Source organism: Chaetodon auriga, chromosome 19 (genome assembly GCF_051107435.1).
Source record: "Chaetodon auriga isolate fChaAug3 chromosome 19, fChaAug3.hap1, whole genome shotgun sequence".
In the NCBI taxonomy this organism is placed as follows: domain Eukaryota; kingdom Metazoa; phylum Chordata; class Actinopteri; order Chaetodontiformes; family Chaetodontidae; genus Chaetodon; species Chaetodon auriga.
The window spans coordinates 12,022,785-12,137,825 of record NC_135092.1 but is presented as its reverse complement, the minus strand read 5'-3'; the positions used below and the strand labels follow the sequence as shown (position 1 = coordinate 12,137,825).

The window sequence follows — 115,041 nt, the reverse complement described above, 5'->3', positions numbered from 1 at the left end:
GCTATGATGAAACCTGCAACAGGATGATGTTTCTACCAAGCATGCCATCCTGTTACCTTTCTGTTATGCTCATGTGGTATGAATATTTTCCATGTTTAAACACTACTTAAATACCGATAAGGCTTTCAGTATGTCAAACTGGGGACCATACATAAAACATTACATTACTGTGCAGCTGATGGTTTTTAACATTATTTTTCACTAATCTTTTACTTATTTCAGCTCAGTTTACATCACTGTGTGTTGAATGTCTTCAGATCATGGGTGTATTCTTTTGTGGTTTGATTTAAGCAACAGTGGGAATTTGTCTGAGAGATGAACATAAATAAAATCCACTGCTGAGAAGGGAGAGTCCTGCTGAAATCGTGCCTTGTGACTGTCATGCGGTAGGAGACGGTGCCAACCATAAAATGAGTGAGTTACAGACTGGGAGAAGCCACAAAAAAAATCAAAGGAGGTATAGAAATGTTCTTTTTTTTTTCTTTTTTTACTCAGCTGAATCAGGAAGTAACTTTGACTGAACTTCCATGAACAAACGGTATGTATTGGGGACTCTCAGTACTGTTTTGTCACAGGGTGGTGTTAAGCAGCTGATACTGGAGTGATAAACTGGAAATTCACTGTCTGGGGAACATTTACATTGGGGTCGCTTATTGACAGCTTGGTTACTTGAACTGAAATTTCCAGTAATAAACAAACAGCATGAATGCAGAAGTCCAAATATCTAGATTATTTGGCCAATCCTGCATCTCCCATAAGGGAATTATGAGGAATCATTTCAAAATTACCTGGTGCAGAATGGATCAAAACTCTCAATATTTTGTGATATCTACAGTATAATATTGTGGGTAACATAACATTTAATATGGGTCATCAAAATATTGCATGAGAAAGCAAATGCACCAATCAATTGTTCATATAGTTAGTCAAACAGACAGCTAAACAAGTGAGATGTGAACTTACAGTATGAAGGAACTGGGTGAAATGGGGGTAAGACACAAGGTAAAGGTATCATGTGTTTTACAGCATGGTACAGTGTCCCGATATGAAACCCAGGTTCCAGGATCGTGCCACGTTCATCCACAGGTTAAGTGACAGTAAATCAGGAGCAGCTTTGTAAATATGTACTGGTCCATCTTTGAACTTTATTGAAATTCACGTAAAGCAATATCTGTGACAGGCTGTGAAGGACAGAAATACTTCCGTCTTAACTTTAACAGTCTGGAAATGTCAAAAGACCTTTGTCCATAAATGTAAGATCTGAGCTGGGGCCATGCCAAACTCATATTTGTCATCAGCATCGAGACATCTAATATCTAATAAGGAAAATGGATTGAGGGCATTTCTAAAAATATAAGTAGTTCACAAACAACCATGGGCACAGATAGAAATTTTTGGCCCTATAAGGACAGCTCTGAAACAATAAATATCTATAATCCCTGGCATGCTCAACGACCCTGTGTTTTTCTAGGCCTCCTGAATCGTTCAGACATTTCAGAAAAAAGAGGAAAGAAGGCCCTTGCCGCTAGCCTCTCTTGACCCTTTCCGGGTTGTTGACCAGCATTTATTTCCCTCTCCACCCACCTCTGTAAGACCTCTTCTCAACTGCTTTTCCTCACACCACCATGCTTCAACCTGTCCTCAGCTCCCCTCTCTTTACTCCCTCCAGATGACTCTTTCCTGTGTCTCCTCAGCAACCTCAACATTTATACCTGCCCTCTTATCCCCTCTGGGCCTTTTCCCCTTTACTCTAAGCTTGTCTATCTGTTCCCACCTGCTCCTTAGCTGTAAACCACCTGGTGAATCAAATGTACAAGCCTTCAGGCAGCTGGGAGAAAATTCCATAAATCTGTCTTTCTTGGAGGAGTTTTCATATCTCCTCTCTCTCTCTCTGCTGGCAAATTTACCACTTCTTGTCTCTCTCTCTCTCTCTCTCTCTCTCTCTCTCTCTCTCTCTATCCTCTGTCTCCTCTTCTCTTCTCTCAGCGCTACTCCTCCCTCCTCTGTTCACTCCACAAAGAGAGTGATGACAGCCGAGGCTCATCTTCCAGGCTACCCTTTGGTCACCGTCTCCCCCTCTGACCCCTCTAACATGAGCTTAATGTCTCCTTCAACCCATCCTTAATGAAGTACTAAAAAGATTCCCATGAGCAGACTTAACTTCTGCCCTCTTGCACCCTTCTCTCCCTCCCGGACCATCACTGCTGATCTGCTCTACTTCCTGACTGATATCACCAACCCCCCCACCCTCAACATCTGGCTGTGAACCATCTGTCTTTGAGTCTGTTAGAGCCACAAAAACCTTCTCTTGACCCACCCATTACAGACTGTTGTCAAGCCTTTCTCCAGCACTACACTGAGTGTAGTTTTATTGATCCAAAAACTGGACTGGAATGCAGCCATTGTTAGTCCCATGAAAGACTTAAATATAAAATAAAGCCAAATATAGAATTACGTTGGCGCTATTAATGGCTTTCTAAAAGGAAGCTACAAAAGCCTGTACTTAAAATGAGACACGGCCAGTGACCAGTGAGCTGAACAGAATTACCACGACATGTCTTTACGGTGTAGTCAGTATTTTATCAGCAATTTAGCAACAACATCATTTTTTTAAGAGCTGTTCATAAGAACATTACATAAATTACAAGACTAAGATTGTACCGCCATGCTAGCAACTGTACGAGGCACAGTGATGCTTTGAGCAAAATGCTACCATCAGCATGCTAAAATGCTCACAGTAACCATGCTAACATGCTGATGCTAAGCAAATATGATATTCATGCACACCATATTAAGCCCTTTGTAAACAGGGATCCTGCAATACTGCCGTAAAGAGGACGTGTCATATCTAGCCTGATGCTGCCCCAGAGGCGTGACATGTAACACATCAGCGTTGGCATCTAGTGGCTCAAGCTACCCCATTTTACACAGTCATCGATTCAGCTGTTATTACCTCCACTGCCGGCTTAACAGTGGAACAACAATACCTCTACATTTTGTGCTCTAATGTTCCATATAGAACAGTGAGGTGGAATCCAACCAATAGACAATCTGACCGACAGACCTGCATTGCCATCCCTAAAGCCATTCCATTAGCATGGCTAAAAAACAATTTAACAAATCTAACAATCCATAGGAAAGCATCTTATCTGTTGAGGATAAAAAGCTAAAATGAATGGCCACATGGATTTAATATCAAAGGCAACTGCTGCCTGTCGGTTTATGTGTACGTGAGCGTCACAAATCCCAGAAATATGCGTTGTGCTAAAATCATTTCTTTTTATCTACAGCCAATTTCAGGCCCTCTCTGCAGGCGCTGTTGTTGTCCTGTTAGCCCTCCTCTAATGCCAGCTGGACATGCCAGGAGACTGCAGGCCCTGCAGGAAGACTGGCAAGTGAAGCCTCTACAGCTTTCCACTGTGGGTATATAAAGTGAACATAACCTCTGCCTTTAGCACTTCTCCATCAAATCCTCCATACCATACTGCTATGATCCAGTCAGCTGAAGATTTAACATCTCTTTTGATATCATAAGCAGCAGAACAATGTCTGGTCTAACAAGGTAACTGTATTTGTCTGTCGCTAGAACCATGTTTTCATTACATGCAGACAAAGGTCTGCATGTAATGAAAACATGGTTCTACCTTGTCAGGCCTTTGGCGGTGCCTAAAGCCTTGACCTTGAAATCCATGTTACAGTGCCTTAGGGAATCAGATAAGATGTGGCCCAGCATTCCTCTGCTGAAGCAAAGCGTATAAATGTGACTGATATTCATCTCAACAGCAGAGGTTGGGTGTGATAGCACATGGTCAACCAATGCAAACCAAGTCTAAAAATAAGGCAGAGGGTCTAGATTTGGTCACACCAGTGTTACTGAATTTCTGACAGAAATCTATTCATTTCAAAGGAGTCCCATGATCAGGGTTCAACTTGCTTCGATTTTGAAAACACAAACTTGTGCCATTCCTTTCAATGTTACAGCAGTAGACCAGATCAATGCCGCATCTTCAGTGCCACCATTGCAGAGGCTGAGAGAGCTCAATGCATTCATTCAACTTAAGAAAACATAAAACTGCAGCAAGACACAAATTGAGAAACATATTTACATGGAAGTACATAAACTAACACCCTCAACCCTCTGACATAAACTGTCAGAGTGATGGATGGAGAGAGTCTTAGTCACACTACCACACCCAGTGTGGGCACTGGGAACTCATCAGTGGAATACCACAGTAAAACTGTGTTGCTATTTCTCTTATTGCAGACTGAAGCACTCCAAACTCATTGATTGTATTGGTTGCTGGATATATGGCTGTCTAGCTTGATCACAACAAGACTATCTGATCGAATTAAATGAAGTTACTGGAAATGAACTAAATAAATAAATAGCGCTGTAATAAGGTGGGACAGATAATACCATGTTACTGTTCAGAAATATCGCATAACACATACTGAGTTATAGCTGTTGTAGTTTCTGTGGTTGTCTTTGGTCTAGTTATCTGCCATTCATTGGTTCAGGACAGTGTGCCTTGTGGGTGGCAGCTTTTTGCAGATGTGAAGCTCACTGTTTTTTCCTGTTTTCTAACTTGTATTGGCAGCTGTGCTAATAAACACAACCACCCCAGGGTATACTGTGTGTTCTCAGCCTCACTATGCCTTTGCTTTTAGTCGAGTCTATTCTTTTTGTGAATTAAAGGTTGTAAAAAGCCTCATCTCAGCACAGCGATTTTATGAACAGCTCGGTCTGTATTGAACTGCAATACTTATCCATCTCTTAGAACTCCGTTGTCTGTTCACATTTCCTAAACGCTCGCTTCCCCTAATGGCCATAATTTGTGGCTAGTCTGTAGAAAAATGATTCTGTTTTCTAACACTTTTCAGGTGTTTGGATGTTGGCAGAATGGCCTGTAGGCATCATTAGGGTGAGTGAAAATATACTGACTTTAGTAACTCCACCTGTCATTGGCTGTGTTGCCTAGCGTACACCGATATCTCCCTTATTGACAGACTGTGAGGCTCTGTGGGTCACTCATGACCCTGACATGCTATGGTCCTTGAGTAAATCATTTTCATGACTGAGTGCACGCGTCGATGTGCATTGTCGATGTGTTTAAAATTAAATCACTGACCTGCCCTTCTAATACTAATACAGCCGAGGGGTTAAGGCAAAAGCTGCTGCATCAATCACAGCGTTCCTAATCAAAATTATGGCACTCTGTTAGTTGTTGCCTTGCAAGAAACTGTGTGGGTCATCCAGATGAAGACCTGACCTGGTTGAGGGACTTCCCAAGAGTCACCCTCCTCCTCTAACTTTTGTTTGGTTCATTGTGCGTTATTGCAATTTGGAAAACAACTAAATAAATGCATCACATCACACATGCTGTCATTTTAAAGGGTACGGCTGCTGCTATTCTATGATTTTTGGTTTTGGTCTTTTTATTATGTTCATATTATTGCTCCTCAACCGCATTATTTCCAAAATTTCATTCACTGGTTTAAGAGGTATATAAGAGGTCCTGGTCAAGCAATAAGCAATGTAGTCTGAACTATAAACTACAAGATGAGAACATTCCTCATATGCTCCCCTGAACAGGGTGACCAGAGTGAAATTGTGAATCTTTCTAATGAATAACTGACCCTACATATCAAATCAAATTTTCATTAACATCAAGAACGCAGCTGCAACCATTTCCCAATTTGTCTTCTATTTATCCCCATTTCCATGGTGACCCTCCATTTCATGGCCCCACTTAAAGACGTGATTCATTTCCAGCCTCTGTAAGTCCTTTTGTTGTCATATGTTCCATTACTTCACAAAGATCACAAAGATACGATTTCAGAGAAGCAATCCACCTATAATTAATAGGCTTACTGGCTTCCAAATTCTGGGCAATCTGCCCTCCTGCCATACTTTATTACACCAGTCTAAAAATGCCTCTAATGTTTTATCACTAACATGATCTAACCTAACCTTTTTGATCATTCTGGCCTTGATTTATCCTCCTCTAATAATAACAAAAAGTGCATTTATTACAAACTCAAAACATTCTAAACTTTCTTTCCTTGTTGCTTCCCATCCCACTTTGTTTTATGCTTCTGACATTTTCACAGGCATATGTGGTAGAGCTGAAGGGGGAAAAAAAATCATATGCCCTGTCTTTGCTCGTTAAGCTTATTTTCTTTATCAAAAACCCCAATTCCCAAGTGGCAAAATCTGAAAGGAGCTACAGTGACCTAAAGGCTCTACCTGGGCCTTAGTGCAGTCCTTTCTCTGTATTTTTCAATTATTCACAAGTTGTTTCTTGCTTTGGAAGCTCTACACAGCAAACGCAGAGACTGGGGAGTAATCAAACATTCATAGTTTCCTTCTTTATTTTGTGCACAAAATGGTTGCACGGTGGCAACACTGTCGCCTCACATCAAGAAGGTCCCGGGTTCGATTCTCGCTGTGGGCACCGGGATGTGTCCTCCACCACGCCTTCAGTGCCTGCTGCTCGAGGAAAAAAAAGGGCCTTTCTGTGTGGAGTTTGCATGTTCTCCCCGTGTTCACCTGGGGTATCCTCCGTAAAACATACCCCCACTAAAAACATGCAAGAAGATCACCACCTGACCAATGGTGACACAACGGAATTGGGTCCCCGGGCGCCAATTGGATGGCAGCCCACCGCTCCTGGTCTGCCGTGGAGGAAGGACGACCAGGATGGGAGAAATGCGGAAGACAAATTTCACCTTCGTGTGCAGTGTCCAGCATGTGCATGTTGTGTGATAATAAAGGGGAATGTCTCCCCCTGATTCTTCTTCTTCTTCTAAAATACCACAATCTAGTTAATACCATGCTTTCATTTTGAGTGTCTCCTTATTGAAAAGGTACTTTAAAATGTCATCAAGTCACTTGTAAAGGAGGGTATTGAGTCATTTTTCAAGCCGAAAAGTGACGTTTTGACAGGAAAGGCACAGGTATAACTAACAGCATTAATGATGTCTGCATTTCATTTAGGTGTGTGAGTTCCACAGTCCAGGTACTGTGCATGCTCACTCACTGTAGGACACCATTGTTAAGCTGTTGTTAACTGCATTAGTCCCACCTGTGCTTTTCCTGCTACGACAAGCCAAAATATGTACTTTGGAAAAAAAAAGTGCATCATATGGTGCATGTTCATGTTAATTTGTGTTTAATCAAATTGCCACACACTAATTGATACATGGCAAACTTGGGGTCAGCCTGGAGTACTGATTAGAGGCACTGATTGGATTCTTGGGCTCCAGAAAAATTATAATTAAGATGCCATGTAAAGTCTGCTGTTTCCATTGATGGGTACTTCATGGTGACCGGGTACACTGACAAGTCACAGCACAGAGTGGGAGGAATGAGAACAAATATATTCTTTATTTCATTTCCATTTTTTAAAAAACCCTACTGTAGCTCCCAATCAGAAAAACATCTGTAATGGATGTTCTGCTGTAACCCAGAGATCAGCACTGATCAGACTGTGGCATGAAACCTGTGAGCAACATTGTCAATAATCTATTGTTATGGCATGTTCAGCCTGCATGTTCAATAAATTGGATAAGCTCACGTGACCACTGATGTCTTACAATGCTCCCAGTGGCAGAGCTACATCGTGATGGAGGAAACATGGACACTGAAGAGCTTGATTTTGTGTTTAAGCCTGGGGACACAGGGCAGCCTATTCATGAGAATACACCCTGGCTGTGACAAAAGGACACCTGGTATCCAGGGCACCTTACATTTTAGGTGCTTGGCTCATGCTCATAAAATAAACTGCATTACGTACTACCCATATCAAAACAAGTACCACATTAATGACAAAATAAAGCTAGGAGCAGCTATGGTTGCTAAGGTACAGATTACTGGGGCTGCAACTAATGATTGTTTTCATTGTTGATAAATCTGTTGGCTATTTTTGTGATTAATAGATTAGTTGTTTGCTCTATAAAAGATTTGAAAATGGTGAAAAATACCAATCAGTGCTTCCCAAAGCCCAAGATGACATCCTCAAATGTCTTGTTTTGTGCACAATGCAAAGATATTCAGTTTACTGTCATAGAGGAGCAAAGAAACCAGAAAACATTCACATTTCAGAGGCTGGAATCAGACTTTTGAAAATTACTCAATCTGATTAACTGATTATCAAAACAGTGGGCTATTCATTTAATAGCTGACAGCTAATTAGTCAATCATCGCAGCTCTACAGGTTACTGTAGCAGACATTACAGAGTACAGCAGAAAATCTTTACATGCTTTGCTTATATCTTGATATCAGCACATTAACAAAAACAGACCGTTTTTAACTTCTCTGCTTCTCTTATTTTCTCCTCTCCTCACCACATCCTCGGCTGTGTCAAAGCACTACAACCCTGGACATGGACGTCAGCATTATAATGATAGATAAAGCTACAGGCAGCAAATCAGTGTGTCGAAGTACTCTAGAAAACACTGGGACCTACGAGGTGAGAGATGACACAAATGTCGAAGGAAGGTTGGTGTATGAATGTGGTGTGAATCTGATTCTGTGCCAGGAACAGTGAGGTTACTGTTAGATCTGCCAAGAGAAAGGCAAATTAACTAGGTTTGGACACGTCCTGTACACTGATCTGCAATTACGCCTAATGCAATTCCATCCAGCCTTCAATAAATGAATCCGTACTTATTGAATGAAAATTAGATGCTGTATTTTTTATTTTTTATTTTTTTTTTTTTTGGTGAGGGGGTAATGAATGCGTAAGGCCATATAATTGCAGGGCTTAATTACTTAATTACTCTCTCAATCACAGCAGGTTATAATTAGGGTATTTCACATTTTGAGGAAGCACTTTCTGTTTTGCATTTTCTATGTCGTTGCTCAGCTCATGTATGCACACCTTTAGTTGTTTAATTCTAAACATTAGCTGCTCTTAAGAACGTGATGTGATGCAGTGCACTAATGGGTGCCCTTAAAATGGAGAAACATGATGTACTGCAAGCACCTGATGCTGTTTTTTGTTTTTGTTTTTTGGCTCCTGCCCTTCAGACAATCTAAGTCCAAAACTGACAACCAGGATGTCCTACAGGTACATCTGGCCACCTACACCTACAGTACATACTTCACAGGAAGTGGTATTTTGCTTGCAAGAAGCGATTATCAAAGGCCCTGTGAGATCACACACAGGTGTTCTTAGTGATTCAGGCTAATTTGATCTGTGGTCAAGTTGAAGTTGGGCAGAGCTATGCTGCAAATTATGCAATGTCACTCATTACACAGACTGTAAACAAACTCTAAAATCTTGTGAATTCGAAGTAAAAAGTAGCATAAAACAGAAATAGTCAAGTAAAGTACCATCACAACTGCACTGAAGTGTAGTACTTGAGTAAATATACTCAGCTACTTTCATCATTTGGAAGAATGAAAATAGGGGAATAATACTACTAAATATTTATAACTCATTTTGTATCAGCTGCATGCCAGATTAGTTTCACCGTCCTGTAGAGACACCTAGTGGCTGCTCATATATTTGTAAAGCAATAGTTGTATTTAGTCACTATTTATTTTTCAGTCTCTTTTGTGCCCTCCATCAAACATTGGCCTTTAGACTAATAATTGACACATCAATAAACACTCCTGAAGAGGAACACGTAGTGTTTATGGCAGGTGGGGTGCTTTTTACTTGGCAAAGACTTACAGTAAATGAGAAAATATTTCCTTGTTGGCAGAGGTCAAAAGTGAAGGATTTGCTTTCATTCGAAGGTTTGGTGAGATTAATGATATCATTTACAGTTAGTCTTTTGTCTGTATTACTCTGCTATTGATTGACCACAAACAGCCAAAAATGTCCTCTGACTGTCACAATGTCTTATTTTACTTATTGGGAAAGGTGTCAAAGTCAGTGCGAGAAGGCAAACAAGGACTATGCAACAGGTATTTTACGGCTTAACATACATCAGCCTCGTCTTATGCCTGTCAAGAGGCAGCTTCTCAGCTGTGTTTTAGAAACAGTATTCTTTTATAAATATAGATTTATAAGTAAGCTGCTTTAGTTTTGGAAAGTGTTATCTGTCATGTGGTTAGCTGCAGTGTTAATGGAGTTTCTTTTGTTTTAAAGGAAGACCTGTTCCTTGACTTGTGGTATTTCCTTGTAGGTTGACCATTAACAAAATAATATGCTAAATGCTTAAACATTTTAACACAGTCACGTTCACATCTACAGTCATGTACTGTAAGAATTTGTACGATATGAACGCTATACACTGTCGGTTTATTTGTGTATTCAGATACACTTTCAACCAAGCGCAATTTATGAAATAAACACACTCTCCTCCTCCCAGCCCCTCCCCCCATGCTTTCACACACGTGCACAAACACACACGGAAAGAGAGAGAGAGAGAGAGAGAGAGAGTTATATAAAGATTTAAATCAGTTTCCAGGAGACTTATCCAAACCGTAACCATAACCTTTACGTGCTAACCCTTGCTCTAACCTCACCCCAAAATGCAATGATTTATGTTATGGGGCTTGCATTTTGTCCCCATAAGGAAGGCGAGTCCCCACAGTGTGACTGTGTAAACAGATTTACATGCCCCCCCCTACACACACACACACCTCCACCAAAGGTACATAAGTGTCGTTGCAGGTGCTTCAGTCGAAGAGGAGCGACTCCAGCAACACTCCTGCTCCCTGGTCTCCGTCTCAGCAAAATGTCTCAAGATTATTTTGGATTCTCCTTAATAAGGAGCAACGCAGCCAACAACGAAAGCAGCAGCACAAGCGCTGTGGCCATTAACAATGCTGCAGATATCTCTGTTATTGTGGTTTACTTTGTGGTTGTCCTGGCTGTGGGAGTATGGGTGAGTTGTTCAGTCTTTCAGTTGACCATTCTTTAAATTCTTCTTCCCTGTGAATCGTTAACTCCTCACCAGTTTTATAGCTGTTGTGCTTCGTTTTACTTGAATGTGAGAAAAGAAAAGAAATTCTGTCTAAATTGAGCCACGACAGGAAATGCAATAATGAAATGTAAGTGTAAGTGTTTTTTATTACCTTTGTAGTAGCCCTTTGGAGTGGACTTCCATTGTGCAATCACGGCATCTTGCTCAACAGCCTGGCTCACAAAGTTTTATAGCAGATCAGAATATTTACAATTCAGAGTGTACACATTTACTTAAATGAGATTAATCTATGAGCAGTTGTTGAGTTATTTTCTGCAGCAGCTGTATACAAAATGAAACAGAATCATCAACAAATTCGCACTGACTGTTGAAATAGAGAGTGTGCTGGTGTTTTGCACAAATGCAGTTATAGATTTTTTAAAACATGCCTTTCTCCTGTTCCAGGCTATGGTTAGCACCAACCGAGCCACTATCGGTGGTTTCTTCCTTGCAGGGAGGAGTATGGTGTGGTGGCCGGTGGGTATCTTACAGCACAGAAGAAGACAAAAAGTCTCATTTCATATTGAAATTAAACTCTGTCAAGTCTTACAACACTGAGGGGCATTATGATAGGCAGAGGCAAATGCTGACTGATTGTTTTTGTACTAATTGGTATTATAAAATGTGATGTGATGTGCCATAATTTAAGCACTTGGCATGATAATTAGGTTTTATAAGACTAATTAAGTTTGTAAAAATCTGTTACTTATCTATTGCATGACGTGTGTCGTACCGAAGAAAGTCAGCTGGAAACTTCAGTGCAAATGAATTCATCTTTGATATCAGTTCAATGCATTTCTTGGTGTCAAACACATTCCCAAAAAGTTGCAATAAGCTGCATGCATATTATTTATGCGTGTAACTATGCACTCCACAGATTGGAGCGTCACTCTTTGCCAGCAACATCGGCAGCGGCCACTTTGTAGGAATCGCTGGGACCGCTGCAGCTTCAGGGATAGCCACTGGTGGATTTGAATGGAATGTGAGTATTTATGTCTGATGTGCTAACTACACATTTATCACTTCTTACGCAAATGTTATTTCTAAACTGCGACACGGATATTATCTCTGTCAGGTGAGCTGATAAGTCTGTAGATTACGGATGGAATGACACTGACTGGCAACAGAAGTCGGCTTTATCTTTATCTTTTTAACGTTTTCTTTATCGTATCCTCATATTTTTGTGTGTTCCAGGCTCTTATTGTGGTCGTCATTTTGGGATGGCTCTTTGTGCCCATCTACATCAAAGCTGGGGTAAACAGAACACATAGGCCAACCTACATATACATATATTCATTTGAACTATGCATTCATAACCACTGCAAACGTATGGTATATCTTAATTTACATTTTAATCATTGAGTTCTTTATATGCATATATCTTTAAAGGCAGACTGAAGGTGTTTGTTGCAATGCATGATTTATTTATCCCAGCAAAAAATGGGAGTGGGAAAGAAAAAATTTCATTTATTATGGCTGTGTTTAGGTGGTCACCATGCCTGAATACCTGAAGAAGAGGTTTGGAGGACAGCGTATTCGCATCTACCTCTCTGTGCTGTCCCTCTTCCTCTATGTTTTCACCAAGATCTCAGTAAGTCACAGTGATGCCACATCTGAACCCTCAGTGATAGTATTGTGCATTATTAATTAACATGATGTGTTTTCTCCTGTCGTCTCCACTCAGGCAGACATGTTCTCTGGCGCCATTTTTATCAACCAGGCTCTTGGATTGAATATCTATCTTGCTGTTATTCTACTACTTTTGATCACTGCGCTGTACACCGTCACAGGTCTGTCCACTCAGGATGCATTCACTTCCTTTTCCACTAAACTCACAGATCACTCTAAAGTCAGACTTCTTATCTAATTTACAGTGTAAATGGCACCATGATGGGAGGTAAAGTCCTCTCAAGGCCATATGTAGACATGTAGATACACAGAGACACACACACTCCTCCTGGCTAGTTTATCTGTGATGTGTTACAATGGTCAATTACCCATAAACTGCGATAAGGACAAAGTGGCCTTCTGCTGCTGTTTTGTAATAATGGGGTCCTGAACTTTAGCTCGACAGGATCAACAGTGAAAGAGCATTTACATAACAAAGCTAAACACTGAACACCCAATTTGGCGTGATGAACTGGCTCATGTACAAAGTTAATTTGATTTTATTCTCTATAATCAGTCCAGTTATGTACATTAGTGGTGATAAATATGTGTTGGTTTTAATGAAAAATCCACTGATGGATAACGTCACATATTGTGTCTCAGGCGGATTGGCTGCAGTGATCTACACAGACACCTTACAGACCGTCATCATGGTTGTTGGATCATTCATCCTTATGGGCTTTGGTAATATGTTTTTTCCCTGTTTTTAATCCCTATCCCCCCCTTTTTTTGCAAGTTGTTGTGTTAATACTAATCCTGTTTGTGACATCAAATTATTATAGAGTGAAAATGACTGTAAGTTAATCTAACTTGTACACATGTCCTCAGCTTTCAATACAGTGGGAGGCTATGACAGCTTCCATCAGAAATATATGGAGGCCATCCCGACCGACACAGCTAACATCAGTGCGAACTGTTACGAGCCTCGGGCAGACTCTTTCCATCTTTTTAGGAATGCAATTACAGGAGACCTGCCGTGGCCTGGCCTTGTGTTTGGACTCACCATTCAGGCGACCTGGTACTGGTGCACTGACCAGGTCAGTCAAGCAAATGGGCAGAACCACTGGGATACTTGTTCTGACTCAATGGCAGCTATTAGAAAAGTCTAGCAACAATTCATGGCCATCAACACACACACAGAATTGGTTGCCACACATTTGTACACACAGTTATGTACCTTTATCTTCCTGTTTTGCCAGACTCACTCAAGCGACCTGAGGGGCCCTGTTTTAAGAGGACAGGCATGCTTTTAGACCTTAATGCACTCTCAGAGACTGAGATAAGATTAACGGGCAGACAAAAGCTGGATCTCAGTGATGAACGAGATGCTAATTTCAATGTTGACATCCAGCACACATAAACACATTATGGTCAGCCAAAGTTATCCTTGTTCAGTTAACAGGAGAGAATGCTTAACAGCAAGCTTATCCTATTGGCTTCGTTGGCCTAATGTTACAAAGACCGCACTAACATTTGGACTTGAACCTGAAATAGAGAGAATATCCACTACAACCATTTTTGCACGCATTAATATCCCATTTACCATTGGCTGTATCACGGCACAACTGATCTTTTCCCATCTGTGACATGTTGTTTTTACTGTAGGTGATTGTCCAGCGCTGCCTCTCAGGCAAGAATTTATCTCACATTAAGGCAGGCTGTATCTTATGTGGCTACCTGAAGCTGCTGCCCATGTTCCTCATGGTTTTTCCTGGCATGATCAGCAGGATCCTCTATACTAGTGAGTGATTTATGGTTTCTAAAGTTTAAAATGTGACTGGTGTCGGCTGAAGCCAGCTCAGTGACTGAAAGCCCAATGGTACCTCATGCACATCTTACCACAGACATAATGGTCGGTTTGAATATTTCTTAACCTCCTGCTGATCTTATTCTTTTCATTCAGATGAGGTGGCATGTGTGGAGCCACAAAAATGTTTGGAGTACTGTGGGGCCACTGTAGGCTGCACCAACATTGCTTATGCAAAACTGGTGGTGGATCTCATGCCCAATGGTGGGTGGCTAAAGACCTTTGTCTCATAACCTGAGAATGCAAATGGAAGCTTTTTTCTTCAGGATATCTTCCAGCATTTTAATCTGTTATTCTATCTATTTTAGGCCTGCGAGGTCTTATGTTATCAGTGATGTTGGCCTCTCTGATGAGCTCACTTACCTCCATCTTCAACAGCGCCAGTACACTCTTTACAATGGACATTTACACTAAGGTTCGCCGCACAGCCCCTGAGAGGGAACTTATGATTGCCGGCAGGTAAAACACGTCTGGGGGTCAGTTTGATGTGATTTCTGATTACAAGATTTCATATGTGCCTCACTATCTCCACATGTGCGTGTTTGACTGTGTGCAGAGTGTTTATCTTGGTCCTGATTGCTGTGAGTATAGCATGGATCCCTGTGGTGCAGTCAGCCCAGAGTGGTAAGCTCTTTGATTACATCCAGTCCATCACCAGCTACCTCACACCACCTATTGCAGCCGTCTTCATGCTTGCCATCTTCTGCAAACGTGTCAATGAATCTGTGAGTTTCTACTGCAATTATCTCTACATGTACACATTTCAGTTTAAGTACAGTCTTCTGCTTGTCTAAGTCTCAGAGAGTTTCAAGAGTGTACAGACATGCTCACAGCTCTATGAACTGCTAACATGCTCACAGTGACAATGCTAATGTGCTGATGTTAAGCAGGTAGAATGTTTAATGTGCTAACAATCTTAGTTTAGCATGTTAACACGCAGCCATGAAGCCATCTAACTAGCTGTTTAGATATTTCAGTCTGTGTCAACTGATAGACCAATAGATATTGCCATCCCTGGGCCTGAGAAGAGAACTCTTGTATGTGGTTAAATGCAGTCCATTACAAACGTCTTAAGAAATGACTCTCCAAGGGTCTTTGGTAGCATCTGTATTTTTACTGCTTCCTTTGACCTCTTGTGTAACTTGTGCCTTCCAACCATAAAGCATGTTGAACAACATGGACATGTGTTATGTGACCTGTTGTAGTGTGAACTCCAACCCCTCCTACTGATATGATTCCTGCTCTCATGATTGTCACATTAGTTTAGGCAAAACACAGGTTATGCATGCTATCTGCTGATCAGTGTCAGTTAGCAGCAGATTCATACAATTATCGTTCACAATGAGACAAATCAGTGAGGAGGTTTTTATAACCTGACAAACTCACACTGGTGCTGCTAGTAATGCCTCAGCTCATTTCTCCAGCTTCCCCCTGCCATTGTTAATCACATTTGTCATATCTTGTCTTGCAATCTGTATTTTGTATATTTCTTATCTTTGTTGTGTGTGTCTGTTGGATGCTGTTTGGATTTATTTAGGGATGCATCCTCAAGCGCAGAGCATTAAATACAACCTCCTTACCAGACTTTGCAAGAATAGATGCAATCTCCTTTTTATCCATGTTCACAGCAGGGCTCCAGGGATGGCAATGTTGGGTGGGTTGGTCGTTTCACCACTTTGATCCAGGCTGAAAAATCTCAACAACTATTGGGTGGATTGCCATGAGATTTTACAGACATATTCACAGTCCCCAGAGGAATAGGCCTACTGACTTTTCATCTTTTCACCTAGCACCACCAGCAGGTTGACATTTGTGGTTCTGAGTGAAATATCTCAAGAACTATTGGATAGATTATCATAAAATTTGGTGATGCCTTAACTTTTCATCTAGCACCATCATCATGTCATTTTATGTTGCCCAATGCTTTAGTTTGTGACAAAATAACTGTCATTCCCTCAGATGTACTTTGTGTTTACTGCTAATTTGCAAATGCTGGCATGCCGATATATAAGACGGTGGACATAGTAAACATGACACGAATCAACATGTAGGCACTGTCATTGTGGGAATGTTGCCATGCTAGTGTTAACATTTACAGTAGCGCAAAGCACCACCAACATAGAGCCTCACAGAGCTCCAGCATGACTCTAGACTCTTCGTCTTGCTAAATCAAATGTTATTATCTAAACTGACAATTTTCCCTACTTTTTCTTTCCTCAGGGTGCTTTTTACGGCCTCATGATTGGCCTGGCTATCGGCCTGTCCAGGATGATTGCTGAGTTTGCTTATGGCACAGGCAGCTGTGTCAACCCCAGTGACTGTCCCACCATCATATGTGGAGTCCATTACCTCTACTTCTCCATCATCCTGTTTGTTGTCTCCTGTATCATCATCGTGACCGTCTCTTTAATGACCAAACCAATCGACGACAAGCATGTAAGTGGGCGCTGTGAGATGAAGCTGGATAAATCATTAGTTTCGAAAACATGACCACTCACACTGCAGACTGAAGACAATGCAATCACCAAATTCAGAGATAATCAGTTCAAACCTATGTGTTGTCTTGTTTGTCTAGCTGTATCGACTGTGTTGGAGCTTGAGGAACTCTACAGCGGAGAGAGTGGACCTTGAACAGGATGATTGGGTTGATCAGCAAGATTCCAACAGCATGAGCATAGACGGTAATCAACACAAACACAGTATAAACATAAAGAGATGCATTCAAGAGTGTACATACTCACAAACAGATTTACTTCATCTCCGTTGTGTCTTCCGTCACAGAACCCGAGGATGAGCCAGGCTTCTTCAAGAAAGCAGTGATGTGCTTCTGTGGCCTGGAGCAGAAAAAAGGCCCAAAGCTGAGTGCAGAAGAGCTGGAGGCGCTGGAGAAGAAGCTCACAGACACCACAGAGGAGCCTCTATGGAGGAAGGTCGTCAACATCAACGCCATCATCCTCCTGTGTGTGGCTGTTTTCTGTCATGGCTTTTTCGCTTAAAGAAACTCGACTGAGCCTGATTGCTCTCGGATACTGTAATCTATATTTTAGTGAATTGGATGGACAGGATATAAATGCAATGTATACTTTCTAAAATAAGACAATGCACTATTGTAATATAATAACACATCTTACACTTAAAACATGTTAATGTTGTGCATAAATATTTATAGCAGGCAATTTTAGTGGGGATGACGGGGATGGCCATCAAGCATCCCCCTTGTTAACCCTCTGCTTCATCCCCTAGAAGCAGAAAGTTAGTTGAATATGTTAGTCTAGTCTGACTCACTGATCCTTTATCTGACTGAGGTCTGTGTGAGTTAGAATCTGTGGCCCTGACCGTGGCTTTGAATTATCAGCAGCCTGACTGTGCTGTGTATTGATAAATTCATGGTGCTGTCCGTGGTACTGAAGTAGCAAACGCCTTTTTCTCTCAGTCCCACCCTTCTGTCAGTTTTTGTCTTGGATCTGTAATATTCCCTAAACTATATACTATAAATACTGAATTCTACACTATATTGTAGCCTATATACTCTACTGTATAAAATAGTGTCATCTTCATCATCAAAGTCACAAGTACCAATGTGCAGCAGCATGGAAAAGCGAGAGGATCATAGAGACACTGTGCTGACTGTAGTATTCCCATAATATTTCTATGATATTTATTTGATCATTATTTGATATTTTCATCGGTGCTGCTGAAAATACACCCCATCCAAACCATTTCTGTAACAAAATAAGGTTAGGCTTACCCTAAAACTAGCAAATCACCAACTGTATATTAACACGTGTTTGCTGCACATTGTCCTGAACCCCTGCACCGTTGTAGGTTTTCCATTGTCCATTGTTTTTTTCCTTGTGTTTACGTATTCTTACTTATCGGTGGAAATGTAAATGCAACTTTGTTGTTTCTTGGACTTCCTAGTTTACGTGCAAGTGAAGTGAAAGTGAATTGGGTGTTTTAATTCAGGACGCTGCCTTAAATTATAAACCAAAGAGAGCTGACCAGAGAAGCAAAATGCCAGTAACTTGCCTGTAATACAGAATAGATGTATTTCTGAGGAAAAAGATATAAGACTCTAAAATTCCTGTATGTGCTACCTCATTCTACCTACGCCTTGTTTTTCTCATCACATGTGTTCAAAGTCCATGAGTGCTGTCTTCTCTTAAATCAATGCCCTTTACTGTATGTTGTTGTAGGTGTTAATGAATAAAAACATCTCAGGGAAGGAGGGACATGAATTCCAGAGAGGGCTATCTGACTCTCTGTGCTTCCCTCTGCTGGTTCACTGTTGTTCCTGCTGAAAATGGAAGCTACTGGTTTGCTGTTTATTTTATTGCATGTTTAAATGCTGGTAAAATCAGCTCTTGATGTGGTAAATTATATCTGTCACGTATCAAGTAAATAAATGCTGAATGACAAACGCATATGATCCCTTTTGAATTTACCATTACACTTGTGAATCATTGATATTATAACACATGCATTATCTCACTCTTATCACTAACTCTGTGGTTAATGTACACTAAGCAGTGGTGCAGACCTTGACTATGTGCGCCAGTCCTGAATGATTCATGGTCTCTGACTCGGACTAGCATTCTTTGTCCTCTGCAGTTTTATCTCTTTTATTACTGCCTAATTCTCCACATGCTGTATATCAACTTCATATCTGTTTGAATCATAAGCCTGGCAGTGAATCTGCTGGCGTGCTTGATGACTAAGTGTAACAATCCACAGTCAAAGGTCAACCGTCAGAGGAGGCGTTTCAGTGCTGGAACCCAAACGCCATCTGTCAGCCACTTTTAACCCCAGTGATGAGCCATGAGGAGACAAGACATGTTTTCATTTCTTTGAAAACTGCAAACAAAGACTGGGTGGATTGTGATAGATAGCCTTTTGTAACAGTTAGAAGAAGAACCTAAGTAAAATGAAAGCATTGAAGAAATCAATGTCTTTTTTTTATGTACTGTAAATTCTTTCTAGGCTTTGTTAACCCAGGCTGCTGATACCTATGGAGCCTGTGTACTTGGCCCAGTCAGATAAAGAGGGTCAATTGGTCATTTGAGGTGATTGTTTTCAACATGTAATATCTTTCAAAATATGACATCCAAATCATTTTATAAGGTTAAAGGGTAAAAGACAAATATGTCCGTGCTTAATGTGCGTGGTGATGTAATGAGATTGTTTGTTTGGCTGCAAGCACTCACAGCTTAAACACAGTGGCCTCCTAGTGGCACGAGAGCCTCATTACAGAGGTCGAGATACTACATTAATCCATGTAGGACACTGACAACATTTAAACTGCTTATGTCATTTTTCTGTAGAAGCTATTTAGGCTGGAGTTAGTTGATCTTTAATGTGACATATCAGCCATCAAACCTCAGGTACAGGTATTCAGAGATTATTGTCACATGTGTCATAAAGAGTATGGTCTGTACCACCTCTATTTGGAAAATCTCCCGAGGCAACTTCTGCTGCTTTGAGCCTATTCATTGTGCCCAAATCAGATCTTTTGGGTTTGGAGAAACTGGTGGTTGAAGCTTACCATACACTAGAGCATAGTACAGTTTTGCGCATACAGTTGATTTCATTTTTGTATTTCCAAATGTATTAGATTAGATTCAACTTGATTCTCACTGCAAACAGCAAAAAGCGGCACAACAAAATGCAGTTTAACATCTAAACAAATGGAAAATGTGCAGTACAAATAAATGCAGCTATGATATTGCATAAGGTGGTCTTGGTTTAGGTCTGCAAAAGCCTCTCTGCTACATTCAGTGCCAGATAACACCTTAACAAAATATCAAGAATACCTAAATGTGGCCAGTATGTCATTAATGACAAAACATGATTTCTATCTGGGCATTATGGGCCCTCCTTGCATGTGACCTGTCTCTGAACTGCACCTCTTATGACGGCAGTGGGGAAATTCTGAAGGAGAAAACACCTTGACTTCACCATAAACCTTAGTTTATGGCTAGCTAATTTCACTTGGTCATAAATCCTGCCATATCGAAATTCTTGTCATGTTTTGATCCCAACATAAGTTCATATTGACAGCGTTTTAAAACCAACAACAGTTAGGACTTCAAGTGCTTTTTGCATCTCTTACACTGTGTAAAACCTTGGTTTTCCGCTAGTTGTACTCCAGTGTTTCCAGTAAGCGTGATGACAGTTGTCAATGAAACCTGATCAAACCACACCTAAGCAGTTATTCAAAAGCAGATTAGCTGACTTTATGAGTGATAAACTGCAATAAAAGATTACCAGTATGTTACCTCTGACTCATGCTTATTTATTCATTGGCAGTGTTGACCAGGGGTGGCATGTAACGTGGCACGTTTAATCAAATGCTGTGTAATACAAATCTGAGGTACTTGCACTTTACTTGACTGTCTTCTTTTCATGCAACTTTCTACTTTTTCTCCACTACATTTTAAAAGGAAATATCCATTACAATTATTTGACCATTATTTGATTATGATTTGACTAGTTACTTTACAAATGAAGATTTTTGCTTGCGAAACACACAAACCACCTATAAAATATGTTTTGTTCTAGATTAAACTGTTTATACAGTTTACACAAATACAGCTGACAGGATTAGTTGATTGATCAATTAATCAACTGACAAAAAATGTAACTATTTTGATTGTGAAAAAAAAAATTAACTAATTTTTTCATGCAAACAGCTTCACAGTTGAGGCTTTGCTGCTTTTCTTTTAAATTATCTAATTTATTCTTAATAATGCTGACATTTGGACTATTGGTTGGACAAAACAAGCATTACGATCTGCTCGCCTTGGGCTCTGGGTGACTGGTGTCTCTCACTATTTTCTGAATTTTTACAAACCAAATGATCAATTGATTAATGGAGAAAATAATCACCAGATTAATCCAAAATGAAGACGATCATTAGTTGCAGTCCTATGCAAACTAGTTCAAAAGTAAGTCCATCTCAACCAACTACCACAGTAAAATCAAAGCTAGCTTAACGTTACAGTTAGGAGGTTTTACTGAACAGCTAGCTTAACGTTACAGTTGGAGGTATTTACTGAAGAGCTAGTGTAATATAACAAGGGCATTTACTGATTGAGCAGCGAGCCTGACATCACAGTTGGGGGTATTTACTGAACAACTGGCTTAACATTACAGTTAAAGGTAAGATATACTAAACAGCTAGCATAACATTACCGTTAGAGGTAACGTTATGTACTAAACAGCTAGCGTAGCATTACAGTTAGAGGTATTTACTGAACAGCTAATGTTAGCCTTACATTACAGTTGAAAGTTTATGAACAATTAGCTTAACATTACAGTTGGAGGTATTTACTGAAAAGCTAGCATAGCATTACAGTAATAGGTATTTACTGAACAGGTAGTGTAGCATTACAGTTTGGGTAAGCTATCTTAACATTAGCTTAGCAGCTCTAGAGAATTCCAGGGCTCACCATGAAGCCACAGGGTTCATATACCCTCCAAGTCTGAACAAAACCAGGGGATGGCATGTAATTAATCCTACTAATTCTGGACTTATTGAGTGTGTCTATTTCTCCCCACACTTCCAGGAAATGGTGCCAAACTAATAAAGTTGATGTCACATTGATGTCGATTTTGACTGGCCAGAGGTGTACTCTGGCCAGTCTGTCCACAAACATCAATGTTCCATCAAACTTCTGGTAAGCCTTCAAAATGGAATACAACTGCAAAATGTTGAAGTAAATGTTGAAGCATTACTGTCTGGAATTAGTTACTATAATGTGGTCAATGAATTTTAAATTTTAATATTTCTAACACCTCCCATATTTACTAATTATCTGCAGAATACAGACATTGAGTAGCCTAAATTGTTTGAAAAACTATAATGCAGTGGTAAGCACCTAAAAAGACATTTTAAGCGCTTATTGATGTGCAGTATTTGTACAGCATCAGTATCCGCTTATGGAGAGATCAGAGGTGGTACTTCACATGTACAATGATACACACATATCTGCTTACAACTGCATTACAGTGTGCAACAATTTAGGCTATTAAATGTTTAACAAAATTACCAAACACTTGAACATGACATGCACATTCAGTTGTCTAAAAAGAGAGTGCTGGGTAAAAGAAACGAGAGATACCCAAATATAACAGAAAACTGCCCTCAAACTAGTTATTTGAGGAACTTGTATTGCTTCAGTGAGGTGTTGAGGACATTGAGTGGATCTTCCTCAAACTTGCATTTCGGAGAACTACAGAAGAACAAGTTTACACAGCACTTACTGCTAAAACTCATTTGAATTATTTGGTGTTCAGATGTTCCGTTATATGACTTGCTGCTCTATTTCCTCTCATTACATTATGGATTTGATGCCCATATTATGTAACTATAACCCTCTTAAAGTGATTGAAAAATCAAATCATCTTTTTTTTTCCCCCCACTTTGATCTGAGGATTATTTATTGGTCAGCATGAAGGCTTGAGCAGACGCAAAATGTATTAAAATCCTTGTTATGTAACATCACTGGATGTGCAGATCTGTGGCGGGAGCTTAGGATGCTGCCTTCAAGTTTCTGGGTGGATTTTATAGAAACAGCAGTTTCAAAGGTTTCAAAGTCTTAAAGAGGAGAGAACACAAATGGCACCTCTTTGCCGTGTTAACATTTTTGCTTTGAGGCCCTGCTTTTAGGAATCTTATTTCTGCAACCATGAATGAGATACATGTGGTCAGTGTTGAGTGTGATGGACCTGTTTTTCCAAAGCTTCCTGTCAGCAGCTTGATAGAAATTTAATTTGCGAGTGAATTTATGCTTTGTTTTGCCTTCTCAGATCTACTGCACTGCCTAGATAAGATCTGTGTACACCAGCTTCCTGTATTTCCTGTGTGTCTGACTGGCGTATTTAACCATACGTATGTGTGTATTAATATTGTACATAGAGTATGATTCGTGGCTGTCAGTGCAATAGCCTTCATATCTCAGATGGGTGTGTGTATAAATGTACATCTCTGTTTATGTGTGTGTGTATGGATGTGCATGCTAGACGGGTTCGGGGAGGGTGGGTAATATTGTTAACGTTCCTCATTGGCTGGAATATTTTCTCTGGCAACTAGAAAACGTGATCCTGCCTGCAGAGGCACTGCAGTGTGTGCTGCAGCGAGAGAGAGCAACGAGAGAGAAAGAGAGGGAGTGTGTGTGTGTGTGTGTGTGAGAGAGAGAGAGAGAGAGAGAGATAGAGAGACAGATGGGGGGGGTGGGCAGGCAAAACAAGCCACATGCATAAGGAGGAAGCCAGAGGCACAGAGGGAGAGTGTGAGTGTGCATGTATGTGTGAAAACACTGCGCATGTGTGACTGTGAGGCGCACTGAGTGGAGCAGACGGAGAAGGAGAAAGCGGAGTAATGAGCGGCAGCTGAGACAAGAGGAGAGACAACAGCAGAGGAGAGGGAAAGAGGGAGGAGAGGAGTTTCACCTGAAGACCAGACGAGAGAAAGAAAGGAAGGGAAGGGGGCGCACATGCTGAGAAACACAGTGCAGAAGCTCAGGTCACTGCCCAGAATAAGCTGAATAATTTGAGAGGCTGAGGTAGAGGGATGGAGAAAGAGAGACCAGAAGGAGAGGCACAGTTCTCCTCACACAGAGAAGGAGCAGGGGTGGGAGAGTGAAGGACAAAGGTGCCAGAGAGGAGAGGAGGAGAGGATCGAGGGATGCAGAGCTCGACGCAAGCTGCCTGAGACATGACGCATCCACCTTGAAACGGCTTCCTCCATCTTACATCTCCTCCATGTTTTCCCGCCCCTGCTGCTGCTGCTGCTTGTCGTTCATCCTGCTTGAATCGAATGGACAGGAGAGAGCATCCGCCCTCTGGTGAGACATCCACTGAACAAAGAGACTGAGCGGCTTGGTTTTATCCTCACAGAGCAGCATCAGCAACGTCAACAGCAACAACTGGAACAGGAGCGGGGAGGCGAGAAAGGACTGGAACAAGACAAGTGCGTAGGCAGACAGGTGAGGATGAGAAAAGGCTTCGCATGTGTTTGATTGAGAATATACTGAGGCTTTTCTGTGGGTTGATCTTCATAGTTTATTCCTGTATGTTTCAAATGTGTGAGGTGTGGCTCCTCTGTGAGTGAGTTTCGTGCTGATGTTGTTTCCTTTTTAGCTCTCTGCGCAGGAATCAATTAGACAGAGGTGGTCTTTGCCATTTGCTTTGTTATGTTAAGCTGGGGTTTACATGGTTGTTGCATCATGGACGTTCGTTTTGCAGACACGCACGCACGCACGCACACACACGGGTGCATGACTGGAGACACATATATGCACAGAGCAAACACTGCACACCTACTCGTCTGCATCGGCCACAAACAGTGATTAGAATCCATGTCGAAGAACGTGAGGATGTGTGAGTTTGGGTGTAGATGGTATCTCCAGAGTGTCATGTCTCCAGTGGTTATGACATTTCACAGACCTCTGCACAGACAGACAGACAGACAGACAGACAGACAGTGGGGGCAGGAGGAGGGGGTTGGGGGTTGATAGGGACAGGGCAGAACGGCCTGTTCTGTAGCTGTCAGCAGCGCTAAGGCATCTCCATATTGGCCATACATCGGCGCTGCAGTGAGAGTGCTGGGTACACCATGCTGCGATTGCATAACTGCTCCTGAACACACACCCCTCCCACATGCTAAAGCTGCTCCATCGCACACGGTCCAAATATTTTGGCCACCTTACCTCTATCTCACAGTCCCGCCTGAGTCTCTGCTCATCAGCTCATCAATAACGGCATCCACCTTAACCCTGTGCTGAGACAGGCTCCTAAACAGAAAAATCAATCACCTTTATCAATCAAGGCAGCGCTGTTATTGAAGAGCTGGACGTTTGCTGAACCTTTCCCTCATAAATCTTCGATGAGGTCTGTGTCAGGCAGAGCGATGATGGTTATTGCTCTTATTTTTCTGCCTGTGTGCAGCTCTACCATGTTGCAGTGGGAGCTACACAGACGAGAACAAAGAGCACTTGGCTGTAATGAATTGCGAGGCAAAATGGCCGATGTCTGCCATGAATGACGGCGGGCTGAATTATTAAAAACAACATCTCCCCACATACCCACTAAGCACTTTCTGCCCATGCAAAAACACAAACTTCAGACTGCCATCATACACTGACCTGTGGAATAATTGCATGCAATCACAGCTTGATGGACTGACTGTAATGTGAGAAATAGATGCAAACATCATATCTAGATCTGAATCCTGGGAAAAACATTTAAATTTGGTATTTAGATTTTGGTATTCAAATTACATTCAACCTACTGTGTGTTATATGTGAATGAAATTCATTCATTTATTCAGAAAATGATTGTAAACAAAATCCCATTGAGAAACAAATGAAATTTAAATATTTACTGTACAAAAATGAAATCTTGGCATTTCAAGTTTTATAGATTAGGGCTGTAACAAACACAAGGGACATAAAAACAACACACCAAGCCTCATCTGTCATCAGCATTTATACAGTACCCCACTCAATATACTTGTCAAATTGGAAAATATGCCACAGAAGCAAGTCCTCCTCTGTATAAATCATTCACAATATTTCACTGAATCGCCACAAGATTTCCAGAGAGAAGCAGCAGCCAGCAAACATACAGTAAATCTGGGGATTTGTCCTCACATCACGCTAAGGTCATAACATGTTATGTAATCAAAATAACAGCATAATGTCCCACACAGGTCCAAGGAGAGATGTGGCGATGTTTTTTACCAGCCGAGGCATGAATGTGGATATACATCTCGACATAGCTGGCATACCTGACATACTGCTGGTATGTAGCGTAGGGGCACAAAGACCTGGACCGTCTGTTCTGTCCACGCCAACAGACTGCTCACGTAGATGGACTGATGGATGGATGGACAGCAAGAGGGAGAGACTGATAGATAGACAGATTTTCATTGAGAAAAAAGAGAGAGAGACAGGCAGGGAGACAGGCCGATGCAGGGTCTCTATGACTCATTCAGAACACGGTGACCTTCTCCTGCTCTCCGATCTGCACAGGTGGAATCTATCCTGTTTTATCATGAGGACCTGAGCTGTCAGTGTGTGTGTGTGTGTGTGTGTGTGTGAGAGATGAAGAAACATAGTGGGAGTGTGAGAGGATAGGAATGTTCTCGGCGTGTGGAGCTGTGTGTGTTTTCTCTCTCTTCAGGTGTGTGTTAGTGTCAGTTTCATCAGTCAGAGATAAATCTCATATGATATGCACGTTTAAAAATATTCTTTTCAGTGGCTCATATCTGTTATCTGTTTGTTTGTGTGTCCGCTGGAATGTAAAGGGTGGTGCCGTGTACGTGATGGGGAGTTGTCTGAGGGTAAGAATGTTCTCGGGTATGTGTGTGTGACTTTATGTGTATTCAGCTCTGTATGTGGTTAATGGTATAAGGAATTTGCTGCTGAGACAGACTCCTCTGACATCTCTGTGGTCAGCTCTCCTCTTCCTCCTCTTGCTTGTGATGACGAGGTCAAATGCCTGCCATGATTTCATTAGTGTAATAATTCCTCTGCAGGGAGAGGATCCACACACACACACACACACACACACACACAGGCACACACTCAATGTCAAGACTGTGGGAGAGCTGCAGCACTGTGTTAATATGGTGGCTGGGTCGGAGATGAGCTCCTTACATAATCGGAGAGGGCTCTGTCGATTAGGAGGAGGCTGCGCCAAAGCTGGCCCATCAGCAGGCGGGCTGCATCAGTTATCAGCCCTTTTCATAGCACTGTCACCAAATTAGAGGGTAATTTTAGCTGCTTCATCTCCCCCAGGCTCAAAGGCTCCTCATGCAGCCTGGATGCTTTATCAACTTGACCCCTGCTACCGCCAAGCAGACATGTTTCCACAAGCTGTTTATATCCACAAAATGAGTCCAGACATATACGGTACCTGTGAAAGAGGAAGCTGATTATTTGAATCTTAAACAACAGTTCAACTGATACTGGATTTTTGAGGCCAATACCAATATCGCTGTTTGAGAGTTTAAAAAAAATCACACTTTCTGGTATTCACTTAAATAAAATAGACATTTGTCAGTGGACCTCTAATTAATTTAAATTCAAGTTTCAGCCCTAAACTCAATCTTGTATAGAGGTGAGACACATCAATATACTGAAGCATCCTCCAGTATCATGTAGGGCATCATTTAAAATTGATGCTGCTGATATTATTTCTGAATTCAGTCGCTAATAGAAAAATGTTAAATGTTTGATACCTTCAACGTTGATGAATACAAAATGTGTTTTCTGAGACATTTTTTTTATTTATTTGACAAAAGAAGCCAATTTTTTCAATTTGTTAAATGTCGCCTGAATCCAAGCAGAACTTTAAAAGGAGTATTAAGGGGGGAAAATTATGATTTAAACCATGATTTTTTTGGTCATCATAACACTGTGCTGAAGGCAAACGGTCATCTTGTCCTGATCTTAATCCTGAGCAACTACTAACTGTTACATTTTTAATGATTTTACACAAAATTTCCTTCTTGCCATCATATCCAATTTTATGATGCCTGTTTGAGAAAATTGTTGCATAGATATCTTCTAAAAGCACAAAGCAACGACCCCTAAATGTATCACTATCTTTATCAAACGCATACTGCGTTTGAAAGAGGATGAGAGAGAAACAGAAGCTATTTTGGGAGAAGCGAAGCAGCGCTGCAGTGCTGGAGGAACACATTGGGTGAGATTGTGAGTGATTGTGGCTAACAGCCCCGTGTGTTTCAGTGTGGGGTGCTTAAACATGTCAACAGATTAATTGAAAGAGGATAAAGGGGAGAAGCAAACGTCTGCCTGTTTGCCCAACATGGCTCGCTGGATCACGTGAGATTTATTGGCTAGAGCACTTCCGCCTGTAAGGTACATCTCTGTCATTCAGTGTGAATCTTCAGCAGTGGTTGGGGGCAGGAAACCACTGAGAGGTACACAGATAAACAAACCATAAATAGAAACCAGAACCAGAGCTGCGCTCCCTCTCCTCTCTCTCACTCTTTCTCGCCATGTAGGTCACCTCCTCTGCTCAGCTTTTTTTTATTTGCTTTAATGAATCATCGCTGTTGACAGCCGCACAGAGAATGAACGATGTGTCATCATCCCTCCTCTGCTATTTGGCAGCTATTGTTTTGGTCAAACTAAAAATTTTCATCCATACACTTGTTCTTTTTCACAAACCCACACACAGTATGACACAAACGCTCAGTAGGGGGGGGATTGTAACCTGTTCCCACACATGTTCGAGTCGAACTGACGCAACTCACAAGATGATGCTGATAGAAAGCAGGAAGTACGACAAGAGCAGAACCACAACATGTGTCACAATCACCTGCTCAGACCAGACACTGTGGCAGGTTGTATTTGCTGTTTGGATGCAGCTTACAGCACGCTTTGCACAAGATTGTGGATGTTAGCTTTTCACACCACCCACAAAGATGTGCACAGTCACATGTTCTTATTATCTTTAACAGGTAAGGAGATTAAAACTGTTGAGAGGAAATGTCTCTGGTGTCTGGTGAAAATTATCTGTGTGCTGGTGGGAGGTGTAGGAGGGCACTTGGTCTCTTTACTTCAGTATTTCTGAAGTCCTACTTCAAATCCAAATTTTGATGCATACCATGTTTGTGTGCGTCAATCGTAAACACACCAAATAAAACAAATCAGTGTGCTGATGCTTGACAAATGCAATGATTCTGAGAGAATAACTATGTACGGTTAACGATGTGTTTATGATTGAGGTCACAGTTTAAGGTGGTGTACTGGCCTATATTATGCTGAGAGCTATTTTTAATTTTAGAAACACCTTTGACTATAATGCAGTCTGGCACAACACCAGCTATGACCTCAGAGTTAAAACATATAATTTTATTTAACGCCTCTTATTAATTAAATGATCTGAATCACCCTCATCACAGGCTTCAGACATGCAGTCGGTATGCGGGGCTTCTAATTCTTACGCTAAAGTGCACCACATATCAACATAATCTTCCAACTGATTGCATGCAGTCAGAAGCCAGACGTACTCTCTGTGCTGTGCCGTGCCCCGGAGCATGTGACAACACGATAATTATCTCCGTCTTAAAAGAGACACACCTGGGCCGAGGCCAAGATGAAAAAGGAAATGGGACAAAAGGTTTTCTTCCTCCACGTGAGCCACCCTGGCAGCCGCCGCCTGATAAAAACTGATCTTCATGCAGCTACAGTAGATTTTACTGCTGATTCTTTGCAAGTCTTAAAAAAAAAAAAAAATCCAATCAATCATAAACAGAAATATAACATTTCAAAGACGCACGTGAGCTTCAAAGTCTGTCTGTGAAACACAATAAAAATAGCAAAAAGAATGTTTTAAGAGAACTTGTTCTGTTCATTCTGCTGCTGTTCAACTGTTCATATTATATGTCACTAAAACTCATTCAATCTTACGCACAATGTGTTTATCAGAGCAGAAATTCATGTATTTTATAAAATTTTTTTCCGTTTCCACAGGTAGATGGACCAAAGGAATCCTGAGGTGACGCTAAGAGTCTGAGACACTGAAAAAGGGAGACAAGCACAGAGGCATTCTTCAGACTGTTATCACATCTTCTGCTCAGCTGGTAGGACTCCCCGAAAGTCCAAAATAAAAACCCTTCACTCCCACCTCTGAGGAATTCAGGAGCCTTGGAGCTTGAAGGAGTCATTCCAACGAAGCATTGTAGGACACCTCCTTATAAAAGACCACCTCCCTCTTTCTTATCAACAAGCCACCTAGAGGGTCACACAGGGTCACCTGACCAAAGTAGACCAAGAGCAGAGACAAAGACTGGAGGTTGTTCTTTCTTTCTCACGCACTCGAGTCGGTGCGTAACAAACTGGCAGCCAACAACAGGAAGTGAAGCGGGCGTTTAGGCAAGGCACATGTAAGGGCTAGTTTGAGAAGGCAAACGTTTCCTCGGCAGGTCACAGGATATAGTTCAAGACAATACCTCTTGGACCTTTCTGAACTGCCTGAACTCAACCCCCACCCCCGACTCTGAATGCAGATATCCACCAACCTGTACTGTATGTATATATGTGAGCATCTGTGTGCATATGAGATTATTTAATAGTGTTATCACTGAGTGAGAACATCTCTTTGTGCTAAAGTACTAACTGTCCTTGTGTGTGAATATTCTGCTAATAGCCATCAGACAGAGCACAGGAACATCAGCATAGGTGACTTAAAACAACAAAAAAAACTACCTTTAAATAGTCAACACTGGTCAGATACTGTAAGCTGGACTGTTAAATCATCTGTACATATCAGTGACAGAATAAGAGCTGCAGATTGCGGTGCTTTGGCTGAGCTCCTCTATCTGTCTTCCCTTCATAAAGACTCGGGCTCACAGTAGTGCCCACCCGAGGGGGGATATCTGAGGGAAACATGGAGACAACCATCCGTCCCCACGTCCCCTCGAATGGCTGACTTGAGAGAAAGAGCCCAATTCTTTTCCCCTTGCCCAGAACCAGGCAGGGGTGTCCAGCGCTGATAAGAGCCACAGCCCCTCTCTCTTCCACCTCCAAAAACGTGCGAATGTCCTGCCTCAGGCGCCAGCCCGTCACCATCCCCATGGACACCGTCAAGATCATCCAGTCGGAGAAGTTCCCCAGAGAGTGCCCCGTGCCTGTCACCCAGCCGCGCTATGCGCCGCCCCCCAGAGTGGCGTGGGACGGGGGAGGTGAAGGCGAAATCATCGTCAACCAGGCCTGCAGCGACCTGGCCCTGGACATGACAGGCTCCCCCCGGCCTATGGTGTCCCCCGCGGCCCCCGTGACGCGCAGGGAGCAGAGCTTCCTGGCGCAGCGCAAAACCAGTGCCAACGAAATCTGCTACCACCAGTTCCACTACAAGATGGAAGACGTCATAGTCAACCAGTACGTGCTGCGCTCCTCCTCCACCTCCTCCTCCACTTCCTCCTCCTCCTCCTCGGGACCGGTCATGCCGTGTGAGCCCCTGGACTGCCCCACCTGCGGTCACACCTACAACTTCGCCGGCAAGCGCCCGCGCATCCTCTCCTGCCTGCACTCGGTGTGTGAGGAGTGCCTGCAGATCCTCTACGAGTCCTGTCCCAAGTACAAGTTCATCTCCTGCCCCACGTGTCGGCGTGAGACAGTGCTGTTCACTGACTATGGCCTGGCTGCTCTGGCCATCAACACCAGCATCCTGAGCCGCTTGCCCTCTGACCCCAACGGGCCCGTGCAGTGGGGCGGGGATGCCGACCGCAGCTGCTACCAGACTGTGCGCCAATACTGCCAGTCAGCCTGCACCTGCCAGATCGCCAACCCCTTGTCATCCTGTGGCATCATGTAGACAAGGGGGGACACCGCAGGCATGACTCGACGCTGCCGCCCCGCCCACCACCACTCTTTTCGTCTATAAGCTCTCCCCTCTCTGCCAACCCCCCCCCCCCACACACACACACACACACACACATAAACACACACACACACACATACAGTAAATAAATCCCTCCACAGATGTTATCTCTATATATTTAATAGCACAGATGGATGCTGTGTGGGACTAATGGATGCCGGTGGTTCAATAAATAGTAAATAAATGTATTTTATGTATGGACTGGAACCCTATTCACCCTCTCTTGTTTGGTTGGATGTGTTTGTCATTGACATCTCTTTACATGGGAATGCCAGGGGAGGTCTGTCCCCCCAACCTAGGTGAATAAAGATTCAATAAATGATAAAAGTAACTCTGTGTGGCCCTTGTTATCCATCAAGCTGCAGAAAGGACCTGACTGCAGAAATCTGGCTGTCCTTGTCTTAGATTTAAACTGGGTCCTTCATTTTCATTCATTCATTCATTCATTCATTCATTTGCCTTAAGCACTGATGTAGATTGTAGGGGATAGTTAATGGATTAACTAATGTGTTGCAATGCATTATTGTTGTTATTGTCATATCATTGTTATATTGAAGTTTTTTGAATGGGTTTTCTGCACAGTTTAAGGGTATTTGTTGTTCATTGTTCATTAGGTCACTTTTAAGATATATTTAGCCCTTACAAATACCCTTAACTCAGAAACCCCATTAAAAATCTTTCAATATGACCTATTAATTCATCCATTAATTTACTCCAAATCTGAAGCAATTAGTTGATTCATCCATTAGTGAATCAACTGAAAATTCATCATCAGCAACTTCGATCAGTAATGAATTGTTTAAGCCATTCATCAAACAAAAATAACAAGGTTCACTGGATCCAATATCTCGAATGTGAGGATTAACTACTTTCATGTCATTGTAAAGTGGAGCTAAACTGACATTTTATAGACGAAGTGATTAATAGGATTGATTGAAAAAGAATCAACATAATCATTAGTGCCGCCCCAATTAAGTCATATTTTCCTCCTCGGATATATTTTCATATCACATTGTTCTTCCACATGTGGACATGCAGCAATTGGGTGTTGAAGCATGTTTCTCTCATGTTGCAGAAGCACACCAAGACAAAACGACTAAAAGTTTCAGTGAGATATATACACATATATATTGACATTATATTTCTTGACATTTACAGTGTAATATACTCCAGAGTGCACATCACTATTCTTTACAATTTGTTGCTTTGATGGGGAAAAAATAGAGGCAAGTTTGATGTCTGTAAAGTCAGGCTTTGTGGTGCTATAAGAAACTGAATCCCCCATCACAGTTTTATAGAAAATCGTATTATTTATCATTGTAAATGATACTGGCAAGTATAGTGGACAATAAATAAACATGGCAGATCGCTCCATTACATGGGCTGAATAGGAAGTCAGTTTGGAAGCAGTGACAGTGCTCAGACTTTTATTGGACAGTTTTCTCTCCTCAACTGACACCAATATGTCTGTCATCATTTATGCTGGCCGTTTTCTTCCTGTTCCTCTTGAACAGCTGGCTCAACCGTCGCCGGGCTGATTTTTTCTCAGATAACTGCATCTGTTGGCTGTGTGCATAAAAAATTCATGAAACAGAGCTGAAGCAAGCCATTGTAGAAAGCTGGAAGCTGTATGTAAGCTCAGGTTGATGAGAAAAAAGGACAAGATGTTCCAGAGGAACAGAAGCACGGACTGAAAATGCAAAGCAAACAAAGCATCTCTGCATCAACTGTGCATTAGCTGTGAACCGCTGTGTGGCTGGCTGCCATGTTGGAGCAGCACACACATTTCCTCAGAGCCTCATGCATCATATGAGATTAATAACACTGCACTGTAGTTATTAATGTAATATCTCACCCCTTTACTTTTCCTCTCTCCGCAGAGTCCTCTCTTCTCAAAGGCCCAATTCTAAACGTCCAGGTCCTGTTGGGTTTATTGGTCTCTTCTTTTTTAGACTGATGAAAAGACAAAAAGTAGTTGCAAACCAAAATGACACAATAGAAATTACATAATGTAACGTATTTTGATGGTGTTACTTGCATAGGTACAGATTATGGGCTGTATTTGAGGGTATTCTACCTGCACTTCATGCTCTTCCTCTGCCGTCTCCAGCAGGTCATCTATACTCAGATGCTGCCCTCTGCAGTCTGCATTCAACATTCCTGCATCAGCACACACACAACAATATATAGTACACAAATACATGGAATATACTAAACAAAGGGTGAAAATGGAAAGAAACAGGTGGACTAAGACTCACTAAAATGTAGTGTTGCAATAGTTGTGTCTGAAGCTGATCTCTGCCGAAAGTGTCCGTAACCTTTCCGCCGCTGGGGTTCACTGGAATTGCGCCCGGAAAAGTCTGTACTTTCAAAACTTTGACAAGAAGAGAGGTCCTCCTCAGCAGCTTTAGAGTCACTCTGACAGGTGCTGAAAGTCTGAAAGAGAATCAAATGATGGGAAAGACAGTCTTAACCCTCGAGCTGCAAGAAGACATGTTGTCATCACCAGCTTGATGAGCTCATGTCCTGTTTATAAACACAGTGAGGTGTGGAAACTCTGACAACTTCATAATGGCCTTTGCAAAGATGCTCACCTCTAAGTCTTGATGCTGCCGCAGGGCTTTCATGTCCATTTGTAACGCTTGGTTGTGCATCTGTTGTCTGGCAGTGTCTTCTAGCAATTGGCACACCTGCTCCAAGTAGCTGAGCCCAGGACTCAGTGCTTTCCCTTCCTCCTCACCGAGGACCTGCACAGATCATTGAGCATTAAAAAGTGTTTCCATGTAGGGTCCAATAAAAAATACAATCTATACAAGGTTGGTCAACTTGAAAGTTGAAAAAGAAGACAAATCTGCAGTACAAACAAATGATAGGTGACATTATGCTGTGTCAGTCAGTCAATCCACCACATGGGTTCAGACTTCAGTATCTCAACATCGACCAGATGGATTGACATGAAATGTTGTGCACACATTCATGATGCCCAGATCATGAATCCTGCTGACTTTGGTGATCCCCTGACTTTCCTCTAGTGCCACCAACAGGTTGGCATTTGTGGCTTTGAGTTCAATTTTTGCCATTCATTGGATGGATTGCCCTGAAATTCAATTCATGTGTCCATCAGGATGAATTGTAATAACTTTGATGATCCTCTGACTTTTCATCTGCAGCCAAATCAGAATGTTAAGTTGTCAGATGCTTCAGCCTCGTCTGTATTTTGTGTTTGTTAGCAGGCTAACATGCAAAACTGAGATGGTTAGCATGGTACAGATTATCATCACTGCTGTAACGTCAACATGCTAACACTGTGTAGTTAGTTCAAAAGCGCCGCTGTGCCTAAAGGGAGTTTGGTATTATAAGCAACATATGTAACAATGTAACATTATGTTACATAAGTTGTGTTTAACTTGTATTTTTCCATAACCTTTGCAAAGAGCAATGAAATCCTTGACCTGTTTAGTCGGAATTTCCAGATCTGTCTGACTGGCTGATTGTTTCTCATTTTACATCAATGCATGTTGGCATACATGGCAAGAGTTTTTGAGCGGGATAATGAAAGTATAATTATATATAATTACAAGAAGTGCATAAGTGAGTAATTATGTCAACCTAGCATTGTATGGCTTCTCAGTATTGCAATTCTCAAAGACTTTAACCCCACCTCTCATTCAAATAAATGAACAAGTGAATTGTCCACACACCCAACGACTAAAACAACATTGAGAAAGTAAATTAAATACCAACCGCTACAATTAATCTTGTTGTTTCAATACATTTATATGCTGTCAGCATAACCTGAATTCTACACGGAGCACACAAACTCATGACAAACATGAAAAGGAATATCTCTAATGTTCTTATACACAGTTTTTTCATTTGTTTTTTTTTTTGTTGTTGTTGTTGTTTTTCCCCTCCAAATCTGATTAACAACATTTGTGTGATATTTATCCAAAACCCAACAGACTGCTCAACTTCTGCCTCATGTCTCCGTCCATTCCTCTCATGCCTGTGGGCGTAAAGTCACCTGGGCAGACTGGTTTATGATCCCTCACACTGCAGACGAACTGTGACGGGTTGCAAGCATGAAAGAGATCCTGTATGAGTAAAGACATGCCTGTCCTACTTTAAATTTGAGAGCAATCTGGTGTGTCGCAACCCTTTAACTAAGGTCAAAGTAGAGGCCTTGTCACACCTCTGGCACTTTCTTTCTGGCTTTCCTTTTACATTTATCAGAGTGTGTTGCGCAAGACCACACTTGTTACTGTGAAACTGATGTAATCTTGAAACTGGTCCCACATAAGCACAAGCAGAAATCAGACACACTATGGAAATGTTTGTATCTCACCTGTCTTTCCAAAAATGCTAAATTCTAAGATATTTGAACACAGTCTGGTTTGTGACATAACAGTATCTCACCTCTAATCTTGCCTGAGCTGGATGCCTGTCACAACTCATAGACAGCGGTCGTCTGCACGTCTGCCTCGTGGACAATAACGGGTTAACCGTCCTCCTTTGACTAAAACTCTCCAACCTTTGACCTCTCACTAACTCAGATGAGTGCCTCTTGGGTACGAAAGATGCTCGAGGTCGTCGCCTGAGCACCTCCTCCACTGTAAAGGGCTCTGCCTTTGGACATCTAGAGTCAGTCCTCTGTAGTGCTTCCTCCACTTTTTGGTGCAAGGCCATGGAGCTCTCCTGAGCTGTGCTGGGACAGAACTGCGGGGAAGAGGAGGAGGAGGAAGAGGAAGGCCGAGGAGAGGAGAGGACAGGAGACTGTGATGTTGAAGCTGGAGAGAGTCCTTCTCTTTCTGGCGTAAATGTTTCTATTTCTATGTTAGCAGGAAAGGACGTCTCAGAGCTGGCTGTTTCCACTCCAGAGTCCACCGATTCCGAGCGCAGGTTTGTCCCCATGTCAGACGAAGGCGTAGGAGAGTCTTCATCATTATTTCCCAGCCATTCTGAGTCCGAACACTGGCCTCCCTCAGAGACCCAAGCCTCCATGAGGTTTCCAAAGCTCCTGTATAGATTCATCTCCAAATGTTTCCCCCTCCGTCCCCTCACACCTCCTCTGCTTCTGAACTGCAACAAGAAAATGAACACCAGGAAAGTCAGCCCACGCAGTCGTTAGCTGAGGTGAACTGGCGATGTAGAATTCAAAACATCCCCTCTGATCCGCCTCTGTTGCTTCGCCACGCCCATCCACAGCATCTGTCCTGTCACAGCGCCAAGCTGCATGTTCATACCTGCTCCCCCTTGTCACCAAATCCTGGGAAAACAGTGACTCATCTGCAGTGTTACTTGAAATGTTGGATTTGTCCTCATACCTGTTAGAAATCCAAGACATAGCAAGGACAAGAACAAGCCATGACACGGTAATAGATTTACCCTTCATAGGTATTTACAGACTGCACTGGGAGGGAAACTTCAGTTATAGAGTAATTTTCTGAGACAGAGGTGCTGTAAAGGAATACTGAAGGCACACCAAGGATAAAACAAGTCTAAGACCTGCCATTAAAATGTTTCCCACAAGTTGAGATTGAAACAAAACTCGTGCCTTAACATACATGAGTATATGAGTATATGAGTGTGGTAACAGAATATGTTCACATTCCTCAGTGGATGGACAGTATTATGGTGAGTGTGTGTGTGTGTGTTTTGTCATTTCAGTTAGATTTATCTGAGAGGAATGTGGAGAATGGACACTCCTGTGTGCTGATTTAATCTGCATTCCCCAGGTGATCAGTGAGAGATCGTCTGATCGAGCACACAGGCTCACTCACAAGCCTGCAAACACAAAACAAAGGTAGATTATTTTGAGTCGGTGCACAGTCTGCCCACAGTTACATCTGTTGTTGTCTTGTTTCTGTCTTAATAAATTACACACATGCTCATGCTACATAGCTACATCTTGGCTGTATTTTTGGGGATGATTTAGGGGATTAATCTGGTGGATGTCAATGTATATTCTACAATTTAGGAAAAAATACAAAATAAATGAAAAAATCTAAAAACAAAATGTAGAATTTTATTCCTGCTAATGTGGGGAAGGCTTTGAAACACTGCTTAGACCTTAATAAAGTTAAATGAAATTGATTTAAAAAGAAAAAAAAAAAAAACATTTCCACAGTTAACTGCACAATAAAGATATATATCATTTTAATTGTTACGATAGGAGAGGGGTTCATGAATATTTATTTATCTATATTTGTTCATGTTTTTATTTCTAGCAGTATTTTTACTCGAAAACATGCACACAAAGAACAACTTGACATCATTCGTCCTCATCAGACTATCGGCAAAACCAGCATGCTGTCGCTAGGGGTCGTTGTTGAGCACGTCTCGAGAATTCCTCCCCGTCTATTCAAAAAGTCACTGAAGACAATTACGCCCACTCCCTCTTTTTAACTCTTCATGTTTGTTTAAAAAGTCTCATCTCCATCTTCTCTGTTCAGGCTATTTATTTGAAAGCCTTGTTGGAGGATGATACAGGCAACAAATCAACAAAAATTGTGCGTATGTCACTGCTGGACGTGACAATATAAACAGAGAAGTGTGCGTAACAGTACTGTAGGTGTATAGACTACCACAGACTGGTGCCACAGACGGTGTGTTTCTTTATTTATTTTATTGACTTATCTTTGCACACGTCAGGTTAAATTCCATTGAGCTCCATCAGTGTGTTTGCGTTTTATTCTCTGTAGCAACCAGTAAACACTGCGGTCTTTGGGCGACCTGCAGCAGCATTAAACAGGATTACTATGGAGAGATACGCGCTGCTGACACCTGAGCCACATTACATACCGGGGTAAGTACATGCCTCCTGACACGTGAAGAAAAAATAACCACATAAGTTTCGTATTGAAGATAAAGTGATGTGTGTGACATGACTGCACAGGCCCCTCTCTGCTCACACGTCAAACATAACGCAATGTAATGTGATACTCACTGTAAAAAACACTAAAAGTGTGGGAACGTTACTTTATTTACGTGTTTAATTGACTGATTTGATATGCGTTGAAGGCAATTTGTCTCTGAAATTAAAGAAAGACTTGCAGGATAGTGCAGTACTTATAATATTAATATAATAGTCAAGTTTTTGCCCACTGTTGGACAGCACCTCAATGTAATTAGTTAGCATTTAGCAAAAATTTCCCCTCAACATACTGCTTTCCTCAAAAGTTCTGTGTTAAATCTGTTAATTTAACAAAAAGATATCTTGTTTTTTTGTTGTTGTTTTTTTTTTCAACTCAAACCATGCAGGAGTTTGTACTGAACCCAGACTCCCTATTGTTTAAAGGTATACAGGCTATTGTCCACAGCTGAAATTCAGCATGGGGAAGTCTTATGGCAAGCTCACAGCCGAGCAGCTGACCAGCCCTCAAGTGAAACACTCCAGCCGCCTGGTCCTCCACACGGGTCGTGTCCCCTCCACAGAGTCTGATGCTGATCTGACACTGAGAGGCATCCCTGACGCTGACTTGAAGAAGATGACACCAGGATACACAGGTCGGTCACACACTAACGCAGGACAGGGGGTCAGCAAAGTAACTGAACACCTCCTGGAAAATTATTTTACACTGGCGACAAACACTAATACAAACATTTAAACTTACAAGCAGTTAATTTCCTCATTGTGATGGGAAACAACTAAATGCCAATCAGCAGCATGCATCAGCTCTAACTGAAATCTCGAAATTAGACTTTAAATATGTGTTTTCACAGCACCACGGCATGAGGCCGTGAGACTAATCTGTGTCAGCTTGCTAAATTATTAAGTATAAACGACCAGTTAAGTGGAACATCAAGATAACGTACACCAATCAGCCATATTTGTAGCAGTGTTTGCAGTGGTATGGAAACCTGATGCAACACACAATTTAGCATACAATTAAAATTCTTTCTCTTACATCAATATGCTCACACTCCCTTGGTTTTATGCGCTCTGTGGTGCAAGAACAGCATATCATTATTAAAAAAAAAACATCCCAGTTCCTCTGGATAATCCACAGATCTCCCTGTGAACTGTTCTTACTGGAAGTACTTTGTGCTAAAGAAACAGTCCCTTTGACACTGTTCACACTGTGTTCTGTGGATTATTCAAAGAGACAGGGACGCTGTCTCTGGAACGAGATGCTGGTGTCGATTTTAACACTGTGAGCACCAGGAACAAAATCTGTTCACCTTTGGGGTAATGGGGTAGAGGCAGACATCGCAGAGACAGACCATCATGGCAAGACACCTCTCCAAATTCAGGTGAGGTAAAGATTTAATGTTGCTTGTTGGTGTTTTAGGCTGCATTCCAAGAAGCCAAAACTACTTTGCCTGCACCCACACTGAATCATGTCGTAAGGCGCTGTCTGAGTTTTACCGGGAAAGGTATGCAAAGATCCAGCGGCGATCAATGGACCTGCCAGCTGTTGTCAACTACACCAACCAACAGTGTGAAGTAACCTACATACACACATGTTCTGGCTCTATCACTCTATTGCCCTCACACATACACATAGATGTTAACAGGGCTCCTCTGAATAGGTTCACTCTTGTTTAATTATCCATGGAACTCCAGTGTCAGTTCACTGTCACGTCATCTACCCTAAAAAAGACTGAGAGGCAGAACCGGTCAGCTTTCCAAAGGGCCTATTACAGATTCACCAGTTAGATCTCTGAGATTAATTCACTGTTTTAAATAACTTAGAGGAATTAGCAGCAGTAGTGTCAAGTTTCTTTCTGGCAGAAATTTCTGTTCACTTGTACAAAGTTTCTCATGTCGATTCAACAGGAATAGGTTGACATGAAACCTGTGTTTATTGGTATAAGATGTAAAATCTTTGTTGGCTTTATGAACCATCAGTTAAGGCTTAGAAACAGGGTTGGCATATGATCATTTTTGATCATAGAGGTTGTTTGATCTCTGAGTCATGGTCTAATGTTTTCTGTTATGTTTTGGCCCAGAGACCAAAACCCCCTTTGACGGCAATCTCCGACGCAGTGATCACCTACAAGCCCTTGAAATCCTTCCCCCCGACCAGAAAACCGTATTTCATGGATGATGATGACCCCCACAAGTACTTTATCTCAGGTACCACACAGACAACTTCAGCAGTTGTTTCCAGTAAAATGCATTTTGGCCTCAAATCTGCAATAACAGATTGGTTTTTTTGGCAATAGAAACAGGCTGTTAGCACAACATGTAAACTTTTCAGTTGATAAGGCAAACTCGTTAGCATACAGTTGCATATTCGCCCATCCAGCAGATACGGAGTAAAATCAACACTCACTGTTTGTTGTGGCTGGAGAAGCAACATTGCAGGTTGTAAAACCAAAACAATGAGCTGAAACAGACTAAAGGGTTCTGTAGAACAGCAGAAATGGGTGGTATTCTCTGTGAGTTCGACACTCTCAATGATCCCTCTCATATTGCACATATGGTTATTTCAGTTAATATGAACAATATTGATACTGGCTTTTATCTCTAGTGTACTGTGCCAAAGAATTCCCAAAATACTCACTGAGTGATGTCTTTTTACAGGTTTTACAGGGCATGTGCCAAAATCTCGCTTCATAGTTGGCAAAGGTTACCCCATGACAACCAACCAGGCACTGATCCAGTTTGGGAAGCAGCAGCGAAGTGACCCCGAATCCCAAGACATCACAGGGGGAAAGGACAGTAAAATAACTCCCATACCCAAAATCTATCCATCAAGCAGAGGTGTGGTGCCATCATTCACAGGACACATCCCAGGTCAGAGTTAGCAACGCACCTCACAAGCCTTATGTTAGCTATTCTACAAAAGTTACTCAAGTGAAATTAATTACTCTGTTAGTGTTTAAAATATCAATTTAAAGCATGTCTAACTCTACACTATCACACAGGATACCGGTTCATGTATGGACGTACCTTCGGTCAGCTTTCCAAGAATGCACTGGAAAAGAGGATCTTTCAAGAAAAGCCATAAAACCATTGCACACCAATAAAATGATTGCAGACGGGACGTGAGTCAGATCTAAGATGTCCTCACATTTGGCACATGAATAAACACTTGTTCTGCTCACTGTTACAAGAAGAAGACGGGTAAATATGTTAAGTCTTTATTGACAGACTTTGATTGTCACTGGGCATTAGAGGAAGCATTCAGAGGTTGAGAAAATGATGCCGGGTGGAATAATTTCACAGACTTCACGTTATTGCAGAACATTAAAAATTCCCTATCTCACAAATGGAGAGAACACATTTTCTGTTCTTTCCTCTCCCTTATCTAAACACCAGTCTATCAAAATATACCTGACACACATTTAAATACCTGAAACAGCCACAAGATGGCTTACATTTGTGCAACTGAACAAACTTCACTGGAAGACATACTACTGGGTATACCAAGCAATTCCACACACTTTAAATTTCATGGCCAGAAAATGTCCAAAACCTACCTCTACAGCTATAAAAACATTAACAGGAAGTTAAGAGATCTAGTAAGTACTGAAGCACTGTACTGTATGTGTGTTAACTCATGCACCTACAGTAAATCCATGCTGGGAATTCGCTCTAGAAACAAAGTTACTGGAAATAAAACATCACTGACAATCCACGGGGCTGGTGTGTACCACATTTGGCACCGGTAAAAACGAAACGCTTGCTTTTTTTTCCACCTATAGATTAAAGGTACAGTTATGGAGATGATGAGAAATGGACATGAGAAATGGATAGTTTTGCACCACAAGAATGTCCAACAGTCAACAGCAGGTCAATATTCATATTTTGTGATTAGGTAACAGAGGCGCCTACTTACAATTATTCCAAAGAACAATTGTGAAAAGTGGAATTGGCCCTCATTCATCAAGCTATTTCCTGGAAAAGAGGTCATGATTTACTGTGAAAATGATACAACAACGCTAACGTCAAACTAAATGACTAGCTTTATAACCTCTGCTACATTAGCACCATTGGAGTTTTCCTACTCAACTACGTAAATATTACTAACTCTAAACATATTTCTCCTTTTATGCATATAAATAAAACAAAGTAGCATTAAAGAATTAGCAGATTTAGTACATAGACTGAAACCTAAAATGGCTGTTATGCTACAGTGTGTGATGCTACAAAACAGCAACTTCATGTTTACATAGTTGCTTTTGATTGGACGGCACTACAGATACTACCTTCCTAGTTTTTACTGGAACATTTAATAAGCTGTAATGGAGCAACGTAATTTATATTGAAAGAAGCTGATAAGAACAGAAAGGACACGCAAACTTAGTGATGGATTTATGAATAGCTGGTGAAACGCAAATCTTGATGAATGCGGGCCACTGCCAAAGCTGTTAATCCTGTATTTTGTGTGCTTTCTGATCAGTTCAGCAAGGTGATTGAGCACTGTGTATGAATTATCATGCAGTTAAGACTTTTTGTTACTACAGTAAATCGCCTCCAGTTTTTAGGAGTCCTTGTCAGTCTGAGCTACTCCTAGCTTCATTGACCTGATGGATTGAGCCAACAGTCCAAGCTGCGATCTGTCCAAATGTAGCCACTGTGATGGTCGTTTGTACCTATGAAAGCAATGATAAAGATGAATTGGTTATGAGTAGAGAGTTACAGCGTCAGTCTTCAATCTTGATCCCATTCTTACAAAGAAATAAAACATTCAGGAAAAACACCCAATTTGCTCACTGCTGGGTCTTACCTACTGGTTTGTGCTCCCATGTGACTCTGAGAAACTGCCTCTGTCCTGGTGGAGGTATCAGCTGCCCCAAACAGTTTAGCCCAACGAAGCCAACCCTGACATGGACTCTCAGCCTGGACACTAGTTGATGCATTTGGGGTCTCACTGTCTGTCTTTCCCCTCCTCTCTTCTTGCCTGCTGTCCATACTTATTTGAGACCAAGTATCTGCATTATTCTGGCTACAGTCGTCCCCTTCAACCACATCATCTGTAAGGTCAGGCTCTTTTGACCACCACTCTGGAATAGGAGCTAACAATGGACTCCTGAGGGCCTGCGTCCCTTTGCAATCCTGCTTAACGCAATTCCGAGAATTGAGAGACTCTTGGTGATGGCAAACTATCTGATGAGAAATCTTAACTTGCTGACTGCTGTCTATCTTTTTGTCAGCTTGCAATAATGGCCAGCTGGTCACTAAGAGGGCTGAGCATGGTGGAGGTGGAGAAACACCCTCCTCCTCCGAACAAAGTTGTCTGCTACGCAACAGTCGGTGCTCCAGGAGCAAGTTGAGGTCAAAGGGCAGCACAGACAGTGGCTGCAGCAGAAGCAGCAGCTCCTGAAACAAGGGCTGACACTGACCCAGGGACATAGACAGGAACCCCCAAGAATGGTAGTATGTTGTCACCACATCTGTGGAAACAGGAATGGGTGTGAACACGCAAAGATCCAAATACATGCAATCATTTGTTAGTTAAGTTTTAATAATTTAACAAGGTTTTCACAAGCAGCTCTGAGAGGCTGTAATTGAGCTAAATGCTAAAATCATCATGTTAGCATGGTCACATAATGCACATAAATTGCATAAGAGGATTTGCAATGTAACATGTCACAGTGACCATGTTAACATGATGATTCAGAAGGTTTGTTCTTGACCTTTGAAACAACAATCTGACAACAACAAAAAAAATCTCATCTCAAGTCCATTATTTCAGCTGGTGTTCACCAGGTTATGCTAATGTGAACCAAAGTGGGAGATCAGCTGACCATTCAACTGTCCAATCAACATTGACATTTGATACTGTGCATTGCTGCCACGGTGCAGTGTGACCAAAAATAAAAAGTATGATAAACTGACTGTGCGCTCACCTCTTTGACTCTGAAGGTGACTGAGCCAGAATTCCAAAGCTCTCAAGCTGAAAGAGAGCAAATAACCAGCAATATGTACAGTTAATTCATTAGCATTCTTTAGCATCATTAGCATAATCAAAGGTAGTAGCACTTACTTAAGCAGGCCCATGATGAAGGCTCTCAGTCTCATGCAGTGGCTGGTGAGCTGGGGACATAGTCTGATTTTAGAGACCAGGCTGTGAAGGACCCTTGTGGATGGACCTGTAGCAGAGTTGGACAGAGAGTTCATGACAAGACCACACCAAAGAGCCATCGAGCCCTGCTAAACTAAAACTGAAGAACATTCATGACTTTGAATCACGATCACTAGTTACATTTACCAATCCTGGTAGAGACTTCCACTACATTCCAGGAGTGGTTGCGCCGCTGACCGATGATGAGATCCAGTTTGTGATCCCTAAGACCGTCCTCTAAAATATTTTGGATTGTTGGACACAAATGTTCCAGGACCAGACCTCCAATGGTGGGGCTGCGAGAGCTGTTACCCAGACGCATCTGTGGCAGAAGGAGAGCAATATGATACAGTATATTTCCTGCCAACATAAATGATTAGACTCCAGTCCTCGAGTGTAAGTAACATTAGTTTGGCACTTTTCCATCATGACACATCTTTCAAGCTGCTTAGCTCTGCCAATTCATACCTTTTCTTCAGGGTCTCTGCTGCTGCCAAAGTGAGCCATGATCAAATCCACAGCACGGCTCACAGACCTCAGCAAACCTACAGACATTGGATAAACAAAGATAAGCTGAAGCTGTAATTAACGCTTCATTCATATATAGTTGCCGCAGACACAAAACATTGATATATTCATATATACAGTACATGTTACATTGCAAATCCCAATCTTATGCAATTTATGTGCATTATTGATTGCTGAAAGTCTTATTTTCGTCATATAAGCGGAATCTTCTCGTGCGGTGGGATAATTTTGTTTCTAGTAAAAATCAACTTGTTTCTTGAAGTGATGTCTCGTGTTCTGTCTGTCTTGTTTGAAGATACTCATGGTCATATGAAGAAAATGCTTATAACATGGTGATTTGTATTGGAAGCACACTGAAATGATGTTAGTGCGCTGGCAGATTATCAATAATAAAGAAAAATTACTTTCTCTTTTAGCTTGTCACCTCACTAAATAGGTCAATGCATAAAAAATACGAGATAATGCTTTCTGCTGTCTGGGTTCATTATCATATTGTATGGAATGCAAATGAGAACTCAAGATGAAAGAGTCAGTTTTCCATTTTAGCAGCGATCCTCACTGACTTGCTCTCCCCTGCCTTTCTTTCTTCATCTCATACCGGATAGCCTCTGCAAATGTCACGGTAAATTCTTTATGCATGTTGATGCTGCCTGCAGTGCTGCACCACACTGACTGTTCATCACAGCTGCAAATGTCTCCCACATTGATTAGCCATTGCAAAAGATTCGCATTTATATAATCAAATTTGCATCATGTGGCCCATATGGTAGCAAAATGATTAGGTACATTATAAATCATTAACACTGTTTCTACTGCATCATTCTCCCTTTTGTCCTCTCTTGGAGCTTGCAGTCGCACACACATAGGCTACAGAGCAGAAGGCTTGGCCAATCCCGTGCAGGGAGAGTTAAAAATAGGTCATGTTTGAGAGGAAGCCCCTTCAGGGTATTGAAGGCACTGCTGCAGCACAGTGAGTTTTTATTGCTGCTCTCAACAGCTCATCACTGGATAGACAATCCAATCAAGGAGGAATTATGTCATTATTGCTACTGGGTCACTCATTGCTCCATTCACATCTCAACGTATGGTATATATTACATTTAACATCATGTTTTATACAAACAGATACAGTGCATCACTCATTCATTGTCCTCACCTCTCCTCTGCAGATGGCTAATAGACATGGACTCATAAGATGTATCGGGTGAGAGGCAGAACTCTGTGGGCGGCCTGTCGCTCAGGATCAGAGATTCACTGTGCTGACTCTGATTCGGCTTCCCACTGAGCCCGGCAGAGTCTGCCTGGATTTGGTGTGGGTGCAGCCCAGAAGCAGCCAAGGACAGCAGAGAACTCAAAGAGGAGAGAGGAGCTACTGAGGAGAGGGCAGCTGTAAAACTACCGTGAAAAAATCCAGAGTCAGCTGCAGGTGCAGCCCGGTGCTGAGGGAGCTTCTGTTTTGGTTGTAAGATGGTGGGAGGAGACAGGGACACCTGCAGGTTTGGGTGATGGGTGTCAGTGGTTAGGGGTAAAGTGGGTGGTGTATGAGAGAATATGGAATGGTAGGAGGAGTGGGTCTGAGACTGACTGGGACTTTTGGGCTCAGTGTTGCCATGGCTTTGCTCAGGGGTGATGTTAATAAGGTCCTGATAGGTGGGGATTTTAACAAGGTTCGACTGATTTGGGACCGGAGCCACATTTACAAAAGTCTGAGTTTTGCCTGAGTATGGGCTTGTTTTATCCTGCACCTGGACCAGTGCAGGTTTTGGGCTGGTGTGAGCTGGATCTCGGCTGCTTTTTGATGTACATGGACTTGGGTGTCCCTGGCTTCTGCTGGACTGGCTCCACGTGTGTCTGCGACTGAAGCACTCTGGACTTGGTGTGCAGGTGGAGCAGGTATCAGAGCTCGAAGGAGCCTCCAAAAAGATGGGGTAGTGGCTGCCCATTGGTGATAGCTGAAGGTTAGAAAAGCACTGACTCCTTTTGCCCTTGAACTTGAAGCTTGGTTGGGAGGCACCGGTCTTGCTGCTCTTCTGATTCATGTACTGCTCCAGAAGGCAGCCAAAGTGCTGTGTCTGGGGTTTGCCTGCAGGGACCAGGACAAAGGGCTGGATGGGCAGTGAGGTTGGTCTCTGGGCCTTACTGTACCGCACCACTGGATTTTCCAATGAACATGCCCCTAAGATGGAGGTAGAGTGAAAGAAAAATTGATGGAACAGATTAGATTTGCTTAACACTTCTGGTATCATATCTTCACATATGTCTACCATCTCACAAACCCAAGCCATAAAGAAAAAATCTCTTACTCATTGCCTTACCTTTCTCAGCAGCATCAGTATCCGAGTGCTGCAGGTCCACAATCACAGATGGCTGTGTGGATGCAGTGCTTGTGCCTTGGCCTTTGCTGCTATGTGGGCTACACTGGCTGGGGCACAATGAGCAGGGTGTGTGGGAGAGGTTTTGGATGCTGTCTGCATGTTTCTTCCTGCAGAGGGCTTTCTCAGTGGAGGTGGTGGCAACTTGATAATCACAGGTCTGAAGCTGAGAGCAATCAAACCCAGCACTGCAGTGTGCAGAGGAGAAGCTCTTTTCCTTTTCTTCATCCTCTTTCTCCTGATGGTGATACAGAAAAGAAGAAACCCTTTATATGAGGTTGTAAATACTGTAAGTTGTAACTGATAGTTTCAGTAATTTATTAATGCTTTACAGATCAGTTGTAAGCCATGCTGTCAACCATTAATAGACACTCATGGGCGTTTTGCTTTCTTGTCAGCCATCAAGTCTGCAGTGGTGACCGTTAATAAGTCATGAAACAAGGTTTTTCACAATACTCTAACAAATCTGTAGAAAAAAGTTAATATGTTTCTGATAAATGGATTTTGCTCTGGGTGCTGGACAAGGATGAGCACCAGCCAAAGGAAATTTTCACACAGTTGCTCTTATAAATGGCCTATATCTAATCTATAAAGCATTACTATTTGATTCAATTACTATTAATAACACTTTATACTTTGGTACTGAGATGTTAAAAGCTTCTAAGAATGTTGATATTCATATTTCAGAATACAGTAGATACAATGTAATTTGTTGTTTACATCATCAAATTCAGTAGTAGGAGAAGAGCTGTTTTGTTGCAGCATTACCTTCTTGACTTCTTTGTGTTGTCCTTCTTTCTTATGATCAACGACAACGTGCTCAGTGGGAGGGAAGGGGCTACTTCGGCTCTGACCCTCGGGGTAGCTGGTGTGGCTGGACCAGGCTGGGCTGGGCGACTGGGAGGAGAGGTCACAGGTCACAAGTTTGTAGTACTTCTGATTGGTCCCCATGGCCAATGTGGCCTGGCTTTGGAGACAGGCAGTCAGGTCTGATACCTCTAGTGAGGAGAGACCCGGGGGTAGCGGCTCCAGGGAGTAAAGATTGCAGTTAGAGTCAAGGCCCTGAGGAGACCAGCAGGAAGCAGAGGGCGTCATGTCAAACTCCTCTTTTGGGGGAGAGTAAACCGTCATGTCTTCATGCTGGAGGTCGTCAGCTGGAGTCTTGGGAACAGGTTGGAGGTTGAGGAACACGGATCCCTCAGATGACTCAGAGGGGTGGACTGCAGGACTGCTGAGGTCATGAGGTGTGGCAGGATTGTTGCTCCTGTTATAGATTGTGCAGAAGTTAACTAAGACGCCATCGGAACTGTTACAGGAGGAGTCGCTCACATACTCTGTGTGACTGTTGGAGAGCAGCTCTGGGGAACATTTGTGTTGGCTGTGGATGCAGCAGGACATGTTATCCTTCAATCTGTCTGAGTCCTGTGCTCCATGAGCCACCATGCCAGATCTGCTCACATGAAAGCACTGGCATTCAGTCTGCAGTGAGTCCTGCTGGTTAGGCTGGTTAGAGAACCACTCTTGGTCATTCTCAGTACCCAGTATGGTCCCTTCCTTGCCCCACTCACTGCCCACATCCCCATGGGACATTGTATGATTTCTGGCACCATTACTTAGCGGCCAATTGGAATTTCCATGCAACACAAACGATGAGTCCTCATGATATCTGTGTAGATTGCCTCCGTCACTATCCTCATCCTCCTCATCCTCATCTAGCTCTGTGTTGGGTAGGAATGAGTTGTGTGTCCGCAGGCTGCCTCTGGCTCCAGAGCTTTCTTTCTTCAGATGGGAGCTTGTCTCCTCCGGTGAAGAAGTGGAGTCGTACCTCCCGCTGCTGTCACTGCCCCCCTCCTCCTCCGCCCGGTCCTCATTGAGACTGCTGTAGCTGCTGGAAAAATGTCTTCGGCCACCACTGAAGGCATGTTCTCGGTTCAGCGAGTCTTGTTCTGGAAGGGACACAGCTCTGGTCAGGCCCACTGAGCACAGCCGGCCGGGCCTCTTGGCCGAGCTGCACAGGGCCTGGACAGGAAGTTGCCAAGTGGGAAGCTGAACCACAGGGAAGTGGCATGCGATCAGGGTGTCCCCAGAGAGGCTGGATGCTCCAATCATGCTGGATGAGGCTGGACCATGGAAACTGTTTCCATGTTCCTAAAATTAAATCCTGCAAGATCAGAATAGAACAGAATTACTTCTAAGTGTGATGAATCTGCTTTGAATGTGGTATCAGTGGTGCAGAAACACACTCACAACTGTGCAACGATACATACAGACAAGAGTACAGTGGTATATTATATGTGTGGATATACAAAATACATGAAACAATCAGTTACAACAAATGCTACTGTCTGTTCAGTCTGAACACAGTCTGGGTGTCAGGGGTGATAAAATGAGCTTGAGAATATAATTTTGATTATTAAAATATGCAGGACATAAATGACAAGTATTATAGCTTCTCAACACACTTCCTGAGGTTCATTAGAAAGCAGCAAACAACTGTTTATGTAACAATGAAGCTGCACAGAGAAGTGTTTGATCTGTAAGAGAAGTCTTAGGATAGTTAGATTTAAGTTTGGCCTGGCCGTAAGAGCAGGGAGACCATTATGGACCTTCTGTATTTCAGCAAAGATGTTTTCCATTTTGCACAGTTAGCCCACGGAGACATGTTTTAATGCTGCTGTGAATGTAATCTGGATAAACGGCATCGTTCTTGTTGTGTCTGCATACGAAGTGATCTCCCTGTGGATCTGCTTCTTGATTTTTCTCTGCTTTCTGCCCCCAGTGGCCTTTCTACCCGTAATGCCGTGACAGGCTCAAAGCCTCAGGGACCTAATTACAGATTTTAGGGAAAAAGCCTTTTAAATTCTGGGCTAAACGCATCCCAACAGAATAGAAAAAGATAAAAACACAAAGCACAACTGCAGGCTTCTGTTGGCAGAGTCTGCTCCCTCATTTCACACCCTGGTCCTCCAGTTAAAGTCCTACTCCGTTGTCTGCTCCTGGCCCTCAGCATAGCACAGCCTCCATACAGTAACTCAGTCAACCATTAACAAACTCCTCCTCTCTCTGCCAGGGCCAACCACCATCGCTCACAGTTACTCAGCTGCTCTGTAACTGGGGCAGCTGCACTGCAGAGACGGTCCGCTGGCAGCGCTGAGAGTAAATACATTTTCACATCATTTTTAGTTAATTCAGTGTGTTCATATGCATCGCTCCTGATTTTACAGACATCAAGCTTGAAACAAAAACCAGGAAGCATGTTAGTGATTATCATCCCGTCATGAAATACAACTATGAGGACTATTGTTTAATAATCAAAGTAATACAAGTAATTACAAAATAGCATGAAATATATATAGCTATTGAAACACTGGAGAGTCAATCATAGAGAAAGAAACCAAAGTGAATAAAGCTGAAATAATGATTGAAGTTATCAGTAATAATTAATGTTGCTAGGATACAACCACAGACCATTAACTGATATCTGCCTTCTGCCTGGTGCTATGCTGTGAATTTAAACTAGACTGAAAACCAGGCTCAGAAAATTCATTATCAATTTTAGATGTAAGATCCTGACGTCCACTCATAGATGTCAGATTGTTGCACTACTGTCTGAGCGCAATGTGTAAACAATCAGAACAACAACATCTGCTGAAGAGGTAATCCTCTTTATCATTACAGTGCTGCAATAAACAGCAGCCTTACCATGGCAACAAATATTAACATGTCAGATCATACTCATATCGTACCAACCCTAATAAACTGGGTTAATCTGTGTTTATGGTACAATGTTGATATGGAAAGAGAACTGAGAGGTAGCCAAGTGGCACGTCTTTGAGTTTTTTGTGCATATTATGCACAGATACAAGTTTCTCTGCAGCTAAATATTCCCCTATAGGCCCAGCAGACCGCTCTTCTTCTTGCCTGTTAAAGCAGGTAGAATAACAATTTATGGCCTATTGAACAAGCTGCTTGAAGACATGACATCATCATCCAGTAGGTTTCTGATTGTTTGGCTGCTGAGGTCACAGTTTCAAACTGGAAGGGTCAACCTCTCTTCATCTCCAGTTACCCAGTGATGGTGACGACTGGTTTGGAAGTCATAGGCAAACATGTTCTGGACTAAGCAATTCAACATAATAGAAAAGTAATGCACATCAAGTGTTGCACTGAGGTGTTGATGACTGGACTTGAGAGTAGGAAAAAAGTGTCCCACACTGTGGCCCCATTTGAATTTATCTTTTATTTGGGTTTGGTGTTTCAGCCCTAAGGAGCTGGTATGTTACATAGGTCACACCCTCACAGCACATCTGATGGTAATTAGATCATCATGTTTCACCATTAGGGTGAGAAAAAACGATCAAGAGGATCAAACCATTAACAGTAACAGGAGTTACAGCCAATGGCTTCAAACAAAGTGACTATGTGTCCAAGAGAACTGACTGCAGGGCTCATTCAATTCAACAACAAAAGGTAAAAGACTTATATTTCCATTCTGCAACACAAGAGCCAGTATTTCAATGTGTTTCTTACAGTTGGATTATTTCTAGTGTGGTCATTTCTGATCTGATTATACTGCATTATTTTATGTTTAACTGTGATCAGTCGACTAAAATACTGTTTATTTAGCTTATAACTGCATAACGCCACAGCAAAGCTCGGGAGGTAAAGCACGTAGGACCCTAATCATAAGGCTGGTGTTTTGTCCTTGAACAAGACACTGAATCCCAAACTGCTCCCAGATCTGACTTTTACCTTCAGCTATTAAGGCATTATCCTTAAATCTGCAATCATACGCAACTTAACATCCATTTCTGTGGACGGAGTCCTGCTGAATATCTCTGGTAATGTAACATGAGGCATGATATAATACTCGAGGGAACCATGTTGCATTGAACCTTGATTTATCCTGTCCCTGTTTATTTTCAACAGTTCAATAGTTCAATACCACAGAAAAGTAGGCCAGTGTGACTGACTAGTCGTCTGCAGAGGACTAACAATTGCACTGCAAAGACTCGACTCTGGTCCCCTTCTACTGTCTAACAGCTCTGTCGTCTGGGTAGTGGTGCACACTGAGATGGCTGTGATTAACTGAATGAATTCACTGGAAATGTCTGTCAGGTCAAGTCAGCCATCTCACATGAGGGATGGGACTGTGGTGGTTCTGTGAAAGCAAAGAGTCTGAGGTCCCCTTTTTGCTGTCATGCATGGAAACAGATGATGCTGCTTGTTATCAGTGATGCTGCTCGCTAATGAGACATTGCAGCTCATAATTGGACCATATTCATGTGAGGAAAAGTTTCACTAAAAACTCAATAACAGCTCAGCGTGCTCAGATGTGATGTAGCATCTGTAATATGGACAGAGAGAAGAGGAAGGTCATAGATGGGAACTGCATGTCCAGGTGCCTGTGTGTATATGTGTGTGTGTGGGTGAAACACTCACAGACGCTGAAGTAGGACAGCCGTGTTAGACAACAAGAGACAGAGAACACACATGCCAAAAGAACCACCCATGGCAAGGATAGCGCCTCTCACACACACACGTAAACACACGCCATCACACGCGCACAGCCATACTTAAACCTTAGATAAAGTAAGATTAGCATCAAGGTCCAACTGAATAACTGACTTCAAGGCAAAGTAGCTAAAGCACAAAAAAAGACAAGCGCTCCTGCATCTGATGCGTCCATCATCAGCAGCGACCCTCCTGGTGCCCTTTAATACCATCACCTACTTGAAAGCAGTCGTCAGTCAAAGGTGATGTCCATCCTCTTCTTACAGGTGATGTAAATACATGATTAGCTCCAAAATCATGCAACCAAACAATATTTAAAAAAAAAAAAATAATAATCATAGGAGCGCTCGACGCAGCTCTCACACCTTTGACGTCAAAGGTGCGTTACCTTCAGCTGTTACCTGATATCTGCGAGGAAAATCAACGGGCTTATCCAGGGAACTTGAAACTATATTGTAGGGTAACATGAAACCGGTCCGACATTGCAGGTCCGGACAGACACGGCGGTCCCCACGCCGCCGCTTCAGCACCGCTCAGCCTGGCGGAGTGTGACGTCACGGCAGCTTTAACCAATGAGGGGGGAGAAGTGCCTGCCTCTCACCGTGCCCGAGACACCTGGTAGGAAGAGGTTATTATTAAAGCCTGAAAATGGTGAAAATAAACACGACGAGTAGGCACACTGTCCGTAATTAGAAACTTAGTTACAAATATGAGACAGAAAAAAACATTCAGTTATGACGAATTATTCCGAATTAACATTGTGGAAACATTATTATAAATAAGAGTTTTTTTCTCGTTTTAATCTCAAGTATTGAAATAATGATATTAATAAATCCCCAAATCAGTAACAAATAATGTTGATATACTGGTGGAACTAATCGGTGCGACTGTGTTAAGAACCTAAACACTGGAGATGAGATGCATGAGGTCACGATAGCGGCAAGTGTAAGGTAAACAACTGCAGAGTTTCAAACTCCTGCTGTAACTGTAATATTTTAGTAGAATTTTAGTATCCATCCAGTGCTTCAGTCTGTTGGTCCAATCACAAATGTGCTGGTGGCATATTCATCTCACTAAACCTGGTTCAGCTCGCCCTCCGGTGGTGAAAAGTGAGCAGTGCTCAGCTATTGGTGCAACCATTTTCAAGGGCTGTTGAGCAATATGTAGTCTATCATGTGGTTGGTCCAATCATATACTGTAAGTAAAGTTCATGTCCAAAGCCATAATCTACATTTTGACAATGCTTTTATGTGGGTTTCACAAAAGACATCTTTAATAACCAGGAAACAGGATTCGTCTCTTCGTTCAGAGTGTGCTCATAAACTCATTGTGGTTTTCACTGGACATCTTTCAGCTAGACGCTTTGTGTTAGTATTAACCTGATAAAGCATCTTGTGCCTCCTGGAAAATTCAGGAACAGACCACGCTGAGGTCCTTAAAGCCTGTTGGCCGTAAAACCAGGACGTCTGAGAGCAGCCCCCACCTCATCACAGGATATAACCCAGAGCAGTTAACTATGCCAGCATGGTGAGAGAGAGAAAGCCTCATCAAGTCTCCAGTGCTAACCTGTTTAAGTGCTGGACTGAGCCACAAACAGATATCTACCATCTTTCAGCTCACCTCATCAACAGGAGACATTAAAGAGCAGAGAGCAGCTTTAACACTTGTTGTCTCCAAACTACACACTATCAACAATTTGACATATTAATCAAAGAAATCCTCACAATTCCCAATCCCACTATCCATTTCTGGTCCTTTGACACAGTAACTATGGCCAGTGTCCTCTCGATTTTGTGTTACTTTGCCGTTGTTCATCACAGGGACTTCAGATGGAGCGACAGCAATAAAGACTGAATAAGAATCTAAAACATGTAAAAGCAGTGAGTCAAAGCTTGTCCCTCAGTCGGTGAAGACCTGCAGTATCACATGACCTTGCATGAATACAGAAACATTTCATTGTACTTGAAAAAATAAATTCACTTTCTTTTTTCAAACCAACCAATGCCAAAGTTTTTATAATCTTTTTCCACTGCACTAGAAAAAGTAGAAAGAACATAAAGAGCTATTTTAATTTGTTGACAGACAAAATTTAAGCAACACAACCTCTTGAAAATACTGTATTTAGATATTTACATAGTTTACAAAATGTACAAATAAATATATAATAACATGAACCAATAAACTCAGAGCACCTCACAAATGTTGCAGCAGTATTTATATTTTCTTTTTAAAAATGTGTTCAGGTCTACTGTATACAGCCTGTCTGACGTCCTGCAAGTGTGTTCCACAAATGAAATTCTAAAAATCAATATCGTTCTAGCTGGAACCATTTGACTATTCATGTGAACGCAGCATTTATGGCTTTGTTTTGCTGCAGTGCATTGCCAGATCTGATTACATTGACTGAATGCACAGAGTCTGATAAAGTCAGCAAGTCTTCAGTTCAAGGCAGAATACCACAGAAGTAATTTAATGCAGGGTCAATGTTCAGATGGGCGCTTTGGTCCATGAGCAGATGTTTGTTTCGTAGACAGTCACCCTGATGGAGGTATTTTTGTACATCTCTTTCTCAGGTGGAGTTCCAGAAGGAACAGATATTTTTCCTGCAAAGATAAGGAGCAGCTTTATTACGGGATCATTAATGTCTGACTTTGTCCATGGCATGCAAAATGCACGTGGACAAAACTTTGAACATTACACTGATACAGTACAAGCGTATTACTGCAAACTACAAGAAGGATTATGTCTATTTAATATCATGGAATGTCATTTGGAGAACAGAGCATTTAATGCAGAAATCAATGTTAAAAGTGGGAAATAAAATTTGTTAATAGAAATTTCTTCTGTCTGGAAATGTTTCCCAAGTATGTACAAAAAAAAAAAAAAAAAAGGCTGATGACTGAGAAGCTCTGCTGTACCTGCAGTATTTCGTGCCACACTCTAGGTGATACATGCAGCTGGTCCCCACAGGCTTCATGCTGTTCCAACGCCACAGAAGTGACCGTTTGGTCCGCTGGAGAAGACCTTTCAAGTCTTCACGTACAGGCAGTGAAGTGACCTGTGAAGGCAAACATAAGATCCTTAAAGAACAGTGATGACGCTCCTGGTGTGCACGGTGATAAAAATCAAATTACATCAAAGATCAAAAGTCACAATTTTCTCTGCTTATGTAAAGCAACCTCTCGGGATATAAACAGCAAATGCAGGGTGATGAACTCACATGAATGGTGCAGAACAGCGACACCAAAACAGAGACGAGGATGATTCTTTCCTGAAGAGTCTTCATGCCGCTTGCAGGATGAAGCGAAAGAGAGCAGTTGTTCCGAGGCGAGGCCGATGTGCTGTGCCGTGCCTCCTGTATTAAAGGCTGTAATTGGGTTGGGGAGGAGCTACTCTTTAACGGATTTGAACGATTAATTCTGCTGTTTGCTGCTTTAATTGCTGAGGCTGAGAGGTTTGGCAGAGAGGTTGATCTCGAGTATAAGCCAATGAGGCAAACGTCTTTGCACACCGTTACTTATCAGTTTTATAATGACAACTGAAGTCAAAGATTATCTGCAAGGAGCCAAAGTACACTTTAACCCGGCAATTAAGGACAATTCCACGTCAGAGGTATCTAACTGAAACCTTAACGTGTCACAGGATGTAGAAATTTATCCATCCACCCAATTTTTTTTTATTTTACTTCACTCCTGGAGTGTCAGATCTGAGGCCAGGACCTTCATGCTGGCTCCTGTAGATACTCTACACGAATGGTCCTCTGCTAGGCTGCAAGCTAAGAAAGGAATTTCTGGCCAATGAAAACGGAAGAAGTTTGCCAGAATTACAGAATATCAGAGGTGCAAAAAGCAGCCACTGATTTTCCCTTAGGCCAGGCATTAACTATTAACCCTATTGATTATTCAACTTTGAACTGGCCGGCAGTACAAACTGGTTCTACTGCTGTAAATGTTTGAATTTGATGCTGTAGAAGAGTAAGGAATAGATACATACTTTGGGAAATACACTTATTTACTGAGAGTTAGATGAGAAGATTGATACCGCTCTCCTAATTATATGTCCAATAAGCTATAGCCAGCAGGCAGTTTGCTTAGTTTAGCACAAAGACTGAAAGCAGGGGGAAAACAGCTAGCCGGGCAATGTCCAAAATGAAATGAATCAGCCTAACCGCAGGCCTAAAGCTCACTGATTAACGTGTTACATGTTAAATTTTATGTGGAGGCTGGACCACTGACCCCCAGGAGTCATGGCAACCTCACTGCTCTCGGCCAAGAAATATCCCAGCACGAATCTCCACATAAAACAACAACTTGTTATTTTCACATCTATGCACCCGTCACTGTTCTCCTGCATGGATGTCCGTCCAAAGGTCGAGTCACTGCGACCTCTGTCCTGAAATCTGCTGGAGGGAATTTCATGACATCGGGCACAAATGTCCACTGAAGGATGAACTCATTAGAGTTTAGTGGCCAAAACACATTTTTGAACACAACTAAAGAATTTGAATTACGAGAAAACATCATAAAAATTTATCATAGAATAAAATGAAGAACTGAAAACAGTTTAACTTCAAAAGGTCAAAACTCACCTTCACCGTGGCAACATAATGTCCTGCTCCTGTAAAACTGTAACTCAGGAACAGTTTGTGACCATATTTCACATTCGGTCACTGATTTGGTGACACTAATCTTGGGTGTCCACCATGAAACTGGGATGATTGTATAAACTCTTCTGTGCTACCGCGCTAAATGTGTGTGTGAGTTATCCAGGGTTGACAATTTGTAGCTTCTTTGCAGCAACATCTATATTTGAAGCACTGTCGTCCACCACAAGCTCGTCGGTTTTGCTGATATTGAGCTTCAGGTGATCATCATCGTCACCTCGCTGGAGTTTCTGGACAAAACTCGGCATGTTACACAGATATAGCACAAAGGTATTACTGCATACAGTCTGTGGAAACTACAAAAGTAACTTTCATTTTATTAGGTTTTATTTTATTCTCAAAGAAGTCAGCGTAATAGTATTCTGTAGCCCACTCCTCTTCTCTGCTCGAGGCTAGAAGCTCCAGGCTACGTTAGCCGCTGCTAGCGTAACACACACATCTCTGACCGAACTTTCAGCAGTCAGAAATCAACAGGGGTGTGTCTGAGAGGGTGTGTGTATTCAGTGCAGGCACAATTAGAATAAAGTTTCAACACAGACTTTCAACATGTGCTAACAGTAAATTAGTCAGAGCCTCTTAAGGGTGTAAAGTCATCAGGGGACTCATGCTGTACTGGTGACCTCTATTCAGAAGGAAGAAGCAATGCACAGTAAGTCATTATACAGCACTTTATGAAATAATGCAGCATTGTGTAACGGAGGAAATACACGCCCTCAGAGAACGTCAAGTCGGTTTATTGAAGTTGTAGTAAATAGCAATGTGCAAATTGTTAGATATATGACGTTCAGCGCGTTAACACTGATTACAAATCGATTTTACTGTGATGGAGTAGTAGTGTAAACAATATTCTCTTTACATATAAAAAAAAAAAAAAGACACAAACACAAGACAACAGTGGTTATTGTACTGACAGGAAATCTGTTCAATTTTAAGAACGGGTAATCTAATCAGCAGTAGCCCAATAAAAACAAAGTCCTCTCTGCGTAAAAAACTTTAAATAAAGTCACAATAACCTGATAATACGCTGTTTAGAAGTGCAGAACTGAACCATAAAAAAGATGACTTTTTCCTAGTCCTTACAAGGAAAAAACCCAGTTTGAGATTTGGCGAGATGTTTATGGGCAGTGTCACGAGCATGAAGCTGTTCAGAAGCGGATTTTAGCGTAATATCACACATTCATGGCAAAACACTGGGACAGAAAACAGGCTTCACCCCATCATGAGACTGACACCGTACTCCACACCACCCCTTTATCCTGCTGCTGTTGAAGTAAATCTACTTGGATGTTAAACCGCATTATATTATTTTCCATTCAAAGCTACAACAGAATGTGGTTTTAAACAGTTCACCAAAGCTTCAGAGCTCCGGTCAACTCAAGAGAGTGAGAGAAAAGTCTGGAGGAGGATGTTGTCTGCCACTGACAGCTGTACGAACTCACAGAGGTGACCACTGGCCTGCTTTTAGAATCAGTAATCCTTCATCGCTACGACCGTTCAGTAGCCATTCTTTTTATGGACACACACTCATGCACACACACACACACACACACACACAATTGGCTTTCCATCACTTTTGGGCACCTTCCATAAACTTACATTCATTTCCTGGAGACTTCATCTAACCATAACCAGAACCACTGCTTGCCTAAATCTAACCTTAACCCGAGTCTTCAGCCTGAAGTTTAATGATCTACCTCGTGGGGACTTTCATTTTGTCCCTTTCAGGAAGGCGAGCGCCTACTATGAGACAGAAGATTACAGGCTATGATCAAATAATGACAATAACAAACACACAGACAGTGTTTTTTCACTCAAATTCCTGAAGGTTTGATTAGCTCAGAGCTGACACTTCAAATTAGATACGGTAAGAGATTTAAATGACTCAGTTCACGTTGCTTCAATCAAAACTCCCACACTCAAGAGTAAAAAGAAAAACACACTCAGCATAAGATTTAATACAAAAATTGGGGTTTTCAGCATCACGACAACTGACTTGAAAGGAAGAAATTAAGCCCGACCTTGTAACAAACAATACAAAGAGAGCATGCACTCCCCTTCACCTGCTTCCTAAAACCATTGTGTTAAAAAAAAAAAAAAAAAACAGATTAAAAGGTGAAATTGAGGTTATGAAGGGAAAGTGTTACTTGGACGTTAAACGGGGAAAAAAAAACTGCAGATCGACTGAACCCTTGTTGTGTGAAATGTTGACTTATACCGCAAACACTGGCGACCCCCCTCCTTTCACATCCTGTTCGGTGCTATGATGAGAGCAGGGGCTGTCGCTCTGCAGCAGTGCTCTGAAAGATGAAACCAGACACAGGAAGGTTAGCTGAAGACAGCGCTGACACACACGTCTGTAAACTGAAGGGAACGGAGCAGCCTGACGTGTCTACGGAAAAGAGAGGCTTACTTGCTGCACGTCCTTTTATTGGTGGCAAAAACACCTGAACTGTATCAGCTCAAACCACTGCCATCCACACTTCATTAAAGGCAAGACATGTTAACTGAAGTGTTCTCAATGGAGGAACTAACAGCAAACCTCCCAGTGAGGACAGACATGTTTTTAAACAGATATTATCCTGTAAATGCTTATTCTGGATGAACACTGTGATGAGGTGCTGCGCTGACTTGTTCATTTCAAATGTGCGTAAGTATAAATAAACATCTTGTTGAAAAAAAGGAAATAATTGTCAGTTGCAGCTCTTACAACCACACAAACTCATTCACGTCTCACCTCAGGGACCTTCTGTCGACACATGAGGAACATGAAGATTCCTCCCAGAATAATGCCTAGACCAATCAGCATGAACGGAATGTTCACCACGACACTCTGCTCGACAACAATGGCGCGCAGCTTCAGGACCGACGGGTCGTCGATGACCACGCTCTGAGGGGAGGGCGGGAAGGGCGAGACGAGAGGCAGAGCTCAGCGTGACAGAAAAGCAATGCAGAGGTAGATCATCTATCAGAGTAAACAGACCTATTTCACCATTTCGCGCCTGTGATTTGTTTCAAAGCAAAGAGGACATAAGACTGATGAACTTTAACCGCTGCTGAACACTCTGAATACTCTGAATTTCATTTGACAACCACCTGTCAGACTGCACCTGGTCTGATTTCCTCCATGTGAATTTTCAAGAACTTTCCAAATTCCGAAACTTAAGAATATTTAGTCGTTTTCTTTCAGGGTTCACAAATTCAGATTCTTCAAACTATCAGTCACACGAGCCAAGAAAAAGAAGTTTGGTAAACCTGGAAAAAAAGAAAAGCACATAACTTATAGATGGCTTCTAAAGTGACATATCTCAATACTACGAATTCAGTGTGACACAAATGTCCTTAGTGAGCGCTCAGGAGTGATTAAATTTCCCAATTAGGCCTTCAGCTGCTTATAAAATTCAAATTATCCCGACTTTTCTTTGCTTCGATGCAAGTTAAATGTTCTGATAGGAGAGCTCTACTTGCAAACTGTCAACTATAAAAAAGGTTTTATTGCCACATCCACGTCTGATAAGACAGAACAGCAATTAATTCCTGGCTAACTTATCAAAGGTTCTCACTTTAAAAGAGAAAAACATGACAAAAAATGACTGGGACTAATTCTAACTCTGTACATAGGATAAATGACAGGTTGTCCACCATCTGAGCCCATCTGCAACACATCCTGACCTTTATCTTCTTTATAATAAAAATGGGCCAACCAGTGTGACGTTTGATGCCAATGAGTTGTATCATTTCAAAATCATGTTAAAGGTGTCTCTGATATTATGCATGACACATAAGACATATGGTTGAATCACATGTGAACACAGTCAATGACCCTCTTTCACCTTTGAATGTGGCCTAAATCTGGACCGCTGATGGGGGCCAACCAGCGTTCAGTCTGCAACTAAATCAAAAAACGTGTGTGTTTGTGTGCTTTTTGTACCTCATTGAGATAAACCACAGGAAAGATCACTGTCCTCACGTCTCCCGTTTGACTGGAAAAAAAAAAGGCATAAACAAAAAGAACTTATTCACAATGTTTCACTGACTCATAGTTTCCGTTATCTTTACTAGCACATGAACAAACGCTGTAAGCTAAGGAATAAATGGCAAACAAACATTCAGACAAACTTCGACAACATGTCCATCTGTTCAGTCTAGACCCCAGATGACATCACTGTCTGCTCCCTTAGATACCGAGCAGATGCATAACGGGTGAGCCACGACTGTCCAAAAGTCCATCCATAACGATGATGGTGGCACAATTGCTTTACAGTTTTTTTTTTTTTTTTGCCAGCACCCTTCCTTGACTTGAGTAGTTATACAGTTATAGCGGCTTCATTAAAGCCAATACGGCGACAGCGGGGGTTTATGACAAAGAAGGTGCAGTATCTCAGCTGCAGACGCTGATGAAGCCATGAGTCGATTACCTGAAGGTGGGAATTTTCTCCACGTAGACGTTGACCTGGAGCCGCTTTGCTGCTTGCAGAACGATTCCTGTTAGCTGCAAACAGAATTGGACGTTGTTAGGGTGCACGTGGTTTAGGAGAAACTTAACTGAAACGACCTGTGTGCAGAACGCTCACACCCGTCACTCCTCATCGATCAACATTTCTGCCTCATTATAGCACATTCAGCACCAAACCTGCACGTGGTCAAGACGCCATTTATTATGTTCCAGATCTTTGTGCTGCAAACACTTTTCAGCAAAACGTACTTCATGAGTCTGGTTGGCACAAGTGACCTGAGAGCTTACACACCAACCTACACATGCCGCACACACATACCGCAGCAGAGGTGGATCTGCACACATCTTTGCTGTTGGCGGCCCAAAACCACAGCCCTGAAGCAGGCGGCCAGGGCAGACTGCTCTACTGATAAAGTTGTACTGGATGCCAGCATTTATGACAGAAGTGGCAGGACTTTGACCAGTCTTAATAATTTCACGTAGCAGCATCGTGAAGATTAACGTTTAGGAAGGAGGAAAAACAGATAAAACAGTAGCATGTTTACTGGTTTCAAAGACTGATTTCAGTTCACGATGCCGCCAGCATACATGGTGGTGTGATGTGCATGACTAAGCATGAAATGAAAGTCGCAGGTTAGGCGAACAGATAAAATGTCCACATGCTTTTTTTTCCCCACCTTTTCCTGAAATATTTCACCATATTTGATATTCAGGCATCACGATCCATTTTCCATTTGTGCTTATGTAAGCTTCAGTTCACTACATCCAAATTGTGCCAACGCAGACCTCTAAAAATACACTGCAGCGAGAGAAAAGGGGTTCAATCGAGTCTTTATGCAAAGTAAGCACTGCATGGCTGCTAAGAGAAGAAACCAATCTGAAGAAAGACTGAAACAGAACTGTCGTATAATTAGATCTTATTCCTGTCTTAACTGTTTATGTCTTTTAGTCTGTCTGCTTTCTCTCAGCAGTCAAATTAGGGTCACGTTCAGGACCAGAAAAAAAGGTTTATCAATATCAGTCATTTATCAGCTCTACGGTATGTGATGCATCACAGGATATGACTTCCCAGATTTCCTATGACAGGTTTTTATAGCTGGGTTCCTCTTCAAACAGTAACCTCACTTCCACACCTTTGCAGACTCACTGAGCACTTACGTTGCACTAAAGACACACTCTTCTCCTGGAAGTGTTTTTCAGTCTTCTTCCACTTATCAAGAACCCTCAGCCAAGTTATTACAGTACTACTCACGATAAGAGCAGTGAGCTTATCTTCAGTGACAGCTCTGTTCCATGTACCTCTGCTTTAATTTTTAACCACTGTTAAAAAAAAAGAAAACTCCCGCCTCGTGGGTAACCACTGGCTGGCGGTGACAAAGCTGAGAGGTCATGGCCTTGTGGGAAACATGGATGTTTCATATCAGCATTACTAATGTTTCTATGAATCACATTGACAACATGAGGGTATAAAGTAAATACACAAATGGCATCTTTAAAGTCCCCCTCTGCTTAAAAATACGTTTCCCTTTTTGTTACTTGACTTGGATGTTTGTGCAGAATGATGCATGTGCAGAGTTTGACACCAGAAAGCTGTTTTCAAGCTCATCTGTGAGAAGTGAGAAGTGGAAACTTGAAACCTCCAGCGCACAGACTTTTCAGTGAAGTAGGAAACATCTTGTGCTCAGCAGTTAAACTTGTGACAAGAAACATTCAGAGATTCTGGTTTTTGAATGAGGGAGAAGAAATAGATGTGATTTTAAGAATTTAAACAAGTTAATTTAACTTTCTGAGAGAAAAGGACAAAAATTGTTCTTCCAAGCAGAGTATTACTCTCAACCAGCCACAAGCCAACCACTGGTGGGCCTCAGTGCGCCATCTAGTGGGCCGTGGGGGCAGTGGTGCTGCCAAATGCTTGAATTAAAACAGTGTATTTCCTTATCTGAACACTGAATTCTCCTGTATTAGTAGTAATTTGAAAATCTAATACTGTTGCAACTCTAGTGAACGCGCTTTGCCACTGTTAGCAAGCTAAAGTTCATTTGGATGCAGTAACACCAGATGGATCTGCTTCTGAAATGAAAAAGCGACCTGGGAGATAACCCAGCGCCAGGAAATCCTCCAAAGCACGCAGGCAGAAATCTGACCTTGAACACATGAAATTACAAAAGGTTAGAAAAGGTTGAGACGGATGGGCTCTTTAAGGACTGAAGTCGAAATTCCTACCGGATTGATATCAATCGTCGTCTGGTGCCTCTCCTTGTTAGGCTTCATGCCAAATACATCCTGAACAAATTTCTGATCTGCCTGGTAGAAGTGTGGTGAGGACATTATGATGGGAGCTCCTAAACACACAGAAGACTCAGTGAGAGAAAGAAGACTGCATTTCACTTTGTGAGGAACATTTGACTATAGGACACAGTTCCATGCAGATCAGCTGCTTAGCGCACGCCACCTTGTTTACACGGGCTGACATTCAGCACACCAGAGCCCAGGCAGTTCCCAGCGGGGACACAGAAGCCCGCGTTGGCCGGGTTCACGGACAGATTGGCGAACACCTCGCTGGGGGGACTGAAGCGATACCCGGGGATCCCCTTCACGGTCACATCCTCATCATACAAAGCGTACAGAGACCTTGGAAACAGAGTCAGATGCTGGTTAATCTTGGCAGGCACAAATAAATCCTGCAAAACTGAAAGTGTGACAAAAGTCGGAATTTCATACATGAGTTCTGTGGTAAGCTGATTTACAGAAAAGCTGCACAGCACAAACAGGTTTTACCAAAAGTAATTCAAAGGTTGTGCTGGTCTTTGACATCTCACTGCCTCATAAACCATGGCTTGTTTCAAGCAGCACTAAATAGGTAGTAAGCTAACAGTGACCTCATTTATGAGGCCAGCAGTGACCAAGTTAACTGGTGTCCCTAATCCAATATCCAGACATGAATAATGCTGAGGGAAAGGCTCAGGAAGAGTTCTTAGGATGACCGACGGGAGAGCCATTTGCCAAGTCAAGCCAAGCTGATAAGGAAAAGAATGACTCAGGAAAAGAGGAAGCAGAAAGCCTGAACTGAAACCAATTTCATATTACCTAAAGCTGAAGAAGATTTACGCTCGGCTGTGCTCGAGGCAAACTAAATTCAAACCTTTGATATCTTTGGGAGAAAATAAAAACAAAGCCCACATGAACTTAAAGGGACTTTTCCAACTGTGGTGATTTAAATGCCTCATATCTACAGACCCTCTCTGAAAAGAGAGAGAAAGAAACTCCAAATGAGTGTGAAGGCTAATTAGCCTGTGAAAAGCCCAGCAGAAGTGCATCCATGAGATCTGAATACTACTGTGTGTATGACCATGTATGTGAGTCTTCCAGTATCGTGGTCCTCAGCAGTCTGTAAAACACCGTGGTGTCTACTCACCTGCACAGGTCCGAGGAGAACATGTAGAGCGTCTCACTCTTGGTGATGACCGGATGGAAAGACGCTCCATTGGTTCCATTGATCATATTGCATTCATCAGACGTCCACCAATTCAGCGAGCTGCACGCATGCACAAAGAATAATATTAATGTTTCTGTTTTTTAGCAGCACCCAGCAGCCAACCATTTCATTTCTTTCCCATTTCAGCTTGACTGAAGGACTTCTAACCAATTTATTGGGCAAACTATGTTTTTTTTTAAAGTTTTAAGTGCAGCAGATCAACACTGAAAATGTTTGCAGGTCAGAAAAAGCTTGACTAAAGGTGCTTTTGCTGTTTGTGTTTAAAGAATAGCTGTTGTGCCGTTTTTTGTGCTATGCTAAGCTAAGCTAACTCTCTCCTGGCTGTAGCTTCATATTTAACTAACAGACGTGAGGGAGGTATCAACCTTATCATCCAAATCTCTGCAAGAAAGCAAATGTGTATTTCACAAAACGCCAAACAACTCCTGAAAGTGCAGTGTCAGCTGACTAACAAGTCAAGTATGCAGGATCACAGTTAGACCTCACTGACAGACACAACAGAAGAGCGTGAAACAATCAGATTTAAGAGAGACACTGATGAAAGAGAATCTCTGATGATAAAAGAGGATTAACACAGTGTGACTTTGAGACACAGAGACACAGGAACAGTGTCATATCAACAGGATGAATCAAGCCTTCATCATATCCTGTCTGGTCCTGATGCGATCACGTGTTATCCAACTCTCATCCATTCAAGTGACATGTAATCAATGATCGTCACTAATTGGATTTACAGAGCCAAGAGATAATTCTCATTCAGTCATTGTCAGTTTTTGCCTGAGGTGAGCGGAGGTAATTACCTTTCACCATTCCACGTATCCACTCGAGCGAAGTCTTTGTAGTTCTGCTGTCCGGTGTAGAACACGTACTCACCGTCGTTTGAAGCGTTGCTCTGTGAGAGAAAAAGCAATATTTTCAACAAACAGCTCTCACACAAGAAAGCTGAAAAAAAACACAGGAGACTATTAGAGACTATTAGACTCTTTACAATTCATGATTCTACTAAAGCTTCTGTGCGATTATCTGACATCTTTTGTAGCTTTTTATGAATACACACACACTCCAGTCTGTACAAGCGTGCAGTAACATGTTCATATGCTTAAATGAGACCTTATAGAAGAGTCCGAAAACAGCATCCAGGTCAGGCCGCACAGTTTTGAGGGCTTTAAGCAGGCCGTCCTCGTATCCCCACAGCAGCTCTCCCACTGTGCGGGTGGTGAACAGGCCTTCATCGGTGGCCTTCATGTAGGAGGAGATCAGATTGGCCAGAATGGAGTGATCCTTGAATTTCTCCATCACCGTCTACACAGGAGGAGGAAGTGAATCTTGTTAAGAACAACTTGCAGCACTACACTGCACGCACATAGCAGTGGCACATTACAACAGACCAAACGATCAATTTAGGAAATCACAGCCAAAATATTGAAATAAGTATCAGAGAACAAAACAAGCATCACATGAATGATAAACATTGATAAATATAGTAACCTGTGCATCTTTTAGACGATGATTTTACTCTTTTGCCGCCAAAATGATCTCATAACCACTTTGGTGATGTAACACACCTGGACTGAGAGTCAGTGATTTATTGTTTATTATGTAATGAATAGATCTTTCTGAGTTTGTTTGGTGCTGCCCAATAAAAGAAACCAGACAATTATTGATTTCTGTGGCTCACCATTGCAGGAATGTTGACTGTCCTGATGAGGTCACTCTCTGGGCCTCGGGACATGTTAGGCTGGAATATGTAGGTCTTTGTGTTGACAGCGGATACTTTAGTGCCGTTATCCTGGAAGTTCACTTGCTCCATAGGCCGGTACTCTCTGTGCAGAACAAAAGTTACAGCTGGGTTAAGTTTTGAGGTCTGTTGCTAGTTCCTTATCACAGCGTGCAGGAAAATATTTTACCAGAAAAAAACAATTAATTAGTCTGTTCAGGGTGATATTATCTTCCTAGATGCAGCATCAATGGCCCTAAGTCCTGTGTGCAATATCAAACAAATCACCACATTAGCACCATATTATATATGAAAGTAGGATGATACTAAATTTCCCATTAAATGTAGTACGTGTACCTCAGACTGCAGAGGAAAGGTTACTGTTGAACATTCACAAAGTTCTGTGTTGAAAATCATATATTTGGCTGAAATATGATGTAATAGAGGAAGTAGACATTTCCTTTTAACTTATTTCCATCCCTGACTCAATTTCACGTGATTGTCAAAAAAAGGAAAATACATCTTAGTACTTGTTGAGCAACAGTGACAGCTGCTGTGATGATGCACTTACTGACAATCTGAAAAAATGAAAGTCTTCTTCAGAAAAGAGGATCTCAGCTATTCTACACAGCTAATCATCATCTCTGTGTAGCATGCAAGTGTAGGACAGGAAGTCACTAATAATGTCTTTTTCTGAAAAACTCCACACGAGCTGCATGAAACTCCTCCAGTTTAACTGAGCAGAGATTCAAGGTTGAACATGTGTGACTATAGAGACAAAAAAAAAATAGTGGTGTCAGTCAAAGCTGGGTTTGCAAAATAACATGAACTTCAAGATTGTACAAGTATGTCAGCGGTTCACAGGGATATTTCAAGTACTGGATTGGCTACCGTTATGGTAAAGATCCACTTTTTGACACAGTAAAATGCTGTTTGGAAGAACAGCAGGAAGGAAACAAGTAAAAATTTCAGTGATGCACTTCATAATTCTCAGCGAGACAAACCGGCAGCTGTGCAAAGCTACTGTGTCTGTCAGTGCTGAGAGTGGAGAGGCAAACGAGCTGCCTGAAGCTGGCCAGAGACAGGACCACAGTAATATGACTCTGCGAGATGTCACTGTCATTTCTGAAACAACAGTAATTTAGTCATGGAAGAAACATGTGGGTTTCGTTTCTGAAGAATTGTTCTCCCTTGAGGGATGACAGACCTGGTTTCCATTGTAGAAACTATAAATGTGCAACTGCAACATGTTTGCCTAGCGTTGTACTCACCCCAAAAATAGTGGTAGAATTGTACTCAAGTGGCGTCTTCAGTTTGTTTATTCATGTTTGATGTTAATTAGAAGGAGGCACCTTGAAAACAATGGCTTTTGTGTCCCCCTCCTGTTTTTGGCTGTGAGATCTGCACTTTTGTTTTACAGAGCAGATGAATAGAGAAATACCGTCTCTCTCACCTGTACGTATATGGTCCAATCTCCACCACAGCAGGCCTGTCACCCTTCACCACCTCCATGGGATTGGTCAGATTGAAGAAGTAAAACTGCATGTAAATGGGGGCTGGAGGATTCTCCCACACGTCAAACGCCTCTGTTCCATTCTTCAACACGACCTTCTGTGGGGGACAAAGGGCAGTGGGTTATTTGGTTTGCACAGATGAGAAAACTGCATGATTTCCACAAATAGCGTGCTGCTGATTCAGCTGTCCTCACATCACATGACGATTACGCTGCTGCTGCACAAACGTGCTGCAAGTGGTGAAATCACCATTTAGATTAGCTGTCATGAAATTAACTTCACATTAAAGTAGGCCAAGTGAGGTGAGGCTGGTCAGTCACAGAGCAGGAACAGACCAACTGAAACCTATGCCAGATATGAAGGTGATTTGAATATGGTAAACAAAATTAAGAGTTAATGATGGGGGCAGAAAATGCAAAGTTTTAAATGAAAAAATACCCCAACAAGCAGCTACATTGCTTCATAGCTGTCTATAATCAGTAGCTGTCACAACATGTCTGACTTTAGGAGTCGTTTGAAATTACAGTCCTAAATCTGAGTCATTAGAAAAACATTCACCCTCATAGGTTGGCTGGCTAAAGACCTGAAGTTGTCAAGCAAATATTTCTACGACGAAAAATCAGTTGTAAAATCAAGACACTGTTTTTTATCAAATCAAGCTAGCTACAATTAGCCGTCAACAAAATGTCTAACTTTAGCTTATTTGGCGATGATCAGACGTTAAAGCCTGTTTGAAAACGTTAGCCTGAAAAAGATGCTTACCTTCGTAACCAGCGACTGAACAAAATGTGGAAACACGTCAGACAAAACCAAGGCAATGCCTGAAATCAGAAATAGTATAGAAAACAACCCGGTGCAGTAAATGCAACAAGTTTTCAGTAGCATGGTGACACAGCAGGATGATACCCCACAGTAGCTTTCTCTGACATTAGCTTCTCTCTCTGTGTGTGTGTGTGTGTGTGTTGTTTGTTTTGATGGCCGTGAAGTTGCTCGATGGAGCAAAGCTACACATCCGGAATGAAACAGTTCACGGCTACCACTTCCGCTTTCTTCGACAATCGACTACTTCCTGGAGCATACAGCCGTGACGAATACACTACAGGGCTATACTGACAATAGCTAAATTAATGCTAAGTTGTAATTTATAATGGCAAAATGTGACAGTGCCCCAACTTCCATTAGATGATACATAAAATTATGTTTTTCCACCTTAGATAGTTGTGGAGGCCCGAGTGCAGGGAAAATATCTCTCTAGCAGATAAAGACTCTTTGTTGTCACGTGACAGTAACGTCACTTTTGGAATCTCAGCCTTTTGTGGGTCATTGCGTTGTAAACAGAGGCCATAACCATTGATATTAATATATAGAAAAAGTAAATATAAAAGCAAAAGTGAAAGACGATCAAAAACTGAGAACAAACGTAACAAATAAATTAAATGCCCATGTGTTATTTGGAGAGCGGTTTAATGTGATGCAACAAATATTTTTTGGGGAAAAGATGCGTTTCTGTAAAATTTGATCAAATCTGACCTTTAATACGTGAGAATTTAATACTGTTAACCATCTGAATGTTAGCACAACCATGTTGAAATTCAGGTCAAACTCAGGTTATCTGAGTGTAAACAAAACCAGGAGGTATCACTGCACCATTGTTTCTGTGTCTTTAAAACATGGAAACGAACAGATTATGCTGCTATGTGCTGTGGGGAAGGGTTAAGGATGGATTACAGGCAAAGTGGCCCCCGTCTTATTAGTCAATATGCACCCCTTAAGCAGAATATCCACTATAATGCCCCTCAGGTGTGTTCTGCATCATCACCTCTTGTCTGTATGACTCGTAGGGGCCCACAGTGATGTTCAAAAATGACCACAAACAGGTGTCAATAGAGGACCATGCATTCTTTTTAATTTTAATCCAGCAGGTAAATCCAACAATGTCTATGTCTGCTTTATTTAACACACAAATTACCTTTACTTCCACCTCCTCATACCTTTAATAAATCTCTGCATTTTCACCTATGGATGCATCCAGTACATGTTTCAACAATTGTATTGCCAAGTTAGATATTTTCTCACGTGTACAAATAGTTATGGTTTGTATTAATAAACTTTTGTGTGGGGATACATTTTAGCCTCTTTTAGAAATACATTTTATCACCTATTTTTACAACACTGTAGTAAATAGCGCCTCCACTAGATGGTGTTGTGTTGATATTTAATAAGACTTCATGCCACTGCCTGCATTCTTTGTTGGTCTGTAAAGTCATTGTACATGTTGAGTCAAAATTACATATAAAGGAGGACACACCTTGGCTAAGCAGACTAACCTATGAGCAGGCCTCCGTATCTCTGAGTCACACTGTCTCTTGTTCTCTGCTATTTCCTTTCTCTCTTTCTTAACACAGAAGTTCCCAAAGCACTTACTGTAAAAAATATTGCTCATACTTATACAGGAAACATTCACCAGGACAATCTGAATAGGTCACCACAGACGGTATATGAATGATATATACTGAGCTGAGAGACAAGTGGTTGATTCTTAAAATTTGCCATAAATCGAAAAATTTGAACATTTACTCTTAATGAATGGTTTTTGTTTATGACAGACACGTAGACAGTGAGGTAGCCCTGGTCGCATTATCTCATCTAACCAGATAGAATCAGCATAACAGCCTTACAGCTCAGACACGTTCTTACCTGCATCAAAATGTTTCACTGTAGTGCTGTTGCGACATAGATGCACGTCGTCAACATGACTTGTCTGACTGGCTGCCTCTCAGCCTTTGAGGTGATACATGCTGATTTTACACATGAAGGCCAGTTAACACATCATGAGTACTACACAGCCTGTAAACACAGCCGAATGATATCCTCTGTGGATCTGGTGGATGCATTATGGGAAATGCTCCAGATCCAGATGATCCAGGGGGGATCAATAAGGACTAAAGTCACAATATATTGGTCCCCTTTGCATGCAGTTTGAGTAGTCTTATCTAAGGGTCTGTTGCTCTGTTGCAAGTAGAAGTCCTGCATTGAAAATTAAGTATACTTAAGTATACTAAGTAGAAGTGCAAATGTATGATCAGGACAATGTGCTTAAAGTATCAAAAGTACGAGCACTAAATGAAGAAAAATGTCCCCCTTGATTGTTTTGCTATTTTCGATTATTGTTACTCACGCTTTAATGTAAAAGCAGGATTTTACTGTTGTAGTTGGTTGAGGCGGAGCTCATTTTTAACTGTACAGGAGTCCAGCTATTGATTATTTTCATTATGGGTGACTTTGATGATTATTTTCTCTATTAATCAATTAATTGTTGGGGTTGTAAAAATACTGAAAATAGAGAAAAATGTTGCCAAAGTTATCCAGACCCCCAAGTGACACCTTCATAATGTTTGTTTTGTCCGTCCAATAGTATAAGCCTCAAGAAGTGGAAAGTGGCATTAAATGAAAATACTCAAGTAAAGTACCTGAAATATGATACTTTGGTAAAGGCCAACTGAGCAAGTCCCCTAATTTTATGGATGTGCAATACTAACATGCTGGAATACATCTTTAAGCAAATACACACATGCATTGCTATATTAATTTTAATTAAAAATACATTAAATGGCTTGAAATATGTGATTGTTACATTGGATCTCCAACTACATGGAGGTCAGGTACCAGCTCGACATTTTTGGGGGGGTCAGGGGAGTTCAGGGACCTGGTCTAACATATACAGTTCACTGTGGTGAAGTAACACAAGCTTCCACGGCTGAAAGAGTGAGACCTGGGCTAATTTATTCTATTGTAGGTGTGTGAGCGCGGTTTTGTGGGAAATACTCCTTTAGCCAGAACATGAATGGGGCACAATGGAGAACAGAAGAGGGCTCGCTCGCCGCGGTCACGAGAGCACTGTGAGAGTGACGTCACTTTCCTAAACCGGGCAACAGCAGTTGAGTTGAGTCTCGAGCGAGAGACAGGCAGGAGTCCGGGAACAACTTCTAATGTATGCGGGCCGAGTCGGGCCAGTGTGGAGGGGCGCACGGCTTTCTTCTCCTTTATGCATCCTCCTGCTCGACTTAGCTCAACAACGGCTCGCTGTTTTCTCACCGGCTCGGTAGCGAATCTGTTTTTGGCACAAAAAAACGGTTTCTTTTATGTGTCCTGCCCTCCCGCGACTCCCAGCACTGGACCGGGTAAGTGTGTCCAGTAATTTCATATCATGGACGGAGTTGTTGGTCGAAATGATGGCTGGACATTTTTACAAAAGGCTCGTAACTAACTGTTTGTAAGTCTCAGCGGGATATTAAACGGCTCGTGAGCGTTCCCACGGCGGTTACAAGCCGTCCAGGCTCATATTCAAGCGTTCACGTCGCGCGCATTTGACAGTTTTTGCAGCTTCGTTAATGTTTGTGCATAGACTCACGCGCAGCTCCCATTGTTTGAGGAGCCGTATGCAAATACGCACAGGTAGCCACATGATAGACTGTGCTCTGAACTGTTTGTTGGTGGCAGTTTGAAGTTTGTCAGCGGATTCAGGAGCAAAGTTTGTTGTCCAGCAGTGAGACAACAGATTTGTAGGATATCTGTTCTTTAAAAAAACAAAAAAAAAAACCAAAAAAAAAACCTATTGAGATATACCTACTGTTTAATTGTTGTTTTGGTCCACTGTGGCATTAATGGGCTCTCATCAGGGGTTCCCCGAAAAAACAAATCTTTATGAATGTGATTTGCAAATATGGGCTAATCTTTTTTACATGTTGCCACGGGAGCCCAGACATGGCTGTCCTTGATGTGCCCACTTACTGTACACCCCCTCCAACACACCAGCATCTGCCCACATTAAACTAGAGACTCACAATCTGAAAAAGTCTTTTTAACCTATTTTTGTGTCTGCAAAATCTTTATGAATGCATTTTAAATATTATTCTCTCAGACCTAACTGCCAGTAGTAATTGCAAAGAGGCTCAGATTGCTTACATGGTGTTTTTTTTTCCACAAAGGACTCTGAAAATAATAAAGTATGTAGGAAGTATGTACTATTTTTGACTGGAATGCTCCCAATGATATTCTGGGAGTAAATCATTGAGAAGGTAATTTCAGGCATGTTAAGAAACAGTTAAGACACTAAAATATAGTCACCACACATCCCCAAGGGCTCTGTGGTGACTGAAAACATACTTATAGGACACAATACAAAGCCGGGTACCATTTCCAGCCACAGGTTTAAAGTAGAAGTGCATGTGGTTTGAGATCCTTTCCCCAAACTGCTCATTAATTGGAGAGAACTAGTTAAATGTAGAAGTGCTTCACATTTGTGACAGCTCGAGTATAGAGCACTGTGATCAAACTCGGTATGAAAACTTTTTTCCACATTTGCTTATATCACTTACTGTCGCTGCTGATGAGGCTTTAATGAGCAGTTTTTACAAGCAATATGTTGATTTACTAAGGCTGTAGACTATTGCCACTGCACATAGATCCCTGCAGCATCACAAAATACTTGATAAGTCCGGTAGATGAGTCTTTTCAGAAACACTAAATCACATTTGAAATGGAAGCAAACATCACTGAGGCTGAGTTTAAACATCTGTGTTTCTTCTCTCCACAGCCTTGACTGAGTGATTGAGTGAGTGACTGCATGGACCAGACTGAACATGAAGAGCCTTAAAGCCAAGTTTAGAAAAACCGATGTGAGTACTGTAACACATGCTCATGGCTGTGTAAGGTGTGTGTACATGCAACCGTGTGCGCACACGTGTATGTCTGCATGGCTGAGTCACCGTCTGTGTATGTATGGCTGCAGCAGTTTCGGGTGATTTATGGCAGATTTTCTCAACCTTGGAGTCAGCAGCACCCCACGGCTTGTTGATATTTTTCCATTTAAGACAAAAATAAATAGATTCAAATCGTAATGTTGATGTAAACCATTTAGAGCTTCCTCCATGCTCTTGTAAACAGAAACGTGCTGCTCAATTTCACATGACAGCTCGTCAGCTCTAATTGAGGGTGTCATGAGAGTTCAGGGACCTAAAAACGGGGTCATGAGGTTGAGGAGCCATGATTTATGGTGTTGGTGATATGACAAACTTTTATACAGACAAGTTGAATCACTTTGGAAGGTGACTGTACAGTGTGATGTGATGTGATGTGATGTTTTTTTTTTTTTGATGAATCCTACAAAGACCACAACTATCTCCAAATGAGGATTTGGTTCTGTTGGCTATGAATCAGTCTTTAGGGAGGAATTTCTTCATGTTGGTTCAGTCATTCATTCTGTCTATGATACTCTACACTCACAGGAAGTGAGGCGTCTCCACAGCATCTGACTCATCTGTTGTCACGGTGACCGTAATGACACAGAGCCAAACGCCAGACAGGAAAAATCTGGAGGGTTGCTGATGGATGGGATAAGTTTTAGGGGATGGAGGGAGTGTCAGAAGTAGTATGGGGAGAAGAATGCCAACTAAATGAGATACTTGGTTTATGTAGGCAGTTTCCATGAGATGAAGAGCGTGCAGCAGGGCAGGATGGTGCTCTCTGGTTCAATGGTATGCTCTGCTGAGAGAGAGACTGTCCCGCAGAGGAAGAATTAGGTGGAGTACACCCAGGCTTTTACTCAATGATAGCCACAATGTACTGCAAGGCTTAAATAGTGCACGGACGTGTAGAAAGCAAGACTTCTGCTAGTGGAGAGAAATAGTTAGTTAGTTCATCAGAGACCCACCGACAGATCATCTTGAACAGTCAGCTGTACAGTTAAAACTGTTTATAAGGAATGCACAGCTAAATATATGTATAGAAAATGGGAAAAACAGAAAATCTTTCAGACTGTCTGATTTAATATTTAACAGCCTGTCATTTTACATGGGCCAACAGCCTAATATAAGTAAATTATTGCAAATTCAGTCAGCTATGTGGGAGGGAACAATAGTGTCCATTGTTCTAGAAAGTGCTGTGTCCAGCCTTGGTCTGCAAGGTCATAGTAGTTCGTCCTTCATGTGCAGAAGGGATGGTGGCTATCTCACCTTTTACTGGGTGTTTTCCAGTCAAAACCTGTACTGTTATAGTAAGAGTTGTAAATTGTCTGAGATGGATGCTTTTGGAGCGAAATGCTCATCCACACTGAAATAGTTTGTCGTAGGCGGCATGAGAGAAGAAAGGGAAGAGCAGTGGATGTGAATGTTGCTTAGAAACACGACTGAAGCCATTTGCAGTCACGCATGCCTTTGCAGACCTCACACCCACATACATTGTCGCACTTTGATCGCTTGGCTGTCTGATCATTTATCTGTGTGTCTTTTAATTGCAATAAATCCTTGCTTTCATATCTGTGCCTTGATATGATGCTGTTTGGAAAAGGGAACGACTGAACTGCAGTGCTGTACTCGTCATCGTCTATTAAAAACCACTGACAGCAGTTTTGATTGATCTGCCAATTCTTTTGCAGTGAAAGTGCACACACATTACACAACTCCAATTCCAAAAAAGTTGGGACACTGTGCAAAACGAAAATGAAAACATGTGATAATCTGCTCTTCTTTTAGACGTATACTAATCTGCCTTTCCAAAGTCCAGTATGTCTGAATACGTGGGTACACGTATGCATACAGTATATATGATTTGTGCATGCCCAGCTGTCCAACTCCAAAAAAGTTTGGGCAACTAAAGACTGGGAAAGATGTGGAAAGCTCCAAAAACACCTGTTTGGAACATTCCACAGGTAAACAGGTTCATTGGTAACAGGTGAGAGTGTCATGATTGGGTATGAAAGGGGCATCTTAGAAAGGCACAAGCAAGGATGGAGAGAGGTTCACCACTTTGTGAACACATGATTGTATAAAAGATGTCACTACATGAGCTCAGGAACACTTTGTAAGACTGTTGTCAGTAAACACAGTTTGTTTGCGATGACTGCATTCTGTTTTTATTTATGTTTCACACAGCGTCCCAACTTTTTTTTTGAATCAGGGTTGTGAAATGAAATGACAGTAATGAGGCATTATTGTTTTGCTGTAGAGATAATTTAATAACTGATCTGACTACAAAAGCATTTTATGTCTGTGTGTTTCGTGTTTCATGCAAAGCCCCTCCCACAGACAATATCACACCATCAGAGTACAGTATGTATCTCACGCTGTGTATACTTTGCATTGATAATCTGAAAACAGTTTAGTTCTACTGCATTCTGGAAAATATCTAACTATCTATATTCTAAAATGAGATACTTCATTTGCTCTTGAAAATGTTTGTGAAATGCAGTACAATAATACACTCTTTTAATTAGGGTAAAGATCCATAGGTACACTTTTAAAAACTTTTAGTACAGTGTGCATTCATTTTCTATGCAGAGGGATCCTGGGTAAAACAGTGTCTGTACTGTAGTACACACATGGTAATTAAAATTAATGGTCATGATTAAGATATGCACAAAAAGAAAGTTTCACAGGCCAGCGTGTTTATCCTCTGAGCCAATAGCCATTCCATCGCTTTTTATAGAAACCCTGAACAACCGCAATAGAAAGAAAATATCTCCTTGGTCCTATTTTAAGCCGTGTGTGTCAGTGACAGATTACAGAGGAATGTTTCCCCCTGAAAAGCAGCCCTTCATTTTTTAAAACAAAATAACAGAAACCTAATGCCCCCGTAAAATAGCTTTTCTTCAAGTCAAAACATTTCCAGATAATGCGTAATGGAATCTGTGTTTTAGTGTGAAATCTTTACTGAGGGCTTCACTTTGAGGATCCTCCTCCGGCTGAACTGAACGCACCAGGCAGCCAAACCTTCACTCAAACACCTCTTCAACATGAGGCCTAAATAAGGTAGAAATGTTACTGGAGGAGAGAAGACGATGTGTTATTACTGTAATGTGATCCAGGCAGGATCGGGGCTAAATGTTGAGCTGGATGATAATAAAACCTTGATTGTATATTTTTCAAATTCATGGATGGTTCATGTTTTTGCTAGATTTTTTTTTGTGTTTCTCCACTCAATATAGAAAGACCACTACATAATTACATATATATCACAGACTTTATCAACCAGACCTACCACATAATAACAGCTGTGCAGAACCGAATCCATGCATTTGTCCACATTACACTTGAGATGGTTTGCTCGCTGGCTGACAGGACCAGGGCCTTGTTTATTTGATTCACAGAGAAGGTAACTCATGTGGTCTTTTCACAGCAACAGACTTTGACTAGAAAAGCATAGGTTAATGGAGCATTAATTAATCATTCTATTTATGTGTCCTAGGAAGTCATGACGGTGCAGAATTGGCAAAACTAAGCAGAGTGTGATCATTATTAATCCCATTAATTACGCTTGTGTTTTCCCTGTTCTGCCATTTTTACACGGCTGTTGTTGGTAAGATATTTAGCCAGCAGTGTATCATACAATCTTAATTATATTGTTCAGACACACAATTACTGCAATTCATTTTGCCTGTTTATGTGCAGACCAACAGAGCTCAGTTTAAAATTCTATTCAACATCGTGAATCCTTCAAAAATGAAAAATATTTTAATGCTGAACTGCAGGAAATGCATAGATAATTATGGACAAGGCATCTAGAACTTTCCACTGATGTACTGATAAAGCCATACATGATATCTTATGTTTGAAAGTCAAACTCACTGTAAAGTAAGGGTGGTAGTTACTGAGTGGGAGGATAAAGGATATGTGTACACCAGATTGTCATCATGCACGCGGATTAATCCCTCATCTTTTGTATCCAGATTGCCGGTGTTTTGACTGGTGGTCTTAAACTCTCTTTTCTCTGTTTATACATTAACATTTATGATATTTTTACAGGACATTGTTATATTTCTTCTTGGAGCTGGTGTGCTTTTTATATCCCTGTGATTGTGGACTGCAAAGTGATTTCTTCCAGGATGAAAAGTTAAATGTGCAAATGTTTTATCCAGCTTTACAGGCACTCAAGGTTAGAGAATATTTAAGGTTAGAAGGTTAAAATATCACCTTGCCGTACACTATAGTTTTTGTTGTGTGAAGGTTGACAGGGTGGTATTTCTCTGAGTCTACACACACGTATACAGAAAGAATAATGGCACACCACTTATGTACAGATTCACCATTATACTACTGTGTAATACTGGTCACTTTTTGTGCTGTACTTTGTCATCAGCATGCATTCAAATAAAACGAGCACGTAAAGCAGTGCTACGTTAAATAAGTCACCTTTCTTGATGCTTGGCAGCTTAAAATTCTTTTCCTCCTTAAAATATGAGGAAAAACAGACCTTTCTTACCACATTGTGTTTGGGGTATGCTTGTAATTATCTTGTGGCCTTCCTTGATTGCTGTATGAAAATATGTTTGGCTACAGAAATACCATGCAAACTAGCTTGAAACTGCACAGCCGGGCAGACTCAGCAGAATGTGTCACTAGGTTAAGATGATCGGCTTTCCTAAATGCTGCTCTGTGAATGCGCTGTGGGGCTAAGTGGTGTGAAAACGCTGCCTACGCTGAAGGTGTTCATGTATTTTCAACCTTAGTATTAAAGAGCTTTATTGCTGCATTTAAAAAATGTTAAACTAACTGAGAACACGGCTGAATGTGATATTTTCTGACAGACAACGCAGCTGTGGTAATAACAGTATTTTCCTGCACTGGGGTCATCGTGGCTATGTTCTGGTCTGACTTGTTCCACACTAAATTAGTCCACCAAAGTCTATGCATGCCATTATCTAAAAGTGAATAATATCAGTGCTGCTTCAGCAGAATCTATGGGCAGGTGTGTCGTTATACAAGGTCAAGGTGAACCGGAGGAATTCTTCTGTGTGTGTTCTGAAATGTTTGCACATCTTTCTGCTGGACTGGACTGTGTTGTTTCTGTTTATCTGTGTCTGCCTGAATATGGAATATATCATTGGCATTTTGGGATTTGTTTGTGGATCATTTCGGGTAAGCCTATTTGGCCAAACAGTCAGTATAATGAGGGAGGTTCTGTGTGTGTGTATGTGAGCAGTGTTTAAGACAAGCAGACGGTGTAATCTGGTTTCTGGGAATGGGGCTGGCAAACAGCCACAGAGAGACTTACAGGCATTCTGCCTCAGCCATGTCTGAACGATCAGCTGTCAGAAATGGTTTTGCTGTGACCTACACAGATAATGTCAGTAAAAATGGTTGTCTTTGATGGCTTCAAATTAGACCTTATTTATTTAATGTGAATGCAATTCAGCCATTTGAATCAGTTTATTTTGATGCATACAGCTGATTAAAGGATTGGCTGTAAAAGAACTTTGCCTTAAAAAATACAGTCTCAAGTTGTGAAATTTGGTTTAAATCAGGGGCTGTCTGATGAAGAATAAGCTAACTAAGCATTGAATGTGAACTAACATGCAGTTCCAGCTTTTGGTTGATGATTGCTTTCAGTGCTTAGTGTGGGGGATGCTTGACTGACAACAAGGACTTATTGAAGTTCTCTGTACTACTCTACATACAGTAAAACAATGCAAAAACCACTCTATAATGCAGTGAATCATTATAAAACTTGTTTTTCTTATGTTAGAAAAAACAGACGTGTAATTAGTCTGAGAAATCTTAATTAAATCTAGCAGTGTGCGTCGACCCCTTGAGACCACATTAACGACTCTGTCCCTGCTGTTTGAGCAGAGCTGCTCTAAATTAGTTAATTTGCTTAGACTGTTATCGTACTCTCAGCCCCTTACTACCTCCCCCAAGCACATTACTCACCGACTGTGCATGTATGTGCACACATGCACACACATGCACAATCTGTTATTATGTGTGTATTCTACTATTGATGGTGGTTCTAGTATTAAACCCTCACCCAGCCCTACATACTGTCACACTATTTCAACTTGCTCCCCCAGCTGCTAGACTAAGCAGGATTACTCAAGGCTTTCACACACACGCTTCCACATCCATGTGTGTAGACCCGTATCCACAGCATATGCGCAGACACACACACCCTCCCCTAATCATCCACTCTTTCTGCGTCTAATTGATGTGTGGATTATGCTGGCTCCTTTCACTCCACACAGCTGTTTCATGGCTTCATCTGAGCTGCATGACACTGGAGACTAAACTGAACATGTACTGTTTGACACTTATTGAATAGTATATTATCTGAACTTAACAAACAGTGGAGGAATGGAGTCCTTCTTATCAGGATTTTGAAATGCATCTACTCTGTTAACTGGAGCAGCACTGTGAAGAAAATCACATGCTGATCATCTGAAAACATTTGTAAATAAGGCAGTGTGCAAAGCATGACGCCATTATATTCCGCCTCCTTCTTAGTTCATCAAGAAAGATTTGGCCATTAGAGACAAATGTTACACTCTACTTTTTTCCATGAAAGTTGAAACACACTGTGGTAAAATAAAAATTATTTCTATAGTAACACAATAATGCAGCAGTGCTTCAATTATAGAAGGTTACTTTTTAACTGGCGCACAGCCTGAAGTATCTCCACTCGGCTCTGTTTGATTTGGCCCAGTCTGACTTGGTTTGGCATGGAATGGTTTGTTCTGGCTGGGTGTAGCAAAAGGGTATTAGTACTGGGAGTGACAGTAAAACCTCAGGGACGGCCCAGGATTAATCTGGGAGAGGAGGTGGAGGAAGGGTGTGTGTCTTTGTGTGTGTTGTCAGTTGTCAGCAGGAGATAGTACAGCAGTCCAAAGGATAACTATGGCCCTGTTCACACTTACTGTAGTATCTATTCTCTAGATACACTGTGTATTCAGACTCTACATCCAGCTGAAGGAAATTGCATAAAGTGTCAATATTGATATAAAAATACATATGCAGTCAATTAAGAGAAGGAAAGTGAAAGGTGATATGTGTTCACAGAACTTAGCAGTTTGATTTAATCATGATTGCCAGGAGGATGAGTGACCCACCAGCCAGTCACGTGCACGTTGAGCCACGGTTTAGGTTCAGAGCGGAAACAATCAGTCGATTAATCAGTCGACTGATTTCAGCAGCAAGTCCTCTGGTCCCAGCCTCTCACATAATGTGTGTTGGAGAAAAAAGGACATTTGAAGAAGACCCTTTGACTGGTGGAACTTACATTTTTCATTGGCTTCTGACATTTTATAGAGCAAACAATTAATCAATTGAGAAAATCAGCAGATTGATTGGCAATGAAAAGAATTACTAGATGCAGCTCTACATGAACAGAAATGCAGCCGAAATGATTAGTCAGTTTAATGATTTGTTGATTTTGACAGAAAATTAACCAGCCAGTTTGATGATTGATTGATTGATTGATTGATTCATTCATTATTGATTTTTCAAGCAGAAATGACTGGATCCAGCTTCTCTCATGTGAAGATATGCTGGTTCTCTCTGTTTTATATTACATAAACTAAACATGTCTGGGTTTTGGACAAAGAAAACAACCTTTAAAGACATCTATTTGAGCTTTAGTTGAGCTTTTTTCACTATTTCCTGACATTTTATTAACCAAGCAATTAATCAAGAAGATAATTATCAGAATAATTGATCATGAAAATAATAGTTAGTTGCAACCCTAAACAGACTAATGTGGTCACAAGAGGTGCATTCAGCCTTTAACCTGTAATCATCTCAGTATCTCATGACATCATATGATTACTGGCTGAAAACAGTCTTGATTCTTAAGCTTCTCAGAGGCTTCACACATTCCTATCACACATTCAAAGGTATTAGGACAGTCCTTGTTATGAGTACAGTCTGCTAATCTTGTCATTAGGCGTAAGCAGAAAGTAAATGTCATCAAGCCAAATGTTATTTTGTCTCCTTTGTGGAGCTGACAAGATAGTCTCACGATGATGAGTGTTTTCTCTGTGTTTGTATTAGTCTTGCTTACAGTGGCTTATGCAGAGTGTAGATGGCTGATCCATTCGTGGATGTGTGTGACTTTAGTCACCACAGTTCGTGAGCTGTTATATGCAGTAACTATTGTGCTTATTATGCTTTAGTTTCACCATTGATTTTGACCACAAGGGCTTTTGAAAGAAGGTTTAAAAATACAGTCTTGAACTAGTTAATCTAAGGAAAATGGCTTAGAGCCTGTTTAAACACGGATCCAATTAAAACAAGAACTGCTCATGGGATCTCTTTATTCCTTATCACCTGTGCACATGGACTGCAGACAAACAGCCAGGAAACCTGCTCGTCAGCAAGAACATGGAGCACTGAGCCTGGTAAAAGCAGGCAGGTGTGATCTTTATGCCGATGCATGTGATTGCATGCTCATTTCTGTGTGGGTGTGTTTTTGTGCATGGGCTTGTTTGTTGTCTGGTGTGGGTGTGAAGACATCAGTGATGGTACAAGGTGCTTTCTCTGCTGCTTTATGTGTATGTTTGTGTATTTGAATGGGTTACTGCAGGTATATTTATCAGTGGGACTTTAAAGAAAACTGGCTGTACATCCAGAGCAGCTGTCTGTTGACCTGCTTCAGGACTACATATAGATGATATAGTGGGTCAAATATTACCTGTGTTAATGGCTCTATTTTCCCACATGTCCAAGTGATTAATGGGGACAACAAATTTTTGAAATTGGTCTGGTAGTGAGTGAGAGGGCTGCAGCCAGCAGTTGTGAAACAGGCTGCAATGTAATCCCTCTGGGCATTTGTGTACATCCACCAAAAAAGTGTTCTTTCCACTGACAGGCTCACATTGTTAGAAATGTCTGACAATACTATGAAAAGGATCCCTTCTCATACGTTGTTGTTAAAGAGTAAGATTTGTTTTGTTTAACCAGAAACAGCCGTTGTATTGCTGTCCCCGAAGCCACCAGGCTCCATTCACAGAAACAGTAATTTTATCATTGTGAAACACACTTCATCCAAACTCCAACTTGAAACAAAATGAAACTCACCAAAACCGTCTTGTTCGTCTTTGAGTTGGATGTGAAAATATCTGGAGATGAGCGAGAGGGAGGGTGAACATCAGAGAGAGGCAACGGGGGGAAAGCCAAAATATTTACACATCTAACACAGCAATTACTTTCAGTGGACACTTTGACTGGACTTAAATGTGACGGACTTCCACAGATTTTTACAGTAAAAAAAAAACTGTAATGGAAACCCGAGTGGCACCAGAGATAAACAAAAGCAGATACGTTTGATGAGGGGAGTTCAGTTGAAAGGTTGAAAAGAATAATGAGAGAAGAGAGACAAAGATGAAGGAGTAAATAGAAAGAAGAGACAGATAAAGGATGAGAGATCAGGGATGATGATGGGAAAACGGCAAGCAGGAGAGAAACCCTGTTTGGGTGAGAAGGACAGTCAGGCTCCCTACCTCCACTTTGGTCCAGATGGGTTGTTTGGTTTGGCGTGCGCTGAACAGCTGGAATAATATTCATGCTCAGAGATGGATGGAGGGAGGGTTAGACTCAGTTCACCTGAAAAAGCTTTGAGAACGTCCTCCTTCATGAGAGACTTTTGGAACTGCCCTGCTTGATTTGCGGGGCACTTCCGAGAACTGTTTTGGCTCGCAAACCTTTGTGAGATGTGTTTTTAGCTCTGTCTCATGATTTCAAGCGACAGAATTGACGGACAGTTTTATGGGTAACTTAAGAGTAGCTAGACACAAGCACTGTTTCCTGTTTCAGATTACTGCCAAAAATTTTGTCCTCAAAATCTCAATAGAATGGGCAATAAGACTGTGTAACATATATTTTTATTTGAGTCCACTGTGTCTCTGTACACTAACTGACGTCTGTGTGCATCTGTGTATTAGTGTGTATGAACTACTCTATCCCGACTGAAGGGAGGGATATACTTTTGCCCTACTCCACTGACTTTATGAGCAGCCCTCGAGCGTAATGAGGCTGGTTGCTCTCCAAGTCCAGCAGTGTTTATTTATAGGGCAGGAAAGGCTATTTGTGTCAGGAGGAAGTGTTGCACGAGGGCTATTTTTTACTGGAGGTCTTCTTGCACCCATAAATGTCCTATGCTGGACTTGTGCATCAATCCTTGAGCTTTAAAATACAGTAAGTCCATTCAGTGAAAAGAGCTGTGTAATAACTTAAGCATGTAGTAGTTTCTTTTTGCATCTTCAAGCAAGTTGGCAGTCTATAATGCTCTAAGCAGTGTATGCTGTGTGTTGTCACAGTGCTATTCACATCTGTGAATGAGCACATGGGCACAACAATGGGCTTCACTTCGGGGAGTCATGGTGGCCTACACGAGTTGTTTATAAGAGGAGCTCTGGAAAAGCAGTAAAATAAGAGGTAATTAGAGAGGGAAATGCCAACTAATGTGAGTTTTTCAAGCTATGATACTGAAGTGAAGAGAGGGCAAAGGGGCGCTCATGGATGACGTGATGACAGGGTTTGTTACTTTGCTTTTGGCGTTTCCTCTCTGTAAAGTCTTAGTGTTGATGCCCAGTCAACAGTGGAAAGGCTGCAAGAGAGTGATACTTATATAACAATAACAAGATGACTTCATGTCTTTAGTTTATCAAAAATAGTTCTGTCCTAAATTTTGGAAAACCATCTTTAAGTGCTTATTTGAAATACTATGAGTGTGCGGCAAGACTCAAGTGTTTATTTGGCATACATAGTACTTCCATCTGAGGCTGCATTTAGCCTTCCAAGAAAAGTCCAAGTAAATACTGAATGACTCTGAGTTTTAATAAACACAAATGCAGTAAAGCTAAAAATAACTGAAATACAGACTTAGGGGAAGGAGTGGGTGATATGACCTAAACTTTATATCTCAGTAATTTTATTTTTTGTTTTTTACAGTGATAAAATAACTGAAAACATGATTCTACCTCTTCTCATTTCCATAAAGCAGCAAGAGACACACATACTCACGCAGCACACAGCTGAGGGCTTTCATGTACTAACGAAACCAGCTGAGCTTGCGTTGCAGTATGAAGTGTGGAGATAATGCGAAGCTACTACTCTGGTTATTTAATTGGCTTCAAATGAGGCTTGAAGTTCACAGAGTTTCCCCTGACTGTCCCTGAATATTAAATACGCTAACACTGTTCCAGCTTGTGGGTCTACAATAGATGCCGCATTAGCCGGGGAACATTTGTCATGGTAATGCCAGAATTGCAAAATCCATCTTGTGGCAAGCGTGACACCTGTGACGGTGACGAAACAGGTAAACCGCCCACCCCTACTTAGAGGCACTATACAAAACACCTTACATAATGATGAATAATCCTCACATTTCCTTCTTTGCAAACACATTTACATCTGACGTTACAAATTATAACCAATCACATAATGGCAGACTTGTGAGTTAAGATAAATTAACATGGTAACTACTTGATTCCTTTTAAAATCATTTATCATCAGTGCACAGATATTCTTCTTGGCAGTCTCACATGTTTGCAAATTTGGTGCAAAGAGACACACTTGGCAGACATTGAATGTTCATAGAGGTGCCATTCAACTTGGCTCTCATTGGTGTCTGTACAGGGGAACTAATTTTACTGTCTGTTTACAGGTCTTGGGGAGAACTACTGCAACTGCATATTTGAAAAAGTTGTATGAAGTGGCTCCAGAAAGAACTGTGCAAAGTTTGATAAAGTGCCTCAAGTGATGTCACTTGAGTCAGTGTTGAGGGTTGAGGCTGAAGACTACAAGTTTGAGGCTAGCGACTCAAGGCTACTTTATTCACTGCTAGCATAATCCTCCCAAATCACTGACTCAACTGTTGGTGCCAGGTTTATATGAGTGCAGTGCCAGATTGATGGACTCCTCTCACCTACATCATTGGCTGATGCTCACATATGGACAGTGTATTGACTGCACCAGCGTTTACTTGTTGTAACAGTTAAAAGACATTTTGTGGGGAGAGGGTGGTACCACTAAAATTGCAGTAATACAAAGTTGCCAAATGAGAAAAATGTTCTCATGATTTAATTGATTTCATTATCTAAACGTGCGGTCCAGATTGGGCAGTATTGAGAAATACATGGAAGCATCTTTCATTATGAGAGCAGCCATCTGGTCTTTGTTTAACAGTTCTGTCTACTAACTCTATTATTCTGGGTTTGAGTTTCAGAGTCTAGTAAACTATTGTGGTGTGTGTGTGCGTGTGTGCGTGCTCGTGTTGATGTGTGTTTGTAGTACAGAGGGCAGTAAGCGGTTTCAGCTGTGGCCTGAGAGAAAGGATGTATTGTTTGAGGACATTCGAGCATCTGCTTTGTTGCAGATAAGGGGTTTGAAGTTCACAGCCACTACTGATCAAAGGGCAGAGATATTTTCGATGTGTCAATCTCTGTCTTTCTTTCAGTTTCTTTTCCTTTTTGTTCTGGACATTGTTCACTCTTCCATCCTCTCGTTCACTGTCTGTCTGTACTGCCTTCCTCTGTTTCTCTACCACTCTCCCAAACAAAGAATATTCTTGTAGCCTGCATGCAGATTATTCCCCTCTGGAGTTCAGTCTATGTTGCTTGTGTCTTACCTCCCATCTAACCTACTTTTCTTGCTGAATTCATTTAGCTTTATCTTTCATCTCTGCATGGAATCCCATAGACAACCTAATTCTCATTGACACAAAAGACAAATCTGGTTGAGTGTGCGCAGTGGAACAGCGGATGGTGTGTGTTCAGTCATCTCTCTGAAAACCTGAGGACTTCTCTCCATTTCTCTTCCCAATACTCTTGTGCTGCCTTGTTTCTTGTTATTTTATCTACATGACATGACCTGACTTGGCCTATTTATTTACTTTTCATGTAGTCTTAGCCTTCTGATAAGTCAGTCTCCTGTTTTTTTTCCGATCTATACCCCCCTGTTCTCTCTTCATGTTGAAAATGTGTGTTTTTCTAGCTCAGCTAACAGCAGGACCTAGTTGGTTGGTCTGTTTGTCCAACACTTAAGTCCAGAGCAAGATTTCCTCACAATTACTGGCCAGGTCACCGTGAAATTTGTTGGGAATATTTTTCATCCCCAGAGTATGATTAGTAGCAACTTTGGTGCCACCATCAGGTCAGATTTCCCTGAAACAACACTTTAATCCATCACAAGGCATCTGGAGAAGCAATTCCTGGATTTCTATGACAGTTGCTATGGCTATGTGGCTAGTCCTGGTGTTGCATTTCGCAATTTATTTTAATCTTTACATATCCTGGGAAACAGTTTGCCTAACATGCGTTTCCTTTTCCAGTGTCACCAGGGTTTGAGTGCTCAGATGCATTTCATCGACAAACAAATGAGCCAAAAAGCCTTATAGGCTCTCTGCTTGTCAGGTTAAGTTTAACGTTGTTTTAAGTTGGTTTTATAGGCTTCGACTCATTTATATGTGGAGTTAAAGCATCTGCATCGAAATAAACAGGAGAGACCCCCCACACAATTTTTTTTAAGTGATTCAGACCATAGGGAAGGCAAATGAGACAACCCAGAAAATCAAAGAAGAACAAACAGTTTTTATCTGCTCATCGACAAAAACATCATTTGGTCTACCCTGGAGGGAAATACTAAAGGTTTTCCAAAGTAAACGTTTTTCTGCTAAACTCCACTTTCTCTTAGAGGCTGAACTCTCCAAACATACAGAATTTGATGTAGGAATTACTGTTTCCCCATCTTCGTTTGTTTTTTCTTCAGAGAACTGAAGAAGTTCAGTGAAGCAGAAAAACCGCAGAGCAGACATGTTTATGCAAAAACCATTAGGTTAACAAACAGTCGCACACACTTGATGAGCATCTGTTTTCTTTGCACTTTATTCTGAAACTGTAGTAATGACTGGATGTTTGAAGCTGTGATTCCATACGTTGTTTTCAAGACTTCACAAATAGAGAGAAATAAACACCTGTCAGACATGTGAGGAGAGGAGGGAACAACCAAGGAGAGAGGTCAGGAAGGATGACTATTAAAATCTAACTGTAAAGCAACACACAGAACATAAATACACATTAAAAGTTCAGATTTCTAGCAGTCCAACATCTCTCTGCTTATGTTTGTCTCTCAGCACATCTCCAGCAGCTCAGTAATTGTTTTCTCTTTCCTTACCCCTTCACCTTTCCTGCTCCTTGTTCTCTTGCCCTTGTCCTTGCAGTCAGCCTCAGGCCTGTACAAACAGGAAACACTTAGTGTTATCAGCGCACTCTTTGTGGGTCTTAATGAGTGTCAGGGTAAAGACAGAGAGGGAACAAACACCTCCGTCCACACCCTGATCCCACTGTAAACACACTTATCGCAGCACAAGAAACAGAATGAGGGGGAGACCTGAAAGAGAGCGGCCAGAGAGGAAGAGGGCAGTCAGGGAAACAACTGAAAGCAAGACAGGAAGTGAGATCCTTCGCACTTCCTGGTGGCGCACACAGACCAGTAGTGATCTTACTGGTGTATTTCAGGATTACAAGGCCCATGACTGATTGCTGGTGCAAACCAAAGTGGGCTAAGGGCATGCTGTTCAGTGCGAGCCAAGGTAGGCTAAGCCTTCAGCCTTCAGTACAAGCAGATATTGGCCAAAGTCATCTAGAGTTCATGGGTTATGCACCGGTTAAGCTGTTTTTGAATGTGCTGCATTAGTACAGTATTTTCATTAAAGCTGGAAATAATAATGATTAATTGATTATCAAAATAGTTGCTGACTCATTTCATGCCGAGTGATTGTTTCAGCTCTAATGAGGCATTTAGGGAGAGTCCTACTGCCAGTGGCAAGGGCTGGCCTGCTATTATTGTTTTTTTTGGCACTGATATTAGGATATTAAAAATGAATCAATGTTATTTCCTGGATATATCAGCATGTTTTAGATTTAGTTCAGAACTGGTTCTGGAAATCTAACCCCAATAGCTACTTGTGCCCACACAGTCTTCCAATCACATACACATACATGCACACGCACACACACACACACACACACACACACACACACACACAAAATATTTTCCCATGGGAAACACATTTTTAGTTTCCTACCAGCTTTCAGTTCTTTTCTTCAAGTCTTTAAGTACCATATACAAGGAAGAACAACAAATTGTCTTTTACTTTAAGGATACTTTCCCTATTGACACACTACAATGGGATGGTACACTGTTTGCCCTTTCAGAACAGCAAAAGTTCTCCTGTTTTATGCCCCCTTTTGGTTTAGGAAACTTTCAAATACACTTTATGTAATCGTGTTATGTTGGAGCTGAGGCCCTCGCTGATTTTGCAACATCTCTGCCAGCACATGATTATTTTATCAGCCTCCCTGCGATGACACTGTTTGTGTATGCGGCTGAAACTGGAGCAGTGCATTCCGCTCCACTTAAACCTGTCCATTACAATGTAGTCTAATGCTATCGGTGTCATGCTGCTCTGTCGTGGCGGCCCTTTATTTTTTGTCCAGTCCATTAAAATCACAGAGGCCATTAGGCAGGATCATGCTATACAGTACATCAGTGTTTCCCCTGTAATTTTTTACATTACTGCCGGTCGGGGTTCAAGCCCATTCCAGTTTGTCTCCCACCTGCAGTTTGTTTTAATGAGACAGTGATAAGAGCATTCAGCTGGTGAGTTTATGGATAGACCCCCAATTTTAGTTACATTATGGATATTTGTAAAGCTGCAATGAGCTGATTCGTCAATCCACAGAAAAGGTTTCAGCTTCTCAAATGGGACACTTTTATGTTTTTGGTTTTTTTTTGTCTTACATTATAGTAATTTAAATATCTTTAGATTGGGATGTCATCTTGGGCTTCAGTGTTTTATAGTCCAAATGACTGATTAATCAAGAAAAAGTCAGCTGATTAATCTATAATGTAAATAATTGTTATTTGCTTGATACATATTTCTGCTTGTGTTCCTTGCTTCAGTCAAGTGTTGCCAGTGCGATGCTTCAGTGTGCAAAGAGGAAGTTTTACTTAATATGAAATGAGTGAAATTAATCATGAACTCTGGAGAAAGTGCACTTCTGAGATGCATATGTGTGACCTGTTTGAAGTGCACATAGTTGTGCAGATGTTGTAAGACTGGTTTCTCTGTATTCCACTTCTCTGTAAATTAACCCCTTTGGATAAGCATACATGGCATGGTAATAAAACAGCAGTACATATTTCTGTTTGATAGAGAAAGGGAGTGTTGACTCAACTCTGTAGACACAGTGGAGGTTCAGATAAGGTTAGTAAAAGCGTTTTAGCACTTAGGCCTTAATGCATAAAATGCTTCCAAACACTCTAACAAGCATGCTGGGACCGCAGGTGACAATAACGAACAACAGTAGCTCATTTGTTATCATTATTTATTTGTAGTTATTTAACACCTGAGTCTGCCATTACTGTTTCAGATGCACAGTCATTATAGAAAGCAACAATGGGCATGTGTGACTTGAGGTGATGACATCATCAATCCCAGACGCTGCATTTTATTAACACAAGTTCGCACAGAAGCTAGAGTCCTGAAAAATCTGCTTTAGAAGGCATTTAAAAAAAAAATCTTTATGCTTAAAGGAGGAGGCCAAAGGGTGGTGGGGCTTCCGAGCTTTTGCTTGCCCTAAATGTTCTGCAGTTTCTTTATTTGAAGCAACTGACAACCCACAACAGCAAGAAGAAATCTTCACTGAAGCGAGTATACAGAGAACTGGTTGTGCTAGTTTTGCTAGTCGTGTTTTTAATGATAGTACAAAGCTCTAAACCAAGAAAATCTACACTATCCAGATCACTTAGTTGTAAAACGCTGCACTAGCTCATACCTTGCGTCTGGTTTTCCAACATGGTGAGCACACTTAAAGCTTATAATTGGCAGGTTACTCCACTCACGGCTCTTAGGTTGGGCAGGTTTGTGTGGTTGACCATGTTTTATCGCAACTCTGCTGTGACTCTGGGTGTTTCTCTAAATTTTGTGTGGGTACATCTTAAGCATAAACTTTGGTAGCAGTTTGGGTGTATGGTGCATTTAAAAACCTGTATCTTCTCTCTGTGAGACATTTTCCCAGCAAATGTCTGTAGCTCAAATGAATCCACTTTCATCCAGACATTGTCCCAGTGTTTTCTCTTTGATATCACTCTGTGTCACAGGGTTAGCAGATGCTTGATGCTGGGACAGGTAAGGGTGTAAGATTAAATTATCTAGAAAAGCCACAGAGCCTGATTTGATCAGATGCACCAACCCCAACAAGCACAGGGAAAAAAAATCAAGTTGACAAACAGCCAGTTTGTCACAGGCCATCACATTTACTTTCAGATGTTAGATACAGGAAATAAGAAGATTCATAACATCTATTTTAATCAGCTCAGTTGGCAGAGCTTTCATGATAAAATCAAGAGCATCAATTCACAGCAACGAATCAGATGCAACATCAACTGAGTCATTTTTTTCCCAACTGTTGATGAAGTCACATTAAATGAAAGCTCACCATCTGCAACATGTGACTGCTCCTGTTATTCAATCTGTCATGTAGAGGAGTGGGTTTGTTTTGCTGCTGTTTCCGTATCACAAAGACACTCAATTACAGCAGCAAGTTCCACCCTTCCTGATGTCCACAGAACATGATAAGAAGAGCGGCAAGTACTGTGTGGAGTTATGTACACAAACCACTCTTCAACTTCCTTTTACGTTGTCTTTGAAGACTTCGGAAAACTTGAGCAACCGAAACACAGGCTATGCTCATGTGTACATACATATTTCTTTCCTTTTTCTTCATTTATTCATCAGTTTGTTTTTTTTTTTCAGTTCCCCTACCAACTCCTGAGTGTACCTATTTTTAGTATTTGATTGCCTCGGCGCCCAGTACGCTGACTGAACACATGACCGTCTGAATGAAAATCATGAGACTTTTCACACCAGCACATCCAGTCCACCTCTGTGAAAGTCCTGACCACCACACCATGGGGGACATGTCCTTTGTAGCCTCAGCTATCTCCTGCTGTGTCACATTTCACTGCACACCAATCACAGTCAGAGACACATGCACGTTCCCTGACTTCTCTGTTCCATTTTCACCCACCCCCCACAGTAGCTTTGTGAATGTTTTGTTCCAGCCCCCAAGAAATTGTTAAGCAGAGGTGGTAAGTCACCCAAGTCCTGATCCGTCTCATCTAACAGTAAAGTATGGTAGCTGAGAATCCTCAATGCAGTGGCAACTTAAAGGTTCCCTGTGGAGTTTCGCGTCGTGTTTACGTGCATGTTTGCTCTTCTTCCTCTTTGCTGCTCATCCTTCGTTGGTGCATCGCTTTTCTTTCTTTTTTTTTTTGCACATTACCACCACCAACTGTCAATTAATAGAGTAACCTGAAGCTAGCAGCATGAATGTGCATCACATTGCCTGCATGCTCAGATACGTGTATTGTAGGTGCATCCTTGTATGTGTGCATGATACAAAAAAAAACTTAACACACACAGTTAACACACCAGTTAACACACTGCTCCACAGCACTACTAGTGGTCAGAAACTCCACAGGGTACTGTCAAGAAAACATGCAAATAGACAAAACACTAGCAAATTAAAGAAACACATTTATAGATTGGACAGCACATGCAAGTCCCATGCCACACAGCAGAGGTTTCTGGAGGATACTGATGAACACTTATTAGTTATTAATTAGTGAAGGGCTAATGCTGGCAGTATTGCCAGTATCTCTGGTATTATAGGAATATTGTGCAGTCAGATTGTTGAAACTCAAATGATCCCACATTGCCAGCTGATTTTCCAACATCATTTTGAAATCTTGTGGTCATCAGTTTTCTGTGATGAACCGCTGTGCATGTGTTATTAAGGAAGTTTTTCCCTGATGCTGCATTTCATTTGTAGTAACTGAACTGCTCTTGGATATTTTTGGAAAGTCTCAGTGAAGTGTGCCCATCACTGCTCAACATAGACTTGGAAGAGCACCTGGTAGATTCATATATCTTTTTCACGTCTCTGTCAGTGCTCGGCTGAGTGTCTTTATATCCAAGTACGAGCACTTTCTCATCTTACACTGCCTCCTAAATAGTATCTCACCTCTTGCTTCAGTGCTTTGAAGGAGGAGTCTCTGTATAGGGGTATTTTTTTTTTTTTTTTTTTTTTTTACAATTTGTCAGCACTCCTTGCCTGAAAACCAGAAATGTTTTTTCCACTCTCACTCGTCTTAGACTGTGTTTTCAGTTTTCAAAATGCCAACAATTTAGTATTTTTCCACACTGGTGCACATTAATGCCTGTGTGGGTTCAGCCGCGGAGCTCAGGGGTCATCCTAGCTGTCTCAGTGACAGAGGATGTTTATAGCCCTGCATTTTTCCACCAGCTGTGCAAAAGGTATTGCAGTGATTGCATCTGGGAGTTTGCCACAAAGGCTATTTACACCATGTATCACCATGCTGGCTTATTGGTCTCTTAAAATAGAGTACAGTTTGCCACCTCAAGTATTTCTGGAGTCAGAGAGTTCATTACCTTATCATGTGTAGGTCAGTAGGCTATCGGGTCAAATCCAATACTGTGTTGCATCCTAATATGCTCAGGGGAGCTGACCAATGAACTCAAGCTGCTGACTTGTTTGGGGTGCACAGGGTTAGTTCTGCTTCCAGGGTAAGGAAACAACTCATTTACAGCCTTTAACAACTATTCCTTGAAACACATTCTCTAATCTGTCTTTAATAAGTTTTCCTTCAAATGAGTGCCAGTGCTTTATGTTTATGGCCGGGCTGCCTCTTTCCTCGTCTGATGTTGGTTGATTTTGGTTGATTATAGTTTGTGAGTAGATGGATGTAACTATTGTGGACGTTTTTTCATAATGTTTTTCAAATGTTGTTTTTGTTTTTTTGGTTTGGAGGTTAACACTTAAAGCTTGCTCTGCTGTATTTCCAGGCTGCAGTGTAGCAAGACTGTCTCCACATGAGATCATGCTTGAAGCTTTCCCAATAGCTGACTTCAGATTATCTGAACAGCCTGTCGGTGATACAAATGTGGGGCCATTTGGTTTGTGTACGTGTCAGTGCGCATGCCCACACTGCATGTTGCATACATGTGTGTGTGTGTGCATGCACGCGCAAATGTTGTGTGTGGGCTATAGCAGACCCAAATAACAATAACAATCTCCCTCTCAGAAACATTACTCATGTTGAGGACATGTTAAATTTTTTAGCTGGAGAGCAAGATTTGCTGATGTGGGTGTCAGTGTGTAATGATGTACGTCACTGTTAAGAATGCCTGCATTAGTATTGTTACAGATGGGAAAAAACCATGGATACATGTATCACAATGACAACAAAATAAATATATTAGATGTCCTTGTTGCCCAGTGATTACATTTGATGTCATGTTTTCTCTTACTCATCTCTCTTATTTTCTCTTTCTCTTTGTATTTCATTCTCTTTCTCTGTCTTCCTCTCTTTTCCGACAAATCATCCTCTGTAGGTCAATGAGTGGAACAAAAACGACGAGCGCCTGCTTGCTGCGGTGGAGCATGGCGAGGTGGAGAAGGTGGCATCGCTCCTTGCCAAGAAAGGTGCGAGCGCTGTAAAGCTGGACAGTGAGGGCAAATCAGCGTAAGTATTCTCACTATGATCTACAAAAGAGTAAAGGGAAATTGGCTGCTGTAGCAGCTTCAGTCAAAAAAAAATACTCGAATTAAGATCTGCTACACTGACAAGACTGTAAACCAAAAAGCAGAGTAGAATATGATGTCCAGTTTGCTGAATTTGTGATATCAGATTCAGCTATTTAGGAACTATCTGGGACTGAGCTCACACGTAAAGAACAAAATAGTTTGATTGTGGTAACACAAATGTGGGTTTTTTTTTAATTTTAGGGAAACATTATCCAGTCTTGGGGATTTTTGTGTTTCCTTTCATATCTCTCCAGCATATGCTCAGATTCTTGGGGTTATGAAACTCCTTTCACGCTCCGCTGCACAATGTTAAAAATGAATGGGCAATCTAAAAATACGGCTGTTTTTCTCAGCTCCCGAAAGGTTGACATTTTCGACCATTCATTCAGCCTCCCTGACATTCAGTGTTTCAACAGCCAGTTAATTCCTGCAGAGGCAGCGGAGCTCGTTGCCTCACCAACTGAGATTGCTGATAACACAGAGGCTCAGTGTTAATATTTGACCTCTTTCTTTTTCTGAAACACAACACCCACTGACCTCAATGTGCTAAGCAGCTCACGCAGAGCCAGGAACATCAAAACACAGGAACAAATGCAGGCAGAAACGAATGCACGGATTCTCACACGCTGAAACAAACACACAGGCTTTTTGTTCCACCAGTAGTTCACATCCTTGACCTTCTCTCTGTGTGTGACGGGAGCACAGAAACACATGCAGATGCAGACTCACAGCCTTTGTAAATCACAATGAATGTGGTGGTTTGGGATCGCAACACTCCAATCTTTTCAGGATGCACAAAGGAGGAGTCTACAGTATCTCTATGGTGATAAAACCTGACTGAAAGGCATGTGGGCATAGTTGTGAGTGTGTGTTGGTGTGTAACCTACACACACACACACACACACACACACACACACACACACACCAAGGGGAACGCTGGGCATGTGTAGTGTTTTTTCATTATGCTTGCTGAGCTGGAAAGGAGTGTATTGATTGCCTGCTGCACACATACAACCCTGATTCCAAACAAGTTGGACGCTGTGAAAAACGGAAATAAAAACAAAATGTAATCATTTGTAAACAAACTGTGTTTGCTGACAACAGTTTTATGAAGTGTTCCTGAGCTCACGTAGTAATATCCTTCATACAATCATGTGTTCACAAAGTGGTGAACCTCTCTCCATCCTTGTGAACGACTGAGCCTTTCCAGGATGCCCCTTTCATACCCAATCATGATACTATCACCTGTTACCAATGTTTACCTGTGGAATGTTCCAAACAGGTGTTTTGGAGCATTCCACAACTTTCCCAGTCTTTAGCTGCTCCTGACCAAACTTCTTTGAAAGGTGTAGCACATTGTAAGATTCTGTTTCAGTTAATGTTTTACACAGCGTCCCAACATTTTTGGACTCAGGGTTGTACGCACAAGCAGACAGTTAAGTGTAAAAACTATAAGTTGTGGTTTTGCTGTACTGTTTGGGTGCAGTGAAGTCTCCAGCAAGCACCGCTCCTGGCCGACATAATGGAAAAGATAAGAAAAGATGGATAAGCTAACCGGCTGCTGACTGAAGCTTCATATTTCCCAACATGTTGAACTGTTCCTTTTCATGTGATCTACTTCGTTTAGACTGAGAGGGATCAACCTTCAAAGTGCTGTTTGGTACGGAAAGGCAGTTTCATTTCATAGGATGGCAGACAAAGTGTTTGTGATGACTTTATTCACTAGTTCAGTTCCCATGTCATGAGATCCTCAGTGTTTCTCTGAAAACCACCAAAGAAAGAGAAGCTGTCTTACAAACATCTCTGTTGTTGTGCTTTTCTAACTAACAATTACTGTGTTTGTAATTTGTTCTTTGGTTTGGGTGTGTGTAGTCTTCATGTGGCAGCTGCGCGCGGTCAGACAGACTGTCTATCTGTCATCCTGGCCCATGGAGTGGACCTGTCAGTCACTGATGCTGCAGGTATGTACTGTAGTTATATTCAGTAGTGATAGAACAAATGTTTTCCTGCATAAATATGATCATTTTTCTCAATAAATACGGTAAATAGAAGAGCAGAATGTTTAATGTTGCTGCCACTGCTAAGATGTTTTCTTGTGGTTGTTTTCTTATTGATTTTATCCAGTTAGTCACTGAATTCTTTGTCCGAATGAAGATCCTAACTCAGGGCTTTTTTTGATTTATGTTCAGGTTTCAATCCGTTACACCTGGCTGCCAAAAACAATCATGTTGAGTGCTGCAAAAAGCTTATTCAGGTAAGGTGGATCACTAAAATTGCTTTGTCATATTTAATGCACTCAAATGACCAATAATACAACAACATACTGCAAGAGATCAAGCCAAGCATTTTACACTCTATGTGGTCCCACAGTGAAAATGCACTTGATGGTGTTTGCTTTAATATAGTGGCTATACACTATTTTAGATACAGTGAAATGTTTTCAATATGTGTTGCACAACAAAAAGTGCAAGAAATATGGAAGAAAGAATGTTTTAATGGCAGAGCATCCAGTCACCCAGCAGGACTTCCTCTTGGAGGCATTACTTAGTGCAGCAAATAAGGAATGTGTGAAAGCAGGAGCACAAATCGGATGAAACCCAGACTCTGAATAGTCCCACTCTTCTGTTGAGATGTCTGAAACCAGACAGTTTCACTGATTCATTTCTTCAGTCTGCTGATTGTGTGTGCGCAGATCAGCAGATCTCAGCAGGAGGACACACACTCACAAACACACACTTGAACTTCTATCGTTGTGAGAACCCTCATTGACATAAAGCATTTCTTAGCCTCTTGTCCGAATCTTAACCATCACAACTAAATGCCTAACTCCAACTCTAACCTAAACCCTAAAACCAAGTCTGAACCTTCAAATAGCCCTTTGTTGTGAGTTGTTGAGGACGTCCAAAAAGTCCTCACTTTCCAAAAATGTCCTCACTTTGTTTGTTAAACACACACATACCTTGCTCCTGCATTGAACTGCTGACCTAACTATCCCATGACAGCATATCAGCAACACACACCTGCATGCATGGTCAATCATCCAGGAAAGTCTATTTGTACACACAGCACTAAGTTTTAAAGCTCTAAACACCTTTTTGTGCCCCAAACTGTTTTGTACAGCAATGTCCTGACAAACCTTTTTGTCTTTACATGGCAGGACATTGAACCAAATAAAGCCAGCTTGTTGACAGGATGTTGTTAATTGGGTGACTGTCCAATGACAGTTGGATGTAGGGCTAGCAACAGATAATGCTATGATTCCTAAAATATGTAAATGCCACCACTATTAGCAAACTATGGGTAGGAAAGAATTTAAAACATGTGCATGCTGTGATGTGTAGTTTGATGCAAATGTGTGTGTTTCCAGCTGATTCACAGAGTTGTCTAAAATCAGATAAACATTTAAACTATGTAAAGCACGAGTGGTAAACCAAAACCAAGAAGATTTTTAAACCCAAAGGTTTCAACTCCTCGGCCAGTAAACTCCTCTAACACGATCGCTGATGCTCTAAAGCAGCATGAAATGTATTCTGAGAATGTTTTGGACACATTTTTGTGATGCCAGGCACATTTTTTGGAAAGGGAGAGAATTTCATACTTAGCAGAAGACATGGCAGATTAATGGACGGCAAACAATGAAATGTATTTCATATTTACAGTAGAACTCATCCTTCATAATCATTCATAATTCATGTGTAACATTGATTTTCATGTCTAATATGTTTCTGTTTCCGCTCCAGAGTAAATGTCCCATCGATGCTGCAGACAGCTCAGGAAAGTCTGCTCTGCATCACGCTGGTAAGTATCTCAGTGTGCCGAGAGTTAATCAAACAAAAGTGCTTTTACTGAAGATTAGTCTGCTTAGACAAGGACGTGGGAAAATATCTTGTGAGATAAAGTTTAAGCTGAGATAAAATCATCTACTTTGTTTGGAATTAAGTGACTGAATGTGATTTCTCAGTTTGTTTCAATCAAAGGTTCCCATAATACTCACTAAGCTGATGAGCGATGAGTAGATTCTCACAGACATCATCACTGTTTCATGAGTGCTGGTGGTAGTTGACATGGCTGTTTAGGTAAATTAGCATTTGTCTGTTTTCTGTTTTTTTTTTTTTTTAATCAATGTTCCACTTTTAAAGTAGAGGCAATGGCTCACGAATGTCGTGTTGCTATGCTTCAGCCACCATAAGCCTGGCTGTGTATCTTAATGAAAAAGAAAGTAGACAGTCCAGTCATAATTGATTAATTTGGTCTTTTAGAGATAGATGAGAGACATTTCTTGCTAAATTCAGTCAAGGACCACCCAGACATCTGTGGACACCTGTGTGCTTCCTCTCCTTGTCTGATTGTTGTTTTATTTCGTCCTCAGCTGCCAGCGGGAACATCCAGACCGTCCAACTGCTGTGTGAACTCAAAAGTCCCATCAACGTGAAAGATGCAGTATGTGCTTTCATTATTACTTCCAGTCTTTCTTTCCCACACTAATTTTTCCTGGCAGGATAGTAAGAGGCTCTGAAACCCCAGGAAGACCACAGAAATGCACCATTCAGCTCTCATTCATATCGCTTTCTACTGTGTAATTTCCAGAGAGGAATTTGTTCGCAGAAGGTTAACCACTGTTTGTCAGCTCTGGCCTGTCTTTAAGATTTACCTGTCTGTAGTTCCTGTGTTTGCAACAGGATGCTCGATCTGCTGTCAGATATCTTATTTGCCTAATTATAGCTTTGTCTGCATCCCTTTATGTGCTTTTTAGTTTGAGAGAGCAGAAGTAGAATAACTACAGTTGTCTCTCACAGCTGTAAATCTACAATATGAAGGATCCTGACATTTCCTTTGATTTGTCCTCTGTTTAAAGATTGATTAATATTGTGTGTGTGTGTTTGTGTCTGTGTGTGTGTGTGTGAGTGTGTGTGAGGTAGAGGGTCAGTGTACTGTGGGAACTCTGCTCTCAAGCCGCAGACATGTGGTCTCCATTGCAGTGATGCTCCATGCCTGTGGTTTTAACCCAACTGGGGTGTGTGTGTGTGTGTGTGTGTGTGTGTGTGTGTGTGTGTGTGTGTGTGTGTGTAAAACAAAAAGAGAGCAAGTGAGAGAAGAGAAATGGAGAAGAGAATCTGTTGCCCATTTATTTCCCTTTTTATTATCATGCCACAGCTGGCCTGTTGGAGATTAACACACACACATACACACACACACAGTGATCCCTTAGCCTGCATGTAAAGATGTTATGTTATTGTTAATTAAAATTTATTGCCGCCCTATGCTTGTTTAAGCCTCTAACAAGTTGTATGTTGTGGCTTTAGAAACTGGTTCATGCTGCCACTTTGTATAACCTGTAAGGATTTTAAAGCTAAAGTTGAGGGTTTCTGAAATTATTACAACTGCAGCTCAAGCGGACTTTGTAGTTTTCTTCTGTGATATTTACATGTGGTCTTCAAGTATTTCTTCCTTAACAATTTACATTTTTTAAGCAAAATGATGCTTTGCCCATGCTGGTTAGAGTGCAGCATGTAAGGAAACTCTAACCAGCATGGGCAAAATTTAGATTTACATGTTCTCCACACTCGTATGTTTTCGGTTCTATACATGTGAGACGAAAGGGCCGTAATCATCTGCAAATGTGTGTGTGTGTGTGTGAGAGACTGGAGCAGTTCTGTTAGTGCTCTGCTGTTAGTGGACATAACCTGAAGACCACAAAGTCGTCTGGAACATATTTCTGTTTCTGTGCTGAGCAGAACATGGCAGCTGGTTAGCCTCGGGCATACATCATGGCTGTAACAAATATCTATACCTGATCTATATTTGACTTGAATAAACACACAGCAAGAAACGGAAAGAAACAGGGGGACATCTGGCAGGTCTTACATGTGTCAGACAAAGAATGTTTATAGAAAATCAAGTAAAAGTAAACTTAAATTCTGCTCAGAGACAGTGGAAATATGTAGGATAAAAGATTCCTTATGTTTTCAGTTGGATAGAAATACGTTTCTCAAGCACTAAATTCTGATCAAACTGTTAGCGGTCAGCTTAGCCGTTCATGTTGTGTAGCACTCAGGGGGAACATCTTGATAAAAGTTTAGTGCTGTGGAATTGTTGGTTTCTTCATGTTGTCCTGTGGTTTGTGGAATATACGTAGTCTGACTGTGAAGTGCAGCCTTAAAGGACCAGTGTGTAGGAGGTAGTGGCTTATAGCAGTGAGTTTGCAGATTGCAACCAACTGAATATGATGGTGACGGTGCAACATGGCGAACTCTGTGGAAGAGGACCAGATCCCTCTGTAGCTATAAAAAGCTCAAATGTTAAAAAACCCCCCCTCAATTTCTGCCATGTTCTGCCAACAGATCCGCCCAAGTCTCACACACTGGACATTTAAGAGTTCTACAGGACAAAATGACAGTGTGCACGTGTATTCTAGGCAGTGTGGTAAAAGTTAAACCGGTATGAATCGTTTCTAGGCTGGTCCAGTGGACATTCACATACCAAGAAGTAGCTTGGTGAGTGTTGACTTCCACCAGTACTGAACTGGTTCAGCTGTATTCGGATGGAGCTTCTAGCAATGATTCCTTTTTATTTTGAGGACAGTTTTACCTTCTCATTGACATATGCAACATGTGATGAGGCAGTACTTTTTCCAGGGGCGCATGCTAAAAAGGCTGAGATCCACTGGTTTATGTTATCCCTCTCTACTCCCCGTTAAGCAGCACATGCAGTGAGAGAGCTGGCACAATGACCACTTCAGTATTTTTCATTTTTTATGAGTAAGAGATGGTGTGAAAAAAAAAAAAGCCTTTTCTAAAGCAGTCTGTCACCACCGCTGAAATGATCAGGTCAGAGCTGTCTGCTTGACAAATTCATTGCCACCCAACTAGAACTCTTTCATAAAACAACAGTAAATGATATATTCACTTTCAGATTACACGGTCAGCCGATGACATTTTCATTGCACAAGGAGGAGAAGATGAAGAACATCATAAACACTAGAAGCTCTGTTATGTTTGCTAAAGTTTGACCCTGAAGGTCCAGTTGTTCATGTGATAGAGGCTGAATCCAAAAAACACTCCAGCTCTCTTCAATACTGTACTAGTTACAGTTTCAAAGTCAATTTAAACTCCTTCAATGCATGTTTGGGTAACACTTTAGATAAACATTGTCCCATTGGGAGTGTTGTCATCATCATATTGTGTTAGACATCCAATATGTTGTGACACAGGCTACAGAATACGTCTATGTCCTCCAAGTAGACTCCAGAGAGTTGTATAAACAGAACAACTGTGTGTCTGTGGTGTCTGCAGCTGTCTGTGTACACGTCTGTTTGAGAGTATCTGTATATTCAGGCCTTGTTGCCCAAATGTGGAATCCTGGCTTTTAAACTGACAAGATGGCAGCGAGTTACAAAAAAAAAAAAAAGCAAGCATTTATACACCTGTGCTCTCGCATGCACCCACACAGACACTGAATCTATTACTCTGAGAAAAAAATCGGGTCTGTCTTTTAGATTGCAGAGCAGAAACCGTTCAGCAGGAACGCAGACCGAGCCGAGCAGACGCAGGGCTGTTAAAGTCTTTAGCAGAGCTCAGAGGAACCCACACCATAGTTCTGTTCTCTGTGGTGTGTGGAAGCAGCAGCCTTGTAATATAAAACACAAAGCTATGCTGACACACTTTACAGTTTCTTATGCTCTTTTACAGCTGGGCATGACTTTGTTTTTTTTTGTTTTTTTTTTAACTTTCTTTCACTTTTAACAATATAAATAACCTGTGGAAATTTCTATTTATAGTTTATTACTGAGTTCCTTATCTGTTGTTCTAATGTAATGAAGATGGCGTAGGCAGCAGCTCCTTCCAAGCTGTATGCCACCCTCCACGAGCCCAGCCAATCAAATGTTCATGTTAGATTTAGGTCATAGATGGTTAAGGTTAGATTAAATGTCATGCTTGGGGTTAGGATCTGTCAGTCCTGGTGAAAAATGCGGCTTGTCTATGTTGCATGAAATACTGACCCAGTTGCCTAACTCAGGGCCATAAACTGTGCTGAGCCAGCCCATTCATTTGTACTGTAAATATATCATTTTGGGGATTTCCCAAAAGCCACGCCGCTCAAAAAAATGGAACAACTTTTGGCTTTTCTGTTTATCTGCTGGGAAACTCATTTAGGAGACATTCACTCCCTTTTCACGTGGATCTGAGATTTCTCTCACCACACAGACACTCGCCATGTTTCACGCCTAAGCCCACATCCTCATGTCACACAAGAGAGGTTACACAGGTGTGTGTTATGCTGGTTTGTGGGCCCTCCATAGGATCATTTCAGGCATATCAAATGTTCTTAATGTCTGTTTCTCTCAAAGGATGGACTCACCCCTTTGCTGCTGTCAGCCAAGCACGCTCATGCTGAAGTGTGCAGTACTTTGCTGGACTGTGGTGCTGAAATCAACGCTTCTGACAACGGCGGCAGGTACGAACAGTCACACTCAGAATTTGGAAGTGGTATGATGTAAGACCCTCATGTTCTCGGATGATGGAGAGATGGTACACTGGTGATCACTATTTGTTCTTTTCCGTGTTGCAGGACAGCCTTGATGCTGGCCAGCGAGTCTAATGCCGTGTCAGTTGTTGAAGTGCTGGTTCAACGAGGAGCTGATCTATCAGCTGTAGATTCACAAGGCCACGATGTCGTCCACTACGCCAAGCTGCTGGGCAATGTCGAGGTCAAAACTGCACTTGCGGCTGCCCTGAACAGACAGCAGGTCCCAGGTAAGAGTTAATACACACACAGAAAGTACAGTCAGGAAGCAGAAGATGACATTACCTGGACACACATCCATGTTTTGTGACTTCATGATGCTGCACTGACTTTCATTACTTCTGTATCTTTAAGCTTAAATGCCACATGCCTGCCTCAGTCCTAATCTTTAGTGGCTGACCTTGTGAGAAACAGTTTTTGTCCCTCAGATTGGAGTTGAGTCTCCATAATATTACTATTCTGAGATCTTTGTCCCCACAACATGATCAATACTCACACACACACGCATAACCTCTGTGTGGTTGATAGTTCCACTGCTGTGATTTCAACCGAGCCAACACTGCCATCTGGAGGAGGTCTCCTGTTAGTCTTACTTTATTTTTCTGTCTGTGTTTGGTGTAAACTGTTACATATTTAATATATTAGATTTTTTTTATGTTGTTTTTGTCTCCTTTTGACAGATGAAAAGTCTCCTAGAAGTCCTCAGGTAAGAAACCAGTGTTGTTTTTCAGTACTTTTCTTTAGAGGTCCTCAGAAACAGGCAAAGTTACCAAAACACCTGGACCTACACCAACCAATCAGCAGTGACAGTCTAAATTAGTTTGTAGTACTACTATGTGATTCATAGTGAGCTAAAAATGAAGAAAAAAAAAAATCCAAGTTAAGTTTAATTTCTGCTGTGTAGCTCAACTCACGGACTGTAGTTTAGTATCAGCTTTTCTAGTGCGTCAGTGTCAAATTTCTCAGCTTGTGAAAAATCTTCTAGTTGCTGTTTTTTTGAAAACAAAACTCATTGATTGACTCTCCTCTCACTAACCAGCACTGAATCCCACCTTTCGTTTTTCTCTCTTTTCGTTGCCTTTCTCCTCCATCTCTTTTGCTGGCTCCTCAGCATGATCAAGTAGCTAAGCTAAGTGATGAACGGATTACAACTCCCAAAAAACGAAAAGCACCTCCACCTCCTATTAGCCCACTGCAGGTAAAAGCATGTCTGTCTGTGTGTCTGTCTGCTAGTCTCTGTATGCCACCCTTTATATTAATGCATGTCTGGTCTGTGACTGTTTCTCTATATTATTACATTATGTTATTATTATCTCAGTCAGTTTTCTCTCATCAGTATGACAAAGCATTTGACTCATGCAGTATATTTATTTACTTTATGTACTAATCTGTATTTGGTTTCCAGATTTTAACTTGTGCTTAATATAAATATCTAGGGCAGTAATAACCCATTATGCCACTTAATTATCATAACAGGACACTAATATTTTGAGTCATACTGCAGTTCCTGGTGTTTCTGTACCAACTGATTATGAACATAGTGCACGCATCTGTTTTTAACACTTAAGTCTTTTCTTTCCAACTAAATCATGACAAGCGTTTGTGAGGAAAATGAACCAAACTAAAACTACCTTAATCCATCTTCAGAGCTCTGGACCCTCTTCTCCTTCAGCCGTTACCTCCGCTGGGACGCCTGCATCCAACAAAAGTGACACTCCCAAAAAATTCAACTACAAGGTAAGATCAAAATAAACCGAACAAATAGAAACACTTGAATAAGGTGTACAGAATTATCAGAGGAAAGTAAAAAGCCGAATAAATATATGTGCAGTTGTTGAATGTGTTTTCACATTTGCATATTCAATAAACCCCAAAATGGCAGTAAAGAAGCCATTTTTATATCAAGGTTTGTGCACATTGGTCCTCAGGTGAGAGATGCTGAGTGGAAAGATGTTTCAGTCATGACATCAAACAGGCAGACGTTCAATCTCTAATGAATTTATTTTACAGTCGCATCTCATGTACCAACCGGCCAAATTTAACCTTCATACCATTTTCCCTGTGTTCCTTTTCTTTTTTCCTTTCTCCTCCATCTCTCACCTTTTACTCCTCCTTTCACCTTCTTGTCCATCTTCCACTCTTCTCCCCTCCCATTCCCTCTGCCCCGCCACTCCTCCCCTTTCTCGTTTCAAAGGAGGATGAGGTTAGAGGAACGGCGCTGAGAGAGGAGGTTGAGAAGCTCCATGAGGAAAGAAACATGTTGCTGGAGACGATCGAAGACCTGAAGCAGACGGTGGAGCAGACGGGGACTTTTCCTGAACTGGAAACAAAGGTGATTAATGAGTAAACGATGCTAAAGTGACGTGTTTATATTACGTATGAGCAGACCTGAAAACAGATGTGGTGATTAGAACAGAAGACTTGATCTAAGCAAATGACATCAGGCTTTTACTGTGAAAAAGAGCATTAAAACTCAGTGTACAGCACGTGCACTGTAAATGGATCATCTGCCAAATCCAACTAAAAGTTTTTCCTAATTGGATGAAGAGAATTCAAAAACTTTTGGGCTTGATAGAACTTGACATTTTTACATGATGGGAATAACTTTTTTCTTTGTACCACAAGTTTACTAAAAGTTTTTCTGGTTGTTAAAATCTTACATCAGCGTAGCTTTAAAGGTTTGATACTACACTCGGACAACAGACAGCTGTGTACTGCTGAACTTTTTCACCTTGGGCATTCTTGAAGGAGGCCTAACTTAAGCTTCAGACGTGTCATGGCTTGTTTTGTTTTTCAGTCGCTAGAGAGTGGTCCTTAACATTGCACTCCTTTTGCCTCTGCATGCGAATGTATGTGTGTTTTACGTGTGTGTGTGTGTGTGTGTGTGTGTTTGTGTGTGTGTGTGTGTGTTGACAGGTCGAACACAGCTTTACAGCGTCTGCAGCTCTGGTTTCCGCTCTGCAAGCCAAGATTGCTGCTCTCACTTTGGAGAACCAGCAACTTGCAGGCAAGCTGAAGGTATGTAACCCATTCATTTGTGCTCATGAGCTAAACCGTAAATCAATGAACGAACATACTGAAGTTGAGGGCGGTACACTGTACCACCCTGATTCCAAACAAGATGGGATGCTGTGTAAAACATAAAAAAAACAAAACAAAATGCAACCATCTATAGACAAACTGTGTTTACCGACAATCCTTCATACAATCATGTGTTCACAAAGTGGTGAACCTCACTCCATCCTTGCTTGTGAATGACTGAGCCTTTCCAGGATGCACCTTTCATAGCCAATCATGATACTATCACCTGTTACCAATGAACCTGTTTACCTGTGGAATGTTCCAAACAGGTGTTTTTGGAGCATTCCACCAATTTTTCAAAATGTTTTTGAATTCTGTTTTTAATTTGATATAATGAGGCAATGTACAAATAATGTAGCTATTATATATTAACAGTAGAAAGTTAAAAGAATACATAAAAGTAACATTTTAAAGAAAAAGAAGAAATTAAAAATGAGGTTCCCATTTTTTCGAGTTTGTCTCAAAAACAACTCTCTTGCCCCTCACTTTAAACTCTTTTTACTCTTCACCCTCACCTCACAGAAACATCCGTCCCTCCAAGCCAGCGAGGACCTGAAGGAGATCAGTCGTCCGGACAGCATGGCCTCCAACTCCTCCTTCCACTCTACCCAGGATGAGTTTGAATCACTGCCACAAGTCCCCTCCACCGCCCAAGTGGAAAGGGAAGACAGTTCAGGCAGTGTTTTTGTCAGACAGGAGGAAGAGGAGGGTGAAGGAGGCAGAGAAGGGAGCAAAGAGGAGATCAGACTGTTGAGACAGGCGCTGGAGAGCGTTCAGATGAAACTACTAGAAACCAGAAAGGAAAACCGCTCTCTTCAGGCCCAGCTGAAACCCGAGCGAGGCAGAGAAAGAGAGGAGTATGAAAGCGTGAGGGAGAAAGGGAGAGAGGAAGAGTTGATGGAGAGTCTGGCAGAGCTCCAGGCGAAGCTGACAGATACTCAGGAGAGATACCACCAAGCTGTGGAGGAGGTGGAGGAGCTGAGAATGCAGGTGGGAAGGGGAGGAGGTGAGGTGATGGAGAAACAGGAGGTCCAGAGACATACATTACCCACACTTGAACTTGAAGTTAAACAGCTGAAGGCCCAGCTTGTCCAATCGGGATCTGAGCAAGAGAAAGCTGCTCAACGAATCAGACAGCTGGAGGAGGCGCTGAGGAGGTTGGAGGAGGAAAGACGGAGTGTAATGGAGAAAGAACAGAGGACTGCACAGATTGAGGGGCTGCACAAGGAGGCACAAGAGGAGATTAGGATGCTCCAGGTAAGCATGGGCTGCTTCTTCTTCTTCTCACTGAATTCCTGTAGGACTGAAAGGAGACACATCAAAGTGTGTTCACAGGTCTTGCAGTTGACTGCACATAGCAGACAATGCTGTTTGAAGTTGTTTGTCACTCCAGAGGGAGCTGTGTGAAAGCCAATGAATTTAGCCTCCTCAAGGCTGCATTGGCCTCAACTAGCATAACACACCTGAATCTCTGACTGAACTTATGGCGGTGGAGTTACATCGTGGGTAATGCAGGCACCAGGTATTGACAAGGAAGAAGAATGGCTGGATATAAAAAGATGATATTTCTGGTTCTGTGCATTGAATTTAATCATTATTTAGTGCAATGCTGAACTGATGGTAACTCAATTATTCTTTCACTCTTTCAGTCTACTGTACAGCACATCACTGACTACTATAACAGACCCTCATTTTTCTCTATGTCACATCTTTCATTTCACTCATTCTTTCATTTATTCCTTCTTGTTGTTTAGGAGGCTCTCAGGGGCACAGTGCCAGTTGAAGCTGCAGCCAAAGACTTTGAAGAAATGAAGGCTGAGCTAAACGAGGTAATTGCTGGGCTGCAGCGCCGCTTGCTGGAACTCTCGCACTCCTACAGCGAAACAAAGAGTCAGCTGAGTGCTGCACAGAAACAGCTAGCTGAGGCCCAGGCTGAGAGCGGTGCAGCCTCACCATCCTCCTCAGAGCAACAGCAGCTGCAACAACAGGTCCAGGTGCTAACCAGTAAGGTGGAGGAGCAGCAGACATTGCTAGCTGAGGCACAGAAGAAGCACTCGTTAGCTCAGGAGGAGATTTCAGTGCTGAGGCAGGAGGCAGAAGCTCAGGCACAGAGCTCTGTGGCCCTCGCCGACCACACACAGGTGATGTCATCTCTGGGAAATGCCATCAAAGAGTTGGAAAGCCAGTCAGAGGCCCTGAAAGAGCAGTTACACCAGAAGTCCATGCAGGTGGAGGCTCTTCAGAACAGGTGAGGAAGAAAACTGATGGTTGATTGATGTATCTTTTTCTGCTTTTACTGGAGACTACAGTGGATGCTGGGTGGAGGAGGGGCTTCTGAAGTGCTTTATGAGCAATTAGAAAAGGAGTGGAGGGATGTAATTAAGTGTGTTTACTTAAATTCTGTGTTTATGTACAATTTGGGGGTTCTTTATACTTCTACTTCCTCCACAGCTTGTTTACAGTCCACTGTGTGGGAGCTAAAGGAATATTAATATCAAGATTATTTCTCTTACCGTAGTGAGGCTGATCCAGTTGACTTCGTGGTCACTAGTCAAACTATTTGTACTTCTACATACTTGTACTTCACCATTTGGTTCTTGTCTGCTTCACCAAAAGGCTTACAGCAGAGAAAGACGTCATCCCAGATGATTCAGTCTCACGAGTGGAGCACGAGACCACGCGAGAGCAGCTGGAGGGCGAGGTGAACCATCTGACGCAGCTCCTCCAAGGGGCCCTCAGGAAGCAGGACGAGATGGCTCTGGAGGCTGCTGATGCATGGCAGAAGGTGAGAAGACAAGGTGTCCTCCGGGTAAGATAAAAACATTTTTCAATGTCGACTATAAATCATCTTCCCTCCTGTAATTTACAACCCGTTCTCCTCCCATCAGGCACGTGAGAATCGTGCAGAGCGGGAGGCCCTGCAGGAGCTGGTGATGTCGAGGGAGAAGGAGAACCAGACGCTGACATCCAGGCTGGCCGAGTCCCAGGATGCTGTGTGTCAGCTCAAACAGCTGGTGGAGAATCACGTCGCCTCAGAGAGAGAGAAGAACAAGAGGGTGAGTCATGAAAATGGTAGCCACCGCAGAAGCACCATCACTGTTGTAGCACTGAGGGAAAAACTCCTTAAAGGTAACTCTTTCATCAACTACATGTTTTGTGTGCGTCCCTCTCAGATAGATGATCTGTCACGGGAGGTGGGGAAGCTGAAGGACGCCTTAAACAGCCTATCACAGCTCTCCTACACTGCAGGTTCTCCCTCCAAGAGACTGCAGCAAAACCAGCAGCTGGAGACGATGCAGCAACAAATCAAACAACTACAGTACCAGCTGGCTGTAAGCTTTCTCCACCTTATTCTTACACAGAATGCACAATAATGCCCACTTTGGAGTGAACTGTGCTTTGAAACATCTTGTATTTACTTCATGTTTTCTGTGTAGGAGTCAAAGAAGCAGCACCATGAGATCGTGTCAGTCTACAGGATGCACCTCCTCTATGCTGTCCAGGTAAATTCATGCATTAGTCTGCAACTTCAAAGGAATATTAAATGAGGATTTTATCATGTACTACTCGTGGTATCTACCATGTCTGGATGGTGAGAGTGGCACCATACCATTTTTATTTATTTATTTATTTATTTTTTTGAAATGTCTCCATCCCCTGAGTTATGGGGACACCGTTGTGTCTGTTGTGTAATTTTTCAATGTGGTGAAGAATAGATATCTCAAAATCTGGACAAATCAACCCAAAGGTTTTTATTTGGGTGGACTGGCCCTTTAAATCACAGTAGAGTGATCACAGAGTAATTTTACATATTAAACTGAACTTGTGCTTTGTACCTTCAGGGACAGATGGACGAGGATGTCCAGAAGGCCTTGAAGCAGATCCTGATGATGTGCAAGATGCCAAGCCAAGCCAAGGAGGCCTGCTGAGACACACCGGGCCCGGTTTCCCAAAAGCATGAGGTGAACTGAAGTGAACTGCTGCCGTCAGCTACCACCACGCGTCCTCCCGTCCAAACTCGCACGATGCTGCTGAGAAGCAAGGAACCAACACATGGTGCCTCTGAATAAACCTTGAGTATTTGTTAATGAGGAGGAGGTTTACAGTCATATGTTCATTGCCTTTGCTAAGGTCATTTTGACCATCAAAGATATAAAGTTCAGTCAGTGTTGCAACGGAGATGTTTTTGGGAAACCCCAGCCCAGCATACAGATACTGTACATCAGCCAACTGACCATTCAAACCAGTGGCCAAATTTACAATTTGTGTGTGCACGTTAACACTTCACTGCCAATGAGCAGTAACCTTGAATCACATGCGGTTTGACATGAGTGATAATACAAACATACACGTATGTGTGCACTAATCTGTCTGATGAAAACAGTGAGCTTGATGTGGTCTGTTTCTGTTATAAAGTGCGCTCAGAGAAATCATTTAGAGCTGCTGTTAATAGTATCTATTTTATGATACAACAGTGTTTTTACTTGTTAAATGTTTCATGGTTGTCAGCATTTTCCTGATACAGTCTAAATTATTCATGCCCTCTTAAGTATGCATGTGACTTTGCTCAACGCCAGCCCAAAAATACACATAGAAATGTCTTTTTGGCCACACTTCTATGAAGAAAATGCATGATACTGTTTGTATTGCTATTTTCCTATTAGCACAAAAATTTCTAAAAATGTATTTTACTGAAATGTATTCTGTCATGTTTTCTATGTTACCGTACTGTAATGAAGAGGTTTGATAGCTGTATTTTTGATGGCCTTGTTTTGTGTCTGTTTTGTGTGAATGAGATGCTTTTTCCTCGAGTATAACAACGCACTATTTGGTCTAGTGACACCTGAGTTAGTTTATTTCCCCATTATTATCCATATTTTACATGTAAGGGGTTGAATAGAGCTGTTTACTGTAATGGAAAAACAAACATTTCAGCTGTAACAAACGCCCAGCAGTACAGGCTCAATAGTTTTCGTCTTTTTAAGTTGAGGGGAGGTAAGATTACATTTCCTCTCCTCTTCTCTACTCTTACACTTTGGTTATTTGTTCTTACTTGAAAAGCATGCAAAATGTGTTGGCTGTAAGCAGATGGTTGAGCTTAGCATAAAACTAGAGTTCTGTGTGCTGTCACATGCCTGTAATCAGACGGAATTTTTCTGGCTCTGCAGTACTTTCACTCAGAATTCCCGTCAATATCAGCAATAGATGCCAATTTCACAAGACTTCCCTGCACCATCATTTATTTATTTCAGTTGCCAGGATGTTTTTTCTGTTTGTGAAGCTCCCGTCTCTTTCAGTGTTTCTTTGTAGGTACGGATGGACACTGTAGTGTTTGAGAATACACTTCAAGTGTATTTCTTGGAACATGTCTTCTAGAGACTTCTGAACTGTTTTCACGTCGCACTCCTTTGCCTTAGTACTGTACTGAGAGCCATACGCCCTTTGGTTTCACCTTTCCTCTGAACAGTGTTTGAGATTATTGAGAACACAGCTTACACTGTTGAGCTGTCGTTGGATTCAATGAATTTGTCTCTGACTGAAGCTTGTTTCTCACTCAGGAACTTTTTTTTACTGAACATGATTTACACCTGACCGAAATGTGTTCTGGCCTGAGTAGAGCTGTTGCTTTCTTTCATAGGTTGTAGAAAATAAATGACCTCTCTCTTTTTCTCTGTAGGCCTTGACTGAAATGTTTTGTAACGAGAAAGGGAAAAGAAAGAAACAGCTTTCCTGTCGGTTGTTTCTTCGCTGACAGTTTTGTAGTGACATGAAAAAATGCTTGTTTGCCAACTGCTTTTTTTTGCCCACATTAATAAATTTTCAAGATACTGTACCATCGTGTGTCTGCGTTTTATCTCTCCCTGCTCTTATATATCAAGACAATTACTGTAAAAAGATAACCTGACTAAATTTGAAACCTTAACAGTATTTTAGCATAAAATGAGAAGTGATTGAATGAATGAAATGGTTATTGCATGCATGCATACAGCTACCGTGTGCCCTGCCCACATGGATTTACAAGCCATCACAGATTAATATAAGGCCGAGTCATGATGCCATATAACACCGCCTCTTTTTACAGCCCGCTGAGACAAAGTTAGCAAACTTCAAACACATCAAAACAAGAAGATTTCAGAGTTTCGATGCTTTTAAATCATCATCCTGTTCAAGAGAAAATGGGACACATTTTCCCCCAAATCACACAGCTCCGGATCTATTTTCCTCCTGATTATTTTTTAATAAGCCAACCTTGCTGACCACAGGAACAAAAGCAGCTCTCAAAGGTGCAACTTAAGATCTTTGGCTACGAGATAAATGAGATATAACACACGATTTGGGGCCCATTCAATGTTCAGTTTCATTAAACCTTTGCGAGCAAAAACAGGCTGTTGCTCTTATCCCAAAATGGTCCACAAGGTGTCTTTGTTCATTCAAGAGTCACTGTAAAATGTGTTTAGACACACTGTGGGAAGCGTTTGGAAAAGTACAAGAGCAGGATGAGACTGAACAAGCGATAAATAACCACTAGATGGCAGCCTTTGCCAAAACTGGATCTCTTGTGGCTCATAAAGCCGTCCCGCTCACACAATCATGGGTCACAAAGGAAAAAGCTGAAGAGGACATAAAAAGAAACAGATTTTTGCTGAGTATGATATTTTTTTTTTGTAGACTGACGTGTTAATTAACACTCTCTACCGCCATCATCCAAGCACCACAGGAGGTTATATCTTTTTTAACAATGGTGTTTTATCCCTCCATAACACACAGAGACTTGTCGAATTTATGGACGCACTGAAGCTCTTCTGGTGGCTTGTGGTGGTGCAACAACTCGTTAAGTTACTTAACTTTTTACTCCTGTCATTTGTCCTCCTCTAAGCACACAGACAGAACACATGATCCAGTCTACTTTCTGTTCATCATCTTCCAGAATCAGAGTAAGAAATACACACTTTGAGTTTGGAAGACTGGGTGAATAAAAAAAGGTGCATTGTTTATCTTCCTGTTGGGTTAAGCACACCGTCCTCCATGTCAACACTCTGTCCTCCCTCAATGTCCACTCAGCTTTGGCTCTCAGATGTCCTGCCAGCCCAGCTCTGGGTAATTTATCTGCCGTTCTGTTTCCTCTAACCGGTGGCACAACCACTTCGTTTCCTGCCCTGGCCCTGTGTTCTGCCCGCTGGTCAAACACACACATACGCATACGCACGCAAGAAAAGCACACAAATGCATACACACACACACGCACACGCACACACACACACCTCTGCCTTTACACGACAACTTCCTGTCAATCTTGCTTTCCCACACGTTCTGCCCTCAGGCCTCGGGGGTTGGTGGGGAGAGATCTGGTGCTGTGATCCTAATCCAGCCAGGGCCCATATTTGTCCAGCATCACAGGCTGCAGTAAAATCTCAGACTGTGGAGTCTGTGAATGGCAGGATGAACTCTGCTTGGCTCAACTCAAATATTCAATCTGATATTGTTTGATGAGCTTGTTTTTTGTTTTAGTAGTCATTCCTGTAGTTTTGTTAGTTATTTAACAGAGATAAATTGACCTTTCAGTGTTTTCTTTTCATTTAATGTAGTGGCTTTAAAGTGAGCTGAAGGTTTTGTCACACATTTTCTTTATCTGCTTCTTCCAGTGCAAGTAGAACTGAAACACTTTTTTAAGTGAAAATTAATAAATAATAAAAAAATAAAATCCCTGGTTGCAGCTACCCAAATGTGAAGATGAGTAGCTTTTCTTACTCTTAAATGATTGTTGGACGGACAAAAAAAAGCACAATTGAAGACTTAATCTTTGGCTCAAGGAAAATGTCTTGTCTTGATTTAAAGGTACAGTATATTATGCAGGAACTGTTCGTAAAGCAAACTATGCCCGCCATTTTCGTGCCTTTCTCTCGGATGCATGCTGC

At 41.7% G+C, this 115,041-nt stretch overlaps 8 protein-coding genes across 10 annotated transcripts; 4 read left to right on the top strand and 4 right to left on the bottom strand.

Moving 5' to 3' along the window:
* The first annotated feature begins 12,120 nt into the window (after nucleotides 1–12,120).
* slc5a1 (solute carrier family 5 member 1) lies at nucleotides 12,121–17,392 on the top strand. Its single transcript, XM_076757965.1, has 12 exons — nucleotides 12,121–12,175; nucleotides 12,408–12,512; nucleotides 12,606–12,711; nucleotides 13,193–13,273; nucleotides 13,418–13,626; nucleotides 14,195–14,330; nucleotides 14,493–14,600; nucleotides 14,705–14,855; nucleotides 14,953–15,121; nucleotides 16,617–16,832; nucleotides 16,972–17,077; nucleotides 17,178–17,392. Exons 2-12 carry the CDS (start codon nucleotides 12,417–12,419, stop codon nucleotides 17,390–17,392), a joined length of 1,593 nt encoding a protein of 530 aa, XP_076614080.1. The 5' UTR covers nucleotides 12,121–12,175; nucleotides 12,408–12,416.
* A 6,123-nt stretch (nucleotides 17,393–23,515) lies between these two features.
* On the top strand, nucleotides 23,516–32,142 carry rnf208 (ring finger protein 208). Its single transcript, XM_076758686.1, has 2 exons — nucleotides 23,516–24,382; nucleotides 29,903–32,142. Exon 2 carries the CDS (start codon nucleotides 30,969–30,971, stop codon nucleotides 31,743–31,745), a length of 777 nt encoding a protein of 258 aa, XP_076614801.1. The 5' UTR covers nucleotides 23,516–24,382; nucleotides 29,903–30,968; the 3' UTR covers nucleotides 31,746–32,142.
* A 775-nt stretch (nucleotides 32,143–32,917) lies between these two features.
* Nucleotides 32,918–39,776, bottom strand: LOC143338345 (uncharacterized). The gene is made up of 6 exons (XM_076758684.1): nucleotides 36,228–39,776; nucleotides 34,406–34,558; nucleotides 34,070–34,247; nucleotides 33,889–33,971; nucleotides 33,667–33,764; nucleotides 32,918–33,377 (listed from the first exon to the last, which is right to left on the bottom strand). Exons 1-6 carry the CDS (start codon nucleotides 36,840–36,842, stop codon nucleotides 33,260–33,262), a joined length of 1,245 nt encoding a protein of 414 aa, XP_076614799.1. The 5' UTR covers nucleotides 36,843–39,776; the 3' UTR covers nucleotides 32,918–33,259.
* Nucleotides 38,306–41,801, top strand: cimip2b (ciliary microtubule inner protein 2B). The gene is made up of 6 exons (XM_076758685.1): nucleotides 38,306–38,616; nucleotides 39,109–39,317; nucleotides 40,103–40,257; nucleotides 40,764–40,890; nucleotides 41,341–41,553; nucleotides 41,685–41,801. The coding sequence occupies exons 1-6, from the start codon at nucleotides 38,570–38,572 to the stop codon at nucleotides 41,765–41,767; spliced, it is 834 nt and encodes a 277-aa protein (XP_076614800.1). The 5' UTR covers nucleotides 38,306–38,569; the 3' UTR covers nucleotides 41,768–41,801.
* An 88-nt stretch (nucleotides 41,802–41,889) lies between these two features.
* On the bottom strand, nucleotides 41,890–53,791 carry LOC143338344 (AP-4 complex accessory subunit RUSC2). Of its 2 annotated transcripts, none has more exons than XM_076758681.1 (10): nucleotides 53,643–53,791; nucleotides 48,496–49,888; nucleotides 47,671–47,965; nucleotides 46,512–47,531; nucleotides 45,296–45,372; nucleotides 44,975–45,149; nucleotides 44,750–44,855; nucleotides 44,613–44,659; nucleotides 43,490–44,156; nucleotides 41,890–43,355 (listed from the first exon to the last, which is right to left on the bottom strand). In XM_076758681.1, exons 2-10 carry the CDS (start codon nucleotides 49,834–49,836, stop codon nucleotides 43,244–43,246), a joined length of 3,840 nt encoding a protein of 1,279 aa, XP_076614796.1. In that variant the 5' UTR covers nucleotides 49,837–49,888; nucleotides 53,643–53,791; the 3' UTR covers nucleotides 41,890–43,243. The 2 variants fall into 2 exon arrangements, with proteins under 2 accessions (XP_076614796.1, XP_076614798.1); XM_076758683.1 differs by having other exon boundaries at nucleotides 53,461–53,748.
* A 1,659-nt stretch (nucleotides 53,792–55,450) lies between these two features.
* Nucleotides 55,451–56,732, bottom strand: LOC143338438 (liver-expressed antimicrobial peptide 2). Its single transcript, XM_076758815.1, has 3 exons — nucleotides 56,462–56,732; nucleotides 56,160–56,299; nucleotides 55,451–55,844 (listed from the first exon to the last, which is right to left on the bottom strand). Exons 1-3 carry the CDS (start codon nucleotides 56,525–56,527, stop codon nucleotides 55,811–55,813), a joined length of 240 nt encoding a protein of 79 aa, XP_076614930.1. The 5' UTR covers nucleotides 56,528–56,732; the 3' UTR covers nucleotides 55,451–55,810.
* A 1,748-nt stretch (nucleotides 56,733–58,480) lies between these two features.
* On the bottom strand, nucleotides 58,481–70,082 carry scarb2c (scavenger receptor class B, member 2c). The gene is made up of 12 exons (XM_076757595.1): nucleotides 69,847–70,082; nucleotides 69,024–69,181; nucleotides 67,532–67,676; nucleotides 66,964–67,155; nucleotides 66,654–66,745; nucleotides 65,773–65,892; nucleotides 64,810–64,988; nucleotides 64,581–64,699; nucleotides 62,320–62,393; nucleotides 61,833–61,884; nucleotides 60,639–60,791; nucleotides 58,481–60,201 (listed from the first exon to the last, which is right to left on the bottom strand). The coding sequence occupies exons 1-12, from the start codon at nucleotides 69,967–69,969 to the stop codon at nucleotides 60,163–60,165; spliced, it is 1,446 nt and encodes a 481-aa protein (XP_076613710.1). The 5' UTR covers nucleotides 69,970–70,082; the 3' UTR covers nucleotides 58,481–60,162.
* Nucleotides 70,083–73,020: 2,938 nt separating this feature from the next.
* rai14 (retinoic acid induced 14) lies at nucleotides 73,021–112,958 on the top strand. 2 transcript variants are annotated; one of them, XM_076757593.1, is made up of 21 exons: nucleotides 73,021–73,265; nucleotides 74,681–74,762; nucleotides 95,329–95,459; nucleotides 97,394–97,482; nucleotides 97,711–97,775; nucleotides 99,262–99,319; nucleotides 99,891–99,961; nucleotides 103,869–103,975; nucleotides 104,090–104,274; nucleotides 104,725–104,750; nucleotides 105,156–105,242; nucleotides 105,692–105,781; nucleotides 106,239–106,376; nucleotides 106,961–107,062; nucleotides 107,648–108,382; nucleotides 108,880–109,373; nucleotides 109,742–109,910; nucleotides 110,014–110,181; nucleotides 110,299–110,457; nucleotides 110,563–110,628; nucleotides 110,968–112,958. In XM_076757593.1, the coding sequence occupies exons 2-21, from the start codon at nucleotides 74,727–74,729 to the stop codon at nucleotides 111,052–111,054; spliced, it is 3,063 nt and encodes a 1,020-aa protein (XP_076613708.1). In that variant the 5' UTR covers nucleotides 73,021–73,265; nucleotides 74,681–74,726; the 3' UTR covers nucleotides 111,055–112,958. The 2 variants fall into 2 exon arrangements, with proteins under 2 accessions (XP_076613708.1, XP_076613709.1); XM_076757594.1 differs by lacking the exon at nucleotides 105,156–105,242 and having other exon boundaries at nucleotides 73,141–73,265.
* Nucleotides 112,959–115,041: the final 2,083 nt, after the last annotated feature.

Bases quoted from the DNA above. Each gene is read 5' to 3' on its own strand.
- slc5a1 (XM_076757965.1), top strand. From the start codon at position 12,417: ATGCCTGAATACCTGAAGAAGAGGTTTGGAGGACAGCGTATTCGCATC. The intron at 13,274-13,417 runs GTAATATGTTTT...ACATGTCCTCAG, and splicing joins ATTCATCCTTATGGGCTTTG to CTTTCAATACAGTGGGAGGC. The intron at 16,833-16,971 runs GTAAGTGGGCGC...TTGTTTGTCTAG, and splicing joins AACCAATCGACGACAAGCAT to CTGTATCGACTGTGTTGGAG.
- rnf208 (XM_076758686.1), top strand. From the start codon at position 30,969: ATGTCCTGCCTCAGGCGCCAGCCCGTCACCATCCCCATGGACACCGTC.
- LOC143338345 (XM_076758684.1), bottom strand. From the start codon at position 36,842: ATGAATCTATACAGGAGCTTTGGAAACCTCATGGAGGCTTGGGTCTCT. The intron at 34,559-36,227 runs GTGAGATACTGT...TGATCTGTGCAG, and splicing joins CAGCTCAGGCAAGATTAGAG to GTCCTCGGTGAGGAGGAAGG. The intron at 33,378-33,666 runs GTGAGATATTAC...TTATGCACACAG, and splicing joins GAGAGAGGAAAAGTAAAGGG to CCAACAGATGCAGTTATCTG.
- cimip2b (XM_076758685.1), top strand. From the start codon at position 38,570: ATGGAGAGATACGCGCTGCTGACACCTGAGCCACATTACATACCGGG. The intron at 40,891-41,340 runs GTACCACACAGA...GTCTTTTTACAG, and splicing joins CCACAAGTACTTTATCTCAG to GTTTTACAGGGCATGTGCCA. The intron at 41,554-41,684 runs GTCAGAGTTAGC...ACTATCACACAG, and splicing joins ATTCACAGGACACATCCCAG to GATACCGGTTCATGTATGGA.
- LOC143338344 (XM_076758681.1), bottom strand. From the start codon at position 49,836: ATGATTGGAGCATCCAGCCTCTCTGGGGACACCCTGATCGCATGCCAC. The intron at 45,373-46,511 runs GTGAGGACAATG...CAATGTCTGTAG, and splicing joins TAGCCATCTGCAGAGGAGAG to GTTTGCTGAGGTCTGTGAGC. The intron at 44,660-44,749 runs GTAAGTGCTACT...GCTCTCTTTCAG, and splicing joins TTCATCATGGGCCTGCTTAA to CTTGAGAGCTTTGGAATTCT.
- LOC143338438 (XM_076758815.1), bottom strand. From the start codon at position 56,527: ATGAAGACTCTTCAGGAAAGAATCATCCTCGTCTCTGTTTTGGTGTCG. The intron at 56,300-56,461 runs GTGAGTTCATCA...TTGCCTTCACAG, and splicing joins CGCTGTTCTGCACCATTCAT to GTCACTTCACTGCCTGTACG. The intron at 55,845-56,159 runs GTACAGCAGAGC...TTATCTTTGCAG, and splicing joins TGTGGCACGAAATACTGCAG to GAAAAATATCTGTTCCTTCT.
- scarb2c (XM_076757595.1), bottom strand. From the start codon at position 69,969: ATGCTACTGAAAACTTGTTGCATTTACTGCACCGGGTTGTTTTCTATA. The intron at 66,746-66,963 runs GTCTCATTTAAG...TTTCTCTCACAG, and splicing joins TTTTCGGACTCTTCTATAAG to AGCAACGCTTCAAACGACGG. The intron at 60,792-61,832 runs GTACAAAAAGCA...CCCTCCCCTCAG, and splicing joins CTGTGGTTTATCTCAATGAG to AGCGTGGTCATCGACGACCC.
- rai14 (XM_076757593.1), top strand. From the start codon at position 74,727: ATGAAGAGCCTTAAAGCCAAGTTTAGAAAAACCGAT. The intron at 74,763-95,328 runs GTGAGTACTGTA...CATCCTCTGTAG, and splicing joins CCAAGTTTAGAAAAACCGAT to GTCAATGAGTGGAACAAAAA. The intron at 110,629-110,967 runs GTAAATTCATGC...TTGTACCTTCAG, and splicing joins ACCTCCTCTATGCTGTCCAG to GGACAGATGGACGAGGATGT.